This window comes from Anabrus simplex, chromosome X (assembly GCF_040414725.1).
Source record: "Anabrus simplex isolate iqAnaSimp1 chromosome X, ASM4041472v1, whole genome shotgun sequence".
In the NCBI taxonomy this organism is placed as follows: Eukaryota; Metazoa; Arthropoda; class Insecta; order Orthoptera; family Tettigoniidae; genus Anabrus; species Anabrus simplex.
In genome coordinates, this window is record NC_090279.1 from 110,791,050 (window position 1) to 110,904,715 (window position 113,666).

Genomic DNA, 113,666 nt, shown 5'->3' on the forward strand with positions numbered 1-113,666 from the left:
CAGGCACTAATGGTATATATCCAGAGTTCCTTCTTCATCTTGGACCAGCTGCTGCTAAATGGCTTACTAACTTCTTCACAAATATACTAGAGACAGATAACCTACCTTCAGTCTTCAAGCAAACAAAAATAATATCTGTATTGAAAACATCTAAGGACCCAACAAAAGTTGAGAGTTACCGGCCAATAGCACTACTCAGTGTTACAATGAAGCTTATGGAAAGGCTGATATATAACAGGATTTTTGCGACAATAAACCAGCATATTCCAGTCGAGCAAGCTGAATTTAGACCTGGACGAGGATGTGAAGAACAGGTTTTAGCACTAGTTACCCATATTGAAAATGGATTTGAGAACAAAATGGTAAGCACGGCTGTCTTCTTAGATCTGACAGCTGCATATGACACCGTGTGGCAAGATAAGCTCCTTCTCAAATTTATCAGCATCATCCCTTGTCTGAAACTCTCCACATTACTCAGTAACATGCTGAGTGATAGGTACTTCCAGATTTTTCTGAAGACTCCAGAAGTAAAGTACATAAGATAAATGGCGGACTCCCTCAGGGCTCTGTATTGGCCCCTCTTCTATTCAACCTGTACACACATGATCTTCCTGTAACTAAATCCAGAAAATTCATCTACGTAGATGACATCGCATTGGTTGCCCAACATCAACGCTTCGATGAGTCTGAGTCGACGCTTACATCAGACTTAAAGATTCTAGACAGTTACTTTTATCACAACAACCTTAGACCAAACCCCAAGAAAACTGTTGTGTCTACCTTCCACTTGCGGAATAGAAGTGCTGGGTACAAACCAACCATACCATTCAAAGGAGAGAATCTACAGTATTGTAGTAACCCAAAATACCTGGGAGTCACCCTGGACAGGTCCTTGACCTACAAGAATCACCTCTATAATGTGTCAGCCAAGATCAAGACCAGAAATAACATCCTCCAAAAGCTGGCAGGTACATCCTGGGGTGCTAATGCTCAAGTCCTGAGATCCACTGCTCTTGCACTCTCTTATTCCGTTGCTGAATTTTGCTGCTCTACCTGGCTTAACAGTGCTCACACTGGATTAGTAGACACCCAGCTGAACCAAGCAATGCGTATCATTACAGGATGCATCCGACCAACTAACACACACTGGCTTCCCAACCTAAGCCACATACCACCTCCATCCCTAAGAAGATCACAGTCACTGCTTAACTTGTGGAAGAAAATTGAAAACAATCCTCACCTCCCTATTCATTCTGACATAGCAGCTTCCCCAGCTAAACGACTGAAATCCAGACACCCTTCTTGGCGTACTGCAATGAATTTACAGGACACCTCCTTTAATGTATCGGACGCCTGGAAAGAACAATGGCAACAGCAATCCGCATTACTACATCACCACACCATTGAGAACCCATGCAAGTGCCCAGATGGTTTTTCTCTTCCCAGACGGCAGTGGAGGATGCTAAATCGAATTAGGACCGGCCAAGGTAGATGTGGAGCCACTCTCTTCAAATGGGGATGGAAGACATCACCGCAATGTGACTGCGGACAAGGGGAACAGACAGTGGAACAGCTTGCATTTGAGTGTCCTTTGCGTAATTACAGAGGCTCTATTGAGGACTTAAACTGTGTCTCAAACGAAGCTCTTCTCTGGCTATTAAATTTTGACAAGGAACTTTAGTTATGAACTTGAGATGGTAGTTGTATATATTGTAAATAATATTGTATTCATCATACGCTAAATAAAGAAATTTAAATCATTAGAAACCGAGTCAAACCATCGCCATCTTGGTCTACCTCTACTTCTCTTACCCTCCACAACAGAGTCCAATATTCTCTTAGGTAACCTATCCTCCTCAATTCGCCTCACATGACTCCACTACCGAAGCTGGTTTATCCGTACAGCTTCATCCATCGAGTTCATTCCTAAATTAGCCTTTATCTCCTCATTCCGAGTACCTTCCTGCTATTGTTCCCACCTGCTTGTACCAGCAACCATTCTGGCTACTTTCATGTCTGTTACTTCTAACTTATGAACAAGATACCCTGATTCCACCCAGCTTTTGCTCCCATAAAGCAAAGTTGGTCTGAAAACACACCGATGTAAAGACAGTTTCATCTGGGAGCTGACTTCCTTCTTACAGAATACTGTTGATCGCAACTGCAAGCTCACTGCATTAGCTTTACTACACCTTGATTCAATTTCACTTACTATATTACCATCCTGGGAGAACACACAAACTAAATACTTGAAATTATCGACATGTTCCAACTGTGTATCACAAATCTAACATTCAATTCTGTTGAATTTCTTACCTACTGACATCAGTTTGGTCTTCGAAAGGCTCATTTTCATACCATACTCATTGCACCTATTTTCAAGTTCCAAGATATTAGACTGCAGGCTTCCAGCACAATCTATCATTAAGACCAAGTCGTCAACATAGGCCAGACTGCTTACTACATTTCCACCTAAATGAATCCTTCTCTGCCATTTTCTACCTTTCAGCAGCTGATCCATGTAAGCTATGAACAGCAAAGGTGAAAGATTACAGCCTTGTCTAACCCCTGTAGGTACCCTGAACCAAGAACTCATTCTACCATCAATTCTCACTGAAGCCCAATTGTCAACATAAATACCTTTGATTGATTTTAATAATCTACCTTTAATTCTATAGTCTCCCAGTAAGGTGAACATCTTTTTCCTCGGTAGCCTGTCATACGCTTTCACTAGATCTACGAAACATAAACACAACTGCCTATTCCTCTCGTAGCATTTTTCAATTACCTGGTGCATACTGAAAATCTGATACTGACAGCCTCTCTTTGGTCTGAAACCACACTGGTTTTCATCCAACTTCCTCTCAACAACTGATCGCACCCTCCCTTCCAAAATGCTAGTGAATACATTGCCTGGTATACTAATCAATGAGATACCTGGATAGTTGTTGCAATCCTTCCTCTTCCCTTGCTTATAGATAGGTGTACTAAGTGCTTTTGTCCAATCTGAAGGTACCTTACCAACACTGCATGCTAATCTTATTACTCTATGAAGCCATTTCAACCCTGCCTTCTCACTATACTTCACCATTTGAGGTCTAATCTCTTCTATCCCTGCTGCTTTATGAAAATGGAGTTTATTTTGCCATCCTTTCCACTTCCTCAAGTGTAATTTCACCAGCATCATTTTTCTGGTCTCCATGAGCTTGGCTGTTCGCAACACCACCACGAAGATTTCCTTTTAGGTTGAGAAGATGTTCAAAATATTCCCTCCACCTCTCCAGTGATTCCCTGGGATCTATTATGAGTTCACCTGAATCACTCAAAACACTGTACATTTCCTTTTTTCCTCCTTTCCTAAGATTCTTTTTTACTTTCCAGAAAGGTTTCGCTGCTGCTTGGCCTAGCCTTTCCAGGTTATTACCAAAATCCTCCCATGACTTATTTTTGGATTCAATAACTATTGGTTTTGCTGTTTCTTTCATCTATGTACAAATCGCTGTCTGCCTCGGCCCTTGTTTGGAGCCATTTCTGATAAAACTCCTTTTTACATTTACAAGCTGTTCTCACTTCATCATTCCACCAAATAATTAAATGCAATATAAGTAAAATGAGAATTTATCCAAATCAGAATAATATCAACTCAACTGACATGAAGCGAAGGACACAAAAATGCAATTACGCAATATGATAATGCCCAAAACTTCACACATATATCGCCCAGGTCTTGAACTATTCCATAGCAGAAATAACAAAATGTCGTTAAATGGAAAAGAATCAATACATATTCACATCGTGAACAAAGCCAAACCTCAATAATCACAAACTAAAATATTTCCACTATTCACTCTAGTTAAATAAATCACATCTGCCTTCTGGAGAAAGCCTCTGTGGCTCATGCGGCAGCACACCGGCCACTCACTGCTGGGTACCGTGGTTTAAATCCTGGCCACTCCATGTGAGATTTGTTCTGGAAAAAGTGGAAAAATGGAAATGGAGAATGGCTTTTAGTGCCAGGAGTGTCCGAGAATAAGCTCAACTCGCCAGATGCAGTTCTTTTGATTTGACTCCTGTAGGCGACCTGCGCATCGTGATAAGGAAGAAATGGTGATCAAGATGACATATACACCCAGGCCCGTGCCAGCGAAGTTAACCAATTTATAGTTAAAATTTCCGACCCTGCCGGGAATCAAACCAGGGACCCCTGTGACCAAAGGACAGCACGCTAACCTTTTAGCCATGGAGCCGGATGACAAAGTGGAGGTGGGACAGGTTTTTCTCTGTACAAAGTTTTCCCTGACATCTTCTATTCCAACAACACTCTCCAATATAATTTTATTTCATCTGTCAGCCATTAACCATTGCCCCAGAGGAGTGTGACGGGCTCTGGCAGCCGGCAAGATTCCTATACTCGCTGCTAGATAGGGCTACATTCATTCCATTTCTGACTCAGTCAAAAGATTGGAAACAGGCTGTTCCATTTCAATTTCTCTTCTGCAGAGGGTAAAGCTGGTGAAACAATACCACAGATATGGGTAAATATTACAGGTTTAATTGGCCAAGAAAAAATGACAAACATTCTGTTGTTACTTAAGTGTGTGTTAATTTTGAATGAAAATGATGAATTAGTATTTTAGATAGCAGGAACAAAACGACAATATGATGGAAACAGTAGCCCTGTAGTTTCATAAAAATGAACTGTTTGTACACCTCAACTTTGATTTGAAGATTCACACGAGTATTTTGTTAAATAATATATTGTTGTAAACTGCATCTTCTAATGACAAGTACTTTTGAAATGCACATTTCAATCTAAAGGCTAGAGCACAATTAGTTTGAACTAATATAATAAATTTGTTATGCCAAGGTATTATTGCCATCATTTATTAGTTAATACATCCCTGAGCTCTTGCCTCATTCAGTAAATGGCTATGGTGCAGTGCTATATGGAAAAGAAATTGAAGTGTTACTTATTTGCCACATGGAAATCTGGCAACACTACCTTTCCCTTCCTTCATTTCCCTATACACACTTGCATTTTTCATTAAATTCACATAATTGAAAATTATACTTTGCCACCATTTCTACGTCTAGTTCTTACCACTCTTTCTGCTTCTTAAAATTGTATCTTTCTGTTATAAGGTAATGGATATTCCTACCACAATTAAATGTACATACTTGTCTTTCTATTCTTCAACAAGAGCTTTAAACCCAGAGCATGGTTAATTTACTTTTCTATTTACCGCTTTCCACCGATCACAATTCTCAATTAAAAACTCCCCCATGTCACTCATATAAAACATATCATACTACCTAAGATTCATAATTTTATAACCTCTCTTTCAATCACAGTGACAATTAACCAAAACCATACTTGCGTATCTATATATAGCTCATTCGGTTTTATAAGTGCCACACCTAGAACATTCTTGCCTCTAGCTGGTTCTATAACTTCTAGATTCACCTGCTGTTCCTAGAATAAATTGATTGTCATAATGTCTGTTGATCGCATCCTTTCTCTGATCATGTTCTTACCAAGGCTTCATTACTTTAAAATGTTATCAGAGTTCTAAGCATCAGCAATATTTTTTAATTATTGTGTCTTGGGAAATTCAAGTTATTTAATTAAATTGCAAAGCAAATTACTGGATTTTAGGACAATATGGATCTCAAGGTTTGACATAGCCAGCACAATAGGGGAGGTGGTTGTATACAATTTCTAATCACTAGAATGAGTTCCAAAAGCCTCGATTCAATTTCCAACCACTCCAGAGTGTTCACTTGGAGTGAAGACATATGACACTGTTCATGGTGATTCATCTATCAGATGCTAAAGTTAAGACTTGCGTGGACTCCTCGGTACTATTCGACAGAAGTAGGCTGTGTGCCGGCACTGAATTTCATCCTCCCCCTTCCTACTATCATGTATCATTTCATTCGCTTAATCTCAATAACTCCTCTGATTACGGTGACATCAGAATGGGCACCTGGTCTTAAATGTTGACTATGATGATAAACCTCACTTCATACCTGACCCCTTAAGTACTGGACTTACATACATGAATCCTAAGTTTGTTGTATATTTCCAGTGCCAACAAGCCATTAGGTTCGAGTAACAGTCCTAATTCAATCAAAAATTTGAAACTAGTATTACGCTAAGCAAGTAACTGTTATCATGGAATGTTACCCAGTTTTGATGATGATGCTTGTTGTTTAGAGGAGCTTAACATCGAAGGTCATCGACCCCTAATGGAACAAGATGGACAACGTGATATATGGTAATGAAAATTTTAAAATATATCCACTGACTAGAATTTAAAAAATGGTAATGAAGAAAAATTATTATGAGATTAAAACAATCATGCTTCTGTCTCACTTCATGCTGACGAATTTCATCAGCGGCCTTGGACATATTATATTTATGACAATCAAGTTTATGCTTATGTTCACGCCCTCATGACGTTGGCTTTAAATTATTACCACTTTGGTTTTCCACTAACATTTTAAATGAACTGTTTTAATTGGAATTTTAATGGAAGAAGTTTTATTCTCCAACAAGATTTTAGTTTAATCATTGACAGTGTTTACATTAGCATCTTTATATATTGTATCATTTTTCACATTTTTATGTCCTCAATTTTAATAACTGGCTAAACGTTTAGCTTCCACTTTCAATATTAGTTGTACTCTTGATTGTTTTTAGGCTGAAGATGCCCTTAATTGAGGGCGAAACATGTCCCATTTAACTGTGAGTCTATTTATGTAACCACTATAAGTGGAAATAAAGTATTGAATAGGTGGATTAATTTAAAAACACCTTTATTGTTGTTTAAGTGGTATGTTCCGAGCTGTCAGTGGAGAGATGGCATGGAATGACATTAGTAGACGAATAAGTTTGAGTGGCATTTATAAAAGTAGGAAAGATCACAATATGAAGATAAAGTTGGAATTCAAGAGGACAAACTGGGGCAAATATTCATTTATAGGAAGGGGAGTTAGGGATTGGAATAACTTACCAAGGGAGACGTTCAGTGAATTTCCAATTTCTTTGAAATTGTTTAGGAAAAGGCTAGGGAAACAATAGATAGGGAATCTGCCACCTGGGCGACTGCCCTAAATGCAGATCAGTATTCATTGATTGATTGATTTAATTGGAAGTGGAATGGCCTGCAACTCCATCTCCCAATGAGGCATAACCAGATGCCTCAGCTGAGTGTAAATATCACTTGCTGGAACCCTGTAAGGCAACAGGGGCAGTGTTAATGCTTTCTTTACAGCCGTATTTGGTAATTCATTTCCCTCTACACCCATGTGGCTTGGGAGCCACATAAACGTGATTCTGGTGCTGGTATCTGAACACCTGGCCAGCAGGTCCTCGACCCACTATATCAGAGGGTGCTAAGGGAAACATATATCAATAGACTGTAGCGAGCTCAAGGCATCAATACACAGCAGAAACTATCAGCGCTCACTGGACAGTGCGTACCGCAGAGCTTCACAGATAGCATAGAGCTCTGCTGTGTACATACAGGTTTCTGGGAGAGCAAAAAGAAACCTATCACTGTCAACAATGAACGCACAGCCCACCTTCTTTTCTGTCCTTGAAGAATCCGTGTTAACGACTGAAACTGGATACTGGCCAACAACGGACAGGAAGAGCCTCCGATAAATCGAAGGGTCTGTGTTTTCTTTTGGGCCAGTGTGCAGATTCAGGATCATTTCACGTCATCATACCTCCCACGGAGGTACCTCACGTGATTGTCTGACAAGGTAAAGAACCAAAGGTACGTGAAACAATCTGTGACTGCTATCCAACTGGCCGTGTTGCTCAAGGATAGCTTGGGTGAAGTGGCATCTGTCACAAATTAGCAGCATATGCCAGAAGGAGCTGCTGGTGCCTTGGGTGTACAGCGAGCAGGCTAGCTGCGGGGCTTGTTCGGAAAGCTCCTGTCACCAACCTAACCCCACTGTGGTGGATGCTGTTCAGTTTTGCAGGGACACTTGGTCTTGCTGAGCCGTAGTCTAACCGGGATAAAATATATGCCTGATAGAATCGTACGAGCACTGTGCGATCCGTTCCCAAATTAGTGCTGCTAAGAAACTTCAAGAGATTAAGCCTTTTGGTACATTGCACTTTTAGCTGCTGCACGTGTGACTCCCATGATAATTTACTATCGAAAAGGAGCCCAAGATATCGGCAAGTGTCAACTACTGAAAGAGTGACATTTCCTAAATAAAGTTCAGGATGAGGGTGAAGAGTACGTTGACAACAAAAGTGGACAACAGAGGTCTTTGCGGTGGAAAACAGAAAGCCACGTTCTAAGGTCCACTCTCATAATAGATTGCTGTAATTGTTGCTCTGCGACTGCCATATTACGTCAGCTATAGTGCAGAGCAAAATCGTCCACATATTGCGATGGTATTCCTGCTGAACCAGCAGCAGCTACAATACCGTTTATGGCAACTGCGAACAGGGTGACACTAAGAACCGATCCCTGTGGGACTCTATTTTCTTGAACGTGGTGCTGCGAATATGTCCTCCCTACTCAGACATGGAATAGACAGAGGGACAAAAAATTCGCAATAAATACCAGCAAGTGACCTTGGAATCTCCAATGATGCAGGAATGAAAGGATACCATATTGCCATGTGGTGTCATGAGCATTTTCTATGTCAAAGAAAACAGCTACTAAATGCTGTTTGTGGAGAAATGCATTCTGGATAGAGCTCTACAGGTGTACCAAGTGGTCAGTGGTCAAGCAAGCGGCTAAAAAATCATACTGGTATTTGGACGAGAGTCCTTGTTTCTCCAGACACCACACAAGCCAGCGATTTACCATCCTCTCAAATAGCTTACACAGGCAGTTTGTAAGACAAATAGGTCCGTAACTTCCTGCGTACTTAGGATCTTTGTCAGGCTTGAGGACAGGAATGACTAGGCCATCACGCCACTCAGACGGAAACTCACCCTCTATCCAGATTAGGTTGAACACACGAGGGAGATATAGTAGACTGTCCTCACTACGGTGTTTCAACATCTGGTTGTGGATAATGTCTGGTCCAGGAGACATGTCCTTGCAAAGTGCTATGGCACTGTGGAGTTCCCTCTCCATACAGGGCACGTTATAGTCCTCTGAGATTTGAGTGGCAAAACTGTGATGATGACATTCTGCCTCCCGCTTCAGAGCGAGGAAATCGATAAGATAATTCCCGGAGACAGACACACCCACGAAATATCTAGCCAGATGGTTAACAATCGAGAGTGGTTCAGTAACGACACTGCCAGCAGTGGAAATTTGGTATTCGGTACAGAAGATAAACTCTGGATACCCAAAATACGTCGAAGTTTAGTCCACACTTGAGATGAAGGGGTATTTGACGTCACAGAGACACATATTTGTCACTTATCTCTCCCACAAAGCTTTCTTACTTTGGCGAATAAGAACTCGTGACTTAGTGCGGAGTTGTTTAAATGTTACCATGTTGGCCTCGGTAGGCTGCTTACGATAACGTTTATGAGCCAACGGCGTTCTTTGATAGCTGCTGCAATTTCTTCGTTCCATCAAGGAACGAGTTTTCGGCGAGGAGTCCCTTTGAAGGAAGGAATGGACTTCTCAGTAGCAGCAAGAATAACTTGGGTGATGTAAGATATTTCCTCATCGACGGTCCGCCTGGTATCGTCATTGTAGATAGCTAGTGATGTGTACTTCGGCCAATCAGTATGTTTAAGAATCCATCAAGGAGGAGCCTCAATGGATTTCTGTTTCAACAAAGTAAGGATGATGGTAAAATAATCATTGTCACGGAGGTTATCGTGTGTATTTCACTGAAACAGCAGAACCAACGTTCGGCTGCATAGGCTTACGTCTATTCGAGAATGTGCCATAACATACACAAAAGTGAGTTCGTTTCCCTGTGTTCAAAATACATAAATCCAGCTCTGTTAATAATGTTTCAAGCTTCCTTCCCCGAGGGCAAGGCATTTCAGAGCTCCACACGGGGTGATAGGCGTTAAAATCAGCCAACAAGAGGAAAGGAGGTGGAAGCTGATTTATAAGATAAGTAACATTGGGGCTGGCCTGGTAGAAAATAAACGTTACACACTGTTGCTATGATAGGCAGCAGTAGCCGCACTGCAACTGTTTCCAGTGGGGTCCTTAGAGGAACCAATTTGTTATAGGTATCAGAACGAACAAAAATACCCACGCCACCAGACGCCCGGTGGGCGTAATATCGTTCTGTCGAGTATAGCCTGAAATTTGTCAAGACTGTATGATGACCTGGTCTGAAGTTTGTCTCCTGAATACAGACTATACTCGCTGCGTACTCACTAATGAGCTAACGTAGCTCAGCAAGATGCCTGTCATAACTGTTACAATTCGTGCCATAGTGTGGACTATAAAAGGAGTGTTAGGTTATGAGCAACAAGATGCTCGTGAACCTAAACACTATCAACATCTACATCCATAGATGTAGATGACAGCGCGACGTCCATCCCATCATCAACAGGTGGTGGGGATGACGCCCAAAACTTCAACGCTTTTCAGGGGCGGGAAGTTCCCCTACGAGGGGACCGTACAGGTTTTGGAGCAGGAGTACCTGCTGGCACAGCCTCAAACCTTTCAGATGGAGGACATGATCTCTCTTTTGCAGGGGAAGTGCAGGAGCGCCCTTAAGGGCATTCATCTTTGTCACCTTCTTTTCTAGTTTAGACGGGCTGGGAGATGACTACCCAGCCCTGGTCGACAACGCTGCCTCCACTTGGCTGGGGCATGGCTTTCGCCGACCTCTTAGGGGAGAGGAACTTAGACTTCCCCCTTGCTCTGCCGGCTTAGAACTCCCAGCCGGCACAGACTTCTGGTTGACTGAAGGTGGGGTGGTACCCCCACTTCGAGCTCCTACTCTTTGCGACGTTGCTCTGAGGAGCAATAGTCGCCTTGGGCACAGCGATTATCACAGGTAACAATGTCGCAAGGGACGAACCTGGAAGAATCTGAGCTTTCATGCTGTAGTCGAGTGTACAAGCAGGTGTATTCATGGAATTAAACTTACGGCGCATTTCCTGGTAGGAAAAACCATCCTGGATCATCTTCTTAATCAGATATAGTCGGACAGTTCCGATCCCGAGGAGAATGAAGACCAGAGCAGTTAGTGCACTTGTACGGAGTTGTGTACCCCACCGTGCCATGAGCTACTCGTCCACATGTACCAAATACAGATGGATTCGAACAATGAGATACCGTATGTCCGAATCTCTGGCATTGATAGCATCGCATAGGAGGTGGGATATACGGCCTCACATTGCAACAATAAGTTTTACCTTGACTTTCTCTGGTAACACTGACAACTTGAAGGAGACAATGGAGGAATCCAGTGGCAACGTCTTCACCGTTGACCTTGCGCGTAATGCACCGGATATGTGTCACGCCACGGCTTTTCATGTCTTCCATCAACTCATCGTCAGTGTTCAAAATAAGGTCATGGTGAAAGATGACTCCACGAACCAGACTGAAGGATTTGTGCTCCTCCACTTTGACGGGGATTTCGCCAAAGTGGTCGCATTTAATGATTAATGATAAAAATTTCATAATGTCCCGTATTGAACTGTATCACAATTAAATTGAAAACAAGGAATGAAGTTGTTCAACCTATTCAATACAAGAAAATAAGAAATGTATTGTTACATTCTTATTTGGTTAAAAGCGGTACCAGTATCGACCACCAATCTGGGCCATCATCAGCCGATTAAAAATACAAAAACAATGCATAGGAAAACAAAAAATTAAAGGATATGTCTTTCACAAAAGCAGTTCAAGAAGCAATTTTAAATCATAAAAACCAGAAGTCGAAGATCAGTCACTTATATGTAGTAAGGTTCATGTCCCTGAAGAGTAGCACAACACACGCAATGGCTGGCACTGTGCCTTAAAATGTTTACAAGAAGAGGTGAACAATTCATTGAACAAGCCTGCAAACACTGTCAGGCGAGAAGTCACAACACGATTTAACACCCCTATGTCTAAAAAAGATTTAAATAATGAATTGAACACCATCCGTACTATCGCTAAATTTAACGACTCTTCATAAACCGTATCATCAACAAATTCAAACACCGCCCTAAAACCACTTTAAAAAAAGACAAAACCAAACCCACTGCATAGTCCACTTTTACTTTCACTCAAGATGGTTATAAAATAACTATCGTTCTTAAAAAACACAATATGAAAATTTCTTTTAGAACCAATAACAGAAATCTTGATATATTACACAACTCTAAATCATTAAATAAATTTAATGTTTTTCTAAATCTGGAGTATACAGATTCAAATGTAACAACTGCAGCTTCTTGTATATTGGACAGACTGGACGCAACTTAAATATCAGATACTCCGAACATATCAACACCATTAAATACAACAGATTCTCTGCTATAGGACAAACCATATAAGATTCCAAGCATAATTTCACCACAATATTGAAAAAGACATAAAAATACTTAAAATCATTAACCAAGGCCCCCATTCTCAACACTACTGAAGATTGTTTTATTCACCTTGACCAATACTTCAACCCTAATTACAATTTAAATGACATGTCTGAAAAACCCAATATTCTATTTGACTTCCTTTATTTCCCTATGCTATCCTTTCCCATCTTCTTTTAACTTCCAGTTCTTTTAATCTTCTCTTATCTACTAATCCTCCTCCTTCATTACGTTATCACATCTTTTCTTATCTTTTCTTTTCACCTCTCCCCTTGATTTAAAAAAATATCTATTTTCCGAATTTGACTGCATACTATAATACTACCTACAGTTCAGATCATTACAACATTCAAATTTAAACTCATACCTTACACTACCTCAAGTATGACCTGAATTGACACGCTATGCATATGCGTTTTTCATTTGTTTCCAATATTGCGCTTTGTAACAGTTCTCTCCTCACAAATATTTTTTACGTCAACTGCTCTGCATCTCTAAAGAATCTACAAGATCCTATTAAAACACTGATATATACTTCAATTATATTTATTTTTGCAACTAAAGCATTTGCAGGCTTGTTCTTTAAGCTATTTACAGAGTTTTGTCGGCATTTATAAACAGAGTGCCAGACATTGCCTATGTTGCACTGATCTTCAGGAGCTAGCATCTTACTTTATTTAAGAGACTTGTCTTCGACTTCTACACAGTTTTGGGACTTCAAATTTATTAAATCATATTGTGACTTTGCGCCTGGCAGTGTTTGCAGGCTTGTTCAATGAACTGTTCACCTCATAAACATTTTAAGGCACTGTGCCGATCATTGCGTGTGTTGTGCTACTATTCAGGGACTTGCTCCTTACTACATATAAGTGACTGATCTTCAACTTCTTCTGGTTTTTATGATTTAAAATCACGCAGTGCTAATCCCTATTGTCTTATATTGCCTTTTGAACTGCTTTCGTGAAAGACATATCCTTAATTTTTTTTGTTTTCCTATGCACTGTTTCTGTATTTTAAATCGGCTGATGATGACCCAGATTGGTGGTCGAAACCGGTACCGCTTTTAACCAAATAAGAATGTAACACTACATTTCTCATTTACTTGTATTGAGTAGGTTGAACAACTTCATTTCTTGTTTTCAATTTTAAAGTGGTTGCACTTAAGCAACTGATCAGCTTGCAGTGCTGTACGGGTCCTCGAAAGCAAACTACCATTGCGCATTTTCTTGAGATCCTCAAGTTCGCCGTAGGATCTACTAAAAAGGATCCAATTTACCAGCTGAAAATCATGCCCATCAGTTCTGGTAGCAACCAGAAACCTATGGAAGCTGGACCCCATTCCTTCACGCTGTGCATGTTCTGAGGGAGATGAACCTCTCAGAGAAGCAAAAGTTAAAAACTTCGGTGGGGGACCACCTTGGGATGGGCGACTTTGTTTCGAAGCCATGCCCGAAATCATCCTCCCCAAATGTCACCCACTCTGATCAGGGGTCTCTGTAGCCGAACCAAGCAGCCAAGGCAATACTCACCTGGTCATAGCCGGTACTGTCCAGGGTCCGATGTTGGACGATGCCTAATACGGGATGACTGGGGCAGTGAGTACTAGGACCCACAATAGCATGTGTCCCATAGCATGTACGAGCACTAATTATAGAGAGAAAAGAATAAATAATTAATAATAATATCTCCTTCTGGCATTCGGCTGAGCGGGGACCTGTGTTGTCAGGTAGATACTACTGCCAGGGTACATGGCGCTCCCTGGGTGGTCAATTGCTGGCTTTTGGGCATAACCGCACATGTAAGAGGCCCATCTCCGAGCAACACGCACATCAAAAATGTTGAAATTTTCTGCAACAAACCCTCAAAAAATAAATAAAGAGGAGACCATGGCCACATGACCCCTTTTGTCGCCTTCTACAACAGGCAGGGATTACCTGTGAATGTATTCAGCCCCTCCCATCCAAAGGAGGTCCAACACATCATACCAAACTGCAATCCATGTCTGCACCTAGGTCGCCCCTTTCAGTTGCTTCTTACGACAGGTAGGTTACCGAGTTTTTCTGGATCACAGAGGTGAATGAAGGTGCGGGCATGAATGGCCCATGAAAGGCAATCAGGAGAATGATTTAACATTTTAAAATTATGGTTATATTTCTTTCTAAGGTCTCTTTTTACCTTTTTTTTTTTCCAAAAATAAGACTTTACAAAATTCAGGTACAAAAGATCATAAGACTGGATAACAATTTAAGAAAATCGAATAACAATTAATTAAACAATTGACAGACATGCCATTTCGAACGTGGAAAATCAGGAGAAATTTGGCAGCGAATCGTGACATATTACGACACATCGCTGATGGTAGAACATGTACAAATTCATTGTATTGCAATACATTAACAATTCTATTTGGCCTACATATATATATTTTTCATCATTTACATGTGACAACTAAATACTGGACATACCTGAACTGTAGGAACATGTTACTACTCATCCTCCATCATGATCACATTACGACTAATTGTTGTTCAACACGCCAATAGCTGACTTAACCCTCTTCAGAAACTCGGAACTAAATTTTTGCTCAAAGCACTTGCCTTGCTGAACTGATTTTAAGGTTAAAAGTTTCTCCAAAGTTTGTTCAGACAGCAAGGATCTGAACTGTGTTTTTGTCTTTGTGACTCTGCTAGAAATCCTTTCATATTTGCATTGCAATGTGGAATTGATAAAATAGCAAGCATCACTTAGAGAGTCTGTCTGTACACCATCAGCTGATTTCATCTGACCAACCAATGCCTACTGAACGTCAATTCTTCCTTTTGCCAGGTCTGTTTCTTTGAGCTGAAAGTTACAAAACTGGGAGTGCAGAATATCAGTTTCTTTATCCAAATGTTCCGTTTTACTAGTCAAAATGTTCGGACACTGGTTAATGAAAAATCTAAGGCTTGAAAATGATGCCTTACTTATAGCAGAAATATTTGCAGCTTCTGCATTAATTAAAATTTCATCTTTGAATGGAAATTTGTGTACCATGTAGTCACACGATGAAGAGAAACACTTTCTAACAGACTTAAAGAAAATGCACTTTTCCTCAGACTTCAAGGTGTTCACTAAAACAAACGCAGATTTCCCTATCATCAGATCACAATCATCCTTTTGATTTCCTGGAGTATGATAATCTACATCAAGGAGAGAGGAGGAGCTTTTAGTAACGTGTGGTTTCACAAACCATTCTTCAATAGTTCCTCCAAAAGTGACCTCAATAAGTGGATGTGCGAGATACTTGACTGAAGAGCTACGTTTGGATTCTCAAAGATATCCATAAAACTTGATAGAAAAAGGCAAAAAGATTTATGTAAATTTGATAAAAGGAACATGAAAAGTCATTCTTCAGGTGACAATGCATGGCTCTTAGTGTCATCAGTAGTTTCATTTTTTTAGTCAAACTGATGACTGGGTTTTCCTATTAACTGAGGAGTGAGGTAAAATGTTATGACAATCCTTACCTTTTCAGACAAACAAGACACATCTCCACTTAAACTATGCTTAGGAATTTTGTAAGTCTTCAGAGTTTCCACCTGAGAATCCTTACTCACAATTTCATTCCTGAATAAAGTAACCAAAGGGTCCCACTGAAGCAAAATCCTATCTAAACACTTTTGATAACCATTGAGTAGGCACATGCTTCACCATTTTCCTGATCTCTGTGTTGTGTGAAGTCTGAAATTCTCTGAACTTTTCTTTCCTCTTTGCACTCCTTTCCAGATAATAAAATATACCAATTATACTTTCATCTACACTTACGGGCAAGCACGCCGCACCCTTCTCGGCAGCAAGATTAATTAGGTGACAAGAGCAGCCTACGTTAATTATGTTACTATTCTCCCGCTTCAAACATCCTGCCACACCATTCTTTAATCCTACCATTACTGGAGCATTATCAGCACCACGAGCTAGGCAGGTTTTTTAATGGAATGCAGAATTCCCGAAAAGTTGAGAGCAAAAGTTTGGCAATTTTAGCTCCAGCAGATTCCCTTCTAAATTAGGCACAGAGAGTAGACAACTCTGAATTTCATTGATTTCAGGCCTAAAAAATGTTACAACAATGGGATATATTTTCAAGTCGCTTTTATTGCTACCATCATTAGCAACAGAAAATGCATTCACCTGCAAATGTGATACAATTTTCGCCCTTTCTTCCATGCACATTTCTGTAATGATAGCCACTGTTTTCGTTCTAGCACACCCGTATCGTTTAGTGATTTCCGAATCAGGAAAAATTTTGCAAAACAAAGGTCCCTTGTGATCGACACAATTTACAGGCAGGTTATGTTCTACTATAAATGACGTAAATAACGCCTCGCATTTGTCACAGGATTTACATTTTGGTTTTTACATGAAAAGTTCAGTTTCTGGTTTCTTTCTACACACTGGACACTCTCCTTATGTTTTTTCATTTGCATATGCTTGAGTATATTGCATTTTCCGCCATGTGCAACTGAAAAATCACACCTACATATAGTACAGAATGTGAACGTTGGTCCCTTTCTGGATTCACTGAAATACGGAAACTCTTCCCTATAAGCACTTTTAAACACTGTATCATATTTCTTTTTTGACATTTTGGCCAAAACAAATATTAAGGCACAACACAAGCACAGGTAGAACGACTATGGCGTGCTACTTCTGAGGTTAGGTTACTCCAAAGAGAATGACTGTATTATAGACCAAAGAGGAGCACATGACTGGCCATCATGCCCTGTACTGCCATGTGGTATCGTTATTAGAATTACTATCGACTAGCCACACTCAGCCAATTCGGGAGACTTGACACGTCTGAACTGATTAACAACCCTGAGCTTGACGCTCCCTACTCATACATTTTTCATGAGCGCTGCAGCTCCTTTCAAAGAACAGTCAAGGAGACAAGCTTCCCAATTTCTTTTTCAATGTTTCAAGAGCACCTTTTGCTTCACACAATTATCTAGGAGTCAAACATTCCACCATTACAGCCTTCGATAGGCATCCTTCTACTTTAACACCCACAGCTTCTTTACTCTATAAAATTTACATTTTCAACAAAATGTCCAGGCCTATCAAAGGCACAACCTACACTTTATGATTCCAACAATATTTACTGTCTTAACACTCAGCAGTCTAACCTCTTAACATAAATGATTGAATTTTACAGGAATATTGAATACTCACAATATCGGGAACTTGCGCATGAAAAACAAAAACACAGGTTAATGTTACTGGACCTAAAATCAAAATGATGGGGAAGAGGTCACATGCACTCCTTGAAATTTGCACTAAATATTAAAACTCTCTTTTGGGCTTTAAGCCCAAAGTTAAATAGGCTAATCCTGTATGATTGAGGTGACTAAATGGAGAAAATTTAAGCTACAGACAGAAAACAGTTACAAAATCGTAGTCACCTCAAAGTCAAGTTGATAGGGAACTTAAGAGGGTGTTACACTCTCTATTCCCAAATTTAAGTTAAGTGCTTTTTGGCTTGTTTGAAATTTACATCAGAAGTAGATTTTACATTTTAGAAGATCTGAAATTTAAGGATACATTATTAAAGATAGGAAACCTTCCCCTTGAGCTATCACATAGTTATTAAAGGGCTGCCATTACCTTAATCTGCTGGAATACTCGATGAAGGGCGAGACGCCCCCACCTCCTATATTAACAAACACTTAGTAAACTGGATGATCAATAAGACAAAGTAGCTCAAAAAGGTGCCAGCTTTTCTACCCAAGAGGAAGGTTTTAGAGAGCTTTGGGCTAAAGGCTGACACACCCCCAATTTTACTGGATAATGAAACAGATACAAGAAGATGATTATTGGTCGAAAATTAAGTACAAAAAATTTTCTATTGGCCAACATCACAAGTTGTGAGGAAGAGTTAGAGGTGCAGCATACTGCGATACACAAAAAACAAAGACTAATCGACTCTACCTAGGAAACCTTCAAATAAAAAATAAACTTTAGGATTTTAATAGTTCCCCTTCACACTAGAGGGCATTACCTAATATTTTTTTGTCGAGACATCTGCAGAGAAAAGTCCAAACTTTTGCACTAGTTATTGCAATCTTCGTGTATCAGATGGCATTCTTCAAGGCGCTTAATTTGAATGAATGGGACAGGTGTACCTTGTGGTACGTGTAATATTATGGGAAGAAAATGTTTTTATCAGTCTAAAATGAATTTCAGGTGCTAGTTTTGCTGTGTCTTACCCGTGATTTTATTACTTATACTTCATGATTTTCTTATTTCCACTACTGTGTTTTCAGATCATGCTGGTATCAATTCATTACCCCTTAATTTAATGTTTTATTGTTTTTTACTGAATTCTTTTTTGAATTTGTAACAGGACTATGAAGGCATAAAGCCTGGTGGATCATTTTTAGGTTATTACAGCTGTGTTTCATAGGAGTATGCATGTATAGACTATATTAAGTTTATGACACTACTTTTCCAGTTATTCTGGCACTCGTCTGTCCTCATAGCGGGACCTGTAGGAGCCGTGGAAGATGTCATATTCACCTCACACAGTAATCTTGGTAGGGGAGTGTAAAATAGGTAATTACGATTATGGTCAAACATGTGCTGAGAGCACGTGGCTACAGGGACATGAATATTTATCTGCGACAGTCAAGCTCCAGGGCTAAATTGCTAGCGTGCTGGCGTTTGGTCCCAGGGGTCCCATGTTCAATTCCCAGCAGGGTCGGGAATTTTAACCATACTTGGTTAATTTTGCTGGCACGGGGGCTGGGTGTATGTATTGTCTTCATCATCATTTCATCATCATTACGGTGCACAGGTCACCTACGGGTGTCAAATAGAAAGACCTGCAGCTAGCGAGCCGAACATGTACTTGGACACTCCCGGCGCTAAAAGCCATACACCATTTAATTTTTCATCTGCCGCAAAAGATTAGGACAGTATATTATGCCATAAAGGAGTTTATATAAAACTGACAGATCAGGAGTTGACTTCATTAATCTTGGGAAGACAGATATTAGTATTTGACTTCCACATCAAATGCTCGCTGAAAAATTCAACAGTTCATAGTTTGAACCTTGATTTAAAAGTTTGAGTTTTTACTAAATGTGTTAATATGTTATTTTTGCCAGTATTTTTTAACTGTCAAAGAAGATGTTATTAACTAATCTACAAGTAATTTTTACCATTTAAATCATTCTACTATCCTAACTGAAATTAGTTTTTAACAGTTTCATTTATTTGCGACATTGATTTCTCATTTTTTACAGATATGAACTTCATTAATGTTTCCGTATTGAATTGAGATTAACAATAAGATATCTATTAGGTTCAACCTTTTCAATACTAATTAGGTACGTGTTTATGTTACAAATACCTTTTATTCAACTTTGGGACCGGTTTCGACATATATAATGTCATCACCAGCCATAAAAAGATCACAATATATAAGCAAGGACACAATCTGTAACTGAATTAATGAGAGACTTTATGTTTACTTCAATGTGTCGCTGCACCAGATTTAATTATTAAGCCGTTACTCTTTTGTTATGACATATGGTGTGAATAGTCAGTTACAGATTGTGTCCTTGCTTATATATTGTGATCTTTTTATGGCTGGTGATGACATTATATATGTCGAAACCGGTCCCAATGTTGGAATAAAAGGTATTTGTAACATAAACACGTACCTAATTAGTATTGAAAAGGTTGAACCTAATAGATATCTTATCGTTATTGAATTCTCAACCAAAGTCGTTATTTGGATAGTGGAGCTTTAGTTTGTCCGATCCTCGTTTGACTTTAAAAACTTTTTGGAAACTTTCACCTGGGTCTTAGGTAAGTTTCAAAATGACCTCTGTGTCAACTGAGTTTTCCTCTGAATTTTATCCTGTCCCATTTTCCTTCTTAAATTTTTGTTGCACGGTTTTAGTTTTCATCATCTGAGTTGGAGATTTACTTGCTGTATAACACTTAATTACCTTGAGTATAATTTATGACCCAAAATTCTTCTTCCTACAGTACAAATACTCTTACTTTTATCACACCTAATCTGTCTCTACAATATAAATTCTCCAGTTTCAGAGAATCTTCAACATTTACATGATTGCTTCACAGACATAATTCAACTCTTATCACAATACCAGATAAATATATATTTATTAAATTATTTAATTCTATTCCTTACAATACTTGTACAGTTGATCATCCTCACTTGAGTTCCACTTCTGCAAACTCTCATCACCGCTCTCTAGTCCACCTCATTTCCTCGAATATAACTTCTATTAACCTTTTAAACAAACGCCATAAATTCTACAGAGCACTGCGGTTGAAGTGAAAGCCATCGGAGTGCAGATTCCTATATCCTACCAACGCATTAAGATCTAGAAATGTCACTCCCAGGTTCCCCAAATAATTACTCCATAGAATCACTTAAATTCCCAATCACCTTCCATTCAGTGTCTCTCCTGAACTGTATCCCATTGATATCAATCTCTGCTTCCCAATGCAGCCATCAGCACTGGCAACTTTCTCCTTTCTTTCATCTAACTCTTTCCAGTTGTAGTCCTATTAAGCTGACCATATACTTGAAACATCTGAAGTGATCAAACCTCATTCCATCTCACTGGATATGTGAATGAGCCTGTAGTGTCTCATCATTGTTTTAAATACTTACCATATTTTAAAACTTAAAACAATGATCAGATTCACACACTGAAAGATTGATTCTGTTCTAACATGCACAATATGTTAGTGATTGGATTCACCCCGTCATGTGAGGTGAAACTGATCAAAAATTAAATTTAAATATATAGGTGAAAATATGAGCAAAATAAAAAAGCTTCTGGATCACCAAAGTTGAATTGAAAATATTCAAATTTACACTTCATCTAAATGCAGTGAATATAATTTTTTTTTTAATTTCCCAATTTACAATCAGATTTATCCCATTTTATGGTATTCGATAAAAGTATATCTAAATACACATTAAATTTATTCTTAAAGTTCCTCAACATTTCACTTAATTCTAACCATTAGTTATTTATGATATTTCACCATATAAAGTAAGGATCAGTTCATGGATATCAAACCACTACCAATGAGCATGACACTTTGTGTAGTGTTAGTACTGTACTTACTCATTTCCTTCTCTCATGTATGGAATCGGCTGATCAACTGTAGGTTGTTCTACAAAAATTTCCTCCTTAATACCTGCAGAAGGCTGCAAGTAAGATATAATTAGAGTAAAAAGATGAAGAAACAAGTATATAAAAATGAAACAACTGACAAAATAAATTTCATGTTAGTATAATAACACTATCATGGATTTATCTCACAATGTAAAAATATTACAAAAGGAAAGGAAAATAAAACATTAAATTAAGTCTAGAGGAGCTGACATGGGAAAGCAGATAAGTCCAAAATAGCAATAAATGCTTCTTTCTATACCAAGGCATCTGGACTTATGTCCGGCTCCATGGCTAAATGGTTAGCATTTGGTCACAGGAGTCCCAGGTTCAATTCCGTTGCGAATTATAACTGTTACCGTGTTTTGGTGGTAGATAGAGGTGAAAGAAGGTGCGGGCGTGAACGGGTCTCAAACTACTAAAGTAAAATTAATTTTAAAATTTAACAAGGTTATATTTTCTTTTCAAAAACAAAGAAATAACAAGTATGGCAGTTACAAGGTAGCACGTCAAAGGGTAGTCACAATATTTACAGGATTTGGGCTTCGAGCCCCGAAAACACAATGCTTGGGCAATCAGCCCAGTTTTACCTCCCCAAACACAAGTTTCAACAGAGGGGCAGAAAACCCCATTCATACCTCGGAGCCCTTGCTCCAAATTACACTGAAAAGCCTCCACGAGGCATACCACAATTGATTTTTAAAAGAGCCACTCGCTCTCAAATTTAAGCCTTCTCCCAGGCCACACCAAACTCAACCTTCAAGTTGTCCTCAACGGACCTAAACACAGGGGTAAAATACCCAATCTACTGAGGTCTAGGAAATAAAAAAAGGTTAATTAAATGACCTGTAAGGTAACAATTTGAGAGGAGGCGAACTTGCACTCCTAATACACTTTGTCTTTAAGACCTATTTTGGCTCTTAGGCCACTGATGCAAGGGCTAATCCCATACTACAGAGGTGACTTAAGAAAGAACAATTTACATTACATTACGGAAGAATTGGTTGAGAAAATAAGTTCACCTCAAGACAATGTGAGTGGGAGCTCGAGAGGGTTAGCACTCTCTATCCCAGAATGTAGCTTTACAAGAGAATAGATGAAAAGAGAAGTTACATTTTAGGAAAAGGTTACATGGTGGAACGCTTAGAACCCGCCCCGAAAGTTAAACTGCTGAGCTAGCAAAGAAAGAATTTATTAATCGGCCATTACCTTGTTGTTGACCGCTGCCGAGGAAAGAGGCGCTTCCCGCCTCCTGCTATGTACTTAATACACTGAAAGATGGAACAGAAGTGGCCCGGAGACCCTAAAATCAGCAGTTTAAATACTCTCGCAGAAAGTTCTAGGCGTTAGGGGAAAGAAAACACCCTCCCACAAAGATTTTATTGGGTAGGACCCCGCAACAGATTCAAGTTGGGGAAAGATACACCAGATTGGTCAGAAATTAATTGAAGAAATTCGTGATTGGATACCTTCAAAACAAGGGAAAGAAAGGGGTAAATATTGCCAACTTAAACAATGACAGAGAGAAATTTAACAAAGAACAAACTCCTGAAATTAAATTTTCTCCAACAAAATAGTTCTTTGACTCCGCACTAGGGTGCACTATTGTTGGTCTTCAGTAGTGTCCTCTAGAAGAGAAAGTTCACACTTCTTAATACAAGCAAAACAAAAGTACGTCGAAAATGACACAGTTCACAAACTCAAAAATATCCAGGTAGTGACATCTTCTGAGAAATTTGGAAATTAAGACCGTAGATAGAGTTCAGACTTCCAGTTCAGACTTCCTCCAGAAGAGGAGTTTCAACTGGCGCAACTTTTAAATAAACGGTGTGGAGGTGTACCGCCCGGTACAGACCTCCCCCCCCCAAAAGTTCCTCCAAGGGGTAACACAGAAGAACATAAACTTTTGTTTAAAAATAAGTTCCAAGTTTTGATGTTGATATTAAGATAACTTGCAGAAGTATTTGAGAAATTTCTTAATTCGGTTCCAAAATTTTGTTGTTGGAGGTGAAGTAAAGTCTTTAGGTTTATAGAAGTTGAATTTCTGAAGATAAGCTTTTACTACTTAAAAGTGAAGGAAAAATTTGCAATGTCCATCAGATATTGCTGTTGAATTCCCAAATGTAGTTATCTCTTATAGTAACTGTCCATGTAGTTGATGTTGATGAAGTTGGATGGCCGGACCGGCCGTTGCAGCTTGCGTCCAAAAGGAGGCCGCTCGGACCCCTTAAGTACCCTGAGATACCGCTCGCGCGCACTATGAGGGGAACAGAGGTGTTGAAACACGCCGCGCCCGCGGTGAACATATACAGGCTGCGGGCCAGTAGCAGGTCGTGCGCCGCACATCAGCCTTGGCCGGGAGGAGAGCTCCGGCTCGCCGGGCACATGTCGTCTTCGCTGGAGAGGAGGGGGCCCATCCCCCTCCCCAGATGCTGCACGGCGCTGCGCGGCTGCGGGGGCACTGAAACATAAAAGCTAGGCGGCAGAATTGTGTTGGACCATCGTCTTTTTGAAGGCACAGGCATTATGGAGATGTTGAGGGGCCAGCGGCGTGTAGATATCCATGGCATTTAATATTATGAAGCCACAGTGTAAGGTGGAGCAGGAGACGGGAGCGTGGTAATGGCCGTGGCAAGAACAGGATGGCAGTTTAACGGATCGGGGCGGGTTTTACAAAAGGCTTACATCTAAAACCAAAATATTACAGAAGGGGCAGAATGCCATAAAAGTGAAACTCAAAAAAAAATATAACCTTCATATCCTTTCAAAATAATATGAAGCAAGTTAACACAAAATTACACCGGTTTCACCTGGGACAGGTGAACTGTAAATATCCTCTCGGTGGCTGGATTACTTAACAATAAGGTAACCGGCGTAAGAAAATCGAGAATGATACAAGGCCCATGAAATCTGGGGGCAAGCTTGCCCGCGGGAACAAAATTTTTGACCATAACCTGGTCACCTACCTTCAAAGGGGTGGGTCTCCGTCCACGATCATACCTTTCCCTAACCTTTTCATGAGACACTTTAAGATTGGCTTTAGCCTTCTTCCAAAGATCTTTAATGTTGTCCGGATCTATTATCTCGGGTAGAATGTCATTCAGAGACCAGAGGTTAGAGAGCGGCGAGTTGGGAACAAACTTGAACATTAAAGAAGCTGGAGTGAACTTGTGAGATTCATGAACCGCCGAATTCAAAGCAAAAGCTATCCAATGCAGGGACGTGTCCCACCTGGAAGGATCTTCATGATGATAGGCAATGAGTGCGGACCTGAGATTACGGTTAACCCGTTCAGCCAGAGATGGTTGAGGGTAATAAGCAGAAGTAGTTACATGAGAGATGGATAAGTCAAAACAGAATTTACGAAATAAATTAGATGTAAAAGCCTTAGCATTATCGGAAACTATGTATTGACAAGGACCAAAAGAAGCAAAGATAGTATTAAGACAAGAAATGGTGGACTGAGCGGTAGCCAGCTTAGTCGGAAATAACCAGGAAAATCTAGTAAAACCATCTACACATACAAAGATGAACTTGTTGGCATTCCCCTTTGACTGGGGGAAGGGTCCCACATAATCAATATACAGGCGCTCCATGGGGCGCGACGCTTGCTGAGAAGACAAAAGACCTACCTTAGTGGACATGGTCGGTTTACTAAGCAAACAGGATTTACATGCCTTTACTAATTCACGGATTTCACCGTCCATACCTTTCCAGATGAACATATCACGAATCTTTTCACGAGTTTTAAAGATACCAAGATGCCCTCCTAATGGGGTCTCATGATAATACTTGAAGATCATAGGTACAAGAACCGCTGGAACAACAACTTTCATCATCTTATCATGCCTCGAAGGGCAACATAGAACTCCATTCCTCAGAACATAAGGGACAACATGTTCCCCAGAAGAAAGGGTTTCCATTATCGGAGCCAGCGTCGGATCTTCACGTTGGTATTTCTCGATATCCCTAAACAGCATGGGAACATCTGTTAGGATGGCATTAACCTCAGATAGCATGGACTCGGGAGGTGATGGACTGTCGACCTGTTCATGGTTCTCAACGTCGTCTGAAAACATACGGCTGAGTCCATCAGCGACAACATTTTCGGTACCTCAGATATGCCTGACATTGAATTGGAAGGCAGAAATACGGATGGCCCAACGGGCTATACGACCAGTACGACGCGGCCTACCTAAGACCCAGCTTAATGCTTGATTATCTGTCTCCAGGTCGAATTTGACATGTTCCAGATAGAGACGGAACTTTTCTAAGGCAAATAAGACTGCCAACCCTTCGAGCTCATAGATGGAATACTTGGCTTCTTGAGCCGATAGAGTCCTAGATGCATAGGCGATGGGTCGCTTCCCTAGTTCAGTCTCTTGAAGAAGGACTGCAGCTACCGCCGACGACGACGCGTCCGTTTGGACGATGAATTTCTTTGAGAAATCCGGCATAGCAAGGACAGGGGCATTACAGAGAGCTAATTTCAGATCTTCAAAAGCGGCTTGTTGAGAAGGTCCCCACTCGAATTTGATGCCTTTCCTACGAAGAAGGTTCAATGGCGCCGCTCTATTAGCAAAGTTAGGAATGAACTTTCTGAAGAAATTCACCATACCAATGAACCTGGCGATACCTTTAATGTCCTTGGGAGGTTTAAAATCACGGATGGCCTGTGTTCTAGAATGATCGACTGCTGCACCATCAGGTGACACAATATGCCCTAGGAATGACATAGAGGGCTTAGCAAAAGCGACCTTGGACAACTTGACAGTTAACCCAGCCTTACGAAGGCGATTCAGAACTTCTCGCAGATGATCTAGATGTTCTTCGAAGGTCTCCGAAAACACGACGACATCATCCAAGTAGTGATATAAGTACTCAAATTTGATGTCGGAGAAGACCCTATCTAGTAGCCTAGTGAGTACAGCTGCTCCCGTGGGGAGCCCGAAAGGTACGCGGTTGTATTCATATAAATTCCAGTCCGTGGCAAACGCTGTAAGGTGTTTAGACTCTTCAGCAAGGGGAATTTGATTATAGGCCTGATTCAAGTCCAAGATAGTAAAGAACTTGGCCTTACGAAACCATGAAAAGCAAGAATGAAGGTCGGGAAGGGGCACAGATTGTAACACCACCTTCCGATTGAGAGCCCTGTAATCAATTACAGGCCTGAAGCCCCCTTGGGGTTTCGGGACTAGAAAAATAGGCGAAGAATACGCTGACTTAGAGGGCCTAATAATACCATCCTTCAACATCTGATCGATGATTTCTTTCAGAGCCTTCATTTTAGGTGGAGATAGCCTATACGGTGGAAAACGGACAGGAATCGAATCCGTGACCTCAATTTTGTATTCGATCAGGTCAGTAACGCCAAGAGTATCAGAGAATACCTCGGGAAACGACTGACACAGTTTGCGAATACTATCAGCCTGCTCCTCAGGTAGATGTCTAAGGTCTAACAACATCTCATCCTGGGTAGGCGAAATAGAAGTACATGACACAGAATTACACTTTAATAGTGGAATTTTACAACTAGAAGCAAATTTGAATGTGCACGACCTAGACTGGAGATCGAGCACAAGACCAGTGTGAGAAATAAAGTCAGCTCCCAATATAATGGGGCAAGACAATTGCTTGGCCACAAACAATTAATTTTCCATGTAAATTTAAAAATACGAATTTTGACCAGTAAGGAACCTAGAATTTCTAATGGAGATGTATTAGCAGAAACATATTTCACAGGAGAAGAGTCATAGACAGGTAGTTTACAAACAGACTTCAATTTCGAGTACCATTCAGCCGAAATAATGGAACAAACACTGCCTGAATCTAATAGAGCTGTTATAGGTTCGTTATTTACCTCAATCTTAAGGAAAGGAACAGGTGCGGGGGTATCCGCCGCAATCTTAAGACACTCTTTGGTGCATTCAAAGGACAGATTAGCAGATTGAACGTTCCCAGAATTTTCGATCTGCTTACCAGGGGCTGAGCCTCGGGAAGATGAATTAGTTGACTCAGCCGAAGCCACTAGTCACTTTTGATTGTTGTTGGAAGTTACCCCAGAAGTTGAGCAGGAGGGGGTGCTATTCGAATTGGGACAATTCTTGGCGATATGTGAGAAAGCCCCACATTTAAAACAGCCTTGTGATGAACCAGCTCCATTATTTGCCCTACTAGACTTGATCAGAGGACACTTATTGCGCAGATGGTCAGGCGCCCCGCAAGCATAACATTTACGGGGATTGACTGGTCGGCGAGGTGGAGGCCGAGTGTTACTAAAGGAAGGCGGGGGTTCTTTCGCGACCCGCAAAGAATCGGCGTATCTAACTCCTTCCGCCGAGACGGCCAATGCTTCAAGTTCCGAGAAAGTTTGCGGGCACGCCGCGAAACACAAATATGACCTATAGGGAGGTGAAATTCCCTCTACAATAGCCTGTACAATCTGATCTTCAGGAAAATGAAGGGCAAACACCCTAGTATAAAACTTAATGTCCTGTATGAAATCAGCCAAGTTTTCATCCAAGCGCTGTACCCGATAATAGTATTTCTGAATCAGAGATGACCTCGCGCGGGCAGGAATGAAATTTGCAAGCAAGTGTGCGTGAAAATCTTCAATAGATGACTGTTCAGCAATAGCTCTTACTATTTTATCTGAGAGAACACCAATAGCATAAGGATAGATTATTTGTAAAATTTGACAAGGGGAAAGAGAAAACACAAGGGCGTGATCCTGAAATTCAACTAAAAATCTTAAAAATGAAATAACTTCACTGGTGGTGTTGACAGAAAACTTAGAGATACCTCTTAGCAACATTGCCAATGGATGAGGCAAGCTGCTAAACCCGGGTGACATAGTAGGTAGAGGTTTCAGGGGCAAAGAAGTTAATTCAGAACGGATGTTACTCAACGATGCACGGCGTTCAGACTCGTTGTCCAATGGGGCAGAGATAGTTTGAGCAGTGGGGGTTTTCCTATTTACTTCTCCCTTAGGAGACTCTTCCTCGCTACCTACATTCACTATGGTGGGTTGATCAGATTTGGGAGGAATTTCCCCAGTTAACAATTGAGTGACTTTACTAGACAATTCAGAAATAGTTTCAAGGAGCGTATTAGCTTCCTTCCTCTGAACGTCATTCACCTTTAGAGACAATAGATCATTAACTCTATTTGAAAAATGATATAGCCTGCCTTGCACACGCTTAATTTGATTAGGAGACGGATCATTTTCATCAAAAAAACTAACGACCGATGCTAGCCCAGTAATGTTCTCGACGATCGTGGAAAGAGAGTCATCAATTTCTTTCTCTCCCAAATTGGGGATGGAAATGGGCAAATCAAGGGAGTCTCTAAGCTTGTTAGTGTCGATAGCAACCGTGCCTCCAGATTGCACGTTTCTAATAGTTAATTCGTAGATCAACTCCTCTTTGCGCAAGTAGTTAAGGAGGAGAACATCGCGAGGGCCGGGCATGATAACAGAAAAATTTTGAAAAACCTCAATAAAAAATTTCCAGCAACTGAGAAAATGGTTAGAGTTCGGATCAAAACAGAGTTTAGCCGTCAAAAGGGGCTAAATTGAGACCCATTCAACCACGCTCTGCTACCACTTGTTACCGTGTTTTGGTGGTAGATAGAGGTGAAAGAAGGTGCGGGCATGAACGGGTCTCAAACTACTAAAGTAAAATTAATTTTAAAATTTAACAAGGTTATATTTTCTTTTCAAAAACAAAGAAATAACAAGTACGGCAGTTACAAGGTAGCACGTCAAAGGGTAGTCACAATATTTACAGGATTTGGGCTTCGAGCCCCGAAAACACAATGCTTGGGCAATCAGCCCAGTTTTACCTCCCCAAACACAAGTTTCAACAGAGGGGCAGAAAACCCCATTCATACCTCGGAGCCCTTGCTCCAAATTACACTGAAAAGCCTCCACGAGGCATACCACAATTGATTTTTAAAAGAGCCACTCGCTCTCAAATTTAAGCCTTCTCCCAGGCCACACCAAACTCAACCTTCAAGTTGTCCTCAACGGACCTAAACACAGGGGTAAAATACCCAATCTACTGAGGTCTAGGAAATAAAAAAAGGTTAATTAAATGACCTGTAAGGTAACAATTTGAGAGGAGGCGAACTTGCACTCCTAATACACTTTGTCTTTAAGACCTATTTTGGCTCTTAGGCCACTGATGCAAGGGCTAATCCCATACTACAGAGGTGACTTAAGAAAGAACAATTTACATTACATTACGGAAGAATTGGTTGAGAAAATAAGTTCACCTCAAGACAATGTGAGTGGGAGCTCGAGAGGGTTAGCACTCTCTATCCCAGAATGTAGCTTTACAAGAGAATAGATGAAAAGAGAAGTTACATTTTAGGAAAAGGTTACATGGTGGAACGCTTAGAACCCGCCCCGAAAGTTAAACTGCTGAGCTAGCAAAGAAAGAATTTATTAATCGGCCATTACCTTGTTGTTGACCGCTGCCGAGGAAAGAGGCGCTTCCCGCCTCCTGCTATGTACTTAATACACTGAAAGATGGAACAGAAGTGGCCCGGAGACCCTAAAATCAGCAGTTTAAATACTCTCGCAGTAAGTTCTAGGCGTTAGGGGAAAGAAAACACCCTCCCACAAAGATTTTATTGGGTAGGACCCCGCAACAGATTCAAGTTGGGGAAAGATACACCAGATTGGTCAGAAATTAATTGAAGAAATTCGTGATTGGATACCTTCAAAACAAGGGGAAGAAAGGGGTAAATATTGCCAACTTAAACAATGACAGAGAGAAATTTAACAAAGAACAAACTCCTGAAATTAAATTTTCTCCAACAAAATAGTTCTTTGACTCCGCACTAGGGTGCACTATTGTTGGTCTTCAGTAGTGTCCTCTAGAAGAGAAAGTTCACACTTCTTAATACAAGCAAAACAAAAGTACGTCGAAAATGACACAGTTCACAAACTCAAAAATATCCAGGTAGTGACATCTTCTGAGAAATTTGGAAATTAAGACCATAGATAGAGTTCAGACTTCCTCCAGAAGAGGAGTTTCAACTGGCGCAACTTTTAAATAAACGGTGTGGAGGTGTACCGCCCGGTACAATAACCATCATTGGTTAATATTCCTGTCATGGGGGCTGGGTGTATGCGTTGTCCTCATCATCATTTCATCCTCATCACAATGCACAGGTCGCCTACGGGGGTCAAATCAAAAGTCCTGCAAGTGGCAAGCCGAACCCGTCCTGGGATCTCCCGGCACTAAAAGCCATACGCCATTTCATTTCATCTGCACTTATAAATGATGCCATCTAGTGACCTTCAGGGGAACTAAATGAAATGAAGGACGGACTTCACGATTTCTCCATGCCATTGGCATTAATTCTTACTTGCCTTTCCATGGAAAAATACAAAGTGATTCTAGGACTTAAGTGCCTTCCCACGTCAACTCCTCTATTTTATTTTTCAGAGAGATTGGAAAATGAAAAGGAACACATAGTAAGATAGCACTAGAGGAAGCAGCAACAGACAAGGAGAAATATGGAAGAACGAGGACAATCACTACAATCCCTCTCTTTCCCTTTCCATCTTATTATTTGCATGTTTCTCCATTCCTATCTTTTTATTCATTACTTGAATTGTCACTCCTTTGTTCCTTTCTACTCCTATGAACATTTGGATCATTATGCAGACGTCCAACTCGTTCGCTGAATGGTCAGCATACTGGCCTTCGGTTCAGAGGGTCCCGGGTTCGATTTCCACCCAGGTTGGGGATTTTAACATTCATTGGTTAATTCCAATGGCCTAGGGGCTGGGTGTCTGTGCTGTCCCCAACATCCCTGCAACTCACACACCACACACATCACTATCTTCCACCACAATAACACATATTTACCTACACACGGCAAATCCCGCGCACCCTCATCGGAGGGTCTGCTCTACAAGGGTTGCACTTGGCTAGAAATATTATAATTATGCAGACATGTAATGGCCCTCATCCCGATCAAGCTCTCCAGTACTTGTCTACCATCATTGCAAGACAGTTTCCCCAATAATGTTTTCCAAAAGTACTTTTTCCATTTTTTTCCGATGAAAAATTTTCCCACAGATTTGCCTTCCCAAAACACATTATTGTACTACATGGTAACCCGTGAGTGGTCGCTATATGAGATTTTCTCTCACATCTTTTTTATTGTGATATTACTTCACAGTGATGAGAGGGAGGTGACTGTTCAGTCTTCTAGCTGAGTTCATAACTGTCGTGAGTAGAGTGATTCACATTTCAAGGGTAAGCACCCCCTTCCCTAGTCATAACAAAGGTCCTATGTGTCTGTGCATGCTGCGTGAGAGTTTCTCTCATTGTGCGACTAATGACGTTGGTGTTATGCCCATTAGCGCCCACTGATACCATATGGTATCAGGAGACAGTAGAAGTTTAACTGAGCTGGTACTGGCTTGAGTCGCAAGAGGGGTTTAGTTGGAGCTTTATACGTTCTTTGATTTGAAGTGACGCATGCGCCTGAAGATGCTCCTGACACTTACGAGTGGTTTGTTGGCGGGAGCGCTTGCATGAATACAGATGTGATTCTCTGGAGTGAAAATCATGAACGTTCGATATGTGTAAGTATAATATTGCCCTTATTATCTATTATTCCTTTCTAATCAGAATATTATAACATTGATGATGAATCAAAGAAATCTTCTGTAATATTTGAATTTCAACAATGTTATTTGTGACAACACAGCAATGCCTCTAAGTGCGTGATACCATATGGTATCACTGGGCATTTATGATATCAAGCCGTTGATACAGTAATTTTAAAAATATTATATCGTACATTCGAAGGTTACTTATGTGCTAAATGAAGTTGATTAGATATTTATCTTTTATTATTCCAGGGGTGGACTGACCTTATCAGAAATGATGGATATATTGGAAGCAGACAATGAGTTAGGACATCAGACTGAGGATATTTTCATTGAACCACCGGATGGTAATGTTGACAAAGATGAAGATTCAGCCAATGAAGATGAGGGAGGAATGGTTCATAACCTAACTGGACGTCAGCTGTGTGCTGCAGCTGAAACACACTTAGCAAACAACGAACGTATTGGAGGAGATTATGAACCCCTTGAAATTTCCTCTAGTACTTTCTCACCATCCATGCAGCCTACGGAGAAAAATCAACAACAGCAGCAACGTCAACAACAACAACCTGAAAAACAAGCTCCTGAGTGGATTCTAGAAAGATTAGCCAATCCAGCTATTTATGAATGGATTGACGGTGACTTAGAACGTGTTGATGTTCCCTGCCCTCCTCCTGACTACAAGGGCACATCACAACTTGACTTCCGCAGAGAAGTTGTTCAAGTTGTTCAAATGTATCTAAAACGCTATTGTGTCCCACAAAAGATTCCTGGGAGAGTAAGTGTTCCCTGAAATACAATGCCAGCTTTGAGATTTGATGGACTCAATCACTTTGTTGCAAACTGCAATAGGAGAAGATGTGCCAATGAAGGGTGCAAGTCATTCGGCAGAACAATGTGTCTGAACTGTAATGTAGGCTTAAGCGTAACATGTTTTGCTACATACCATACTCAGTAAGCTGTGTCAACAGGTTGGACCAATATTAACAATTTATTGTACCCTGTACAATGATAGCAGTGTAACCGTCCAGTGATACCATATGGTATCAGCTAATATCTCGTAAAATAAATAATTGTTTGAAAATATTGTGTTATTTTCCCAATTTGTATACCCTAACCATCGCAAATTAATGAAAATATATCATTAAAGTAGGAACATTTTTTTCTGGGCACTAATGGGTTAAGTGGAGTGGGAAACTTACTCCTGTTGTACGTGATAGTATTTGTATTATGAGAACTTCTTGTTTTTGAAAATGTTATTGTGTTCAGAAACCTTACTTTGTACGTAAATATTACTAGATGTAATGCATGTGTGAGATTTTATTTTTTACAACTTCAGGTCGGAAGTTATATTTATGTACACTGTATGTGTTATTTTAAGGTGTAATTTGTGTCTTCAATAAACAGCTAATCATTCCAATTTTATTTAAAATATGTCTGGCTCCATGGCTAAATGGTTAGTGTGCTGGCCTTGGGTCACAGGGGTCCTGGGTTCGATTCCCGGCAGGGTCGGTAATTTTAACCTTAATTGCTTAATTTCACCGGTGCAGGGGCTGGGTGTATGTGTCGTCTTCATCATAATTTCATCATCATGATGCGCAGGTCGCCTGCAGGCGTCAAAATGAAAGACCTGCATCTGGCGAGCCAAACTTGTCCTCGGACACTCCCGGCACTAAAAGCCACATGCCATTTCATTTAATTTATCTAAAATATATAAGGTAGAACTTGTGTTTCATTTCAGTAGTAAATTTCAGCAACACTGTGAAAAATGTCATTTATTTTAATGTAAGAGAAAGTCTCGTGCGACCACTCACGTTACATTTCAGCTAGCGACCACTCGCGGGTAAAACCCACAGTATTTTCTCCCACCACACCTCTTTCCAAAGAAGTGGACAGTGCTTAAATCATACAAATATTATTGATCACAGTTCACAAGAATCAACCCCCTCTGTATATACCACATTAGCAGGAAGTCCAAAAAGAACAAAGTGGTGTGGAGACAGCTCTTATGCAGGTAAGTTTTGTACAACTAATGAAATCCCAACCACAAATGAAGTGGATATGACTTCAGGACATGGTAAAATATGTCATACTAGAACAAATCAAACCCAGTTCATTGAAACAGACGACATGCCTTGAATTTAAGACAGAAATGTAAGGTAATCAACTAACTTTTAGGCCTAAATATACTGATTTTCACTGTCCAAAGAGACGTAATAGCTGACTACTTCTACCCACCACTGTCCATCAAAGTGTCTTTCTGCTGCCATATTAGCATATTTTTTGTATAATCTGTTACTTCTAATTCAAATGCTACACTATACAAAAAGCTCATAACAGGGGGCACTCTGTAATATTTCAAAACAATTTACAGGACTGTTTGAATCTGAAACCCAATGACATTGTCGAGACTACTTTCCCTCTCTTCGCTCGTCACTACCACTAGCACTATTTAACATTGGATGGCTTATCCCAGACCATGGCATTATTATTATTATTATTATTATTATTATTAGAAAAGCGCACGAATGTGCATTACAAAGATTATTGACCGTTTTAGTCTTTGCTATAATCGCATAGAGATTTGTTGTTGTTTTTACATCTTGTGATGTGATATATATCACAGAACTAATCACACAGCGAACACTCACATTTTTCATTTGGGTCATGATAAGACATATTTTTACATATTTTATGGTGGTACCTGTGTATTGCTAGTTTTATTATCACATGTCTTAGCTTCTGGTTGGCGTTCGTCCCATTTCGATCCAACATGGCATCTGTGCTGTAGAACTCTAGCGGAATTTCTTCTCTCTTCTTCCGCCTCTCCGCTAGGTGTGCTTCTACATTCGTTGTGGAAGTCAGTAGTAGTTTTGTCCTCAGTTCCTCAATAAGGAAGGGTTCCCATGCTAGTTCGTAAGTTAGGCGGGAACGCGTGTATTTTGAGATGCCCATTATGGTCTTTAGGAATTTTGCCTTAACTCCTTCTATGGTAGCCAGGTCTATCTTTGTTAGTCTTTCCCATATCAAGCGGATTCCATAGGTGAGTAATGGTAGGATCGTTGTGTCAAATAGACGCATAGCTGTTTTTAAGGGTAACTGCTGTAGATTGTTGATGTCGTACATGGCTTTCATGGCTGCAACTGCTTTGTCTTTTATGTGAAGTCTGCAAGGTTATTCCCAGGTATTTGAATGAGTTTGATATTTCTACTTTGCCGTCTTCGTACTCTACGGTGTCGTTTGCTGCATTTCGTCCGCCTTTCCGAAAGACCATCTGCTGAGTTTTTGTCCAGTTTATTTTCTGAATAGTCAGTGACAAGTATCTACAGACCTTCAAACTGTATGAAGTGTGTATTCCCCAGGTAAAAGTGTGTGTCTTATACTCCACAAAATATGGAAAATAAAGAACAAAGTAGAATTTATGGATATTTGAGAACCTTAGGGTATAATTTGAAATTATAATTTACTGGCAGTACTACAAAAAAATTACACACACAAAAAAAGTATGTTAACATATGTAGGTCTAATGATTTCATATTAATGTTCCTAATGTGTGAGGTAAAAATACACTGAAAGAAAGGAAAAAGGAAAATTTGATTGGGAACATTGGTAATCAGCAACAACTGAACTAAAGAAAAAGTGTGTTAGGAAAAACTGTTTCCAGGAGAAAAGGATAGCAAAAAAAAATATCAGAGAATCACCTACCAAACCCAAGTTCAGGAAATCCAGATCCTTTATCAAAACTAAGTTAGGAAATTTTCAATATTTTAATTCAAATTCAAAATGGCCCTGTTCAAATAGTTCAAAACCATCACAAGACATCGTAACAATATCCTACAAAACAGGCAGACAGACTTTGTACGTAATGTTCAGAGAAAACCTCAAGTAAAACACAAATGTTCTATTACAAACTGTGAGGAACATTCGGGTTGACTGTCAACATGTGGAAGTGCATAAAACATTTCAGTGATGGGGAACACTTTACCCAGTGGATGGATGTGATTAAGAAAATGCAGCAATCTCTTTAAAAATTCACTGTTACAGCAGTTTAGCTCAGATTTTTTCTAATCTTTACAGCAGAGACAGTTTACATTCCTTATCTTTATATTCACCTTATGGTGTAGTAGAAACCCTCCACATTCTGCATGGAATGAAAGTGACATTCTCATATTTGTTTGCGTCAATTCACAATGCAACAAAAACTAGGATATTGTTGCCTCAGGAAATTTCACCAGAAAAACCACAAACAATAGTTCAAAGATTCATTCATCACAAATCCCAGGTTAATCTCACGATTAGTTCATGAGAAAGAGGGCATATAATTGGCGTGTTTTGTCGCTGCACGAACCATGGCTTTGCTCAGTTTAGTCTGGTGGAGTGCTGTTATCATCTAATTTATTAAGTTTAATTATTTCTTTTTCATTCAAACTAAACCGTGCCATCCTTCTGCACCATGCAGTATCGTATTTCAAAGTGACAGCGGGTTATATAAATATGATTCCTAAGAGGTTTCAAGACATTGAAAGAATTATAGGAATTCTCACGAAATGATGTCGACATTCATACCAGTGAAGAGATGGCAATCAATCTACATAACGAAACATCCTGTATTGAATGCAGCAGAAATCCTACATGCTCTCAACTGGAAAGAGGTCAGACTCTTTCAAAAACTATAGAAAAGAAAAAATATGCACTGATTTGGACTGATTCATACATACAAGGCAAGCAGAGATCTTCACTTTCAAAAATATACCTTTTGTATTTTGACAACTTTAAAACATTACAAGCTAGAACAAAATGAAATTAGGCCTGCACAGATCTGTACTATGCATAAAGGTCAGCATCAAGGGGTTAACCAAGTGTGACAGATGCTAGGATATCAGCAAGGATAGTGTGAACACCACCACGCACAACAATTTGGGTCAGTGGAAGATCTGCTCTGCATTTGTGCCATGCAGCAGAAGGTAACACAAAAGGAAATTGTTGGAGATTCATCGACACATGTGATCGATGATATAGGTGTTGATTCCCATAGGGAATCTGAAATATTTGTCCCAAATGAGTAAATTTATAATACCAATATAAATGGTCCGTTATTGGACATTATAAATTTTCCAGCTAACTCATTCCTGGTTGCCAGCGTTTCACCCTATGGGAATCAACACCTATATCATCTGACAGCCAAGCAGGCATCAATTTTTGGTAAAGAGACAAAGTGTCTCATAGTGCATTGTCACTGCTGGTGGCTCCAAATAGCCTACGCTGTGGCCTCCACGGTATGCACTTGCCGGTGTCTTGGTAGGTGTGCTAGGTACCAACTGATGAGCCCAACCTAGCTCACTAGGGCAAAACGCTGGCAACCAGGAATGAGTTAGCTGGAAAATTTATAATGTCCAATAACGGACCTTTCATATTGGTATTACATGTCATCGAGGTAAATCTTTTCTGAAAACCATCATCATAGGCGATAAGAGCTGGTGCTAGCAGTTTGATTCCAGAAATCAAGGAACAATCAATTGTACGGTGTACATCGGATTCCCTTCATCTAAAATTCAGCCACCTCAAAACTTCTAGGACAAAGATACTTTTGATCTATCTTTTTTGACGGCAATAGTATTATCCACCAAAAATTCATACCAGAGGGTCAAACTGTCAAGAAAGTTTTGAAATGGCTGCCACTATGTGTGTTCGGCCTGAGTTACTGGAATCTCCTCCACGACACTGTGATGCATGCGCAACTCTTCTCGAACATCCACCGTGCACCCGGATGTGGCGCCTGCAGCTCATTCTCGTTTCCCCTGCCTCATGGCATATTGGACATCCAAAGACTTGTGAGATCAGTGCTTTGGTCAATTCCAAAAAATGCTCTTGCTGCCAGTTGCCAAGACTGCATTATAGCCAAGAGAGTAAAAATATTTTGTATGTAACTTCAGGTATCATTCACCAGACTTTTCACACAAACCTTGTAGAACAGTCGTCAGTTGAATTCATGAATCTAAACTTTCTAATTACATAAAATGGGATTATTTTCGATGATTTTTGCAGTTTTCCTTAAACCACAAAGGAACAAGTACTTGATCCACTTTTAAGTCAATCCTGATTGTTTGGTGTAACTATAAGGAATGTAATTACAAAGATTATACTATCAGTTATGATCCTCCAAGGCGCATGGGCCTATCACTGCTGGGTTCCGTGGTTCAAATCCCCGTCACTCCATGCGAGATTTGTGCTGGACAAACGGGAGGTGGAACAGGTTTCTCTCTGGGTACTCCAGTTTTACCTGTCATTTTTCATTCCAGCACAAAAAATGCAACACCCAAGAAATTATGTGTAATTGTTGTTTAATCAAAGTAAAGCACTTCAACCAATTTTTTAAGATGGGGTATACTATTGGCGAGCAAGCAATGAAGTGTTGATTGTTTATTGCACGACCCTCCACTGTTTCTTCTCATGCAACCCAGAAACACATCGCTGGATGTGAGCCAATAATGTTTTCCTGTTCTTTTAGCGCTTATTGTTATACCCTTAATTGTTCCCCTTTCAATCACACGTGTTGTAGGACCTTTCTGTGATTGTCTTAATCAGCTTTCTGAAGTAAACATGCTGTTAAGCACTGAACAAGCTGCGAAAGCTGTTGCTTCAGTAGAAGATGGTCGCAGCATGCATTACGTTGCAGAAGTGTTGCGGATTACACCTTCCACGATTTCCAGAACTGAACGAAGGTACAAGGAAACTGGAGGCTTTGCAAGATGACCAGGATCAGGCCCAAGAAGTGTAACATCGGAGAGAGATGGCCACTTCTTACAGCTTCAAGTTCTCCGCAACCATCACACCACCACCATTGAAGCATGAAATCAACTCCACCAAGTTCAAGGGATCAATGTTAGTGAGAGAACTGTTCAAAGAAGACTAAAAGAAGCCAATCTTAAGTCCAAAAGGCTTTGCACATTCTTATTCAGGATGCCTTTTGAGGGTGCTTCTATGATGGTGTCAGCAGGAATCAATGCAGGTAGAGGGACAGATCTGGCCTTCGTGGGGAATGGGAAACTTACTCCACATCGGTATGTGAAGGAAACCCTTCTGGGACATTTTGTACCTTATGCTCCATTTATTGGTGATAATTTTACACTAATGCATGGCAATGCATGTGCACATATTGCAAGAATAGCGCAAGAGTTCTTGGATGAAAAAGGGATTCGTGCTATGGCTTGGCCTGCCGGAAGGTCCTCCTTTGAGTTCTATTTAGCACATTGGAGACCAGCTGGAGAGAAGAGCCCATCAGCACTATCTAGAGACCCTATAGCACCTATGGAACACCCTGCTGGAAGGATGGGAGACGATTCCTCAAGGGGACGTTACCGCATTAATCAGGAGCATGCCTGAAAGGTATAATGCCGTCACTGGTGCTTTTGAAGATGCAAACAGTCCCAGAGATTGTCTTCAAGATCTGTGAAGTGTATAACATCAAAATATAAGTGAATTACTTTTATGAGCTTACTCAATATACCCTTGATATGTGTATCTCTGGCTTATTTTTTTCTATTTGTTTATAATCGTCTTATCTTTCCATTTTTAGACACTTAGATGCAACCGAACCACAATATTCTATCATAAGATAGTTTCATAAAAGTGTCATAAATTTAAAATAAATTTCAGTTTTGAAAGAAATTGAAGTGTTGAGTTTTTCATGCCACTCAGTGTATAAGATTTTTACCAAAAAAATTAATGTTTTATGTGACATTGCCTTTAAGTAACATCCGACATGTCAAAAATTTTATGATGTTGTATTATTTCAGAAACCTAAACAGTAAAGGGAAATCCCCAGCACACGACTTACAAAATTCTGACCACTAATGATGATGATGCTTGTTGTTTTAAGGGGCCTAACATCGATTCTGACCACTAGCAAGCTTCTCTCTCCATGTGGGTGGGCATAGTAGAAAAACACTCATGGTATCCCCTGCCTGTTGTAAAATGCAACTAAAAGGGACTCCAGGAGCTTGGCAACCATAGGGCCCTTAGCTGAGGCTCCTCACTTTCATCGATCCTATCGGACTTCCCTTGGTCAACTCTTGTTCTCTTCTGCCCCCGACGATATTAGAGGACTCGAGGCTTAGGGAGTCTTCCAGTTTCATGACCTTCAAGGTCCTTGTCTTTCTTTGGCCGATACCTTAATCCTGTATCCCTTCCATTTCTCTCTCTGATTAGTGTTATATAGAGGATGGTTGCGTAGTTGTACTTCCTCATAAAACAATAATCACCAGCATCACCACTAGCAAGCTTCCAGTCAAGATGGGTGAACTGACTCTGCTCTTTGGGTTCATCTTGTTAAATTTATTCTCTAGGGTTGAGGTGTCCTGTACTTCTCTTCCTGTATCTCTTTAAGAACTTGACCGAGTATATCAACACTGTTATGCTAGATGAAGCTTCGGCTCATGCTCACAACTGATGTTGAAACTTACACAAACTTATCCTAACAGAACATGAGTTCATATAAAGCACACAAAAAGAACTGATTTCAATTCACGTTTGCTGACAAAGTGAAGATTTATCACACTTTCAGTACCAGGTGATACAATCATCAAATGCTCCCATTTAAGAAGAGTGTGCCAGTGCCTAGCATTATCACAATAATACTACAAACCTTGACTGTCAGATGTTGAGATAAGAGTTGCATGCTAAATACTTGTTCAGAAAAATCAATTTCACATTTCTATGAAGATGAATCCTTGTCTGAATAAACCCCATTTTACGGTATGTTGAATTTTTGCTAATACTGATCATCAGTGGATGGAAACAGAGTTTGTGTCAGACCAAGACACTTTCAACATGGACCCTGGCAATGAACTGGGTATTAATGCATAGTACATACCTGAATTTTGTACCATGTAAAGGTATCCCATCCAAATGAAGGTGACAATCAGTAAGTACATATTTAAAGTATTTTAATGAAAAACATAAAAAAATGTATGAGAAAACTCTTACATTCAAGTTTCCCCAATAAGCCTATTCAAGCAATAAAAATTAATCATTCAATGTGACTACTGAAGCCATAACTTAATAAAGTTATATTTGAATTACACAATTTACCTATTTAGGAATAGTTCAGTAGCCCTGAAAACACATGGTCCAAACTTGCTCTCCATCTACCGCCTTTTCACAGTACAAGTGACACATTAGCATGCGTCTCTTCATCTAACCAAAAATTAGCCCAAATTTCCAGAGAGGTGAAGAATTTCTATCGTTTCTATTACAAGAAAAATAATGCAGCTAGGAAAATTTACATTTGAAAGCAACATAACAAATAAAAATCTTGCCCTAACTAACACTTCATATGTTATCTGATTCATAAGCAGAGTACCGGTATTCATCACTGTCATCTACTACTTAACCCACTTCTCCCGACAAAATATCCAAGATATCACTACCATTGAGCTGGCATGAGGACATATCTGTACAATAACACAGCTGACAGCGTCAAATATTTGACACACTCAGCACCTGGCACATCGAGTTCTTCGGTAGAGGTCACGGCAAGGAGAAACTACCCTTTTTATCGTTTCAGTTTAAACTTCCCAATAACTGCTGCGTTCTAGTGGACACCAGATAAACTACAACCTCCAAGCTAGGGATGGGAACTGTATGCAGCTGCCCATAAACATGCACAAAAATCACCCCCCATATAGTATATGGGTGCCATCCTCGACCAGCAAAGCAGTGCGTCCACATCCCGTCTGGGCACAGTGTTGAGTGTATTAATAATAATTATCATTATTTAGCTGAAAAACAAATTGCAGGGTTAAAATTAATTGCTAAGAGACGAATGAGCAGCCCAGAGAAGTTAATTGTTAATGATGTGTAGACAGCATACAAATGTAAGATTGCTTTATTTTGAAGTTACATCAAACAATTTAACAAAAAATGAGATTTTGATACCACAAATAGAATTTCTAAAAACCTACTTTACTAACCCCATACAGCAAATCATTACATAAAAATATTACAGTTTTAATACTTGTGTGTTATTTATAATAGATGATAAAATGGTATATACTGTTGGATAAAACATTCTAACATCTACAGCATATATAAACATGCTGCTATTAACATACAATTTATTAGAAAAAACAAGGCAAATTTTGTCAAACTGTGGACACCCTGTTAGAAGAAGTTAGGTGATGTTTTCATGTTACCATTGACCATCTAACCCAGTTTCATCGCATCAGTACCGTTGATACACCAGGTTACATTCAAAACTGTGGTAAATTGTCCTTACTTGTAACTACTTATAGCCAGCCTGAGTGACTCAGTGGCCTTCTGATCCCAACTGCTCAGGTTCGATCCTGGCTCAGTCAAGTGGTATATGAAGGTACTCAAATAAGTCAGCTGCATGTCAAAAGATTTACTGGCACATAAAAGAACTCCTGCAGGACATAATTCTGGCACCCTGGTGTCTCCAAAACCCGTGGGACGTAAAGCCAATAACATTAATATAACTACTTATATATTCTATTAGAGCATGATTACTGGTATCCTCAAGTTTACTGCTTTCTATGGTCACTCCGACAGGTTTCACTGCATTCAGTAAGGTCCCTCCCTAAGAAGCTTCTTTATTGTAAAGATATATCAAACAATTTAACCAAAAATGAGATTTTGATACCACAAATAGAATTTCTAAAAACCTATTATACTAACCCATACAGCAAATCATTACATCAAAATATTATAGTTATAATACTTCTGTGTTATTTATAATAAATGATAACATGGTATGTACCATCCGATAAGTCTCTATAGGATAAACAAACATAGCAGGCTAATGATTTGTGCATGATATTTTATATAACGCAGGTAATTCCCTCAATTCACAATATCAAAGCTTCCAGCAACAGCTTATACAAAATTCACACTACTGTCCTAACAACACGCTAACATGCCACTGCTTCAAATAGGCATTGGCAATGATACCAGCTACCACACACCACATACATTGCAAAGAATCTTGGAGCTATATAAACTGGTATATGGGACAAAACAGTGGGCCTTGGAACAATGCTAGCAGTCACTGGATATTACTGTACCCTTTGAACTACTTGAAGAAAATTAGAATATTTTGTATGAAATGTGACAAGCCCATAAAAAGAATTACTGATCAGGGATCCTAAGACTCAGTGCTTTAAAATGAGAGCTCTTACAATGAAACAAGTTTGAGAGTTTTCTCATGTTATTCTAGAGAGTGTCAATAACAGAAAGTCAGAATTCAGAAACACACGGTATTAGTAACAATGATAGTACCTCCCATAAACAGTGAATGTTCTTCCCAAAGGAAAGATGAAAATCGTATAAAAATTATATTTCCCCTATGATCTTTAAATGATGTGCACTGAATGCTTACTGAAATCTTTTCAACTGTTTTCTCACTATTTCTATTATCAGACAATGACTTATCAAATTATGTACATTACCTCAAATGAGTCTTTCTGGGCTGGCCCTGGTTCTGTTAAATCTGAGTAGGTTTCTTGTTTTAGAGGTTTCATTTCTGATACAAGTTCAAAGTTTTCCTGTGGAAAAAAATACATATTAGGGATGCTTTCCATACACACAGCTGTCAATTCAGCCACAACAAATGAGCATCAAGTGGCAGTATTTCACACAGAGGGAAGCAAACTATCCTGCTTGAATCCTCAGGGACAGAGCAATTACAACATACATAAAAAGAAATTACTGTGACATCAGGTACACAAATAATGATAATATTCTACTCATCCTAAACAAGAAAATACTTAAAAAATTCAGCAAACAAACTTTAGAATAGTAACAGCTCAGCTCAGCTGAAGGACAGGTTGGATCCTAAACAGGTCAACAATCAAGTGCCATTGCGAGCCTACATGAGGAGTCAGTTAGTTCCTGGCCAGTCAAGTTTATCTGCCAAGTCCACTGAAATGTATCTTTCTACTATTTCTTTTACATACAAACATGTCTTATGGTGATGATGGAATAGGACTAGGAAGAAGAAGCCATGGCCTTAATTAAGGAACAGAAATGGGAAACCACCTTTAAGGCTGAGGGGCTGAAACTCACTGTGTCTCCAATGAAAGCTGACAGTTACGTGATCCAAACCTCGCTTAACCCCACTGAAATCTACAGTGAGTTTCTCTAATCGCGCCCAGCTTATCTGCCTTCTGTAGACTCATCACTTGCCATTACACAGCGCAGGGACAGCACGGGAATACCGACACTTCGCTGTTCAGGTCTGTGCTATTGCTCCAAATGTTCTCGAATTGTGAAGTGTTACTTTGAAGTATAATTCACATAATGCCTCCACATGTGTAAACGGTATTTATGTACAATAATTATGTGAAAACAGAGTCTAGCAGGGAAGTCGTTAGGCGATTCGTAACATAATTTCCGGGTATATACCCTTCACATAGAGAGATAGTGCGGAAACTCATAAACAAATTGAGAGGAACCAGTTCTTTAGTCGATAACAAGCAAAGTATTAAAAACGTGTACTTAACGAGGAAGAAGTAAATGATTACACAATTAGAAATAGAAAAGGATTTCCACCTATAGATTATGCAGTAAATGATATCACAGAAAGATTAGAAAATACACCTACGAAGTACCTAAGGTAACGAGGACAAAAAGCCATGGTTTCAAGGAGCTCAGCATGGTGGGCTATGAAAGTATTAAAATTTGAAACCATACAATGCCAGAAATGTGTGGATGCAGGAGGAGAAAATTTCCAACATCTCCTGTCATAAGGCAGGAGCTTACTTTCCTAATTCTTAATTACTAATTTTCTTATTTCTTATTTTCTTACTTTTAATTGTTATCTCATGTCATGCACGGATAAAGTGAGCAAAGTGCTGACCCTGTTACTATGCTGTGGAGCGGGGAGTGATGAGTCAACGGAAGGCAGATTAGCTGGCCAACCAATGAGAGAAACTCACTGTATACGCCAAAGAATCTAAATAGTGACACTTCCAGACCACTTGTTACAGGATCTAGCTGTACCGAGAAGGCACTGCTCACATCCCTCACAGTATCATATTGTCAGAGCAAGACCCAAACTTGTTCTAGCCCATACCACAGGACATAGCGGACAGAATTTGGGAAGGAAGTAATCATAAACATAACACCTAAACCACATCAGAACAAATTCTATAGGTAGTTTGAACCACTTCCAAGTGTGAAATCTGTTGTGAATCCTTTGCCTTACAAATACAAATGCTGCTTCTTCAGCAAAGAATTTGTTTACGGAGATATTTAAATCCCATGAAATATCTGAATCACTTTCCCTACTCATGTTCTGCTGAGCTCACGCCTGGTACTTACTGCTTTGAGCCAGTTCTGTTAACAATAGCATCTTTCAGTGGTCTAAAATATAAACATAAAAAATGAATGTGAAAGAAGCAACCTTATCACAGTCATGTTGTAGGGAAAGATGTGTTGGCTCTGAGCAATCAAATACGAAATGTTTTACAATTGTAAGGATGTGATGGAGTGCTCTCTGAAGAACCGTGAGCATGCAAATTCAGGTAAAAGCCTCTCTCCTCCATGATCATCAATGACATCTGCTATTTCAGCAACTCCCTCGCAATCTGTTAGGAGACCTTTAACTTTACTGCTTGCATGAAACCTGATCAATGTTGGGGTACGGAGGAGGGACGAGGGAGGGGCTGTGGTCACAACCTAATACAACTAAATTTACTAGAAATTTTTTACAGGTTGTTTTATCTCACTTAGTTTACAAATGAGTGCATGTATTGTTCAACCTATTCAATACAATCAGTACCACATTATGTGGTTAATTAGGCATAAAAAATCTTAATATTATGGGGACATGTTTCGTCTTTCTTATTGCTGTTTTCAATACGGACCAAAAATGAGAGTGATGACTTGTAAAGTTGTTTTATGTCACATTGAAACAGGTAGGTTTTAAGGCAATGAAGGGACAGGAAGGGGCTAGGAGTATGAAGGAAGCAGCCTTTGCCTTACTTAAGGTACAGCCTGGTGTGAAAACGGGAAACCAAGGAATACCATCGTCCAGGCTACCAACAGTGGGGTTCGAACCCACTATCACCCAAATGCAAGTTCACAGCTGTGCAACAATAACCACATGGGCAACTCACTTGGTCATTTCCTAGAAAAATGTTCAATAAGGTAAGTCTATGCCTTCATGATAGTAGTGTATGAACGTAGAGGAAGAATCAAGAGATCCAGAAAAGGGAGAGGGGAAGGAAAAGAGAAATTTAAAGGAGTGAAGAGTGTTACGATTGAAGGATGGAGTGCGACTGGGATTTAGATGAAACTAAGGAGTGGACATGCGAGAAATCGAGTGAGCTATGTACATTATTTTACAGGTATGTTTATAGTGTTATAACACACTTTGTATGTTATTGTGTATGTTACAGGTATGTTTATAGTGTTATAATTTACATTGTATTTGCTGTGTGTTTGACAGACTGAAAAGCCTTTGTTACATATTGTAGTAAGAGTTGATTCTTGGAAAAGAAGTGATATTATGTATGTGCAAATTTTCTCATGAAAATGGAATGTATAAGACAGAGACAGACTATGAATGGTAGGAGGGGGAGGATTCATACTGATGAAGGGAGAATTTGTAAGTTACAAAAATTTTAAGGATACAAAACATGAAATTCTATATTTAATGGTCATTTCTGCAGATAATAGTCAATGTGACTTTTTAGGTTGTACTGACCAGGAAAGTGTGGCACTTATGCCCATCCAGAGTTGTTTGATAAGATAATTAGCCACACAGGGAAAGACAAAGAAAGGAACGTGATTGTAGCAGTTTACCAAATGTTAATTGGCAAGGGCAGCCGAATCAGAAAGTGATGGAATCAACTAGAGGAAAAAACATTCTAAATGCAGTGCTGATGAAATCATATGAGCTCTACAGAGAAACTGAAGTGATAGATAGTACGAGTGATCATGGAGGTACTTTTCTTTCAGTTACAAGTAAATATGATAGAAAGGAAGCTGAATTTAGCAAAGAATTCAGTTAACATTAACATAAAGGAAAAATACTTTGCAGTCATATGAATTTTAGGGGAAAATGGAACGGTCTGTATAGGTATTCTTAAGACAGAAAGAGGTTCTGAAAAGGACATTAGAGGGATCATTAAGTAACAAGTGTATTGTATATGCAAGCACTTACAGAAGGAAGAAGTATTTAATCAGGACCATATAAAGCTATCACAAAATCTGTACCTCAGAGACAAACCAACATACGTCACATTTCATGAATCTTAGAAGCATATAAACGCAAGTCAACTGTCATTTTATTTTTATGGCAATAAAATAATAATTAAACATTTTATGTGTAAAATATATTAGTGAATGTGTTTAGTGATCAAAATTACACAAAATATATCAAGAAAAATGGTGAATATTTATTGCTTAAGTCATGATGCAGCAAAAATGTTCCTTCAACTCCCATTTTTCCTCTCTCCTGTAAACGGCATATTGGGATCAAACTTAAACATGAGAGAGGCAGGAGAGAACTTGTGAGACCCGTGAACAGCTGAATTTAAAGCAAAAGAAAACAATGCAGAGAAGTATCCCACCTAGAATTATCTTCATGGTGAAAAGCTATTAAAACAAAAGATTATGGTTAACATGCTCAGCTAGAGATGGTTGAGGGTAATAAGCAGAAGTAGTTACATGGGATATGGACAAATCAAATCAAAACAGAATTTTGGAATAAGTTAGATGTGAAAGCCTTTGCATTACTGGAAACTATATATATTGACAAAGACCAAAAGGAGCAAAGATAGTATTAAGAAAAGGAATGGTAGACTGAGCAGTAGCCAGCTTAGTCAGAAATCATAATGAAAATCTAGTGAAGCCATCTACACATACAAGGATGAATTTATTCCCGTTCCCCTTCGATTGAGGGAAGGGTCTGAAGTAGTCTATATACAAATGCTCCATGGGGAGAGATGCTTGACAGAATGACCTTAGTAAATGAGGTGGGCTTACTGAGCAAGCAAGATTTACAAGATTTAACCATTTCTCTGATTTTGCCATCCATACTCTTCCAGATGAACATTTCCCTGATTTTCTCTCTGGTTTTGAAGATGTGCAAGTGCCTCCCTAATGGGGTCTCGTGATAGTACTTGAAAATCATGGGCACAAGAACAGCTGGAACAAGAACTTTTATCTTCTGATCATGCCTCGAAGGACAGCACAGAACTCCATTCCTCAGCACACAAGGGAAAATGTGTTCCTCAGAAGAAAGGGTTTCCATTACAAGAGCCTACAATGGATCTTCCAGTTGATATTTCTCATTATCACGAAACAACATAGGAGCAACAGTCAAAATGGCACTAACGCAAGAAGGTTCAGAAATGCAATTAGAAGAACTATACTCCTGTTCAAAGAACTTAATATCACCAGAAAACATGCAGCTTAACCCATCTGCAACCACATTCCCTGATCCTCTAATGTGTCAAACATCGAATTGAAAAGCAGAAATTCTGATAGCCCAAAAGGCGATGTGCCCACTACGACGAGGCCTAGCTAAAACCCAACTTAAAGCCTGATTGTCAGTTTCTAATTAAAATTTGACATGCTCTATATAAAGGCGGAACTTCTCTAAGGCAAACAGAACTGCCGGACCTTCCAATGGACAGATGGAGTAGTACATGGCTTCTTGAGCCAATAAGGTCCTAGACGCTTACGCAATAGGCTACCCTCCGAGTTCAGTTTCTTGAAGAAGGACAGCAGCAACACCAGATGAAGAGGAATTGGTATGAACTATGAATTTCTTACAGAAATCTGGGCCATTACAAAGAGCTAACTTGAGATCTTCAAATACAGCTTGCTGCGATGGCCCCCATTCAAACCTGACACCTTTCCTACAAAATAGGTTTAGGATCACTGCCCTATCAGCAAAGTTGGAAATAAGTTTCCTGAAGAAGTTCACCATGCCTATTAACCTAGCGATTCGTTTGACGTCCTTAGGCGGTTTGAAATCACGAATAGCCTGCATTCTGGAATGGTCAATAGTAACACCATCGGGCAACACAATATGCCAGAAGAATGACATAGAAGGCTTAGCAAGAGCTACTCTGGATAACTTAACTGTTAACCAAGCCTTACAGATAATAAAATTTAATGTCAGCAGCAGTCCAGTAAGGACAGTCGTGCCCGTTGGGAGCCCAAAATGCATGCGGTTGTATTCATACAGATTCCTATCAGTGGCGATGTTTGGATTCTTCTGTCAGAGGAATCTGATTATATGCTTGGTTAAGATCTAAGATGGTGAAGAACTCAGCCTTAAGAAACCATGAAAAACATGAATGAAGATCAGGAAGGGGCACTGATTGTAATACAATCTTATGGTTTAAAGCCCTGTAATCAATGACAGGCCTGAAGCCACCCTGAGGTTTCGGTATAAGGAAAATGGGCGATGAATACGCCGACTCTGAAGGTCGAACAATACCGTCTGTTAACAACTGATCTATGATCTCCTTAAGAGCATTCATTTTGGGTGGAGATAGCCCGTATGGAAATCTTACAGGAATTGAATCCCAATTAAATTAGCATATAGCGGGTTCCACCTTTTCAATACATATGCAATGTTGTTAGATGATATTTACAACATTATTTATTACAAATTACAATACATGTTTCGGTGTACAATTTTTAACACCATCATCAGCTGCATGGAAACTGTGTAGAAACTTGGCGGTCAAAACAATGAACAGCATAGTCATACTTAACTCCATATATACAGACAACAGAATCGTGAGTGCCATCGGTTCTGTGACCCATGAGTTAGCCCACTATATTTCATCACTGCTACAGCCAGAAACAGGGAAGACAGAACATCACATTAAAGATTCGAAACATTTCTTGCAAAAGTTACGTGAACTACGGGTGGACAAAGGCGACATCCTGGTAAGCTTTGATGTTATGTCACTTTTCACTAATATACCTGTAGAAGTAACACTTGCTTACATCGGAGAATACCTGTCTGAGGACTTGACCAATCTGGCAGCAGTTTGTTTAAAATCCACTTACTTCTACTACAAAGAGGATTATTACGAACAGACAGAAGGAGCAGCAATGGGTTCACCTTTGTCACCAGTGGCTGCTAATATTTTTATGGAACACTTTGAGTCTACTGCATTAACAACAGCGCCATTGAAACCTAAGTGCTTCTATCATTACGTGGATGACACATTTTCGGTCTAGCCACATGGAAGGGAAACTTAAAATTAATTTTTAGAGGACCTAAATTCCATGAACAGTAAGATCAAGTTCACAATGGAAGTAGAAAATGAAGGCAAATTACCTTTTCTTGATGTGTTAGTATACAAGAAGAATGATGGTACACTAGGCCATGCAATGTACAAGAAACCTACACATTCTGAAAGATACCTTTATAAGTCTTCACATCACCACCCTTCCCAAAAAGCAGCTCTCCTTCAAACGTTATATACTGCGGTGAATAATGTTGCAGACGACGATAACCGGTCAAGTGCAATGAGAGAACTGACAACGTCCACGAAGAAAAATGGCTATACATCTGGAGACATAACACGAGCTGTGAATATCAAGTAGCCTAACTTGAATAGCACCAATCAGGACTACAGCAAAAAGAAAAAGTATTCCTTCCTTCGTGGCAGGTATGACTGACAGAATAGGGCGCATTCCTAAGAAGTACAATATAATTCCAGTTTTCACCACAGACCGGAAGCTCAAATCCCTGTTTTGACCAAAGAGAAGCCACGTCTTGAAACACCGGGCGTATATGAAATTCCATGTGGTTGTGGTTGTTCATACGTTGGCATGACAAAAAGGCTTGTTAGCACCAGGGTGAAAGAGCACATCAGATCAGTAAAGAATGTCGCTCTTTCATCCTCCACGGAGAACGCTATAAGCCAGTCTGCCATAGCAGAACATTTCTACAGTACAGACCATGAAATCCTCTTTGACCAGGTGAAGGTCATTGCGCCTGTAAAAGACTTCTATGCTCGTCTTGTGAGGGAAGCCATAGAGATAGAGCTGCGCCCAAATAACATCAACAGGGAAGACGGCTTCAAGTTATCAAATACATGGAGACCTGTACTGCAGAAATACATGCATAACACCACCATGGCACAGCGAGACGCACTCAAACTGTCGACAGAGGGTGGTGCATCAGTAACTTCCCTCCCAACCACCACAGCACAGCGCCATGATCCTTGAGTCCAGTTAGTGGGGGTAGTCCGTGAATAGTACGGGCATGACTTCCATGTTCCTTCAGATAATTTCTTTGCTCACTGTCGGAGGTAAAACTTCACATGCCCTGATGAAGGCCAATGCAATTTGGCTGAAAGCTTGGCTTTATTATTAATAAATATATATATAGTGGCTTTAATGCAGTTCATTTATTTCTTTATTTCCTTATGTTAATACAATGAGCCACGAAAACTTACTTTCATCAATTAGATTCCTTCTACGTTTGGTTTAATTATGCTATGTTCTATGTTATCCATATAAATATCTGCTAATATTCCTGAGCTGGGGTCACCAATAACTAAACTTAATTGGTGGCAAATTTTATTGTAAAAGGTGAAATAGTTGTTATTTAATACGAATTTAAGTAGTGTAATAAATTCATCTACTTCTAGCTTACTTAAATTGGCTATATTTGGAAAGGTTTGAGTTAATAATTTTGATCGTTTCTTTAATGGGGATATTTGAATACATATTAGAAATGTCAAACGAGCTCATTCTATGGTGGGGTTGTAAGTTGAAGTTTTTTAATCCTTTTTAATTGAGGAGTTACTCTGGAACTTATAATGCTTTTTGAGGAACTGATGTATAAATTCTGATATTTTACATGTTGGGCTATTTCTGCTGTTTATTATTGTTCGAATGGGTGTATTGCTTTTGTGTACCTTAGGTAGTGCCTTTGCCTTGGGTAATGTTGGGTTCATGTTGACCATTTTTTGTTGTTATTGCTCATTAAATAAACAAATTGAATTTTTAAGGATTGTTTTTAGATTCCTTTGAATTCTAGAGACCAGATCTTTATTTACTATAGTGTAAGATTTATTTGAAAAGAATTCTTCGTTTTTTTTATGTAGTCACTTTTATTTACTAGGACTATTGTTTTGCCTTTATCTGCCTTAGTCACAATAATGTCGTTATCTTTTATTTTTGTTTTTAAATCTTTTATTTGTTTTAGGAGGGTCTGGTCGGAATTAGTTTTCATTTCTTTTACTAAACTTGGGAGTTCAAGGACTCAAAGGAATCTAAAAACAATCCTTAAAAATTCAATTTGTTTATTTAATGAGCAAGGACAACAAAAAATGGTCAACATGAACCCAACATTACCCAAGGCAAAGGCACTACTACCTAAGGTACACAAAAACAATACACCCATTCGACCAATAATACACAGCAGAAATAGCCCAACATATCAAATATCAAAATTTATACATCAGTTCCTCAAAAAGCATCATAAGTTCCAGAGTAACTCCTCAATTAAAAACTCAATTGAATTTTGCGAAAGATTAAAAAACTTCAACTTACAACCCCACCATAGAATGAGCTCGTTTGACATTTCCAATATGTATTCAAATATCCCCATTAAAGAAACGATCAAAATTATTAACTCAAACCTTTCCAAATATAGCCAATTTAAGTAAGCTAGAAGTAGATGAATTTATTACACTACTTAAATTCGTATTAAATAACAACTATTTCACCTTTAACAATAAAATTTAACACCAATTAAGTTTAGCTATGGGTGACCCCAGCTCAGGAATATTAGCAGATATTTATATGGATAACACAGAACATAGCATAATTAAACCAAACATAGAAGGATTCTGTCTTTGGCTGAGATTTGTTGACGATACATTTGTAATAACAGACAACCGAGAAAATAACAGCGAAAAAATCCTTGAATTTTTAAACATCGATAGATACGTAAAATTCACCAAAGAAGACGAAAAAAACAACTCATTGAATTATCTAGATGTTACTGTAACATGCTTAAAATCCAAATTTGATTATCAGATATACAGAAAACCAACACACGCACCAATAACAATAAGAAATGACTCACTCCACCCCAAATCCCATAAACAAGCAACATTTTTCAGTATGGTCTACAGAGCCTACCCTTATCACCCGCGTGTTGTACGTTTTAATGTGTATATTATTCCTATGTTTTAAATATTGTTATCACTGAAATTAGATTTACATTCAATGTAATGAAATTTGTAACAGCAATCCAAATATGACAAACCTTGAGACAATTGTATAGGCTGATGATGTTTGTGAATAAAGCGAAACATGTCCCAGTAAATTAGTGTTGTAACATTACAACCTAGCAGCAAAAACTAATTTGTATTGAAAAAATAAATTTTATAAAAGGACTAGCACTAGCCAATGGATATAAAGCAGACATAGTAAATCAAATCATCAAGAAAGTAAAGCTCAAAATAGCCACAAACCTCACACCGGAAAAGACTAAAAAATCAAAATACGCAACCTTCACTTACACCAGTTCAAAGATTCACCAAACAGCAAACCCACTCAAAAATGGGATATGCAAATAGCCTTTAAAACATATAATACTAACAAAAACTTCTTTTTTAACCATAACACAGTAAATGCCTATAATAACAAATTTCAAGGCTCCGGAATATACAGACTAACATGCGCACAGTGTAAATTTTCATATGTTGGCCAAACTGGATGCAGTTTCCTAACCAGATACATGGAACACTTTAACGCCTTAAAACACAATAAATACTCCGCAATGAGTAATCATATGAAAGAAATCGGCCATCATTATACCGCAATAGACAAAGACCTTACAATAATCAAAAGAATTGAAAAGGGGAAGCTAATGACAGAGTTTGAAAATATATATATTTATTTGGATCAATACTTTAATAAAGGAAAAAACTTGAATGACGTGATCGAAATAAAAAGTCTGTTAATAGAGCAGTTGCCAACATTATTACGAAATCTCAAATCAGATAAAAGCAAATTCTTGAAAATATTCAATCTAAACACACAACTGAAACCATTTCGGCAACGCAAAATAATCCCCCTCCACATAACACACCAAAGCTTAACGCCCCACCTGCAGGATCGTCCTCTACCCCCACCTCGACAACAGATAAGAATTCCCTACCAGATAGCACGTCAATAGCAAACACCCCGCCCAACATCTCTTCCCCACAACCCCCTACCCGCCCTTCACAACAGCTCTTTCATACGTACAACACAAGCAGTAGAACCACAACAGACAATAGTCACAGTAACGCAATAAGGTCCACAAGATTCTGTAGCAGCAGACAAAGGGGTAAGTGATAATGCAACATCAACACTCACATTACAAGCACAACACACACACAATATTCCTTAAGTTAATTTCCATTTGTTCCAGATGCTTCTTCCATTCTATATCTCAAAAGAAACAAAATCAGATACTCAAAATTTGGATTGAAGCCCTCCTTTTAACCATAACTTACATTAAAACAATCAACTTCCAACGGAGAGTCTGGTCGCTACAAACAAGAATTAAATGTGTCAATACTTCCTCTGATCAAATTGTCAAACTGCAGCAGCAAGCCTCATCAAATCTAGAAGCCATTCTCCAATGAACCCAAGACATCAATTCTAGATTATCATCATGACTCTAATCACGCATGATGCAAAATTACAGTCTTTTTAAATAACATTATTTAGAGAGCACAATTCCTAACTAAAATTCTCAATACTGAAATGTTACTGTATTCTAGAAACCCACGCACTTTAGAAACTATGGCTCCTATATATTAACATCCAATATTTATATTTATGACTCAAATTTTAATGCCAAATTATAGTTGAATCAATTTTATTTTAACATTGCAAAGAATTTTTAGCCAAATTTTCAAATTGTAAAAACTGTGTTTTGGACGTCAATGTGTTTTAGTATTAAGAGTTACTCCATTTTAACATTGCAAATCATATTGTCATAATTTTTAATGAGTATATTATTCCTATGTTTTAAATATTGTTATCACTGAAATTAGATTTACATTCAATGTAATGAAATTTGTAACAACAATCCAAATATGACAAATCTTGAGACAATTGTATAGGCTGATGATGCTTGTGAATAAAGCGAAACATGTCCCGGTAAATTAGTGTTGTAACATTACAACCTAGCAACACAAACTAATTGGCATTGAAAAGGTGGATCAAAACAACCAACAAATTGTTAGTATATCATAGCATAGTTCAATACAGGTCTAATCATGAGATTGGTTACATGTAATGTGATAGCCAACCAGGCAAAAACTAAGACAAACAAGTATATTAACCTCAAGGTTAAAGTCAGTAAGATTGCTAAAGATATCTGGTTTTTGAAAGAATGTTTAAGGTGTGATGTAATACCGAAATTCTTAAGGTCTACCCAAAGAAAGAACATATCAAGTTCAAAATCTCTTGACACCCAAAACAGAGTAAACAAGATATGGCTAAAAAATTAATTAAAGTTACTGTACAGAAAAAAAATCGCTACTAAACTTACAGCTCTACAAAGCACACTTAAGTACATCCCATTTTACATCGCCTTTAGACTGGAGCTCCATTCAACGACATACTATTGAAAAACTCTCCAACATCTTAGACAGAAAGCAAAAAACACTAGAAAACAAACCAAAACACCTAATAGGAGATCAAGGCCATGCATGTCTGGGAACGGACAAATATTGAAGGCACTACGGGACAGTAGAGAGTCAAGTGAATTGTTTTACAAAAAAATAGAAGCGAAGGGATTGTTAAAAAACTTCACTTACCAATCTGCATCGCAAGAGTGAAGACGTAACTAGTAAACGAGCTATATATTGAAAGAAGATACAAGAATTTAGAGGAGATTCTTGAAGAAATGGGATTGTCGTTGTAAAACAAATAATATAATTCACCGGCCGATGAACCAGAGTTAATTAAAATATTTAAAAAAATAAGCAAGATACGGTGATATACGCCTAGAAGGATCCCGAGAGCAATCGCGTTGCATTCTGTAAGGAGGGACCAATTGAAACCCAAGAGAAATACTTTCATACGGCAAGAAGACTACCTTGGTCTAATTCAAGAAAGAAGAAGAATAAATTTTCTAGATGTTCCCAGAAAGCCAATATAGACACACACACATATATATATATATATATATATACGGAGAACTTAATCTCGACGAGGTCAAAGTTATATCTCAGAGAGCAAGAAAAAGAGGAATAACAACTGGAGAATTATTATTGTCAGATGGATCATATCATGACAATTTTCTGCTCCGAAATGTATATTTTTGTTATCAGCAGAAGTAATATGATATGTGCCTGCTAAGCATGCATGATGGACCAAACTGGGGAGCGGTACATCCTAACCAGATGACCAACCCATAATGGGAAAGGCAACGGCTAACCAGATGACCAACACATGATGAGGAAGTCAACGGCTAACCAGATGATCAACCCATGATGAGGAAGGCAACGGCCAACCAGATGACTAACACACATCCTGACTGCAGAGCTAACGACATCCGAGTGGAGGCGGAACAACTGGACCAAATGTAACGACAAGCGAGCTAAGTCTTTACATTTTTAATTACTAGTTTTTTATTTGTGTATACATTTACTTGTGGCATGTGCTGATAAGTTGGTGATAAAAACCATTTAATTAAGAGTGCAAGTGAATAATGGAAGTGAAGTGTGAGATATTTAAGTCTATAGTAATACGATCGAGCAGTGTAGAATAAGATTCTAGTACATTACATATACGCCATCGCATTTTTTTGGTCAGAATAACTATACGCCACCGCATTTTTTTGGTCAGAATAACTAATGAGTATGAGAATTTGAAGGAAGTGTCTTTTCTAACAGCTGATAGCAATGATTTGACACATTGTAGAATTTTGATAAATCTCGTATTGGTTATACTAAATGTTTACATCATGTTTGGTCCGCGCGTCTGAGATGAATGTGTAGAATCACGTACTCTTTGCTCCGCAACATAAGAGTATGGAACTCAGTTTAGGGTTATGATATATAACGTTATTGAGATGTGTTTATAAGAAAGGCAATTGTGACATATTTGGCATGGTAATATATGAGTAATCGCAACATGTTGTAGTGGAGGTTATGATAATGAAGCTGTTAGTTGAATGTTGAAATCATATTACAGTATTGGTAACTCTGCAAAATAAGTCAATGTATAATGAAATGCGGATGTTTATTTATGTGTTACAGAGAGGGCAAGGATTGCCTGCATCTAAGGAAATGCCATGTCACATTTATAAGAGGTAAGGATTTGTGTGAAATTATATATGTACGTGAAACTGAGCACACCGTGGGAATGACCTAAACTAAGGTATAAGTGATATGCATTGAAGTAGAATTGAGATTTTGATGGGATTATATGACAATAGGAGATGCTGTATTTCAAGTACGAGAACATTATGATGTATTTTATAACAATGTTCATGAGCAAATGCAAATACGATATTTATAAACGCGGTAATATATTTCCGAGCATAAATGCGTAGTGTTTACATTCTGACTGCCCAAATGAATTGAGTAACTTGCGAAGATGAGAAATGTCATGGAATATGACAAAGGGAGAGCACATAGAGCCTGAAATAGATGTGTATGTGAATCAAAAATTATGTGGAAAGCTAGATAGATAACTTATTTATTCTGACACAGAGTTTATTTGAATTTACATTCTTTAAGAGAATAATGGACAGGGAAATGATAGGCTAGGAGCCAGATTTAACAGGCATTAGGGAAATATGCCTTAGTCCGTAAGTCGTTACCGAAGCGCATCATAGAAGAAAGACCAAATTAAATGAGTTCAGATTTATGTTCAAACTTATGTTCAGATTTATGAGCATATTTATATTTATATTCATACTAAAACTCAGATCTATATGTTTATTTTACGTTTTATTCTGCTGAACTATACATTTTTTCAGATCTAATTAGCCTGATTTTGATGATAATGAGCAATTTAAACATCATAATGATATATGCGTCAACTTAGTGACTTGTTTTCAATGAAGACTCTGGATGCCCAGTGATCAATTGTAAATAGTGATATTCATTTTTTACTTCATTTCGGAATTGGTGTAAATAGCTTAACATTGCATTTATTTTTCTTTTCTATGAGCCACTGGTGACTCTGCATTATTATCTGTACATAGTAACAACGCGAATACTACCCTAAATCACATTACTTTTGCCTAGGGCAATCTTTTGTTCAAATAAAAATTATTATTATATTTTCTAGAATTTGTGTGTGATGGATTCTTTCCCTTTTACGTAGTTGATAGCTAGTTGGTAAGCGAAGAAAGTAACTGACTGAGTTGATGCCTGATTTGAATTTATCAAGGACTTACATCGTTGGTGCTTTAGTCAGGTGAATTCATTATTTGGTATTACATCCTCAGTGAACCGGGATTTTCTTCGAACTCACGTTAAGCGAGACCTATTGTAAAATCTTCAGATTTTACTTGAGAGATGGATAACCTGAGAAGAAATTGAGCCGCTGGGAATTATCTGCCTACCCTATTCCTACATGGGGGCACAATACTCAACAAAGGAACTAAGTTCAATTGGTCTAACCCGTACAAAATGGAAGAATTAACTATCACAATAGCGGATACCGAAGCAAATATAGGGAAACTGCCGGCAGAAATACAAAATGACATTAAATATGAAGTAAAAAAGAAACTTCCAAGTTTAGTAAAAGAAATGAAAACTAATTCCGACCAGACCCTCCTAAAACAAATAAAAGATTAATAAACAAAAATAAAAGATAACGACATTATCGTGACTAGGGCAGATAAAGGCGAAACAACAGTCCTAGTAAATAAAAGTGACTACATCAAAAAAACCGAAGAATTCTTTTCTAATGAATCTTACACTATAATAAATAAAGATCCGGTCTCTAGAATTCAAAGGAATCTAAAAACAATCCTTAAAAATTCAATTTGTTTATTTAAGAGCAAGAACAACAAAAAATTGTCAACATGAACCCAACATTACCCAAGGCAAAGGCACTACCTAAGGTACACAGAAACAATACACCCATTCGACCAATAATAAACAGCAGAAATAGCCCAACATATAAAATATCAAAATTTATACATCAGCTCCTCAAAAAGCATTATAAGTTCCAGAGTAACTCCTCAATTAAAAACCCAATTGAATTTTGCAAAAGATTAAAAAACTTCAACTTACAACCCCACCATAGGATGAGCTCGTTTGACATTTCTAATATGTATTCAAATATCCCCATTAAAGAAATGATCAAAATTATTAACTCAAACCTTTCCAAATATAGCAACTTAAGTAAGCTAGAAGTAGATGAATTTATTACACTACTTAACCCTCTCCCGCCCATAGCGTAGTAATGCGTAGCGCGAAAGATTAGGGCCTCCCGCCCATAGCGTAGTAAAGCGTACTTGTACTTGTAGTCATATGTATGAGCCATCTATCGGCCGATAGACAAACATAACTTACTGTTACTAGCATGTGCACTTTCTAGAGACCAAAGATATTAGTTTTCTTCTTTTAAAACCTTAGCAGGCGTATTAGAACACGAAATACGGAAGGCAGTGACATATTGTAAACAAACATGTCGACGCGCGATAACGACATTGAACGTTCGGTGAACGATAATTCTGACTGTGAAACTGTTAGTAGGAACTCAGTGACGTGGAAAGTGAAAATGAAAGTGACGATATTTCAGGAAATGACGACGTACACATCCGTGATAACATAGATTGTAGGCCTAACTTTCAGTGGACAAATACATTGTCTTACGTCGAACCGGCGGACTTTACTGAAGAGGTAGGACCTTGCCATTCTCTTCCTGTGAGTAGTACAGCATTAGAGTATTTCTCCCTTATATTTGATGAAAACATTTTCGATTTAATTGCCCAGAAAAAGCTTTTGTACAATATACATTTTTATAAATGTCTGCATTAATGATGGCTGAAAAGAATTGCTTTAATTCTGAGGAAAACATGCATTTTAATATGGGCGGGAAAGGGTTAAATTCGTATTAAATAACAACTATTTCACCTTTAACAATAAAATTTACCACCAATTAAGTTTAGCTATGGGTGACCCCAGCTCAGGATTATTAGCAGATATTTATATGGATAACACAGAACATAGCATAATTAAACCAAACATAGAAGGAGTCTGTCTTTGGCCGAGATTTGTTGATGATACATTTGTAATAACAGACAATCGAAAAAATAACAGTGAAAAAATCCTTGAATTTTTAAACAACATCGATAGATACGTAAAATTTATCAAAGAAGACGAAAAAACAATTCATGGAATTATCTCAATTCAATACACTGGCGGCGGGAAAAATATCTGACTTGGAGGCAATTTTTTCCTCCAAGCCAGAGGAGAAACCCCCTCTTCACTGCAAATTATGAATAAAATGAATGTACCATTTAATAAAAGCGAAGAGGAAGAAGCTCTTTTTAAGAAATGGCCCTCTTCAGGGTTGAATTTTGAGTTATTTAGTGAATTGTGGTGCTATAATTTGGAATATGCCTCAACTGTAATTCTAGACCAGGTCATACTACTACTACTACTACTACTACTAAGTGAGCCTCTGCCTTAAGAGTGCACACTGCTCATTCAAAACAGTGCGTCAGAGTAGGGATTGAATAGGTGGGATACTATGATGAACCACTGAGTTACGAACCAGCATTATGGTATCAGAAAATATATGAACCAGAGGAATGACATGCTAAAGAAGTTTTCTAACTCCCCAATTATTTCCTGCCAATATTCAGTTAGGCTGTTATACTCTGTACGCAGCAGTAATCCCATCTATTGAAGTTGAGCGGCAGCATAAGAGACAAAGAACATCACCACAAACAATGGTCAATATAATGTTATTGTTGATCAACGTTATGCGCTTTCAATATTGTAGGCCTTCACATTCAGTTTTCTTCTGACTCTGAAATACCACTCTTATCATAGTCGGTACCGTAAAATTGAATAAAACATAAATGGTCGGAAATTGTATTCTCTATAACTTTTGCTATGTAGTACTTTGTGATAGGACCAATAGCATAGGTATTTAAAAATTAAATTTTAGGTGCCTTCCCCTAAACTACAATTTCATACAGGTGAATAAAATTCCTTATAACTTAGACTGTAGTCTCTTATTCTCTGACTCTATATACCGACTTTCATTAAATTCAGTTAACCCATTTTCTCGTGATTCGGCGTTGATATGGACTTGGCAACAAAAATACAAATTCATAAATATCTGTGCCTCCTCTAGGAACCATGTGGCCTTGCCGCAGTGGGGAGGCTTGCGTGTCCCAATGATGCAGATAGCCGAGCCGCAGGTGCAACCATATCGGATGGGTATCTGTTGAGAAACCAGACTAACGAATGGTTCATCAAAAGGGGGGTAGCAGCCTTTCGGTAGTTGCAAGGGTGGCAGTATAGATGATTGACTGATACGGCCTTGTAATAATACTCAACATGGCTTAGCTGTGTTGATACTGCTACACGGCTGAAAGCAACGGGAAACTACAGCCGTAACCACCTCCCGAGGACATGCAGCTCTCTCTGTATGAATGATGTACTGATGATGGCTTCCTCCCGGGTAAAATATTCCGGAGGTAAACTAGTCCCCCATTCGGATCTCCGGGTGGGGACTACACGAGAGGGGGTGATCATCAGGAAGATGGATACTGACATTCTGCGAGTCGGAGCGTGGAATGTTAGAAGTTTGAATCGTTGTGGTAGATTAGAGAATCTGAAAAGGGAGATGGATAGGCTAAAGTTAGATGTAGTTGGTATAAGTGAAGTACGTTGGCAGGAAGAACAGGATTTTTGGTCAGGCGACTACCGAATTATCAACACGAAATCAAACAGGGGTAATGCAGGAGTTGGTTTAATAATGAATAAGAAAATAGGGCAGCGGATAAGCTACTACGACCAGCATAGTGAAAGAATTATTGTCGCCAAGATAGGCACCAAACCAATGCCCACCACAATAGTGCAGGTTTATATGCCTACTAGTTCAGCGGATGATGGAAGAAATTGAAAGAATATATGAGGAGATAGAAGATTTAATACAATATGTCAAAGGTGACGAGAATCTAATTGTAATGGGAGACTGGAACGCAGTGGTAGGCCAAGGAAGAGAAGGTAGCACAGTAGGAGAATTTGGATTGGGACAAAGGAACGAAAGAGGAAGTCGGCTGGTTGAATTCTGCACTGACCATAATTTAGTCCTCGCCAATACTTGGTTCAAACACCACAAACGACGGCTGTATACGCGGACGAGACCTGGAGACACTGGAAGGTATCAAATAGACTTCATTATGATTAGGCAGAGATTCAGAAACCAGGTGTTGGATTGCAAAACTTTCCCAGGAGCAGACGTGGACTCTCACCACAACTTGTTGGTCATGAAATGCCATCTGAAGTTGAAGAAATTGAAGAAAGGAAAGAATGCAAAAAGATGGGATCTAGACAAGTTGAAAGAAAAGAGTGTGATGGATTGTTTCAAGGAACATGTTGCACAAGGACTAAATGAAAAGGCCGAAGGAAACACAGTAGAGGAAGAGTGGAGAGTCATGAAAAATGAAGTCAGTAGGGCTGCTGAAGAAATGTTAGGAAGGAAGAAAAGATCAACTAAGAATCAGTGGATAACTCAGGAGATACTAGACCTGATTGATGAACGACGAAAATACAAGAATGCTAGAAATGAAGAGGGCAGAAAAGAATACAGGCGATTAAAGAATGAAGTGGATAGAAAGTGCAAGGTAGCTAAGGAAGAATGGCTGAAGGAGAAGTGCAAGGATGTCTAAGGCTGTATGGCCCTGGGAAAGGTAGATGCTGCATACAGGAAAATCAAGGAAACCTTTGGAGAAAGGAAATCTAGGTGCATGAATATTAAGAGCTCAGATGGAAAGCCACTTCTAGGGAAAGAAGACAAAGCAGAAAGATGGCAGGAACATATCCAACAGTTGTATCAAGGTAACGATGTAGATAATTTTGTTCTGGAACATGAAGGGGCTGTTGATGCTGATGAAATGGGAGACCCAATTTTGAGGTCAGAGTTTGACACAGCTGTGAGTGACCTAAATAGGAACAAGGCACCTGGAATTGATGATATTCCCTCTGAATTACTGACTGCCTTAGGAGGAACCAGCATGGTAAGGTTATTTCATTTAGTGTGCAAGATGTATGAGACAGGAGAAGTCCCATCCGATTTTCGGCAGAATGTTGTTATACCTACTCCCAAGAAAGCCGGTGCTGACAGGTGTGAAAACTACCGCACTATTAGTTTAGTATCTCATGCCTGCAAAATTTTAACACGTATTATTTACAGAAGAATGGAAAAACAAGTTGAAGCTAAGTTGGGGTAAGATCAATTTGGCTTCAGAAGAAATGTAGAAACACGTGAAGCAATCCTGACTTTATGTCTGATCTTAGAGGATCGAATCAAGAAGGACAAGCCCACATACATGGCATTCGTAGATCTAGAAAAGGCATTCGATAATGTTGATTGGACCAGGCTATTTATGATTCTGAAGATGATAGGGATCAGATACCGAGAACGAAGAATTATCTACAACCTGTATAAAAATCAGTCTGCAGTGATAAGAATCGAGGGCTTTGAAAAAGAAGCAGCAATCCAGAAAGGAGTGAGGCAAGGCTGCAGTTTGTCCCCTCTCCTTTTCAATGTTTACATAGAACAGGCAGTAAAGGAAATCAAAGAGAAATTTGGAAAGGGAATCACAGTCCAAGGAGAGGAAATCAAAACCTTGAGATTTGCGGATGATATTGTTATTTTATCTGAGACTGCAGAAGATCTCGAGAAGTTGCTGAATGGTATGGATGAAGTCTTGGGTAAGGAGTACAAGATGAAAATAAATAAGTCCAAAACAAAAGTAATGGAGTGCAGTCGAACGAAGGCAGGTGATGTAGGAAATATTAGATTAGGAAACGAAGTCTTAAAGGAAGTAGATGAATATTGTTACTTGGGTAGTAAAATAACCAACGATGGCAGAAGTAAGGAGGACATAAAATGCAGACTAGCACAAGCAAGGAAGAGCTTTCTTATGAAAAGAAATTTGCTCACTTCAAACATTGATATCGGAATTAGAAAAATGTTTTTGAAGACTTTTGTGTGGAGCGTGGCATTGTATGGAAGTGAAACATGGACGATAACTAGCTCAGAAAGAAAGAGAATAGAAGCTTTTGAAATGTGGTGTTACAGAAGAATGCTGAAGGTGAGATGGATAGATCGAATCACGAATGAATAGATGCTGAATCGAATTGGTGAGAGGAGATCGATTTGGCTAAATTTGAAGAGAAGAAGAGATAGAATGATAGGACACATCTTAAGACACCCAGGACTTGTTCAGTTGGTTTTTGAAGGAAGTGTAGGTGGCAAGAACGGTAGGGGTAGACCAAGGTATGAATATGACAAACAGATTAGAGCAGATGTAGGATGCAATAGTTACGTAGAAATGAAAAGGTTAGCACAGGATAGGGTGGCATGGAGAGCTGCATCAAACCAATCTATGGACTGATGACTCAAACAACAACAAATATCTGTGTTATCAAGCCGGTACGGGTAACAATGTATGACATAAATGATCGGAAATTTAATTCTATATAACTTCAGTTATGTAGTATTTATTGACAGGACCACTAATAATATAAATATTTGAGAATTCAATTTTAGGCCTTCCCCTAAACTACCATTTCACTCAGCACAAGTAAAATGATTTATAGCCTAGATTTTAGTGGCTCATCCCCTGACCTGACATACTGATTTTCATTAAATTCTCTTCAGCCGGTTTCTCGTGATGCATGTACATACATACAGACAGAAAGAAAAGAAAAGTAAAAAGTGCATTTCCTTGTTACTGTTGACATGGCTGATACAGAAATACCATTCTTTTCAAATTATGAGCAATGTACAGACAAATACTTTCATTTTATATATATAGATGGTTACTAAAACATATCTGTATCTTATTAACATACAGGACTGGTTTTGAACTCTAAACAGGTCATCCTCAGCTGATCATAGAACTTGACAATAACATAATGTGTAACTAAAGCAACGCTGAATCCAACAAAGAATGTCATATGATATGAATAATAATATTTTAATATGTTTGGTGTTTTTCTCTTGGTCTAAAACAATTGTCAAAGTTTATACGACATGCAAAGTACGACTTAAAACTCTACTTATTCTATTCATCAATTACACATAGTACATTAAAACATTGCAACTCTTCCAGCACACACTTATTCTGAGAACAATGTACATTAACTGCAAAATTCTACCTTTAAGCAAATCTTAGGCAATATAACATCTAACTTATAAAGTAGCAGTTCACAGTCTCTGGCACAGATTATTACTGTCAAGTCACAGTTATTAGTTTAATGTACCTCTACTAACTTCCAAGGTTTTCAAAGTTGCCATAATATTGTAGTGGAGGAGTTCATTACATGCCACTATAACTACCGACACACACTGCATGTGTCAGCATCTTAAATTCCACTAGACTCACACTCGCAAAAATGACAATAGATCCCATCGCTTTCCCCTCTGAGTTTCTCTGACCCACACCTTTCCTGTCAAGATGAAGAGCCACTGAGCTGCAAGCCACATACTCAGAGGATTACAATGGTTTGTGGTGATTGCAGTAACAGAGCAAACAAAGATGATGGAGAACACTCACTTCTTCCACAAACTAAACATTTTACCTTGATCAAGATGTTTGTTTTCAGACATGTGATACTGACAGAAACTACCCAAACTTATCTGATTGCTAAGTGTGAAATTCTAATCACTATAAAGTTATCTGGGAAAACACTTACAAGTGTAGTATTTACTTTTTCTTCAAGCCAGACTGGTTCCTCTTTCATCACTACTTTCTGGTCCATTTCACACTGCCAATGAATGAGTATAATATGCTGGGATTGTAAGTCACTTGCACTGACCTCACACTGAAACATAAGCAAGAAAAATAGATCACTATTATGATATATAAAATTATTCTTGTTTAGATCATTAGTCTATAGACAAAGAACAAGCTTTTAGATTTATATGCCTGTAGATATTGTGACCATACCTATAGGTCCTGAAGTTTTACACGTGTTGTGTTCACCAATTAAAAATTACTAACACCCCACTGAAATCATACATTTTCACTATTTATTCAGAAGAAAAATAGGCACTTATATACGCCAGCCATTTTTCATTTTCAACACACACACACACACACACACACACACACACACACCGCTCTCTAACCCATACATCTCCCCATGCTGCCAACCATGTCATATTAAATTAACACGTTCAATGCGGATCACGCGCTGGGCGCGTGACGCTACTTTATAAGCAGGTGCGTCATGGGACGCTTGCTAGGAAATGTAAATCACAGGTTTCCCCCATAGTAAGAAAGGCTTTAATTGTCATCCTGCACATCGTGTAAGTCCTGTCTACTAGCAGATTCATCCGTAGCCATATTTGTGCATGCGTATTCCGTTTCCTGCATATTTCTTCTCCAGAGTTGCCATCATACGTCATCATTCATTTATGGGATCTTTGAGCAGCAAGACCACTTCAATGGGAGATAAGAAACTGCATTTTCTGTTTATTAATTCTTCAGGAGAATTACGAGTGGTTCCGCTTTTGAAATAAATAAATTCCACTACTGCAATATGTTCAGTAAACGAACTGAACTTGTAATTGTCATTTATTCTTGCATCATATATCTGTATAACACGAAAGAACTAATTGTTATTTATTCCTCATCACATTTATAAGCAACTTGAAAGAACATGCAGTAATCATTTTTGACTGCGTCGTGATGCTTATGTTATCATTTTATTTTTATTTTTTCTGATGGCTGACAATGTGGTTCCTTCAACATCCCGAGACCTACCCAATTAGCCAAAGTATTTCATTTTTGTTTGTCAAATTCTGTAATAGAGAATTGTAAATATGAATATATTTATGCCTGTAACATACCTTATGCGTTTGCTTGCTATCCGCGGTAAATAATGCACAGTAATCTACCAACGCGCGTGGCGCATGATCCGTCTGGTGACCAGTATTACTTCTCGATTTCAACCACTGTGCGGGTCACACACCAGACGCGTGAGTGGGATAAGTCCACGAGTTTGATAGAACTCATTCTACCAACGTAAAAAACTTCGATAATTACAACTTTTAAGGAGTCCCACACAAATATTTTGCTCAGGTTGGCAGGTATGTCATGCTCTGCTAATACACAGTTAATGTGTTAAATTTCAAATATGTTACCAACTCAACACATCATTTATTCACATTACAATTACAATTTATCAACTTGATCAATACAAAGTGACATTATGTGAAGAGAAAAAATTGAATTTACCATACACATTTCAGAACAGCAAGATCACCTCTCCCCTTTGTCTCTTTTGGAACTCAAAATAGAAGAACACTTGAGAAAAATATGACTCAATCATCAAATCTTTTTGGTTTAATCACCAATCTCCCACTACTAGTTTTCTGTTTGGAACTACTGGTCGATGATTTAATTGTCCTGAGTTCACTTTCTTTCTTTTCACACTGCTTAAATTGTCTGAAGGTGTGGTCTTCTGCAGATGTCACTTTGAGTGACACCAGTCTCACGAGTTCCCCTCTTGCAGTCTTCAGATGAACAAGTCTCACAATACCACCTTTGCCAGGGATAACTTCCATCACTCTTGCTAATGGCCAATACAGTCTCTTTGGGTTGTATTGTCTTCTAGTACTACTACACAAATGAAGGGTTTGTACTGATTTTTTGTAGGGTGGTTCTTCTGAATTAGTTGTCCAAGATATTCATTCCTAAATCTCAACCTGAAAGTTTATTTTATTTTCTGTACCTTTCGTCAAATCTTACATTTTCTATCATGTTGATATCAGGCATTCCAACCTCCTTGACCTTGTGCAGAAACATTGCAGGGGTTATTGCCATCAGGTCACTTCCACCATTGGAGACAGGTACGTAAGCAGCCGGGAATTCATCACATTTTCGATGTCACAAAAAACTGTCATAATTTCTTGGTACGAAAAGCACGAATTTCCCAGAACTTTCCTGAGCATCTGCTTGAGAACACCAATCAATCTCTCCCACCAACCTCCCCACCATAGTGCAGCAGCAGGAATAAATTTCCATTCAATTTCATTCGCAGAACTATTTTATCCCAGCAACTTTATCCTACTGAATCATTTGTAAGGCATTACAGACACCATGAAAATTTGTCCCAATGTCACTGTAGACTATTGCTGACCTTCCATGTCTGGATACAAAGCATCAAAAAGCCTCGAAGAATGTTGAGATAGCCAAAGATGTCACAAGCTCCAGACGGACCGCACGAAAAACACCACACGTAAACAGACCCAAGCTTTCTCCCCTCCTCTCAAAATCAAGGATCCTGTAAAATCTACTCCTGATATCTCAAAAACTGAAGCCTCTCTCACTCTGCCAATGGGTAGAGGATCTAATATTTCTTTCGGAGCCCACTGAGTAGAATCTGTGCTCCAGCATGAGAGTGTTCTTTGTGATTTTCCCTACTGAGAGCACAAACTAAAGCATGTTTTGCAGGAAGAATAATAGGACAACAGGAAGCGTAATCATCCCGACGTGCTATTATCTTTCTTTACAGTCCCATCACCTCCTCGTCATCAGTGAAAACATCCATTACATCAACAAAACACTCCTTTTGTATGAACTTCATCACAATTTTCTCTGCTCTTGTCGCCTCCTCAGCTATTCTGAATATTTTCTAGTCAATTTTTGTCGACAATTGTGCAGAAATCTCAAGATCCACCCCATCATATGAACTGTTTTCCAAAAACTCGAGAAATAGTCGAGATGCCACTCTTGCGTATTCGACCTATTTTCTATTGTGTACACTTTTCTTTTATTTTCTTCTTCAAACACTTCCTCATTGTTTCTTGTAACTTCAGAGCAGGGCCAATGCGTAGATGATTGTTTCAGCCATTCTGGACCCTCCCACCATCTCTATTCCAGTAAATGTTTTGGATCACATCCTCTTGATGCCAGGTCAGCTGGATTCATGGTTCCAGGAACATGTTGCCACTGTTCAATTCTGGATAATCTTCAGATTTCTTGAACTCTATTCCACATGAGAGTTCCCCAAGGTTCGTCTAATTTTATCCAAGATAACACTGTCGATGAGTCACTCCAATGATGAACAGTAATTTATTGACGTTAATGATGGTAACACTGATGTGGCAAGTCTAACACCTACAGTAGCTGCTAATAATACCAGACGTGGTATGGTGTTCTTCTTCTTGGGTGCCACTCGTGTTTTTGCTTATACAAGACCTAGATCCACATTAACAATCCTCTGTACTCGCAAGAATATAACTGTGGCATATGTGCTTTGACTAGCATCGCAGAATATATGTACAGAGATAGCTTCAACTGTTGGCAGACTTCCATTCAGACATCTAGGAATCTTAATTTCAGCCAGGTGAGGCAATTCTGCCAACCATTTCCGAAACCTTTTATTTGATGATTCATTTACTTCAGTGTCCCAGTCCAGCTCAAAGGCCCAAAGTTTCTGTAGAATTAATTTAGGTCAGAGCGATACAGGACAAGGAAAACCAATAGGATCACATTCTCTATGAGCAGCTCTTGGTATTGTCCTCTTTCTTATTATGTCAGGCATCATATCAATGACATATGTCAAGATTCAACTCAACAGTATCGTTTTCTTTATTCCAAACGAGTCCTAAAGACTTGTGACAGGTTTCCAGTTGTTCTGTCAGGAGAATACTCCCACCCTCGCAGATTGAAAGATATCTTCTCTGTAATTATATTTGCATCTTTCACAAAAGAATTGAGTTCAGTTTCACTGTTAAAACTTTAGTACAATTATCTACACAGAGACATTCTCTCAGCCTTTCTATTGTCGGAATCGAGTAGGGATTGTTACCAACTGCCTCTTTCTTCATCTTATTCAAGTGGAATTCCATTGTTGCTGACAACAAGAAAGGGGAACATGCAAGACCGAAAATAACTCTATTGTGACAAAACACTTTCATCTTTCTTGTGCTTTCCTTATCCCACCAAAGAAATCTTAGAATGTCACGGTCTCTCAGATGGCCGCTTATTTGGAGAAATGCCTTTTCTATGTCTGCAATGACTCCAATATCATTTACTCTGAACTTCAGTAATGAACTAGGAATCAACTCTATAAGGTTAGGTCCTTTCTCAATACAATAATTTAAATGCAGAGGTGTCAAAAACGTGTCTTATCTTGGTGGTGCTGTTCTCTTTCAAGGCAGGTCAATGTGGTAACTAGTGCCCGCCATTTGCCAGCCCTTCCTCGGGAAGCATTTTAATAATTCCTTGCTCCATCCAATCTCATAAGACGTCATGGTATCCTATCGTTCAGCTTTTAGTTTCCTGGTGGCCGTCCCCAATTTGCGCTGAGCTATTTCGCCGTGTTCCAGAGGAGGTGGATGTTGTTTGCTCCAAGGTACATACACTTCATATTTGTTGTCTTTATTCAGTCTCACAGTCTCAAGAAAAATTCTTCTTAACTTGTTCATTCTTCTTGATAGTAGATTCCTTTTCTACAGGATCAGTAATTCCGAGAATATCTGAGTCCCAGAGATCAGAAATTTTTGTTTGTTTTGAAAACAACGATGTCACCAACAGTGACGCTGCATCCCTTCTAGGTTTATTACTTATAATTTTTCCCATTAGTGTCCACCCACGAACAGTCTCAACTAAAACTAGACTACATTTTAGTTGATGTGTCCTCCCAGTAAGCAATTCACCTGCAATATCTGCCCCCAGTAGAATCTGTATGGATCTTCGGTCTTGTACATTTGTTAAACAAATCTTCAGATCATTTATCCCATCACTCCCAGTACCATTCCTAACATATGTGACATCTTCACAAATTATTTCTTGGCTCAAAACTTGCAGTTTCTTCGAGTAGTTTCCCTCTAATCTACTTAAACTTATGTTGTAACTGTCATGCTTTGCCTCTTGGGAACATACTCCACCAAACAAAGAGTGTATTAGAGTTTCCCTTCCAAATGACTGGTACCTCTTTTATGTTCAGCTAGGCCAATGTAAAATTAAGGGTGCTGTCACACTGGATCGATCGAACGACTGCGATCAACTGACTGAAGAAACCTACAGAGGGCAGTCGTACTAGTCACACAACATCGATCGTCAGCAATCAACGATGAACGATGAAGATCGACTGGTTTGTGAAAACAAGCATGCCCGGTTTTCAGTCGCAGTCATTCAATAATGGTGGAGGTAACCTCGTGGTCTGTTGAAGAAATCGACAAATTAATTTACCTAGTGCTTAACCCATTAGAGGAGAGATCCTCACTTGGACTATGTGCAAGTACGGTAGCATCCTGCTTCATGAATCTACCGAGCTCAGAACATTTTAAGCAAGTCTCGGACCTATGGGAGTAACGGAGTCCCACTCCCATTTGACAGGCGAGGGACTCCTTGGAAATGACTTGGCGAACGAAATGGAATTCGATGGGGAGCTATCAATATTAATGGGGCTTATGGAAGAAAGAAAGTAGAACTCGCTGAGTCAGCAAAGAGGATGCATCTGGATGTGCTAGGAGTAAGTGATATTCGGGTAAGGGGAGATAACGAGGAAGAGATAGGAGATTATAAAGTGTACTTGACGGATGTTAGAAAGGGAAGGGCAGAGTCTGGGGTAGGGCTCTTTATCAGGAATACCATTGCACGGAACATAGTTTCTGTTAGGCACGTAAATGAGCGAATGATGTGGGTAGATTTGTCAGTTGGAGGAATTAGGACTAGAATTGTGTCCGTGTATTCACCATGTGAGGGTGTAGATGAGGATGATGAAGGGTCAACAGCAAGGATAGAATAGTGTTAAGGGGCGATTTCAATGCGAGAGTTGGGAATAGAACTGAAGGATACGAAAGGGTGATTGGTAAATGTGGGGAAGATATGGAATCTAATGGGAATGGGAAGTGTTTGCTGGACTTCTGTGCTAGTATGGGTTTAGCAGTTACGAATACATTCTTCAAGCATAAGGCTATTCACTGCTACACATGGGAGGCTAGGGGTACCAGATCTATAATAGTCTATATCTTAACAGACTTTGAAGTCAAGAAATCTGTTAGGAATGTACGAGTTTTTCGGGGATATTTAGATGATACTGACCACTATCCGATCTGTAGTGAACTAAGTATCTGTAGGCCTAGGGTAGAGAAAGTGAAATCCGTCTGCAAACGAATAAGGGTAGAAAATCTCCAGGACGAGGAAATTAGACGGAAGTACATGGATATGATTAGTGAGAACTTACGAATAGTAGACAGTAAGCAGGTTCAGGATATAGAAAGCGAATGGGTGGCATACAGGGATGCTGTAGTAGAAACAGCAAGGGAATGCCTAGGAACAACTGTGTGTAAAGATGGGAAAAGGCGAACATCTTGGTGGAATGATGAAGTGAGAGCAGCTTGTAAACGTAAAAAGAAGGCTTATCAAAAATGGCTCCAAACAAGGGCCGAGGCAGACAGGGAGTTGTATGTAGATGAAAAAAACAGAGCGAAACAAATAGTTGTTGAATCCAAAAAGAAGTCATGGGAAGATTTTGGTAACGACCTGGAAAGGCTAGGTCAAGCAGCAGGGAAATCTTTCTGGACAGTCATAAAGAATCTTAGGAAGGGAGGGAAAAAGGAAATGAACAGTGTTTTGAGTAATTCAGGTGAACTCATAATAGATCCCAGGGAATCACTGGAGAGGTGGAGGGAATATTTTGAACATCTTCTCAATGTAAAAGGAAATCATCCTGGTGGTGGTGTGAACAGCCGAGCTCATGGGGAGGAGGAAAATGATGTTGGTGTAATTATGCTTGAGGACGTGGAAAGGATGGTAAATAAACTCCATTGTCATAAGGCAGCAGGAATAGATGAAATTAGGCCTGATATGGTGAAGTATAGTGGGAAGGCAGGGATGAAATGGCTTCACAGAGTAGTAAAATTAGCATACAGTGTTGGTAAGGTACCTTCAGATTGGGCAAAAGCAGTGATTGCACCTATCTATAAGCAAGGGAACAGGAAGGATTGCAACAACTATCGAGGTATCTCATTGATTAGTATACCAGGCAAAGTATTCACTGGCATCTTGGAAGGGAGGGTGCGATCAGTTGTTGAGAGGAAGCTGGATGAAAACCAGTGTGGTTTCAGACCACAGAGAGGCTGTCAGGATCAGATTTTCAGTATGCGCCAGGTAACTGAAAAATGCTATGAGAGGAATAGGCCATTGTATTTATGTTTCGTAGATCTAGAGAAAGCATATGACAGGGTACTGAGGGAAAAGATGTTCGCCATACTGGGGGACTATGGAATTAAAGGCAGATTATTAAAAGCAATCAAAGGCATTTATGTTGACAATTGGGCTTCAGTGAGAATTGATGGTAGAATGAGTTCTTGGTTCAGGGTACTTACACGGGTTAGACAAGGCTGCAATCTTTCACCTTTGCTGTTCGTAGTTTACATGGACCATCTGCTGAAAGGTATAAAATGGCAGGGAGGAATTCAGTTAGGTGGAAATGTAGTAAGCAGTTTGGCCTATGCTGACGACTTGGTCTTAATAGCAGGTTGTGCCGAAAGCCTACAGTCTAATATCTTGGAACTTGAAAATAGGTGCAATGAGTATGGTATGAAAATTAGCCTCTCGAAGACTAAATTGATGTCAGTAGGTAAGAAATTCAACAGAACTGAATGTCAGATTGGTGATACAAAGCTAGAACAGGTCGATAATTTCAAGTATTTAGGTTGTGTGTTCTTCCAGGATGGTAATATAGTAAGTGAGATTGAATCAAGGTGTCGTAAAGCTAATGCAGTGAGCTCGCAATTGCAATCAACAGTATTCTGTAAGGAGGAAGTGAGCTCCCAGACAAAACTATCTTTACATCGGTCTGTTTTCAGACCAACTTTGCTTTACGGGAGCGAAAGCTGGGTGGACTCAGGTTATCTTATTCATAAGTTAGAAGTAACAGACATGAAATTAGCAAGAATTATTGCTGGTACAAACAGGTGGGAACAGTGGCAGGAGGGTACTCGGAACGAGGAGATAAAGGCTAATTTAGGAATGAACTCAATGGATGAAGCTGTACGCATAAACCAGTTTTGGTGGTGGGGACATGTGAGGCGAATGGAGGAGTACAGGTTACCTAGGAGAATAATGGACTCTGTTATGGAGGGTAAGGGAAGTAGAGGTAGACCAAGACGACGATGGTTAGACTCGGTTTCTAATGATTTAAAGATAAGAGGTATAGAACTAAATGTTGCCACAACACTAGTTGCAAATCGAGGATTGAGGCGATGTTTAGTAAATTCACAGAGCCTTGCAGACTGAATGCTGAAAGGCATAACAGTCTATAATGATAATGTATGTATGTATAAAAATGAAGTGTTATATAATCCTAGACTCCCTCGATATAGTAATAGGGAGACCGTATATTTTGTTCGGAATGCTATAGCTTCGAGAATTGTTTATACTATGAGTAATGTTATCTTAAATTAATTACTGGTAAAATCTACTATATGGAATAGATTGGTAAAGAAAGTTACAATAGAAGTAGTAATTATTGTTCTCATGACTTAATGAAGACAAGCTTGGAAAACATAAGCAGTACTTAGCCAACTTACCTAACCACCATCTCTTCCTAATCAGGAATGAACACCATTGTTCTCTTTTTGACAAATAATTGTATGCCATAAGTACTATACGAAGTGTTTCTTTGTCACAATATTGCAATTAATTAAAGTCTATCAGGTTCCACCTTTTCAATATTGAAAGTATTGAAAGTATTGAAAAGGTGGAACCTGATAGACTTTAATTAATTGTGATCTCAGTTCAATACGGACAAATAAGATGAAGTTCCTATGTTTAACAATATTGCAATTCATTGTTTCAGGAAAAAATTGTGCTAAAAAGATGGCAAATTCTGATGCCAGGGTATCGAAGTCGGAGGTAGCATAACACTATCAATGCTGTACAAAAAAAAAAAAATTCTAAAAATGGGTCTACCTTGATGCTCTGAACTTTTGGGAACCCTTCATTTCCACAGAAGGTATAATTCTGTAATATTTATTTTTATTAGTAGGCCTACAGTACAGACCAGTGTTATAGTAGTGAAAGAATGAGAGGAAAATGCAGTCTGTAGACCATAAGCTCTACCCATCTGTTCATTAAAGTATCAGATATAAGTGAAACTTATAATCTAACCTAACAATCATCTTACTAAAATAATTATTGAAACTAATAATCATTTTGTAAACAGAAGGCTTGTATGCAGACTAAAACTTACCTCCTATTTAGAAGAATTGCAATAATATGTTGTTCTGTTTTTCTTTCAGTTCTATAACAAACACACCTATAGAAATGGCATTTGGTGTAGGAGAGCTGAAATAGAGGAGCAGAAATAGAGTTTGTGCTGGAGGGGTCTAACTCCTGCAGTTCAGCTTCCAGTCAATGACTTCTTCTTTTACAAAAAGCTCTGCCAGCAGTTCAAAAAAAAAAAAAAAAAAAAGAAAAGAAAAAAGAAAGGAAATGTGAAAGTGATGGTGATGTGAACGCATTAGTGCATAAAAATAATCAGAAAGGTTGATAAAGGAAAATTAATGAATGATCTGGAGAACATACATATCTACCTAGACAAACACTTCAATAGAGATAAAAATCTGAATGGCGAAATAGAAATTAAAAACCCATTAATAGAACAAATACCGAAGTTAATACAATCATTCAAACTCAATAGCACAAAATTGACAAGCAATTTTATCCCGAATAATAATTATAATAATTCTACGGATACATAACCCCCCCCCCACACAACTTCTGAACATTCCCCTCCATGAATCACGCCGTTTGCTAGAAAGCCGCCCTCTGTTACCTCCCCTCCCAATGCCCTGCAGATACGGAGACACACATACAACACGAGGACTGCAAGCAGTCGTCAAACAGCTGAGTGCACTAGCGTAAATGCAGGCAGGAGTAGAAGGGGTAAGTTCTGATCCTTCAACGTTAGTTTCTTCAACTTTTAAACCATTTAACATATTCTTACAAAAAAAAAAATCCTGTTACAGAGATGTCAACAGACTTACTTATGTAAAATTGGATGAAATTACCACTTGCTTATCACCAAAACTTGACTATCACCATTTGACTGAGTCCTTCCTTACGTCTGATGGAGAGCCCTACACTGGTAAAGACTACAAGCAATTCGTGAATTTGAAAAATTGGACGTTAAATATTTAAAATAGGACAAAATTCATAACCTATAATCAACAGTGTGCATCAGTTTTGTCGTTTTATGGATGAAAAGAATAATATTCATGCCTAAACTCAGCTGTTTTGAGAGTGTATTAAGACTTCATTTCTATATGGTACAACATGCCAAAAAGTTTACGCCAGTTGTAACAAAATGTTTTAATGTGTATTCAACAAATAATTTTGATGATGAAGATGATGCTTGTTTTAAGGGGCCTAACATCTAGGTCATTGGCCCCTGATGGTACGAAGTGAGACGAAATGCAATGAAAAATAAAATCCAAAATCCTCCACTGACCAGAATTAGAAGCGTGAGGACGAAGAATGAACGGATGGATAGGAATTTAAAACAATCAGTGGAGCCGGCCCGCAATGCCTCAGTCTCAGAAACTGACGGAAAACAATACTAATACTGACCAAGGAACTGCTTCTATAGCTCAATACTGAATCGGTGATGCTTGCAAGCTAAAGGGGTCCAAAATATAGGTCATCGGCCTCTCATAATGGTACTTATTGCTTGGATGTAGAACCATGGCATTTGTCATGGAGCGGTACTAATCAAAAGTATTGTAGACTCGCGGTATTCCATACTTTATGGTACTACTGACAGGTTATGAAATTCGCACATGTAATACAGACTTATGGTATTCCGCACATAGTGGCGCCATTTACAGAAAACGCAAAACTATGGTATTCATCACATAACTGTACTAACCATTGGGACTCGCACTATCCCGTGGTGTTCCTTATATAGTGGGTACTAATCATAGGCAAGCCAGAACCCTGGTGTCGCTCATATAGTGCTACTAATCACAGGTACCGTAAAAGCCTGACAGCGCGGTGCTCCTGCGTGCTACTAATCACAAACCTATTTGGTACCTAACATAGTGGTACTACGCGCAAGTAATAGCGACCCATGGTGTTCCCCGCGTGCTGGTACTAATCACAAGTAGTTTCATGGTTCTAATCCAATCATCCCTTGGTCGCCCCTTTTAATCGCCTCTCACGACAGGCAGGGGATACCGCAGGTGTATTCTATATGTGCATCCCCCACCCGCAGGGGGTAATGTGTTTGGTCTGCGAGAGGTATTTTATTTCCCTCAAGTCCGCCGGCAAGCCGGTTAAGACCCCCCTATTCGCCACCTGGGACACGCCACGTGGGAGTATCACCTCTCCCCCCTGCTACGCCAGCATATTAGGTTTGTGGACAAATAATTTTAAGACATTCAGCAATTTTAACAGATTGTAGAAGTATTTATACATTGACTAACTAATGGTATTGTACTTTAAATATTAGAATAAGGTTTTAAAGTTTCAAACTCAACAAATAGTCATATTCTTTGCAATAAGAAGACATAATATATAAACGCTTTATAGTTAAGAGGTTTTTTTAAAAGTTTATTGTGGAAAAGTTTGTTAACGGAAAACCATACTGTAAGTGCATGTTCTAGAGCAATGTTACCAATTTAACCTTGTAAGAATATTTATAGCTGATGATGTTCAAAATATGAATGAAAATGTCGTATGTTTGAACAATTAAGCAAAAAATAAGGATGAGATCCGAATTTTACAATTGCTTTTAATGTATTGAATAGGTGGAAATCAAAGTTTTATTGTTCTCCTTTTAACTTCCTTATGCTTCAGAAAGGCTGTAGCCAACCAGAACCAAGAATACATCATTCTTCATTCTTACCATTCATTGTTGAATCACACTTATTGCAAGCATGGTGGCAAGTCAGTACAGAGTTGTGAGCAACAGGCAAGATTTTTATTTATAAATTACCTAATATTTCCAATAATTATGTACTATATATTATATCATATTGTTGACACTCCTATGAATCTATTAATACATAAATATGCCAATTATGTCTTATTATTGATAGCTGTCCTGAAAATCAGATGCTTTGCACAGGGAGTCCTATTGTGTCAAACATTTGTATTCCCTTACTAGTTTGATGGTGAGTGATATTGGAGGAAGAACCAACATTTGGAGAGGAGCAGCACATCAAACCTCCTAATAATGGATGTGAAATGGTTGATGATAATGAAAGATGAGTATGAAGATAATCTAAATTACCTTGGTAGAAACCTACTTCTGAGTAAATGTATGTTGGGTATTCAGCCCGAAGGCTGGCTTGATCCTCTACAACTCCACCAACAGCTGTCATAGATAGTCTAGGTGTCACTGAAGAGGCATACTAGGGAAGTGAGGAGTGAGCCACTGAGCCAGAAGTTGTTATTGCATATCAGTCTGCCAAGCCCACTGAAATGCATGCACCAACCGACCCTATGAGCGATAGTTTCACACCATTCATAACAGGGATTGGCTGCATAAGGAGCGGTGTTACTGGCATCGCTCATACCTCGATCACTTTCATATTGTCAAAGCCAAGGATGAGACTGAGACAAGTCAATGAAAGTAACAAAATTACTCTAGCCCATACCAGAAGACATAGTACACTGTAAACACTACATCCTGCCAGCAAAGGCATTCTGAGTGAATGTGAAGGGCAAATTGCTTCAGCAGAATATGAAAAAGGGAAGGCTAAGTCCTGTGGTAGTCAAAATATTACTGAAAGTTCCACAGATGGAACTGAAAAATCAGAAAACCATGCAAAAGGAAGCTGTCATACAAAAATAAAGAGAGTCATACATAAGAATGGGCCAGTATCTCTGTTTCCGGTATCCCTGATAGAAAATTCAAAAGCATTAGTAGGTCGAATTGTAACAAACAAGAAGCAACCCCAAAGTGGACATCATCACAATCTACATCTCATTTAGTGACTGTATTCCTGTCTCTTCCTCCTCCTCTCTTTCCCTCCCCCTCCTGCCACCACACACAAACACATCAGATTCTGCTAGAATTCTCTATCTGCCAGTGGCTTTCCACATTTCCAAGTGAATACAGCAACATAAACTGAAAGGCTGAAAGAATTTGGACTTGGTGGCAGTTTAGTCTAGTCCTACATCTCATTGATGCAGGTGGAAATGAATCAAATAGTAGGCATAAAATATATATGACAACTAATGTACATCCCTGAAACTAGCAAGACATCTGGCTTCAAAGGGTACAAGTGCAACAGGGACATTTCAAGAAAACCAGACAGAGAAGTGCCCCTTCAAAGAAAGGCAGACAGGAAAAAGAAGGGGATCATATGAATACAGGAGATTTGGCAGTGCACCGCTGGTGTTCTGGAATGACAACTTTGTTGTCACTGGTACAGTGAAATGACAACGGTGTTGTCACTGCTGGCACGAATTACAAACAGATGGAGATAAAGCGGTGCATCAGGGTGGTCCAGAGTAAAAAAAAATATGCAAAGTGTCAGTACCGCAATGAAAGCTGTTCAATTCTTATAATGGCATCCGAAGAGTGAATCAGCTTGACCAGTTTGAACTTCAACCGAAATGCTTCTGAGGATACAAACGTAAATAGCATATACAGTATTGTGATAAGTCTGTATTGGAAACTGTAGGTCCACTTTACAGTGTAAATTGGATAAGTAAACACACTACTACCTAGCTTGCAACATTATAGTACAATGTAATGCTGAGTAACTAGCGTCATACTGACCTGAGTGCTTAGCATCCAATATATTGGACGGCCTGTGTAAATAAAAAGTCACTTGTATGAACATTCTGAAAATTGGAACATGTTTCTGCAATTATCAAGAGAACAAATGTGTAGATAAATTGAAATAAAACACAAAAAAATAACTTTATGCACAAATGGGTTAAGTAAATACAGTATTTAGAAAATAAACTGAAAAGAAAACATAATTAATCTTATTTTTAGAGTGTCTTCATAATGACATGGAAAGACTGAGTGAACTAGGTCGAAGGGTTTTCAGAGTTAAAGTTCAGGAACTGTTGTATACAATGTTAGATCAAGAAAGAATCTAAAACAATATATGTCCTTGAGAGATGTTCTACCATTTTAATTAAATCTGTTTTCCTTCTACAACATTTATTGGAATCCTCAGTGAGTTATGCATATTAGCACCTGATGGGAAAGTAACCTTAACTCCAGTTTTTAATAATTTTTAGGTAATAACATTATTATAATAACTTAATGTGCATATTTTATGTGGTAGAACATGTATGATTACCAAAAAATAAAGGAGTATTTTGAAATACTGGTAGCAGGTCCTTTCTGTGTGTATGAAGTAAGCAGTTGTACAGCATAGATGGTCTGAAACCAGACCGGTGTATGATAGTTCTGTCCATGAATACTGTTGATCGCATATGCAAGCTCATTGCACTAAGTTTGCTGCACTTATATTCAATGTTGCTTACTATACAGCCATCCTGGGAGAATACACATTCTAAATACCTACCTGAAATTATCTACCTGTTCCAGTTTTGTATTCCCAACCTGACATTCAGTTCTCTTTTAGGTGACTTCCCTACTGACATAACTTTAGGTTTGAAAAGACTAATTTCCATGTCTTACTGATTGCATTTTTTTTTCAAGTCGCAAGATATTAGATTGCACGGTTTCAGTAGACCAAGTCGTCCACATAGGACAAACTGTTTACTACAGTTCTACCTAACTAAATCCCTCCCTGTCACCTTATTACTTTGTAACTTAGCCTTTATCTCCTCATTCCAAGTACTCTCCTGCCATTGATACCTGTTTGCACTAGCAATCATTCTCACAACTTTCATGTCTGTTATTTCAAACTTTTTTTTTTTTTGCTAGTTGCTTTATATCGCACCGACACAGATAGGTCTTATGGCGACGATGGGATAGGAAAGGCCTAGGAGTTGGAAGGAAGCGGCCGTGGCCTTAATTAAGGTACATCCCCAGCATTTGCCTGGTGTGAAAATGGGAAACCACGGAAAACCATTTTCAGGGCTGCCAATAGTGGGATTCGAACCTACTATCTCCCGGATGCAAGCTCACAGCCGCGTGCTTCTACGCGCACGGCCAACTCGCCCGGTTTCAAACTTATTAATAACATACTACAGGCCTAATATAGGCAACAAGGTAGACCCATTCTTTTAATTCTTGTGCTGTAGATCTATGTAAACAATGAAAAACAAAGATGAAAAATTCATTTGTAACCATTTTGACAAGCGTTTCTACCAAAGTTTTGTAGATTTCTACCTGGAAAAAAAAAAAAAAAAAAAAAAAAAAAAAAAAAAAGCATTTTGTGTGATGTGATATTAAGGCGATACGATGATACATTTATATGACAGTTACATGCTTGTAATAAGAGGTCGAGTAGAGTAATCACCCTATAAGTTAATCCGAGATCTTACAAGCACCGTGCACCCTACTCTGTCAAACATTATTTTATATTATCAGTATTTACAAACGAGCCTCCGTGGCTCAGGCGGCAGCATGCTGGCTTCTCACTGCTGGGTTCCATGGTTCAAATCCCGGTCATTCCATGTGAGATTTGTGCTGTACAAAGCGGAGGCGGGATAGGTTTTTCTCCGGATACTCCAGTTTTTCCTGTCGTCTTTCATTCCAGCAACACTTTCCATTATCACTTCATTTCATCTGTCAGTCATTAATTATTGCCCCAGAGGAGCGCAACAGGCTTTGGCAGCTGGCACAATTCCTATCCTCTCTGCAAGATGGGGGCTTCATTCACTCCAACCCTGACCTGGTCACTGACTGGAAAACAGGTTGTAGGTTTTCATTTCAGTATTTATGAACAATTTTCACAGACAATGTAAGATATAGCAAAATGAAATCATTTACCACCTCAGCAACAGCCCTAACTAACATTCTTACTGTACACAGCTATAGTATTTAGTTGTTGGAGAGGCACATTCTTAACTTCTGAGACAGAAGGTAATGTGCTTGTTATTAGCACCCATTATTTTTTGCAGTGTTTGGTACTCATTTTTTGGTGAAATTGAAGGCAAAGTATTTCAGGATGGATAGGCTTCGTAGTGTTCACATCAGTAACGAGGATACATATGAACAATATACAGATAGGAAAAATCAACATTGAAGCAAGAAAGAGAGTCCTACCAGTGCTTTGTGGAAAAATTTGTCACTCTGTAACAAGAAGTTTACCAGTAACTTGGATGGAAGTGCAGAATTTATATTATCAGGTTCATTATTGCCAAGTGAGCAATTAGATCAGCTTGCCAGTGGAAAGTTTGGGGAGACAGTAGTTTATGCATAGTGATGGGGTAATAAACAAGACCTTGTATGTACTTTAAATGTAATTTGTGATGAGTATCATTCTATTACACTGCCAATTACTCATAAGAACAATATTCCAGAAGCTTTTCCTTTAGTTATTAATCCAGTGTACAGGGCACTAGCCTCACTTGAACTTCTCAAGAAATGTGCACATATGTGAATACAGAGAACCCTAATGAGAATTTAAATTTTCTGCTTTGGAAGAGGTGTTCATAGACAACCTTCCTTCACAGCCATTTCATAAAATTAGCTGCTGTTGTCTTCAATGATGTAAACATAGACAGGATTTTCATTCTTGCAAAGTTTGGATTTGGATCTGGATTCTTTGCACAGAAGAACTGCAATATGCTGCTATTCTGAACATGGCACAATAACAAAGAAGAGGAGAGGGAGAGACGGAACTCCATTGCTTTTCTCAGTTTCACAATATTCACAACATTTTCCTCATTTACAGGACTGTAATGCAACTTGACGCCCTTTTCCTACATTAGGTAATGTAAATTTTGACTGCAAGCATTTCTTGATATGTCTATTATTTTGGTAGATGCGATCTCACCAAGTGGTATGAAAAAAAAAGTTTAAATTTAAAAGCTGTTAACCTCAATCTAATAAATACCTCAAAATATCATTTGAAAATACAGTAATTATGTCCCAAGAACCAGCATCATTAAAGAAATAAGCATAAGTGGTAATAAAGTCTTATAATTGAAGTACAATGAGCCACTGTTATGAGACTTTTGTTGCATTTTTCACCCAGTCAAAAATTCTGGCTGTTATGCTCTATGAATGGCATCACATAATAGGAACAAATCCACTCCACTGACTGTATTGGAGCAAATCTAAATCTGTAAGATGCAGACATGTACCAGTCACCAGTGGCCGGAAACCTGCATGCCTAAATAAATATATTTCCACTGTTAATTGTAGTACCTTCAAATTATGAATTCAAATTGATGGACATAAATGCATTCATTGTCACAGTCATTTTTCTTTAATCAATACTTTATTAGCAACCTGTAGAATGCAATGAAATGTTCCTGCCACTAAACTTTTATTTACCGAGCTCGATAGCTGCAGTCGCTTAAGTGTGGCCAGTATCCAGTTTTCGGAAAATAGTAGGTTCGAGTCCCACTGTCGGCAGCCCTGAAGATAGTTTTTCATGGTTTCCCATTTTCACACCAGGCAGATGCTGTGGGACTGTACCCTTAATTAAGACCATGGCTGCTTCCTTCCCAGTCCCAGCCCTTTCCTGTCCCATTGTCGCCATAAGACCTATCTGTGTTGATGCGACGTAAAGCCAATAGCAAAAAAAAAATAAAAAAAAAAAAAAAAAAGACAACATTTTATTTTATATACTTGCCATGGGCATAGTTGTCAGAGGTGAAGATCACTTCTAACTTTAAACCTTAAAGAATCGTTATGAATAATGAATTTAATAATACTGTCAGCTATTCCTCAAAACTTACACTTTTCCTGTAAATATTGTTTGCCTGATGTCTATTAGCGAATTCATTTTTTCCACTAATTCCTTATAAGTATTGATGAACATTCGGTACTAGCTCCTGAATTTTTCTTCCGCATTTCACACTGAAGGTACAAGTTGGTGGAATTCTCCAAGGCTCTCAAGTTTAAGGAAAATTTGGCTTGTCTACTGCGATCATCTGGTTCTTTTCTTTCTCCTAATACATTCATATGTTGGAATAATATTTTCACTCAAATTATTGCTTTCACAACACATTCTTTTCCGCTCCTGAAAATAAATACATCTGTAGCCTGTACACACTGTACGGTACTGGGCGGGAGTATCAGTTGTTTCCATGCAGTCAATCCCTCTTGACTGATGACGAGTGTGACAAGGTAAATGATCATAGTCCTTAGTACTCGATGGCAGTTTGTTGCTCTTGATCGTTCGATGGTCTGTGTGACAGCGGGCTTAGTAGACCCGGTATCAATGATCGCTCACACTGTTTATTGTTTACTTTTTCCCATAACAACTGCCAGGGTTTGCAAATATACCTCAGGAGAACAAGAGACGTTAGCCATAGTCTTATCTACATGAGTGGCATCCTCACTAATCGAGTTTCTTTCTCCATCAAAATTATTTTTGGAAACACATTCTTTGTCTTTGTTACCATGTTTATAACACATTAATTCCACATGTTTCCCATCACAAACAATACATCTGATAATGAATTTACAAGCTTTACTTTGATGACCTCTCTTTAAACAATCAAAACAACAGTGCTTGTTACTCAAGATTTTCCTTCTTTCCTCTACAGTCATTTGTTGAGCTTTAATGCATTCTGAACTCGAATGAGGTTTAAGACAAAACACACACTCCTGTCTTTCAGAAATATCAGTAGACAACAAAGTAGAAGCGGTGGGGTCATTTGGTTAGGAGGCTTCTCTTGGTTTTTGCCTCCCTTAATCTGTGCCCTTGGGATGTACTAATGGTGAACACTTTCATTGCTAATGAAATTTTTTCCTCACTAACAACTTCATTTTCATACGATCTTTGGAGACAGAATCACATCTGAGAGAAGTATTTCTTTGCCAGGCTCTTAGTAAGTCTTCTGGCAAGGATAATTCAATTAAGGGGTACAGCATTGCAATGCACTTTCCAGTAGTAACTCCTAAACTTTCCAGAGACCTCAGATGTTATTCTAATTTATCATATAAGCTACTAAGTGTTGGTTTTTCTGTGGAATTCATTGCATTGCTTAAAACCAGCTTCAGTAGCTCATGAACGTAAACTTCTACCTGCAAGTCCTCCCTATCAAATCGAGCTTGAAAACTGTCTATCGCTTTATGATAATAGTTAGCAGTCGGGGGGAAACTTGTAACTAACCCATATGCTCTACAACCTTGTATCATAGCTTGAATGAGATATTGGAATTTATCTTCCTCCCGGATGTCCTCATCTTCGTGTATTTTATGGAACCGACTCCAAAAATATAACCAGTCAATTATTTCCCCAGAAAATGTCTTCAATTCTATTTTTGGAAACCTGTATTTCTTTTTTTTTTAAGCTATATTTTCATTTACTACACTTTGGGGAGGGGAAAGCAGCAAAATTATATTCAAAAATCTTGATGTTTTAGCCTTACAGGTCAATAATTTATGTCTATATTCATCAGTTGATTCTTCCTCACCTGGTCCTTGATCAACCTCACAATTATCATCTGCCATCTGTTGAAATACTAATCCATCTAAATTAGTGATAGTATCATACCTTCCTTGAAGGATTTCTATTTGTACCTGAATTTCTTCTGCATCTGGTTCACCGTCTTGTAACGATGACATAACCTCGTTGTATACACCCACAAATAACCGTCGCTTTATGGTCCTTGCTTTCGTGAGGTTTTCCATCTTCTTTCTTCAAGGGAGTCTTCTGTTATAAATGATATCCTGTCACAGTCACCACTAGACGTTAGTTTCACCAATTAAAAATTACAAACATCCCATTGATATCATACATTTTCACCATTAATTCAGAAGAAAAACAGGCACTTACATGCATCAGCCATTTTCCAATTTCAACACACACACACACCACTCCCCAACCCAGACATCTTCCCCAACTGCCAACCCTGTCATATTAAATTCAAATTCAAATCTGTTACCAACTCGACAGCATGACTGTTAACCCCTTATCAGGGTACTAAATTCTCCACATGAGTAACCTGCCCTTTTCCCCACTTCGAGATATTTAAATATTTCCTTCATAAATGTGTACGGTACTCAATTAGTTTAATCTAATACGATAGTAATTATTATTCTTCAATAATGGGATACTAACATTATGAAACTGTTGAAATACCCACACAATCAAGCCAATCTATTTTACGTTTGGAAGCCATGCTTCGCAACATAAATGGCTGCGCGGGAACTTCGTGCAAGGTGCCAAAACAAATACATTTCACAAAGATGTGCCAGTTTTAACAAACAATACACAGCATGATCTCATGGAAAACATATCAACTATTGTGATAGATTCCATGGCAATTCCATATGCCTACACCCTCAAGAAAAATAGGCGATAAAGGTAGTCTGTCCAGCTAATAGCTGGAATATATCATTACCTACGAATGCGCTTAAGTATTCTGCGACATTGTGCATGTCACTAAAGTCTATATTTATCTTATTTACACCTTTAAAAGCAAACCTTGGTCTTGGGGCACCATTCGCAACGATGTGAGCCGGCTGAGTTACACTTTGAACGTCGTCCACACCACTTGGTTCATCTGGGACAATTTCACTGTCCTCTTCATCAGTATGAAACCACTCATCATCATCATCAGAAAAAGAAGACACCTCATCACCACTCTCCGCTTCTAAAACTGTCAAAGTATCCGCACAATCAGGCCGATCTACTTTATGTTTGGATGCCATGCTTCGTGACATAAATGGCTGCGCAGGAACTTTGTTCAAGGTGCCAAAACAAATACATAACATAAAGCAGTGACAGCTCTAGTAAGTAATACACAGCATGATCTCATGGAAAACATATCATCTAATACGATAGATTCCATGGTAACTATATGCCTTCACACTCAAGATAAATATGCTGTCATACCCACTGTCAAAGCCCAGTGCGAAAACGTCTAAAGACGTCATACACACTTAAGGGGTTAATATCATGATCAAGGCCATAGTTTTACTAGACAGTTAATATTATCATCATAGTCATAGGACCTCCAATTTGATATGATAGCTGATATTGCGATCATAACTGTACGATCTCCAGTTTGACAACACTGCCAATATTTTCATCAATGCCATAGGACTTAAAGAGTTTTAGATAGCAGTCTATATCAAGATCACAGCTATAGGATGTACAATTTTACAAACAACTAAACTATCATTGGCATGACTTTTCATTAAACAATCCCATGTACAGCGATCAGGATTGAATTGCAGTAAACTTCAAGAAAATCCTGTCACTAGGCTCCTAGTTATTACCCCAACACCTAGGTCCATATCGTGGTTTGATGAAGTTCACCAAAATCCTAACATCCTTCACACACTGTGTGTGTATGTGAGCAGAATTACTTGAATGTGAATATTATGTAAATATGGTAAGCACACAAAAACACATGTACAATATCATTACATATTTTAATATTGTAATTTTATGGAGACACCTCCGTGTACATGGGGCAATACCCTTTCTCTAATCATTATCCCTGAACTGTATCTACAATTTGCAGAAAATAATAATAACCTAATTCTTTTATTTTACAAGTATTCGGGAGATAGTGAGTTCGAACCCCACTGTCGGCAGCCGTGAAGATGGTTTTCCGTGCTTTCCCATTTTCACACCAGGCAAATGCTGGGGCTGTACCTTAATTGAATCTTTTTTTTTTTTTAAACGACACATGTCAAGATGTTGCCACAATTGAGTTAAGGCAAGTAATACAGTCTTTAAGTACAGATCTATCGTTTTCTGCAGAAACTACACACGTCACTGCATTGCTTTATCCGGTAGCTCTGCCTGATAATAATAGTTTGCTGGAGAAACAGCACTTGTCACTGTATGTTTTAGGTGGATATATCCAAACTAATATTTATTGACATGTGCTGTTTCAAAAAAAAAAAAAAAAAAAAAAAGATTCAATTAAGGCCACAGCCGCTTCCTTCCCACTCCTAGCCCTTTCCTGTCCCATCGTCACCATAAGACCTATCTGTGTTGGTGCGGCGTAAAGCAACTTGCAAAAAAATGAAAGAAAAAAAAGAGTCATATGAAATCACCTTCCAAGTTATTAAGTCACATGTAATGTCTTAAAATAAATTTCTAATATGAGTGTCCATGTCAGAAGTAAGAAAATGTATTTCTTATGATGGGTTTAACAGAATTTGAGTATCCTCCATCAGCTAGCTTTACGAGAGCACAAATGACAATTGTCTCTTGTCGTTAGCACCTTGCTCACTTGCTCCAACGATGCTGCCCTCTTTCTTTACTGGTCAGCACGTCTTGGCCTATGACGTAAACCAAGGGTGCTTAGCAAAGAGCCTCTTGAAGAGAGGCTTGTGTCAGACCATTGTTCCCCATGTGGCAATGAAACCTCTCTGTGTTGAACTGTGGGAGTGATGCCCCAGCTAGCTACATTGGAAAATGTGACCCCTTTCATGATATTTTACAGTAAAATTAAACATACTTATTAAAACTACAGCACTTCAGTCTCTCCTACATGTAAAACGAAGCAAGATTTACAACATACGGCTTCTCAATTGTATATTTTAATGTGGGGCACAAATACTAATCTGTAGGTTACTGTGGTTACTTTCCACCATCTTCAGAAAACTTTTTGTGGCACTCTAATGATATTTAAGACAATCGAATCGGTTATGGCATAAGTGTACATTAGTTTAGTCTCTCAGTCTCACAACAGAGACTGGCCTCTATTTGCAAAGACAGCTTTCAGCCCCTAACAGAGCTTTTTCTTTTGTTTTTATTCAGCACAGGTTGATAACGGAAGCTGCACGTTATGAATGATGTCATGAAATGTTTCTTTGGGTTATGAGTGTAAATGCGCCTTTGACAGAAGAATTGTTTTCTTGTCACACTAACTAATTTTATGGTTTTCAGGAACGCCGAGGTATTGAAATGTTGTCCTGCAGTTCTTTTACATGCCAGTAAATCTACTTACATGAGGCTGACGTATTTGAGCACCTTCAAATACCACCGGACCGAGCCAGGATTGAACCTGCCACGTAAGGGTCTACCGTCTGAACCACACAGCCCTGCATGTGCCTTCTGAAGCAGGGTGGTTGCGTCCCTGGCACTGATAATGAACACATCTCTCTTCTAAAAGGATGTTAAGCTAAAGTTCATATAAATTTACTGATTGTGTGTTGGATTTTCTACATGTTTCTACCTTAAAACATCAGGAGAACTGGATACGGCTGTTTTGGGCTAATAATATGATACGATACATCATATGATACAAAAGATTCTCTAAAACAACAGGAAATTTTACAGATAACCTAAACGGAATACCGGTAACACTCAAGATTTCAAACTCGGAACATTACTACTAACATCTTTTGTAGTCTACAAGATAGCATAGCACTTCAGAAAATTTCCCCATACCATTAAAATTAGATATCGGATCCAGAGAAACTAAGTTATACATTGTTATAACACAAGATGTAAAGACTTGACGGCACCTGTAAGGAAAAGATAAGAATTTTCAAAAAGAATGCTAGTTATATAGGCATCAATTTGAATGATTAACCAAAAGAGGAAACAATGGAGGTAGCACAAAATATGTAAAAATCCGCAAGAGTTTAGTAGGATTCCTGATTGAAAAAGATTATTATTTACTTCTTATGGCGTAGGCCATATGAAGTGCTGATGTGGAAGATTGACAAGAGTAAATGATTGAACTTGGAACATTACTGTACCAACAATATGTGGCTGTGAGCACAGTGTGAAATCCTTGATGAAGAATATGTTAGGGAAGTAATAAAATTAACGAAATAAAACTGTACAAATTATCGCGATTTGCCTATTACGTTTCAAACAACAATAATTAATATCATGATTATCCAACAACATACCTGCCACTTCGAAACCAAATTTGATATTGTGATGTCGGTTAGTAATAAAGCTGCTAATCCTTAAACGTTTGACGAACATAATTAATATAACTTCTATCAACCAGTAGAATAGGATTCCCACGGACTAACTTCAGAATATCCGGAAAAGAGCACTGTGTCTTGCTGTGTCCGGCCTATGCACTGAGCTCTAATACGTAGGCTACTGTAGGGTTGTTTGATACCTGAAAACAAAATACGATCGAGGAAATCAACGGGCTCGTATTCTTTGTTTCAAAATGATACGCTTATTACTATGTTGACATCATAGAGTATTTTATGCTTGACATTTATATACAGACTGAAACTTACAGTCCCGAGCATGTTGGCCGCGCGGTTCGGGTCATGTAGCTATGAGCTTGTATTCGGGAGACGGCAGCCCTAAAGATGGTCTTCCGAGATTTCCCATTTTACACCGGTCTTAAGGCCACGGTCGTTTCCAATCCTAGTCCTTTTCTATTCCATCGTCATCGTAAGACCTGCGTCTGTCGGTGCGACGAAAACCAAATAGGCCTACCTTAATTATTCATACCTCTGGTACCAGTTCTTCCTACATCAATATTTTAAGTGCTGTTAATTTCTTTTTTTTGGTCATTTTGAGTAATTTCATAAAAAAATTCTGCATGGCACTAAAGAAAAATGTACGGAAATAAACAGCTCAGAGCTAATCTAGTCCATGTCCTGTGTATAGTCATGCAAATATTACGGAACTGGAATTATAGCGATACGGCTTTTTAACCCCCTACTACATACTGTTGCCATTAGGCAACAAATAACTTTTCACCTGTGTAAATGGACAAATGTTATAGACAGAGGTAGTTTTACGGCACACCTTCAACTGTACAGTCAATTGAACACATATCCCAGTGATGCCTTGCTTTTTTTTTTACATAAGACAAAACAGTCCTACAGCCAAAGGTACTCCTTCCACCCCGTCAACATCCACGCGAACCAACCACCGTTTATTTTACGTGGGCCCTCCCCATCATATTACCACAGGCTTCAGGAGTACCTCTGGCTCAACCTCAAAGACATTACCAACCTACGGTCGTGCAAGTATCGCGAACCAACCACCGTTTATTTTTCGTAGGCCCTCCCCATCATATTACGGTACCACAGGCTTCAGGAGTACCTCTGGCTCAACCTCAAAGACATTACCGACCTACGGTCGTGCAAGTATACTTGCGCCTTGCAATACGTGCCCATGGCCAGTAGGCAGTAATGTTCGGTCTTTGAATGTTAAAAGCTTAGCGTAAAATCGCGGAAAATCGTATATATATTCCAATATGTCAATCCACATCACATTAGGCCCAGTTAAGAATTGCTGGTACGGTATATCTAAACCACTGAGCGTATGTTGAACATTAAAGCTTGAAATTTTCTTCAGCAAACGGAAATGAAAAATAATTCATGCAGTAGAGGGTTAAACCACTATTGAATTCAATATCGAAGCTGTTTGATACAACTACTCGTTTAATCTGAATCCGGTGTGAACGTATCTAAAATAGTATTTAAAGAGCTGAAAATTACTTTGTAAAAATTACACTTTTCTTGGATGCTAACAATTATTTCTCACAACTGACAATTTCACACGAACATGCAGTGGACTCGATCTACCTCAGGTAGCTGTTCGGTATTACAAAGGGCACTAGGAAAGTTTTGCAATGTGAGTGAATGCTTTAGACATTTTCAAAATCATTTCTACCGCACTCAATACACTTCTCCATATGTCGAAACCAGTCACTGAACCAAATCTGCCACTTTTCTTCGGTTAAATTTTCACACACTTGATCCCATGCTGCCAGAAGCTCCTCGTCGGACGCAAAACGCCGCCCTTCCAGCTTCATCTTCACTTCTGGGAAGAGTGCGAAGACACATGGGGCAAGATCAGGACCGTATGGAGGGTGATCAAGCACAGTCAACCCTGATCTGACAAGAAAATCTATTGTTACATTAGCACGATGTGCTGGAGCATTGTCGTGATGCAAGTGCCAAGTGTTGAGGCGTGACCTTGGACGGAGCTGCTTCAGAGCCTGGATGACCTGAGGCAGACAAGTCTCATGTACCACATCGCAGTAACTGTAATTTGTGTTTCTAGCACAACCGGAGTCAGGATGCCCCGCTTAGTGAAGAATACTCCAATCAACCTTTCCTTCACTGACCTTGACTTTCACACAATCACAGGCGTTCCCTCATTTTCAAACAGCCACACATTGGTCTGGCACGTTGTTGGGACATCGTAATAATAAAGCCAAGTTTCGTCACCTGTAATGATGCTATTGACGTTACACGAAGTCCCATTTTCAAAATGTTTTAGCATTTCTGGGCACCATTTCACTCGATGTGCCCTTTGTTCCTCTGAAAGTGAATGGGGCACCCAAAGGGAACAAATCTTTCTAACATGGAAATGTTCGCGTAGAATTGAATGAATAGCTGGTGCAGGGATGTGGAGTGTCCCTTCTACCTGCCGATATGTCAACCGCCACTCTTGCTGCAACATTTCCCTCACAGCTTCAATGTTTTCCTCAGTCACTGGTTCGGACGGTCGCTCAGAACGAGGATCGCCTTCAACCCCAAAATTTCCCCTCTGGAACTCTTTGTACCAGCGGAAAATTGTTGTCCGATGTGGACCGTCTTTCCCCAGCACAGGAGGCATTTCCTCCAGGCACTGGTCAACAGTTAATCCACGAGCAAAATTGTAGCGGATAATTGCACGATATTCACCTTTAGACCACACTGACATCTTAACTTGCTGCTCGGTAACAACTGGTGTGAAGGTCGCGCCTTGCTCTCTTCTACGCCGGTTTTCACTCCTCTCTTCATCCCTCATCATAACTGGGGTGTTCACTCAACTGTTTTACGTATTCCAAAACTTCCCTAGTCCCCTTTGTACGCGTCTCATTCACCAGGATGGACAGCTCGAGAACTGCAAACAATATAATAAAAAGACATTTTAAAAATCTACGAACAAACACCGGATAAAGAAACCAAGGGGTGAAGAAATCTATCCTCTTTGAAAAAAAAAGAAGAAACGTTCTTGGTAGGCCTACTTAACAGAGATGGAACACTGGTATTACTCTCGAGGTTTCAAATTGCCGTCGGGACGCGGGACATTCATTCATTTGTGGTTGATTTATTTATTTATTTATTTATTTATTTATTTATTTATTTATTTATTTATTTATTTATTTATTTATTTATTTATTTATTTATTTGTCTGTTGCAATGTCTATCGCTGTAGAAGTAAAAGGTTATACTGTTGCAATGTCACAGAGGAAAGAAGTCATACTGTTGCAATGTCATAGAAGAAAGAAGTCATACTGTTGCAATGTCTATCGTTATAGTAAAGAGTTATACTGTTGCAATGTCACAGAGCAAAGAAGTCATACTGTTGCAATGTCTATCGTTATAGAAGTAAAGGGTTATACTGTTGCAATGCCTATCGTTACAGAAGTAAAGAGTTATACTGTTCCAATGTCACAGAGCAAAGAAGTCATATTGTTGCAATGTCTATCGTTATTGAAGTAAAGGGTTATACTGTTGCAATGTCTATCGTCATAGAGGTAAGACGACATACTGTTGCAATGTTACGGAGGAAAGAAGTCATACTGTTGCAATGTCATAGAGGAAAGAAGTCATACTGTTGCAATGTCTATCGTCACAGTGGTAAGACGTTATACTGTTGCAATGTCTATCGTCACAGAGGTGAGAGATTACACTGTTACAATGTCTATGTCTATCGTTACAGAGGAGAAAGGTCATACTGTTGCAATGTCTATCGTCACAGAGGAAAGAGTCATACGGTTGCAATGTTTACGTCTATTCTACTTGTACTACACTCTTTACAGTTTTCTATCCTAGCTGTCTCCACTTTTGCAGCGAACAAAGATATAACTAAACTCTTAACTTTGAAGCTGTAGTATTATTATTACTTTCCTACAAAAGGCTTAGCAACTAGAGAAGTAGACAGTACAAGGAGTTCAAGAAGATTTAGGGTTTTACTAAGAAACTAAGGATGTATGTGTATGTATATTAATAAGGTAGCACTTAAGAATAAAGACTGTAAATAGTATGTTATTTTAAAGCTGTACAATCGTAAAAGGCTACTAAAAAGTCCTAAAGAAAGCTCTAAACTTGAGTGCACTGACGAGGACGTTAGCAAAGGGTTGTACTAGTGCAATATCTATCTGTTAATGCTACAGTTAATGTACACTTCAAGCTGTGGAATGTTTCATGGCTAATATCGAAAACAACGCTCGCAGGATGAAATTCCGGCACTGCAATACTTTAAAGCTGCTTTTTCTAGTTTTTAACCTTGCGACTCTAGAGAAGGACTATAAGTAACACGCTTATCGAACGTTATCTGCAAGAGTGCTTTTACTTTGTTAGGTAGAGAACATTCATCTCTCTCTATCCGTTTTTTTTAATTTACAACAATGTCTGAGCTCTATAGGTTAAAACTTGGCTTCTTCCGAACATTAAAATTTTAGGCTAATCTCTATTGATAAATAGTTGTTCTCTTTTCAGATGTCCCCCCTGCTCGCAGTGTGACAAAACGTTTGGAAGACGAGATGGCCTTGCACGCCATCTAAAATCAAAACATCAAGCATCTACTATGTTATTCTGCGAGCAGTGTAGTGTAACATTCGAAAGACAATATCTTAAAACTGCTGCAACAGAACAACATTTTAACTAAAGAGCGTAAGTTAACTGAAGTTATTGCATTTTAACAACGGTAGTCGTATAGATGTATGTTTGTATTAAAATTCTATGTGCATATAACTAATATGCAGAAATACTTCGAAGCGCTTAGTGTAATTTACGCATTAAGAGCTTTTGCAAGGTGTAACAGGTGTAGTTTCCTAATTTATTACACATTAATAAAACTAATAACACAAGATTTGTTCTCTATTCCGCGATATATAATGCAAATAGAACGTTGATTTAGTTCTTCTATTTCTAAATCAGTTAGCATGCTAAACCTATTAGGTAAAAACTTAAAAGTCTACAGCATGCGGACAGAAGAGAACAACTATTTATCAATAGAGGTTAGCTTAAAGTTACGATGTACAGAAGAAACCAAGTTTCAACCTATAGAGGTCAGACATTGCGGTAAGTTTAAAATTATAAGATTAACCTTTTATATAGCATGCGGATTAAAGACGATAACTATTTATCAACAGACTAAAGTTACGATGTTCAGAAGAAATCAAGTTTGAACCTATAGAGGTCAGACATTGCTGTAAGTTTGAAATTATAAGATTAACCTCTTCTACAGCATGCGGATAGAAGAGAACAACTATTTATCAATAGAGATTAGCTTAAAGTTGCGATTTTGGGAAGAAACCAAGTTTGAACCTATAGAGGTCAGACATTGCTGTGAGCTTGAAAATATAAGATTAACCTCTTCTATAGCATGCGGATTAAAGAGAATAACTATTTATCGATGGACTAAAGTTACGATGTTAGGAAGAAACCAAGTTTCAACCTATAGAGGTCACACATTGCTGTAAGTTTGAAATTATAAGATTAACCTCTTCTACAGCATGCGGATAGAAGAGAACAACTATTTATCAATAGAGATTAGCTTAAAGTTACGATGTACAGAAGAAACCTTGTTTCAACCTATAGAGGTCAGCCATTGCTGTAAGTTTAAAATTATAAGATTAACCTCTTCTATAGCATGCGGATTAAAGAGGATAACTATTTTTAATAGACTAAAATTACGATGTTCGGAAGAAATCAAGTTTGAACCTATAGAGGTCACATATTGCTGTAAGTTTGAAATTATAAGATTAACCCCCTCTACAGATACGGATAGAAGAGAACAATTATTTATCAATAGAGATTAGCTTAAAGTTGCGATGTTCGGAAGAAACCAAGTTTCAACCTATAGAGGTCGGACATTGCTGTAAGTTGAAAATTATAAGATTAACCTCTTCTATAGCATGCGGATTAAAGAGGATAACTATTTTATCAATAGAGATTCGCTTAGAGTTACGATGTTCGGAAGAAACCAACTTTCAACCTCTGCAGGTCGGACATTGCTGTGAGTTTAAAATTATAAGATTAACCCCTTCTACAGCATGCGGATTGAAGAGAATAACTATTCATCAATAGAGATTAGCTTAAAGTTACGATGTTCGGAAGAAACTAAGTTTCAACCTGTAGAGGTCAGACATTGCTGTACGTTTGAAATTATAAGATTAACCTCTTCTACAGCATGCGGATTGAAGAGAATAACTATTTATCAATGAAGATTAGCTGAAGGTTATGATGTTCGGAAGAAACCAAGTTTCAACCTATAGAGGTCGGATATTGCTGTGAGATTAAAATTATAAGGTTAACCTCTTCTACAGCATGCGAATTGAAGAGAATTACTATTTATCAATAGAGATTTGGATAAAGTTTCGATGTTCGGAAGAAACCAAGTTTCAACCTCTGGAGGTCGGACATTGCTGAGAGATTGAAATTATAAGATTAACCTCTTCTACAGCATGCGGATAGAAGAGAATAACTATTTATCAATGAAGATTAGCTGAAAGTTACGCTGTTCGGAAGAAACCAAGTTTCAACCTATAGAGGTCGGACATTGCTGTGAGTTTAAAATTATAAGATTAATATCTTCTACAGCATGCGGATTGAAGAGAACAGCTATTTATCAATAGAGATTAGCTTAAAGTTACGATGTTGGAAGAAACCAAGTTTCAACCTTTAGAGGTCGGACTTTGCTGTAAGTTTGAAATTATAAGATTAACCTCTTCTACAGCATGCGGATAGAAGAGAACAACTATTTATCAATAGAGATTAGCTTAAAGTTACGATGTACAGAAGAAACCTTGTTTCAACCTATAGATTTCGGACATTGCTGTAAGTTTGAAATTATAAGATTAATGTCCTCTACAGCATGCGGACTAAAGAGAATAACTAATTATCAATGAAGATTAGCTGAAAGTTATGATGTTCGGAAGAAACAAAGTTTCAACCTATAGAGGTCGGATATTGCTGTGAGCTTAAAATTATGCGGATTATGCGGATTGAAAAGAATTACTACTTATCAATAGAGATTAGGTTAAACTTACGATGTTTGGAAGAAACCAAGTTTCAACCTATAGAGGTCGGACATTGCTGTCAGTTAGAAATTATAAGATTAACCTCTTCCACAGCATGCGGATAGAAGAGAACAACTATTTATCAATAGAGATTAGCTTAAAGTTACGATGTACAGAAGAAAACTTGTTTTAACCTATAGAGGTCAGACATTGCTGTAAGTTTAAAATTATAAAATTAACGTCTTCTATAGCTTGCGGATTAAAGAGGATAACTATTTTTCAATAGACTAAAGTTACGATGTTCGGAAGAAATCAAGTTTGAATCTATAGAGGTCACACATTGCTGTAAGTTTGAAATTATAAGATAAACCTCTTCTACAGCATACGGATAGAAGAGAACAATTATTTATGAATAGAGATTAGCTTAAAGTTACGATGTTCGGAAGAAAATAAGTTTCTACCTGTAGAGGTCAGACATTGCTGTACGTTTGAAATTATAAGATTAACCTCTTCTACAGCATGCGGATTGAAGAGAGTAACTATTTATCAATGAAGATTAGCTGAAAGTTACGATGTTCGGAAGAAACCAAGTTTCAACCTATAGAGGTCGGACATTGCTGTGAGTTTAAAATTATAAGATTAACATCTTCTACAGCATCCGGATTGTAGAGAACTACTATTTATCAATAGAGATTAGCTTAAAGTTACGATGTTCGGAAGAAACCAAGTTTCAACCTATAGAGGTCGGAGATTGCTGTAAGTTTGAAATTATAAGATTAACATCTTCTACAGCATGCGGATTGAAGAGAACAACTATTTATCAATGAAGATTAGCTGAAAGTTATGATGTTCGGAAGAAACCAAGTTTCAACCTAAAGAGGTCGGATATTGCTGTGAGTTTAAAATTATAAGGTTAACCTCTTCTACAGCTTGCGGATTGAAGAGAATTACTATTTATCAATAGAGATTATGTTAAAGTTACGATGTTCGGAGGAAACCATGTTTCAACCTATAGAGGTCGGAAATTGCTGTGTTTGAAATTACAAGATTAACCTCTTCTACAGCATGGGGATAGAAGAGAATAACCATTTATCAATGAAGATTAGCTGAAAGTTACGATGTTCGGAAGAAACCATGTTTCAACCTATAGAGGTCGGACATTGCTGTGAGTTTAAAATGATAAGATTAACCTCTTCTACAGCATGGGGATTGAAGAGAACAACTATTTATAAATAGAGATTAGCTTAAAGTGACGATGTTCGGAAGAAACCAAGTTTCAACCTTTAGAGGTCGGACATTGCTGTAAGTTTGAAATTATAAGATTAACCTCTTCTACAGCATGCGGATAGAAGAGAACAACTATTTATCAATAGAGATTAGCTTAAAGTTACGATGTATAGAAGAAAACTTGTTTCATCCTATAGAGGTCGGACATTGCTCTGTAAGTTTGAAATTATGAGATTAACCTCTTCTACAGCACGCGGATTGAAGAGAATAACTATTTATCAATGAAGATTAGCTGAAAGTTATGATGTTCGGAAGAAACCAAGTTTCAACCTATAGAGGTCGGATATTGCTGTGAGTTTAAAATTATAAGGTTAACCTCTTCCACAGCATGCGGAATGAAGAGAATTCCTATTTATCAATATAGATTAGGTTAAAGTTACGATGTTCGGAAGAAACCAATTTTCAACCTATAGAGGTGGACATTGCTGTCAGTTTGAGATTATAAGATTAACCTCTTCTACAGCATGCGGATAGAAGAGAAAAACTATTTATCAATGAAGATTAGCTGAAAGTTACGATTTTCGGAAGAAACCAAGTTTCAACCTATAGAGATCGGACATTGCTGTGAGTTTAAAATTATAAGATTAACCTGTTCTACAGCATGCGGATAGAAGAGAACTACTATTTATCAATAGAGATTAGCTTAAAGTTACGATGTTCGGAAGAAATCAAGTTTCAACCTTTAGAGGTCGGACATTGCTGTAAGTTTGAAATTATAAGACAACCTCTTCTACAGAATGCGGATTGAAGAGAATAACTATTTATCAATGAAGATTAGCTGAAAGTTACGATGTTCTGAAGAAACCAACTTTCAACCTAAAGAGGTCGGATATTACTGTGAATTTAATATTATAAGGTTAACCTCTTCTACAGCATGCGGATTGAAGTGAATACCTGTTTATCAATAGACTAAAGATATGATGTTCGGAAGAATCCAAGTTTCAACGTATAGAGGTCGGACATTGCTGTGAGTTTGAAATTATAAGGTTAACCTCGTCTACAGCATGCGGATAGAAGAGTATAACTATTTATCAATGAAGATTAGCTGAAAGTTACGATTTTCGGAAGAAACCAAGTTTCAACCTATAGAGGTCGGGCATTGCTGTGAGTTTGAACTTATAAGATTAACCTGTTCTACAGCATGCGGATTGAAGACAATAACTATTTATCAATAGAGATTAGCTTAAAGTTGCGATGTTCGGAAGAAACCAAGTTTCAACCTATTGAGGTCAGACATACGTTAAAATATTCGCGCTGCAAACTGTTACTCGGATGAATAAAATACGTACCTTCAAGCCTGTAACTCGAACGATAATATTCTAGTTGTACCTAAAAAGAATAAAAATATATGAATGTAGATGTTTATTACCTAGCGTAGAAGTTGCTTTGCAAACACTAACCAACAGTTCAGGCTTACTTTAAGTTGAAGGTTTCAAACTGAAGAATAATATTCACAGCAGACAGTACTTAGACGGTAAGTGAGAATGTGCACGCAATAAACACGCACAAACAACTGTAAGCGCTTCACGCAGACTGCAGCGAGTAAATATGCTGCTTGTTACCAAGCGGATATCAGAGTTGCTGACATCTGCAGTACAGTTGGAACTAAATGTTTATGCAACAAGAGCTCCCCTGAATGCCTTACGCTGAGTTCTGCAGGCTGACGTATTTAAGCACTAAGCCGGGATCGAACCTGCTATTGATGCCGAGGTGTTAGAATTTAGGAGTTTTGCAGTGGATCGAACGTGGGAAGGTCGGCGCGCGATTGCAATATTTGGGAAAAAACCTAGTTCCAACCTATAGAGGTCAGACATAGTTGTGAGTTTGAAGTTACAAGATTAACCTCTTCCATGTCTACGCCTTCTAATCCTAGAGTGCTAAAAACCTAAGCGCGATTCAGCTAGCCTAGAGTTGCGATGTTCAGAAGAAACCAAGTTTTAACCTATAGAGGTCAGACATGGTTGTGCGTTTGAAATCATGAGATGATCCTCTTCCTTGCCTACACCTTCTAATTCACCTCTCGGAAAATGCTAAATACAATGAAGGTTGTAAAAGTTACTTGGTTCGTTAACAGCTAACCTAGCTATTTTTAAATCAAAGACTTTTATTACCTAGCGTAAAAGCACATGTAATAATACGATACGAAAGGACAAGTCAGCTAGCCTAGAGTTGCAATGTTCAAAATAAACCACGTTTCAACCTATAGAGGTCAGACATGGTTGTGAGTTTGAAATTATGAGATTAACCTCTTCTATACCATGAGGATTGAAGAGAACAACTATTTATCAATAGAGAGATTAGCCTAAAGTTGCAATGTTCGGAAGAAACCAAGATTCAACCTATAGAGGTCAGACATTGTCTTGAGTTTTACTAAGCTAAGCCTACATCCACAGTATCCCATACCTGTTAGCGACCTTCGTAAACAACACGAAACGCTGAAGTACCGAAATATACAAGTTCTACAAGCTGACGTATTTGTACTACGAATAAACGAGAAGGTTTGAACTCAGCTCTACAAGCTGCTAATAATTTTATTGTGAACTGTACGCGTGCAGTGGAATTCGTACTCTGCTGAGGCAAACACATTCCGGTAGGAGCTCGCTAGCCGGATGTAGCTTGTGCGTGCGCGCGTGTAGGCATGCTTCAAAAACACATCCCAGGTATTTTTCTCCTTCTAGAGTCTGCTTATTCGAAACCCGGTGCTAGTACTTAGCTACTCGTAAGGCATAACACCTGAAATGCACTAGGAAGCAGCTAGCTGCTGCTCTCCTACTCCTAGTCTGTTTTACGACCGGTTGCCCGCTTCCTAACATGAGATTTTATGTTGTAAGAACCTATTTTACGGCCGGATGCCTTTCCTGACGCAAGAATCTGTTTATTACACCTGGATTTTAAATCACAGTTTCTAGTGTTTTGCATCATGAACTATTGTCTTACGGATATATGCCCTTCCTGGCGCTGAAAACCAGGATTTAGCCAGTTACCTTTCCTGATGTAACAACAAGCATGTTAGGTGCAAGCTATGCTAGGCAAACAATCGCTATCTTACGCAAGATATTCAAAACTGTAGTCTTATTTTCTCTGAGAACAAAGATATACCCCCAATCGATGTTCTGATCATATGTTGTATCGAGTACAGTGTTCGATTATATTCTTAATCCTTTCTTTTGTAATTTCTTTTAAATTGACCGCTACTACGATCAAAAGCGCAGCACGGTGCTCTCTCGATTAAAGATGGCGGATGTGGAATTTGCTGCCACCACATGTCCAAGAATAAAGATGCCAACACGATGCTCTCTTGATTAAAGATGAAAGCTTTTCAACTTGTCCGCCACCACAGAGTGCAGCGCGGCACTCTGTAGATTAAGGATGGTGGATGACAGCTGTCAAAAAAGCACGTGAGTATGTTTCCAAACAAGAGCACGTGGAATTTGTCACCCCCACAAAGATGGCAGTTCGGTGCTCTCTGGATTAAAGATGGCGGATAATAGCTGACACAACTTTCCAAATTACCCGCTACTACAGAGAGCAGCATAGTGCTCTGTAGTTTAAAGATGGCGGATGACATCTGACGCAAGAGGGCAGCACGGTGCTCTCTAGATTGAAGATAGCGGATGACAGCTGTCAAAAAGCACGTGGCTTTGTTTCCAAACAAGAAAATGTAGAATTTACCGCCACCGCAAAGAGGCCAGCACGGTGCTCTCTTGATTAAAGATGGCGGATGACAGCTGAAGAGCACGTCGAATTTGTTTCCAAACAAGAGCACGTGGAATTTGCCGCCACCACATTCCAACTACAGAGTGCAGCACGGTGCTCTGTTGATTAAAGATGGCGGATGACAGCTGTCAAAAAAGCACGTTGATTTGTTTCCAAACAAGAGCACGTGGACTTTGCCGCCACCACATTTCAAAGGTATCTAGCTAAAAAGTGCAGCACTGTTCTCTCTGGATTAAAGATGGCGGATGGCAGCTGTCAGAAAATCACATGGGTTTGTTTCCAAACAAGAGCACGTGGAAGTTTTCAAATTGCCGCCAGCACTTTTCAAAGGTATCTAGCTAAAGAGGGCAGCACGGTGCTCTGTAGATTAAGTATGGCGGATGACAGCTGACGAAAGAGGGCAGTACGGTGCTCCCTTGAATAAGGGAGTACAGAATGCCATATGCTACCAATGATAAAATTGGCTGTTTATATTGTACTTTTTCTCTGAAACCACTGATGGTAGACATTTCAAATTTTTTCAGCTTATAGTTGAAGATCTTGGTCTTCTACTGAAAAAAGCATAATTTCTATAAGGACCTACTTATGGAAGATATTATTTTTTATTCTGATACTAGATATTTTTGGTATTTTAGCATATATTTTTGCTAATAAAATTTGCAATATTCAGACTGTTGTTTCAGCAGTTGAAGGAGGTATTTATAGGCATGTCCTACAAATTTCAAGATCGTATACTCAAAACTGGCTGAGAAAATGCACCTTAAGTATTAAAAAGGTAAACTTAGGGAAACGGGCTTCAAAGTTAACACATCAATGCATGCCTGGTCCATAGCTTGGATTATCTGGATCTTCTTCAAATTCCTCTTGTGGTCTCTTCTTGGCACCTCTCCTGTCGTTTCTGGCTTCAAGGGCTATTTTTAATGGCATTTTCATCAGACCTTAGTCTTACCAGGTCACTACACAACATCGCATCAACAGTATGACACCCAACATTCAACATAACACTTGCAGGACTACGCAATTAGTGATGATTGCCTAGTTAAAACTTGAAACAGCGTCATATACACAAAAATTAAGTGTGCTAATACCCACAAACACTGTTTTGGGTAGGCGGTTCCACATGACACTATTGACACATTCGTTCGGGTTTCATGTCCTACCGCGCAGGCATTTTTTCAGGAGATTTTTGTAAGAAATATCCCTGAAAATTGGTTTGATTTCATCCATAGTGGCTGGTGGCAAACTATGAGGATGGCTATATTTCTTCCCTGTTACTTTGGTCCTGTTATATTTTCACTAGCTCTCTGTCCCTGACGGACACAATCCATGTACAGTATTTTCAGTACTGGAATAAATGTGGAGATATGATGCCCAGTCAGCTTTCCTCATTGCTTCCCCATTATCAGTACTTTGCCTGATGGCCAGACCATAGTAATGCTGGAGAGTATCAGTGACTGAATCGGCCAATCTGTTCTTACCCTCTAATGTTCTACCATCACTAAGATTCTTTCCCTTCATGCTTGATTTTTGTCGTCTCAATCTTGTCCCCATACGTTTCTGAACGTGACCAACACATTCCAGTTCGGTTATATTTACATCATTTACACAGTGTTTAGATTCCTGAACCACTTTGAAAGCCTAGAGTCACCATCTCCTAAATAATAAAAAATATATAGCATTGGACCACTGAATAGAACGTTGGTCAAGTGACTTGCAAGAGATAGTCATGTCTACTCCCAGAAAAAATCTAGCATGCATCATCACATAAATTATTTTTAAAAACACACTTGTAGTTATCATATCATCATAATTCATACACCATTTTAACCCTTTTGCTCTCAGGCTATTTTCACCGGTCAAGCCCAAAACACTCAGGCCATTTTTCATGATTATGCATATTAAAATGTAAAAAATTGCCGTATGAAGAAATCCCCAGTTACAAAATTGAAAAAAATTACAGTAGTACATTATTTAATATCGTTTTAGGAAAAAAATATCCCAAAATTGTTCATGGCATATTTTACTTCAAAATAAATTTTGAAATTTGAAAATATATTACAAAAAATAAAAATCTGTTTTTAAATACTAAAAAAGTAATATGTTCTTTAGTGATATTGTTGTTCAGTCATTCTAAAAATAAGAGCATTTAATTCTGTATAACATGATATAATTTTGTTTTTTGTACTCTTATTTAGTCATGAGTTATAGCACCTGACGTAAAGAACTGTACACGTACCTTCCGGAGTCAGCATTTGTGTTTTGGAAAACATTCTCCTATCATCAGTACCTGTAAAATCCGAATCACTTCTTCTTTATCTACAGCTCTTCCCACACCTGTGGGGTCGCGGGTGCGCACTGTGTCGCACATGTGGATTTGGCTGGTGGTTTATTGCCGGATGCCCTTGCTGACGCCAACCCTATATGGGGGGAAGTAATCACTATCGCGTGTTACCGTGGTAGTTTGTAGTGTAGTGTGTTGTCTGAATATGAAGAAGAAAGTGTTGGGACAAACACAAACACACAGGCCCCGGGTCATAAGAATTAATCAATGGCGATTACAATTCCCGATCTGGCCGCGAATCAAACCCGGGCCCTCTGAACCGAATACCTCAACGCTGATCATTCAGCCAATGAGTCGGACTGAAATACGAATCAATATCGGCTAAAACGTCACCGTCATCGTCTAAAGCATCTAAATAATCCAAAACATCGGAATTATTTAGTCTAGAACTTGGCCCAGCCATGTAAAAAAATTAGGCCTACTCGTGGCACGAAAATCTAATAACACGAAATGTTAAACTAAAATTCACTTGAGAACACTGATAAATGTAGAATATAAACAAAATATAATTAACAATAATCTATTATTAAAATGGAAACAATAAAACGAAGGAAAACACGTATTTTGAAGCTTAAATGAGACTGTACTGGCAAGCAGCACACTTCAACTCGTCATGCGGTGAACATACGCGGTTTGATAACTTCATTTGTTCCAAACAGGTGAGCTTAGTGTCTGTATCTCTCGAGAAAAGTGCAAACTAAATCCAAAAGCTACTATTAATGTCTTTTCCTGACATCTGGGGGTCCATTAAGGTACTTATACAGCCGTCCGAACACAAAGCCGATAGATCGGCACGCTGAGTGTTTTAAGCAATACCACCCGAGCCGATAGATCGGCTCGCTGAGCGTATAAGGGTTAAAGAGGACATTTGATATATTAATAAATAACAATAATATAAAAATGACAATTTTTTGGCAAAATACCCATTCCGTATCCCCTTAAAGATGACGGATGACAGCTGCACGTAGCTTTGTTTACCGATTCAAATCTCGCGCTAGTTATGTTAAGTTGGTACCACTGAAGTTTAGGCTAGTCAAGATGGCAGCAGTGACGTTAGCGATGCGTTGTTGTCTGTCAAAAAGCACGTGGCTGTCAAAAAAGCACGTGGCTTTGTTTACAATTCAAATTTCACGCTAGTAAGTTTAAGTTGGCAGCACTGGAAGAGGTCCCTGGCTGCGGTGGAGGAGGCCCCTGGGAAGGCCCCTGGGAATGCCCCTCGGGTGGCGGTGGTGGAGGAGGCCCCTGGGAGCCCGGTGGCGGTGGCGGCCGCCGAACTGTCCAATTATACTACTGGCATTCCTTGGTCTTTTTTATTTAGCTGGTGTTTTCAGATGTGGACATGAAGATTTTGAAGGATTATACGCGCGTGATGGGGAGACATATTTCTAGCAAGAATGATTTTAAAGCGGTTGTTATTTCTGCTTCTTCTCTTGCGGCGGTGTCTGAAATATTCGAAAAGTTTGTGTTCAATTGTCTAGCCCTACCTAACAATTGATGAAATGTTGGCGCCATTTCGAGGAAGATGCTCGTTCAGAATGTATCTCCCATCCAAACCGAGTAAATATTCTGGCAGATGCAAACATGCATTATTTAGTCCATGCTCATGTCTGCAGTGCCTACACAACACGTGTTACGACTCGTGAAGCCAATAGAAAAGACAAATAGAAACATCACAGCCGATAACTGGTTCTCCTCGGTAGAGTTAGCGGATGAACTGAAAAAAAGGATGCTTAACTTACGTTGGAACATTGAGAAGAAATAAGAGACAAATACCACCTGAATTTCTTCCTCATAATAAAAAGAAAGTTGGTTCCTCACTTTTTGGTTTCGACCAACAAACTACTCTTGTCTCTTACAAGAAGAAGGAATCGGTGATTTTGCTGTCGACCATGCATCACGCCGAATCCACAAACAGTGAGAGTGGAAAGCCAGAAATTGTCCTCTTTCATAACAGGACTAAAGGTGGAGTAGATCCACTTAATCAGACAGTGTCGACCCATTCCACAGGACGGAGAACAAGACGATGGCCAGTTGTCATATCTTTTGCCATTTTGGACATCGCTGCCGTAAATGGCCACATCCTTCTAACAAGCTGGAACGACTCTCAACCTATTACAAAACGTGAATTTATCATAGCCTTGGGAAAGTCACTTATCCAACCCAAGCTTCTCCGACGGAGCTTGATCAAAGAAATGCCCCGTGGTCTGAAGCAGATAATTCTAAAAGCGAGTGGTATGCCAGCCCAACAAAGAGAAGGTGAACCTTCGACGAATCCAGGAAGACGCAAGTGGTGTGCATCATGTCCTTGTAGATATGATAGGAAAGCTGGATCAAGCAGTGAGTTGTGTAGGAAACCACTTTGTTCCGAATGTGCGAAGCGTGTTAGTTCAGTTTGTTTGGAGTGAACGACAAGAGAAGTCTCCCAAAAATGACAGAATCTCTCACGTATGCTTCATGTCGGCATGGAGAGCTGATTCAAAATGCAAATTTTTAGATATACACTGACTGACAGTGACAATGCAACATCAAGGAGGAGTGGTTCGAAAGGGATGAAAGTTGGGGAAAAACAGAGACGGCACGGATGAATAATTGATGTTTATTTCAACCGATATGCAGGTTACACAATGCACACGGCATCGACTTAGTAGGATGTAGGACCACAGCGAGCGGCGATGCACGCAGAAACACGTCGAGGTACAGGGTCAATAAGAGTGCGGATGGTGTCCTGAGGGATGGTTCTCCATTCTCTGTCAACCATTTGCCACAGTTGGTCGTCCGTACGAGGCTGGGGCAGAGTTTGCAAACGGCGTCCAATGAGATCCCACACGTGTTCGATTGGTGAGAGAGCCGGAGAGTACGCTGGCCACGGAAGCATCTGTACACCTCGTAGAGCCTGTTGGGAGATGCGAACAGTGTGTGGGCGGGCATTATCCTGCTGAAACAGAGCATTGGGCAGCCCCTGAAGGTACGGGAGTGCCACCGGCCGCAGCACATGCTGCACGTAGCGGTGGGCATTTAACGTGCCTTGAATACGCACTAGAGGTGACGTGGAATCATACGCAATAGCGCCCCAAACCATGATGCCGCGTTGTCTAGCGGTAGGGCGCTCCACATTTACTGCCGGATTTGACCTTTCTCCACGCCGACGCCACACTCGTCTGCGGTGACTATCACTGACAGAACAGAAGCGTGACTCATCGGAGAACACGACGTTCCGCCATTCCCTCATCCAAGTCGCTCTAGCCCGGCACCATGCCAGGCGTGCACGTCTATGCTGTGGAGTCAATGGTAGTCTTCTGAGCGGGCGCCGGGAGTGCAGGCCTCCTTCAACCAATCGACGGGAAATTGTTCTGGTCGATATTGGAACAGCCAGGGTGTCTTGCACATACTGAAGAATGGCGGTTGACGTGGCGTGCGGGGCTGCCACCGCTTGGCGGCGGATGCGCCGATCCTCGCGTGCTGACGTCACTCGGGCTGCGCCTGGACCCCTCGCACGTGCCACATGTCCCTGCGCCAACCATCTTCGCCACAGGCGCTGCACCGTGGACACATCCCTATGGGTATCGGCTGCGATTTGACGAAGCGACCAACCTGCCCTTCTCAGCCCGATCACCATACCCCTCGTAAAGTCGTCTGTCTGCTGGAAATGCCTCCGTTGACGGCGGCCTGGCATTCTTAGCTACACACGTGTCCTGTGGCACACGACAACACGTTCTACAATGACTGTCGGCTGAGAAATCACGGTACGAAGTGGGCCATTCGCCAACGCCGTGTCCCATTTATCATTCGCTACGTGCGCAGCACAGCGGCGCATTTCACATCATGAGCATACCTCCTTGACGTCAGTTTACCCTGCAATTGGAATAAAGTTCTGACCACTCCTTCTTGGTGTTGCATTTGCTCTGTCAGTCAGTGTATATTGAATATACAACACACCTAACACTTTTGAATGTTTGTGGATATGCATATTCATTTATGATTGTAATAATTTACAATTGTGCTTAATGGTGCTTAATTTATACTTTTCATTTTTGTTGTCATTATCTAATAGCTCACTACCATTAAAGTAAATTCTAGTTGCATATTTTAATAATTTCAGATACTGTTTCTCCTTTATTTCGTATACCGGTGAATTTGAGCCCACCCTACCGGTTGCGTAACACCGATTTCACCCTACCAGCCCAGAGTAAACTTTATATTTAGAAACAATACTCATCTTTAACACAACAATCAACACAGTACGGAAAATGTTACAAGACGGTGTACCGTACCGAAAAATAGACCTATACTGAAAGCGAGTTCCTTATCGTTCACCACAACAGCTGCCAACAGGAGACCTCCACGTGACGTAAGCATGAGGTGATGTAACGCTCGAAGCAAAGCGCGGGAGTCGGGAATGAGCCCCCCTGACTGTTCACGTTTTTCCTTCGGGGGCGCCCCCGTAGCCCGCTGCCCTCGCGTGACCATCGACTCAATGTACATGGCCTCCGACATGCTATTAATTCTAAGAAGAGAAAGATAGCAGGGAGGAGTGGGAGTGTGATACTACAGGAGTATCTGCCTGTCCCCACGCTCAGCATTTTACCAGGCCAGATGTGGTGGGGGGTGTTAAATAGCGGTGTAATCGGGTGATAAGGGTCAGGACAAAACCACACAGGTGGAAATAGAAAGATGCCTACATGTAAAACCTGACATTTTGTAGATAGCACACGCAAGGATGTGGGTTGGACTTTTCTAGGTTGTGTTAGTGAGGAGTATGTATCATGCAGAAGTCATGTCCATTTTCCTGCCATATTGTTTGTTATAGGGGACGAGCCTTCTTGGCACTGCGGGATTCCATGCGCGGTTCCAATGGCATCTGGGCTTTGGGACACAGGAAAAGTCCCATTGTCCAGCCGCCAATGCTCCCTGGTGCCAAGCCTCCGTTTGCGGAGAAGGGATAAGCCAAGCCAGCTGTGTAGCTGGGGTTAACGTCTTCTTCTTCTCTCATCCCTTGGGTGTGTCCTGGTATTGCGGTGGTATTCACTCATGTCACTTCTAATCTAAAAATAAATATAAACATAGTAGAACATACATACATGCTTGATATTATAATGATTACTGTACACTAAGTTTGAGTGCGGGCTCGGTGTTCCGCTCCCTTGTCGCTGCAGCCAATCTAGTGCGATTGTTATCCATGTACGCTTCTTGAGGGGCAGGTCTCCTGTTTTCCTCTTGTGTTACTAAAACATAGAAATACGAGGAAATGGAAAAAACATATTATACATTTTATATACAATTTAAATGCAGTTATTTTTTTGTAAGTGATGTTTGAGTGGTGTTTGTATGTATATTTTTAGTGGGGTGGAAGCCGTAGAAGGGTTTGGGGAGTCCCTTTATCTTCTATTCCTGTGGCTGAGTAGTATTCGTTTTGGCGTGGGGTACCTTTTTGTATTGGTCTGGGTCGTAACTTCCAATACTCTTGATTAAGGGATTGATCCTGTTGCACCACGCCTTGGTGTACATTCGAAGTGCTTGCTTTCTGATGTGGTGTCTTATAGAGCGAGTGTTTGTTATGGCGCGTAGATCCCTTGTTGCCGTTCCGTAAGGGAGTTTCGCCGCTTCTCGCAGGCACTTGTTTTGTGTGGACTGGAGGCTGTTGATGTTGTTTTGGCCGTGTATCCCCATGCTGGGGCAGCATACATGATGACTGGCCTGATCAAGGCTTTATACATGTTGACAGCTACCTTTGTGTTTATGCTGGATTTGCTGTTTAGTATGGGGTACAGTTTGACAAGCCGTATGTGGACTTTTCGCCTTAAGTCTCTTACGTGATAAAGCATCGTTAGCTTTTTGTCCAGGATTACCCCTAGATATTTAGCTCTTTCGTGCCATTTTATTTGTTTGTTGAATAGTGTCAGTGGTTTGATGTTGGCAGGTTGGTGTGTGCGCCTGTTTTTGCGTGTGAACATCACTGCTTGGCACTTCTCTACGTTAACTTTTATGCGCCATTTAGTGAGCCACGGTTCCAGTGTGAGGAGCGCTACCTGGAGCCTCTTTCTGGTTGGCTAGGGGGCCCTTCGTTGCCTGATGGGCATTTTTGAGCCTCAGGGCGGTCATGCTGTTGTTCTCTTGCTCCTTTCGGTCTGTTAGCTCTGAGGGAGCTTTCGTATTCCCGGCGGCTCGGGCATTCACTGTAGTTGGCCGCGTGATTCCCCTCGCAGTTACAACATTTAACATACTCCCTGTCTCCGCCATTCGGGCAGTCACGGGATGAGTGGGGCCCAGCACACCACCTGCATTTGTGGCTAAGCTTACACCCTACTTGGGAGTGACCGAACCGTTGGCACACTCTGCACTGGGTGCATGTGGCTTTAGGCCGGTAAGGCTCAACCTTCACAGCCATGCTTAAGATGGTGCGCAGACTCTCCATCTTTTCCACTCCCGACTGGTCCGATAGCGTGACATGGTAGAGTGGGGCTTGTTTCTTCCCCTCCCTTGTTCGCATCCGCTGCGTGCCCAGGACTGGGATTTGCTCAATCGAGATAGCGTCTGTAATCTCGTTGGTTGTGTGCTTGTTTACGGGGGTTCTGAGTACATATCTCTTAGTCCTCCCGTAGTTGAGCAGTGTGTACTGAATATCGTGCTCATCAAGTGCTATAGTTGCCAGGTGATAGCTTTTTTCTGAGTATAGTATCAGCTGGACAGCTTCGTGTGAATCCCTCCTGGGCTTTACGAACTTATAGTTCCTTTCACCGTGTGCGAGGTACTTGAGCAGCGCAGACTCAATTTTCTGAGGTCGTTGGAGTGTATAGTCATTGGGTGGTTTCTCATGTTATTGTGGCGTCTCTTGGGTTGCTGTACTGTTGAGTTCAGGGACCCTTCAGAGCGGACAGAGGCGTTGGGTTGATCGTTAGTCTGGGTTTCCTTACCTTGCTTACGCTCCCTCTGGCGTGTCCTTCTACTCTTGACTTTTACATAGCGCCCCTGATGGCTCTCCGTTTCGGGGGCCATGGCTTGCAGAGTGGGCGCTTTGAGCTCCGGTACTGCCCCGCTTTCCTCCTTCTCGGATGTTTCCCTGGTCAGGGTGACGAGAGACTCATCTATTACCAGCTTTGAATTGTCCGAGTTGGAGTCCTTGGTTGAGCCGTTCCGGTCTGTAGCCTCGAGCGAGTCCTCTAACTCCTCCCCATGGGAGAGGTCCGGCTCTTCAGGGCGTTGCCCCGGTTCCCGTTCGCTCTCCTGTGCCACGCACCACTCTGCTCCGCCTTCCCTGTGCAGCGCAGTTCTCATTCAGGGCTCTGCTTTAATGCTTGCCGGCCGGCTAGGTACCGCTTGCACTGGTATGTGCGTTCCTGAGCTGATGGTTGTGCGTGTGTGTAGGTGTGCGCGCCATGTTTGCATTGAATCGCCCTGTGAGATGAATATTCTGAATATTGCCTGCTTGTCGGGTGATATACCCGGGGGCCGATGACCTTCGATGTTAGGCCCCTTAAAACAACAAGCATCATCATCATCATCATCGATATACCCGGTGGCAGTTTTCTTATACCTGTCCGCTGTGATTCATACGATCTGAGTGTGCGAGGGGGCCTGCCCACTATGCGGTACACTCCCCGTGCGTGCCGCAGTACTGCCGTCTGCGCACACAGCGCTTAACGGTGTCCTTGCAGCTGGGGGGTAGCCGGCGTAGTGGCCTTTCTCCCCTTTAGGGTCTCGATTGTGGAGCCGATGACCGGAGAATTGTGTTCTGTGAAAGAGGGGAAGTGACACTCTGACAGAAGCGCCGCGGCGCTGGTCTGGGTGGCTACCAGTTCTTGGAGTCCCTGCAGTTCGTGAGAGCGCTTGGAGAAATGCGCTTCGTTCACGACCGCCGAAGTGGCGCCCGCTGCTTGGGTGAGTGCTGTGACAACAGCTGCTCCTCCCTAGCGGCCATCTCTGTAAGTCCTCGGCGCTCGAAGATTGTCTGAGGTCCCAGGCTCATTGACAAATTGCTCTTTTGGAAAGAATGAGCGTGGTCCTGTGTGTGTATCTGTAGGGATGAGCTAAAGAGAACTAGTGAACGCAGGGTGATACGGCAGGAACGGGCCCCTGGCCCACAGCGATCCCCGACTAACCCTAGGCACCGAGAACCGGTAGCCGGTTGGGACGAGTGTGTGTCCATCTCGAAGGTCTTGACGGTCTCAGAGTAAGGCGAGCAGTGTATAGCACTACCCGCAGCCGTTGAGAGGCACGTATGTCCACGACCCCCATGGATGTTTCTTCAGAAGGCACTTCCTGCCGGGACACCTCTTTCACCCGGGTGTGATTTTCGACTCCAGTCACTGTCTGTTTTGACTTGATAGTAGTTTCTGACGAGCTTTGTTTAAATGGAGTCGATTCTAGCTCAGTACCTCCTATTTCTGTGAACATCTAGTAGTCGACGTTAGCCCATGAACATCAAGCAGAAGACGTAGGGTGGACATTTGCGCGATATTTAACTCGAACTCTCTTCAGTAAGTGACCCGATACTCTGAAATTGGCCCGCGGTAATAGTTATATCATTTACTAAATCCAGCCTGTTGTACTGGTACATAGAAGTCGTATTATTTCGTCAAACCTTTGGTTTAAGTGATTACTAACCTACATCACAGTATCGGGTTTTCGTTTAAAGTGGGAGGTATGTTGCTACACATTATTGTTGTGTTAGATGCGTATCGTGCATATAGCGATAAGTTGTGCAGTTACATTTCGTTTGTGTTACTTATCTAAGATATTCTACATTGAGGAATTGTAATTTACCGGTATATCATTTTTACACCATGTCC

The 113,666-nt window shown here is 39.4% G+C and overlaps 1 protein-coding gene across 3 annotated transcripts; it reads right to left on the reverse strand.

Annotated features, from left to right (window-relative positions):
- Positions 1 to 3,843: 3,843 nt before the first annotated feature.
- Positions 3,844 to 90,598, reverse strand: LOC137503172 (uncharacterized). Of its 3 annotated transcripts, XM_068230664.1 has the most exons (6): positions 90,448 to 90,598; positions 80,293 to 80,377; positions 66,235 to 66,363; positions 43,780 to 43,875; positions 21,634 to 21,716; positions 3,844 to 3,970 (listed from the first exon to the last, which is right to left on the reverse strand). In XM_068230664.1, exons 2-6 carry the CDS (start codon positions 80,305 to 80,307, stop codon positions 3,919 to 3,921), a joined length of 375 nt encoding a protein of 124 aa, XP_068086765.1. In that variant the 5' UTR covers positions 80,308 to 80,377; positions 90,448 to 90,598; the 3' UTR covers positions 3,844 to 3,918. The 3 variants fall into 3 exon arrangements, with proteins under 3 accessions (XP_068086765.1, XP_068086767.1, XP_068086766.1); XM_068230666.1 differs by lacking the exon at positions 80,293 to 80,377; XM_068230665.1 differs by lacking the exons at positions 3,844 to 3,970; positions 21,634 to 21,716 and adding an exon at positions 39,657 to 39,761.
- Between the last annotated feature and the right edge of the window lie 23,068 nt (positions 90,599 to 113,666).

Bases quoted from the DNA above. Each gene is read 5' to 3' on its own strand.
- LOC137503172 (XM_068230664.1), bottom strand. The intron at 21,717-43,779 runs GTAATGTACATA...TCTTACTTGCAG, and splicing joins CCCAGAAAGACTCATTTGAG to CCTTCTGCAGGTATTAAGGA. The intron at 3,971-21,633 runs GTAAGTACAGTA...CACTTTTTCCAG, and splicing joins TACATGAGAGAAGGAAATGA to AACAAATCTCACATGGAGTG.